The following is a 144,179-nucleotide window of genomic DNA, read 5'->3' as shown; positions in this document are numbered from 1 at the left end:
CATTTTTATAGTAGACTATCCATTAATTGTTTATTAAACATATTATATAAGTTATAAAACCTTTCATGATGTGTGATTAATTATTTTGAAGATGAAAATGTGTGGGAGTTTCAAATGCATGAGGTGCTTAAAAATTTGTGTGAGGGTTTCAAATGCATGAGGTGATACAAAAAAATGTCTCATTTATAAGTATAGTATGATATAGATATAGATTTTTAAAGTTTCAGCTTATTGGTGAAGCTTATTCGTCAATCTGAATTGTATAAGGTTTTTTACATATGAGTATTAATTTAGATTAAAATTAACATTATATATTATATATGATTTTTTTGCAATAATTGTTGATCAATATATGAGTAAGTTTACTTATAAGTTTTTGTAAATTTATTAGTTTATGATCAAAATGATTTATATATGAATTTAGTAGTATTGGTATATGAGTAGTATTTGTATATGAATATAATATTAATTCGAATTTAGATATACGTTTACTAGATTATCAATATATAATAATTATTATTCAAATATACAGTTACAAGTTTAATGATTAAAAATACATAACATTTATACTTATCCTATCATGCCTCTAATTTTTCGTTTTCTAACAAATAGAAAAAAGAAAGTTTTAATAAATAAAATAAAAGTTTACTAGGGTTTTCCAGAAATACCCTTGCAAATCCTTCGATGGATGATGACCATATCATATTTATTGCTAATTATTTGATTAGGCCCTTGTAGTGGTACATGTCACTTGTCATGGGCTACTACAAATGCAAGTGCAATCTTTTGTGGATACCATAACACATACGCAATGACCACAATAGCCTATAAGTTCTTCAAAGTTGTAATTATTTATGAATAAAAATAAAAATGTATGTTCTCCTCAAACAGATACTTTGATAAATAATATGTAAAATCAATTGTTATATATCTTTAAGATAAGGCTATATTCAATCGTTCACTTTTGTTGGAGCTCTAGGCCACAATAGGCCGAGGATCTATTTGCTCTCTCCTTTCAGAAGATACATTGCATCTATGTAAAGCTTTCTTTAGATCTTTATATATTCATGCACCACTATGCATGTGTTATTTCTCGAGCAATACGTGTCTTCTAAAAGCAAAAGTTATTCTTGAAATGTTTTCAAGAAAAACGCAATCAACTATCAAATCCAGTGAATCCATATTCTGAATTACTGCCTGAAACATGCCATGGAAATCATTAAATGTTTGTTGTTTAACACAAGACCGATCAACTGTTTTGCCACTTTTAGGTCTCTAGTTAAGTTTGAAAGACGAAGCCAAAAGTACCTGGTGAAATATCAAATGTGCCATTGCACCCTTTAACTTTTGTAATTAATAAAAATATTAACTTTTTGTGTATAAAAACATAAGTTAATAGAGAAAATGTCGTTGTAGCCCAACGATCTTACATATTTTGGTTTAAAAGATCCCTATTGTTATTTTTTGGTTTTATAAGGGTATGAATTCATATTTTACCGTCTTAATTAGGGATTTTGACATAATTCAACCAGTTTCCTTGCCTAGTCACCACCCAACACGGTTAGATAGTCAACTCATCCAATTCGGATGACACGTCAGTGACTCACCAACGAGTTGGCTTGCTTGGGCCCTAAGATTTCAAGTGGTACCCTAGTATTATTAGAAGGATTTTCTAGAAAAAAACCCTTAAATATCGTTACCATTTCTGGCCAAACACTACCTGACAATCATTCAACAATACTCCCTTTTTCCCTCCACTGTCTTCCATGGATCCTACCCCACCATCATCACCAGATACTATAAACTCTAAAAACTCCATAAGCTCAACAGACGAGCTTAACTTGAATGATTTCTACACGATCTTCTGTGACTGTGGTGAAAAGGTAGTTGAGCAACAAGGTTAAGTCGAACGTATGAAGGAGAAGATGGGTCGAGATTACCTTCATTCCAGGGTGGATTTCTGCAACATACATCAAAGGTTCGACCATGTTGAGAAGCAGATTGAAGCAATTGCTTTGTTGCTTCTGGGTGTTGTCGTCGTCATGTTCCTGCTCATGATTTTCATGATTCACTTGATAAACATCAAGTGAATCTCATGGACATGGGTTGTTGTGGTATACTAATCTAATGGTCGTAGTCTAATGGTAGTTGTTGTAATGGTGTTCCTGGTTATATATGCTATTAGGATTATGTGTGTTTAGTTTGTGTTAATGGTAATCCAGTGTGTGTAGGTAGTGGTGCTCCAGTGGTGGTTGTAATGGTAATGTTTGGATATATTTTGAAGTCTTGGTTACCTGTAATAGACATTTTGGTATGATATTCCTATAAATGTAAATCGAAATACATGCATGATAAAACCAGGCATTAATGGCTTATAATTTCTTGTGTTCATTGGTGTTGTTGTTTTGGGGTAACTTTTGGTGGACCCATGAAACACGATAAGCACTAGAAAAGATTATGAATATGTTGTTGTATGGTAAATATGAATATTTGGATGTACTTTGTTTGCCTTAGTTAATGGTAATTAATTGTGTTTGGTGCACCAGCTATGACAGACGTTTGTGAGGCCAAATAAAGGGGTATTTTCTTCATTTCCTCTTTAAAAGTACTTGTAACACCCATAAAAATCAAGCCAGTTTTAAACTTTTTCAACCAATAAAAAACCATTAATTATTAAAAAGTGTTTTCAAAATATTCTCATCTCAGAGTATCTTAGAAATCAAAATCATAAAATGTGAGGAGTTGTACGATCACGCCTTCACCTCCCCGCAAACATTTAATATACCTGAAACCAAAACCGAAACTATAAGCACGAAGCTTAGTGAGTTCCCCCAAAATACCCATACACACAACAATATACATATAGTCACAAACAACATACTATGGTTCCAATAAACCATCGGGTTGGAATACCCCAGGCCCTCAACCATTAGGTTGGAATGCCAACATACTATGGGTCCAGTCATCCTTGGGATGGAATACCCCAGGCCCACAACCATTGGGTTGGAATGCCCACATAATACGAGTCCAATCATCCTCGGGATGGAATACTCACGGCCCATAACCATCGGGTTGGAATGACCAGGTTTATTGGCTCTCGCACAAAGCAGATAAGCCTCAACCACCAATCAAACATGTGCACATATAACAGATAATCACATAATAGTCTATAGATGGACAAACCGATCTAACAGATCATAACAATATAATAACATCCTATATACCAAGATACCGATCTAACAGATCATAATAGCATAATACCATCTTATCTACCAGGATACTGATCTAATAGATCATACTAGCATAACATATCAGGATAACAATCCAAAAGGGTCGGCCTTGGTACCTTAGACCCTTGAGTATAGTGAGGAAAACACACCTCAAAAGTAGCTCAAAGTGAGAATGTCAAACTCCACCAAATGCAACCCCAATTCCAACACCTACATCCACCAATGGTTCATGTCCATAAATTCCCAAATTACCAAAATACCCCCAGAAGTCAAACTGGTCAACCCTTGGTCAAAGTCAACAGTCCATCTTGACCCCACTCGTCGAGTGCAGCTAGCAACTCGCCGAGTTCCTTAAGAACTTAGAAATCACCAAAACCCTAATTGACTCGCCGAGTTTCCAACCAACTCGTCGAGCCGTACGTGTCCAAAAGTCGGAGGAAACCCTAACTGACTCGGCGAGTCCTCTTATTGACTCGCCGGGTTCATGTAGAGTCAAATACGGGCAACCTTCATCCGACTCGCCGAGTCGACTAAGAGACTCATCAATTTCATGCAATCCATTACTTATACAGATGTTTTTAAGCCACCCCAAAGCTCCATATTGTAGATCCAACCTCTTAGGGCATGATTTCCATGTAAAGTTGCAAACTTTACGTACATGCATGGTCCTAAATGCCAAAACTAGATTAAGGGAAAGGTTAACTCAAAGGGAAATGCCCAAGCTTGCCAAATCTCATAACTTTAAAGCTATAGGGACCAAGGGGAGTCCAGATCTGAAGTTAGAACTTCAAATATTGCCGCAATACTTGAAATGACTCCCAAATGTGCTAAAGATAGCCCAAAACCCAAACATGAAGAGATTTAGCTAAAGATAAGCCAATGTAACAACTTGTTACCTTCAAAATGATGCAAAGATGAAGTAGAGTCAGTTCTACAAGCTCCTTTTTGCTCCAAGCTTCTTATACTTCACACCTTCTTCACACAAAGAACCAAAATCACTCTTTAAGCCTCACAATCACTCAAGAACGAGGTTAATAGCGATTAGGGTTTCTCTTAGCCATCCACGGGGTGATAAAGGACTGGAGGAAGGGACTTAAGGTCCTTTATATAGGGTGCAAACCCTAAAATTAGGGTTTCATCTCCTAGCTCCTACACGTCGAGTCTGGGTCCTCCGACTCATCGAGTAGATCTAATAATCCAAGCGGGCTAACCTACTTCTACATGACGAGTTGGGGGCAACCAACTTGTCGAGTAGGTCCATAAATATGTATATAATGCTTCAAAACTTGTACCTAGGAGTCGGGGTGTTACAATTCTCCCCCACTTGAACTAGACTTCGTCCTCGAAGTCTGCTACGTCGAACAATCTTGGATAGTGCTCTTGCATCTCTACCTCCGACACCCACATCCACTCGGATCCCCTCATGTGCTCCCACTATACCTTTACTAAAGGTACTTCTTTATTCCGTAGAACTTTCACTTTCCTCTCAAGAACAGCCACCAACCTTTCTACGTAATTCAGGTGCTCATCGACCTGAATATCATCTAATGACACTACTACCTCCTCATCCAGAATTCACTTCCGCAACTGTGAAACATGGAAAGTGTTATGAATCTGACTAAGGTCCTCAGGGAGATCTAATCTATACGCCAGCTTGATAACTCTGGAAATGATCCTAAATGGTCTGATATATATCGGGGACCCAATTTCCCCCTCTTCCTGAAGCGGATCACACCCTTCTAGGGTGAGACCTTCAGGAGTACCATGTCACCGACCTGAAACTCCAGCTCAGATCGGTGCCAGTCGGCGTAGCTCATCTGCTGACTCTGTGCGGCTTGCAGTTGTTGTCTAATCTGCTGAATCATCTCGGTAGTCTGCATAACTACCTTAGTCCGACCCATCACCCTGTGACCAACCTCTCCCCAAAAGACTGGGGTGTGACATCTCCGTCCAGACAACAACTCAAAAAGCGGAGCACCAATGCTGGTGTGAAAGCTGTTGTTATAAAAGAACTCTGCAAGAGGTATGTAGGAGTCCCAACTCCCACCGAAGTCAATGACACAGGCTCTCAGCATATCCTCGAGAGTCTGTATGGTCCACTCATTCTGGTTGTATGTCTGTGGATGATAGGTTGTACTGAAGTGCAGATGCGTGCCCAGTTCCTCTTTGAAATTCTGCCAGAAACGGGAGGTGAACCAAACATTGCGGTTTGAGACAATAGAGACTGGCACCCCATGGCGAGCAACAATTGTGTGGATACACGAGTCGTCCAACTTCTCGGCCGATGAACTCTCCCGTATTGCCAAAACATGGGCGCTCTTTGTCAATCGATCCACGATGAAACAAATAGCGTCGAAGCTCTTTGCCATCCTCGGTAACTTGGTAATAAAATCCATCGTGATCTATTCCCACTTCCACATGGGAACCTCTAGAGGCTGCATCTTGTCATGTGGCCTCTGGTGCTCGGCCTTGACCATGTTGCATATCTGGCACCTCTCCATGTACCAAGCGATTTCTCGCATCATGCATGACCACCAGTAACTCAATCGCAAATCCCGGTACATCTTGGTGGCCCCGGGGTGAATAGAGAAGTGAGAGTTATGAGCCTCCTCCAAAATAGTCTTTCTGACTCCACCAGACATCGGAACCCAAACTCGACCGCAACAGGTCAATAATCCTCGGCTATCCTGCACAAACCGGGTGTTCTCACCCCTAATCCTCTCAAGTTTCTAGTTCTCCTGACGTATACCCTCTTCCTGAGCTTTCCTGATCAAGCTCACAAGTGGAGAATCCACTGATATCCTCATACATGCCACTGGGGTAGAAGATCCAGCTGACTTGCGGCCCAGAGCGTCCGCAACCACGTTCACTTTACATGGGTGGTAAAGGATCTCACAGTCGTAGTCCTTGACTACATCCAGCCACCTGCGCTATCTCATGTTCAGGTTTGGTTGATCCATGATGTGTCTCTGGCTCTTGTGGTCCGTGTATATGGTACAACGGACCCCATAGAGGTAATGTCTCCAAATCTTGACAGCGAATACCACCGCTCCCATATCCAGATCATGAGTACGATATCTCGTCTCATGCGGCTTCAGCTGCCGCGATGTGTAGGCTATCACCCGTCCTCTTTGCATGAGGACCGCTCCCAGTCCCATGATGGATGCATCTCAGAACACCAAAAAATCCTCAACTCCCTCCGGGAGAGTCAAGACTGGAGCCTCACATAGTCAATGTCGGAGGGCTCAAACACCCTCTACTGCTTGGGGCCCCACCGGAAATCCACCCCTTCCTTGTCAGACGAGTGAGGGGTACTGCAATCTTGGAGAAATTATGTATGAATCTCTGGTAGTACTTTGCCAATCCTAAAAAGCTCCTAATATCCGAGGGAAACTTCGAAACCTCCCACTACATAATTGCCTCGATTTTGGCCGAATCGACCAAAATCCTCTCCTGGTTAACGAGGTTCCCAAGGAACTGAACCTCTCGTAACCAAAACTCGCACTTCGAGAACTTCGCATACAGTCGCTCTCGCCTCAAAACTCCCAATTACTTCCGAAGATGATCCTCATGCTGCCATCGGGTCTTGGAGTACACCAAAATATCTTCTATGAACACGATGACCGAGCAATCGAGCATCGGTCTGCAGACCCGATTCATCAGGTCCATAAATATTGTCGGCGCGTCAGTGAGTCACAACGGAATCACCACGAACTCTTTATGTCCACAACGAGTCAGGAACACGATCTTCTCCACATCCTCCTCCCTAAACCTGACCTGATAGTACCCGGACCTCAGGTCTATCTTAGAGAACCAAGATGCTCCTTGTAACTGATCAAAAAGATCATCTATCCTCGGGAGTGGATAATGGTTCTTCCCCATCAACTTGTTTAACTCCTGGTAGTCGATGCACATCCGGTGTGAACCATCCTTCTTCCTGACAAAGAGAATCAGCGCTCCCCATGGAGAACTGATTCGACGAATAAACTGCTTGCCCAACAGTGCTTGTAACTTTGATGACAGCTCATGCATCTCTGGTGGTGCCAACCGATACGGCGCCTTGGTGATAGGTGCCGCACCTGGAACTAGGTCGATCCTAACCTCGACCTGCCTCTCCAAAGGCACTCCAGGTAACTTCTCTGGAAACACGTTAGCAAACTCTCTGACCACTAGAACCTCTGATACTGAACCCTGATCCCTGACCCACATTTCCACCATATACGCTAGATAACCGCACAACCATACTGAATGTGCTGCCGAGCTCTGGCAGCCGAACAAAACCCTGATCCCAATCTGGTGCCCTCTCTGTAGACAATCAGTTCTCCCCCACTTGGGTTTCGAACCACCACCCGCCGACCCTCGTAGTCGATCATGGCACCAAAGCGACTAAGCCAGTCCATCCCCACAATCACACATACATCCCCCATGGGAATCAGAATCTGGTCTATCGGGAAGGATACCCCGAAGATCTCTAATACACAACCCTAATAGACCGAAGAAGCGGAAACCCCGTGTTCGTTGGTGATAAAGACTCGCAACGAACACTCTAGCTCTCCTATGCCGGCTTGGCGGCTAGTAAGGGACACTGGGCCTTCAGATGGCCCACCTGCGCACAATGGTAACAAAGTCGAACTCTGGGACCTGGATTCTGTTGCCTGCAATCCCTGGTAAGATGGTCGTGCTTGCCACATTTGTGGCACCCGCTCCCTAATTGGAAAACCCCCGAATGAGCCTTTCTTCACTTCCAACAAGTGCGGACTAGCTGTCCCCTAAACCTGGTATCAACGGTCTTGGACCGCTTCGGCACCGACTGCGACTGTGCCGAGGCCTGCCTTTGCTCCCGTAACTGTAACTCAATCTCCAACTCACACCGCCTAGCAGCCTCCTATAACTCCAGTAGTGTACTGCAGCACTGGGTAGCAACAAACTGATGGATATCAGTCCTGAGCATACTCATATAATGTGTCATCTGAGCCTGCTCGGAAACAAACTCCAGGCAAAACATCGCCCTCTCAGTGAACACGCGAGTAATCTCTATCACCGACCATGTACCCTGTCTCAGATCCAAAAACTCATGTGACAACTCTTCGCACTCGACACATGCAATTTGGCGAGCGCGGAATATATCTTTGAAGTGCTCCCAAGAAACTACAGCTCTCTGATCATCTGTATATGACCCAGTCATCAATCTCCACCAGTACTTGGCCCCGGACCTCAGCAACTTTAGGGCACATCGGACCTTCTGGTCAGCAGGACATGAGCACGTGAAGAAACTGTTGGATAAGGTGTCTAAGTCCATAACTATTTCTGGTATGTACTTGACCCGACCCGACATGGTCCATTTGGGTTGCATGGCATCATGCAATTGAATAAACTAGATGAGAGAAATAACACTTATGGTTTATTAATATATTATAAGTTCTAATATATTAATAATATTATTTAATTAGTTTTGATCAAGAATTAATTTAGAATTAATGAAGTGATCAAAAGATAACTAATTACATATATGGGTAGGTTATGTAAATCTTCCATATCTTATATAGTGGGCTAAGAGGCTCCATCGATTGTCAAGTTGGGTTCCACCCATAGGATGCTCCATGGATGCTCAATGGAGTTAACCCATGGATCAAGAAATGAAGAGTCATGTTACATTAGGGTTTACCTAATGCAACACACTATATAAGCAATGTGTTTCAACCCAAAATCGGCTACACTAACTAGAAGAAGAGGGCTTGGCCGATTTTGCAAGTGTTAGAGCTTTCTCTCAAGTTTGTTCATTGCATTTGGTGTTGTGTGAAGCATTTGAGGCATCACACTTGAGGTGCTAGGCTCACAAGGTTTTAAGGAGCACTTTCAACAAAAAGGTATGTAGTTCTATCTTTCATTCAAAGAAAAATTGTTCCCATGTATGCTAGATAGGAACATAACCTTGGAAATCAACTTTGCATGATAATTAGACAAACATAGATCCAAGGTTATTAGGGTTGCATATACACTTAGGAAGTGTTAGAATGCTCAAAACCCATCAGAAACATCCGTCCATGTCAGACAACCACCTTATGGCTATGATCGGATCCTAAGTCCCATCGAAATTCGGGGGCTTCGTGTTATCGAAGTTTCGGTGCTGTGCTGAAAACCCCTACTGGCTCTTCCCCCTGCCACTGTTACATCTGATGTAGCTGTTGGGGCAGCCGTCTCAGCTAGGGATGCATATCTGTCATCAAAATACTCCATCATGGCGGTCTTAATAGACCTAAAAATCTCCGAAATCTGACCCTGGACAATCTCGATCACCTCCTTGCGGATGATCTCCCTGACACGATCCTCTTTGAACACTGGCCCACCCTGGTCGATAGTCTCGAGCGCTGTAGGGGCATCCTGACCACCCTGACTTGATCCTAATCCGGACCCAGTCATAAAACACCTCGTAACCACCATAATGAAAATACACTAGGAAGATATCAGATAATATGCACAAATAACAGGGAACCAACTCCCAACTAAACCTTAAGGGTTGTGACTTCCTTGCTACGCGTATGGATCCTGTGCTTTTAGTAGTATCGGCCCATAATACCTTCCACACCTACCCATATTTGTCTCAAGTATCATCACAACACCCTAACAATATACATATGCAAGGTGATCGCTCAATCCTCACTCCTAGAGCAATGCTAAATATCTCATGCTGGACTACCGACCTCGCACAACCCACCCATCCATGAAACTTCCACCAACACTGCAGCACTAGCGTACGCTAGCCATACATAACGTTGGACCCCATAGACATCTGAATACTCGGTCCTACTCTAAGCCCACAACAAAACAAGGAATATGAAATAAAGCTGAGCCAAACATTCTCAGGCTATAAGATCTTAATTATGTACAACCTATGATGTATACACTATGCAACTAAATAAAGGATGTCAATTTCATATAAAGAAACCCTAGGCTATCAGGCATCATATAATCAAGCAATTCTATCATGCAATTTCAGAAGATCCCTAGCCTAGTACTAGAATGTTGCTATAACATATCTCAATATTAAATATATGCATGTTATTTTGGGGTCTACTTACTGGCTCCAGCTGATCGTACACTCTGCATCCTCCTTTAATTATTTTGAAAACCTTTTGTAAATATTTCCCTACTCTGAGACTAGATTCATACGAGTGTTCCTCCAATTCACTCAAACTAAGGCTCTAATACCAACTTGTAACACCCATAAAAATCAATTTTAAACTTTTTCAACCAATTAAAAACCATTAATTATTACAAAGTGTTTTCAAAATATTCTCATGTCAGAGTATCCCAGAAATCAAAATCATAAAATGTGAGGAGTTGTACGATTACGCCTTCGCCTTCCCACAAACATCTAATGTACGTGAAACCAAAACCGAAACTGTAAGCCCGAAGTTTAGTGAGTTCCCCCAAAATACCCATGCACACAACAATATACATATAGTCACAAACAACATACTATGGGTCCAATAAACCATCGGGTTGGAATACCCCATGCCCTTAACCGTTAGGTTGGAATGCCAACATACTATGGGTCCAGTCATCCTCGGGATGGAATACCCCAGGCCCACAACCATCAGGTTGGAATGCCAACATACTACGAGTCCAATCATCCTCATGATGGAATACTCAGGGCCCACAACCATCGGGTTGGAATTCCCAAGTCTGTTGGCTCTCGCACAAAGTAGATAAGCCTCAACCAACAATCAGACATGTGCACATATAACAGATAATCACATAACATAATAACATCCTATATACCAGGATACTGATCTAACAGATCATAATAGTATAATACCATCCTATCTACCAGGATAGTGATCTAACAGATCATACTAGCATAACATATCAGGATAACAATCCAAAAGGAACGACCTTGGTTCCTTAGTCCCTTGAGTATAGTGAGGAAAACTTGATGGGTTTTATACAAACAATCTTATCTGTGCATGCAACCCTAGAGATGGATCTATGTTATCACTATTAGTTATACAATTTTATGAACACAAAAAGAAACCTGGCATGCTAGTACTATTTTCGAAATCCACATAGAGGAATAGAATACATACCTTTTGTTGTTATATAGTAATAACAACTAGTTCCTTGAATTTCCTTAGCTCTTGAAAGCAAGTACCACAAGTGTAGTACCTCTAATGGCTCACAAACACACTAGGTGAAAGGATGAATATGGGAGAGAGGAAAGAAGGGTATCTTGCCCTAGAATTCGTCTCTTTTTAAGGTTTCCCAAAGCTTGGACGAAATCTTAGTGCCTTAGACTGCTATTTATACTTAAGGCTAACTAGGGTTTCAAGGTGTAAACCCTAATCCCTTAGCTTAAGGCCTAAGCAAGTCCATGGACTCCTTTCCTTAATCCCTTGGACGAAAACTCCTAGATCCTTCTAGGATTTTCGTTCAAGCCTTAGTAAAGGTGATCCAATGGCCCAAAGCCTCAACTATTGAATAATTACAAAATAGCCCCTGCACTTTCAGTCAGTTCCTTTAATCCCAAAATTAATTCTAAATTAATTTCTGATTAAATACTAATTAATAATATGATTCCAAATTAATATATTATTCATATAATATATTAAAAAAATCATATTTATACCCTAATTTAATATTCTTAACAATAAGCCAGCCTCTCTCCTCAACAATCATCATGTCTAGTCACTAGTGTGAAGGCAACCCAAAAGGACCATGCTCACAATCGGGTCAAGTACATACCAAAATAGTTATGGACTTAGACACTAATCTAACAGTCTCCCACTTGGATAAGTCTAGTAACTATTCTGCGTATGAGTTCAGAACCTCATCAGCAATCATAGCTTTCAAAAGCCGCTGTCAACTCTGATCGTATCAGAAACGTGTCCTTTAGATAACGGATCATATATTCCTCCATTCTTGATATCGTATAGACATGAGACATGGATTGTAATCATTCTCTCAGTCTATGTGTTGTTTACCGATTTCCAATTTATGACGACTGACAACAGACTACAATTGAACACATCAAATTAGTCTCGGCTTGGCCAAGCGCTTAGGGTGTCATCAGTAAATCATCGATGGGCCCACACATATTGCTTTTATCCCACTTTGGAAAAAGGAACGGATAAACTTCGACTCGATGCTTGCTTGTACGCACTCATCGAATCACAAACAACAATAAGTATTATAACACCAAGTTACTGGTGCGTTTACTTATCATCAATGTGCAACTGACCAGCAAATAACAACTCACACGTCTCAGTTTCAAGAATATACAATATTATCGACTCACAATCACTCGTGATAAAACCATGAAGTGATTCTTGTGAGCGTGGGTTTAATCTAATGCTCAAAATCATATTCAGAAGCACTCATGAACGTCGCAGCAAACCTTTGCTATGTCTAATACACTTTAGACAATCTACAAACCAATTCGTGACAGTCTTCATTCATACCTACTTCCAACATATGAACGACTGTGGACCATTCGAATAATTTGATTATTCTGAAATAATTAATTATTCATGAAGTCAAAACATGCAAAGTGAAACACAAGAATAATACTAATCCTATAGTGTCCCAAACCTTTGAGTATAAATAAAACACCTTTTATTTATCACCATATCGATTACTCATTACTTGTTGTTTTGGTTAATTAACTTATTACGTGAATTATTACTACAATTGTCCCATGCTCTTAGCATGCACACAATGTTTACTTATGGTCCTTACTTTGTGAAATAGATAAAATGAACACATTTCCAATCATACTCATTTCACAACTCCCAATCCTTATCATAAGTATAAGAATATCAAATTCTTGTCACTTATAGAATATGCTAGATTCTAACATTTTATGCAATGATCCTTTCGTAAAGTCATAGCTCAAAATCATCAAGACTTGTCCAATCTCTATAAAAAACAATTCTATAGATATGATGTCTCTCACTCAAAGTACATTTCTTTGAACATCCTTCTTGCATAAAAGTTTCTAATCTAGACATAGATTGTCAATATCCAACTCCCAATATGGAAACATTTCCATATTTGCCATATGACAACTCATTCTTAATAGAATCTTATCTATTCATAATAATGTCGATATGGTCCATCCAATACCATACTTCCAACTACTCACAAGCAACCAATCTTCAGCGAACTTTCGATCGTCCTTTGATAGTTGTTTAATTATTTTAGTCAAAACCGATTCTAGTCCTTTTTCCCTCTTAATGCGCTAGACATTTGGAAACTTTTAGAATGGTCAAATATTATAGCATTTTCAATCGGTCCTATACCTGAAGCGTATGGGACACGATACATAATGTCTTACATAAGGATGTGATACTTTATCAATCTTATGTCATAATATTTTTTGTGTCACGTTCTCACAATTCGAACTATGAAGACGGATGTCGTAATCATAATCGAAATTTGAGAACACACTATGTATCATTGACTAAATTTATTAACATTCCATAATCTAAGCCTTTTGATTTGAAATGAAGCATAATATTCTCTCCCTTAATTAGAGCAAAACAACTTTTCAACCCTTACGACTTTGCAAAGTATAACTCTTGTTTTCTATAATTAATATTGGTAACTTGAAACCTATCATAATTATCATGCTCCCACTATCATGTTGATTATTATCATATAAGCATAACACTTATGCTCCCACTAGCTTTGACATGTATTCAGAAAACAACTGAACTTCGAGAAAACAATGCTTATTGAATTTCTTAAGTTCATATTTCTAATACTTAATCTAAGCTTATTAAGCTTATACACCTTTGTCTTAGAAAGCTCACATGTTTGTCTAGACAAATTCAGAACTTATGTTACTAAGTCCCAAATGTTCAGACTTAATTGCAAAATCTCACAATATGAACTATGGAAAGGGATGTCGTAACCATAATCGAATTTGAGAATATAATTTTCACAATTGCTATCTTTTTAAAATCTCTCTTAGTGAAAGCATTTCCTCATAGTCATTTTCATGAAGGAGGGAATCTTATGACACTTAGATTTTATGGTGTATGTGTTCTTATCCATGTGAATTTGTCAAAACTAGAGTTTGCGACAAATCCAAACTCATATGGACCAAACTTTCATAATCTTGATTTCTTGACTTATGGTAACACGAGTGCCCACCATGTCTTCCAAGTAGTTCAGCAACTTATCCTTACATATCAATGTACTTTCGATCGATCAAGGTGCTTTGTCTTTATACATTCAAATGAGAACTCATAGAACTCACATGCATAATTAACTCAATTGGAATGGCACATAAACAAAATAACGTCAACACGATAGGTTGTAAACCTCAAGTCGTGTGCTAGTGATGATCGATAAGGTTTATTCTTGATTTTTTTTAAACCTTTCAAGACCATTAAGACTCCCACTGACTCCTTGACATATAAGATTCTCTTGTCAAGAAACATTCCTTGACAAAACAAATATTCAAGAGTTAGTGTAGTTCTTATCAAGATAAAACACTTCACATAATTGGTCCTAGTTGGTTTTTGTCTTATCCAAGACAACACAACTTACCAATTTCAAATGTGCAAGAATAAGAAAACTTTTCCAAATTCCACATTTGTTGAGTGTTATAAACCTTCTTAAGACTTGTCACTCAATTCACAATCTTGGAGTATAACTCTAAGACATGATATTGGAACGAAGTATGATTGACTTCTAGATATAACCATTTCCATAATTCTCGATTCCTCTTCTTAGACAGACAAATGTACTAAGACTCACTTAGAGGATCAATTGAGATATGGTTCTTAATCATTAAGACTTATCATAAAACACAATAAAAGGTACTCTGCCTTCTTCTTAGAATAGAGAAACTTTTATCTTTCTCCCTACTTTATTCTTCTTTATTCGTTATGCTATTTATTGAAACTCTTTCAATCAACTCAAAATTACACTTAATCTTATAAGTATAATCATATTTACTAAACCTTAGTAAATTATGCCGAATATCTTTGTTACTCTTGTGGTGGAATTGATCAACACACAACCTTGTGTACTCGATCTCCTAGTCCTTCACTTGACACTTTGTTAACGAATTAGTCTAATTTACAAATATGAAATTTCTCATTCATCACGCAACCAAGTTGTATGATTCTAAGTTTCTGTCCAATTGAAACTTGGGCAATGAGAAACTCTCCCTATTTGGTAAATTCTTGACATTTCCACAAATAACATAATTAAGAATCAAATCCATTATTGCTAATAATAGAAACCTTCAAACATCAATTTTTTCATACACAGCATTGCAAGGATAAATAAAGAATATAAAATCAAAATTTATTTTATTGCGGAAAAATTTGTCCTTACAATGCAATTCAATTGAAAAACTATGTTAATACATATTTCTTAGCAATCTATTCTAACTCCAAGTAGTAGTTCAAGAATCCAATCTTCAATCAATGCGATCGAAATCCATTTCTTCATGATTAGATTTAGCTCACTTCTTCGTTTAAGCTTCCTCTCTTTTCTTCGATCCTACAAAACATCAAAATATAATCTTATCACATCATGTGTTAAGAATCTAGAATAGGAACTTAAAAGAGTTAGTTAATGGATTTTACCTGAAGTAGAGCCATACGACTTGACTCTCTCATCTCTTAGATCTCTTAGGTAGTTAGGGCAGCTTTGTCTCTAATGCCCCTTCTGTTGGCAATAAATGCAAATGGGCTCTTTTGGAATGGCACAAGGAACTATCTCAGGATTTACCTTTTCTGGATCTCCAATGTCACCATTTTCAATGTCCATTGAAGTTTGGGAGTTTGATTCACCAAACAAATTTGGTCGACCAGCTTGCCAAATCATTGCTGATTCAGCAGCTGTAAGCAAATAGGTCAAATCAGTGAGGGTCACGTCATGATCCATCATATAGTACTCTCTAACAAACTCATTATATGATTCAGGAAGTGACTGAAGAACCCAATCAACAACCAACTTACCTAAAATCTCGACACCCAACATCCTTAACCTATCAATGTGTGACTTCATCTCTACGACGTGTACACACACAGGTTTCCCAAGTTTACTTGCCAAAAGGGCTTGAGTGAGCTTGAAGTTTTCAAGCCTTCGAACTTGTGGGTTTGGGAAATAATTGGAGGAGGTAGAGGTAGTGAAGCATGATCTCTTGTTCCTCAATCATATCGTGGAAAGCTTGTTCCACGGGATTTGGGAAGACCATGATTGTCAGAACTAGACATCTACAAAACGGGAGAAAATTCAAGATAAGTTAATTAGAATCCTTAATGTGACACCCAAATGAAACATCGAGGCTAGGATCCAACACACTACTCTACAACCTAGAAGAGGGATGTCGTAATCTAGTTGCAGAATATTTGAAGGTAGGTAAATGACGATTTACCAATTTCCACTATGAAAAACGAAAAGGAAATTTAAGTTTCAAATGTATTGAAAGCTCCTAGATCTTTTGAGATTCATTGAACTTTTCGATGGCATGTTTAAATCTCGATATGCCCCTCGATTTGTGACTGGGATGCCGAGGATCACAAAACAGGGTGTGAATAACCATGCAAACTTACATGGTGCCCCCAATGTTACAGTCACCTATTCGATGTGGCGGTTAACCACACACGCTCCACCGAACTATGAAAAACATTGAGTCACCCTTTGCTATCTTTGCTTAGAACCATTTAGTGTGCTGATTAACCACACACGTTCCATTAACGTCTTCGCAAGGGCACAAAGTGTAATTTCATGGAATTGCATCAATTCACTTTTTCCTAAAGTAACTAAGATTGGGAATTTTGTAAAACATTTAGTTACTTTATACTTCATTATAATTTTAATGGAAAGGGTTTGCCCTATCCTACCCGTTCGGCTAACGACCCTCCACCAATCAAGGAAGCGGTGGGTGAGAGTGGACACCCATTAAAAGGCCATTTTATAGGCCATAACCTTATACCCCCCTTATAGATCGGCTTCGTGAATGAGGCCTACTAACAGTAAGACTAGCAGTTTAAGTTATACATATATGATATTAGACTTTTAATGTTATATATAGTATAAGGTGTATTTTACACTTTTAAAATACTAAGTTGTTTAATTTAATAAATTACACTTTTAATTTGATTAAATATAAACCATATGATTATGGATTTATTAACTCTCTTTTAATTATACTTTTAATTAACTTAACAAAATCATAAGGGCGTAATTTGAACTTTTCAAAACTACAGGTTTTAGAATTTAGACTCTCAAAATTAAACCTTTTAATCAAACAATTTAAATTCCAAAACTAGAGGGCAAGTTTTGAAACTTTTCAAAACATAAGAAAGAACATTCTAGATCAAATTACAAATAATAATAATCAACCAATTAATTAGTAACTATCTAAATATGACCTAATTCAATTTCTTGCAAGATAATCTATCAAATAATTCAAATAAATCGAGTTTATCACATAAGGAAATGATTATCTAATTAATTTGACAATTATCTTTAATTTTGGTAAGGATATCTTTTAAACTAAACAATTAAATTAACCTAATCCCTTAAATCCCCTAGAATTCGAAATTATGGGATGGGATAAATCAAAATCTTTAATTACCAAATTTAAACATTTAAAGGATAATTACAAGATATGACATTATCCAAATCCCTAAAATTTAGGATCTAACATTGGGGAAGGAGGCAACTTTGAAATCCAAGGGTTGGATAACCCTATATTTCAAAATATTGGAGGCTAAGGAAAGGTTTTGGGAAACCCTAGTCAAATTTCGAAAATCAAGGTTCAAGAACCCTAATTTTTGAAAATTCATGCCTCCTAGGGTTTATTGGCCATAAACCCTAATATGTAAAGTTCATACATTTGAATAAAGCTAATTGAAAACAAAAACCAATGGCTGTGATACCACTGATGGGTTTTATAGAAACGATCTTATGTGTGCATGCAACCCTAGAGATGGATCTATGTTATCATTATTAGTTATACAACTTTATGAACACAAAAAGAAACCTGGCATGCTAGTACTATTTTCGAAATCCACATAGAAGAATAGAATACATACCTTTTGTTGCTATATAGTAATAACAACTAGTTCCTTGAATTTCCTTAGCTCTTGAAAGTAAGTACCACAAGTGTAGTACCTTTAATGGCTCACAAACACACTAGGTGAAAGGATGAATATCGGAGAGAGGAGAGAAGGGTATCTTGCCCTAGAATTCTTCCCTTTTAGGGTTTCCCAAAGCTTGGACGAAATCTTAGTGCCTTAGGGTGCTATTTATACTTAAGGCTAACTAGGGTTTCAAGGTGTAAACCCTAATCCCTTAGCTTAGGGCCTAAGCAATTCCATGGACTCATTTCCTTAAGCCCTTAGACGAAAACTCCTAGATCCTTCTAGGATTTTTGTTCAAGCCTTAATAAAGGTGATCCAATGGCCCAAAGCCTCAACTATTGAATAATTACAAAATAGCCCCTGCACTTTCAGTCAGTTCCTTTAATCCCAAAATTAATTCTAAATTAATTTCTTATTAAATACTAATTAATAATATGATTCCAAATTAATATATTAATCATATAATATATTAAAAATCATATTTATACCCTAATTTATTATTCGTAACAATAAACCAGCCTCTCTCCTCAACAATCATCATGTCTAGTCACCAGTGTGAAGGTAACCCAAAACGACCATGCTTACAATCGGGTCAAGTACATACCAAAATAGTTATGGAGTTAGACACTAATCCAACAAAACTCACCTCACAAGTAGCTCGAAGTGATAAAGTCAAACTCCACCAAATGCAGCCCTAAGCCCAACACCTACATCCACCAATGATTCACTTCCATAAATTCCCAAATTACCAAAATACCCCCATAAGTCAAACTGACCAATCCTTGGTCAAAGTCAAAGTCAACAGTCAAAGTCAATAGTCCATGTTGACCCGACTCGTCGAGTGCAGGTAGCAACTCGCCAAGTTCCTTAAGAACTCAGAAATCACCAAAACCATAATTGACTCTCTGAGTTTCCAACCAACTCATCAAGTCCATGCGTGTCCAGAAGTCGGGGGAAGCCCTAACTGACTCATCGAGTCCTCTTACTGACTCGCCGAGTTCATGCGGAGTCAAATACAGGAAACATTCATCCGACTAGCTGAGTCGGCTAACCGACTCATCGAGTTCATGTAGTCCATTACTTATACAGATGTTTTTAAGCCACCCTAAAGCTCCATATTGTAGATCCAACCTCCTAGGGCATGATTTCCATGTAAAGTTGCAAACTTTACGTATATGCATGGTCCTAAATGCCAAAGATAGATTAAGGGAAAGGTTAACTCAAAGGGAAAGGCCCAAGCTTGCCAAATCTCATAACTCTATAGCTATAGGGACCAAGGGGATCCAGATCTGAAGTTATAACTTTAGATCTTGTCGCAATACTCGAAATGACTCCCAAATGTGCTAACGATAGCCCTAAACCCAAACATGGAGAGATTTAGCTAAAGATAAGCCAAGGTAACGACTTGTTCCCTTCAAAATGATGCCAAGATGAAGTAGACTTAGATCCACAAGCTCCTTTTTGCTCCAAGCTTTGTATACTTCACACCTTCTTCACACAAAGCACCAAAATTGCTCTTTAAGCCTCACATTCACTCATGAACAATGTTAATAGCCATTAAGGTTTCTGTTAGCCATCCAGGGGGTGATAAAGGACTGGAGGAAGGGCTTAGGTCCTTTAAATAGGGTGCAAACCCAAAAAATTAGGGTTTCATCTCCTAGATCCTACTCATCGAGTCCGGGTCCTCTAAGTCTTCGAATAGATCCAATAATCCACTCGGGCTAACCCACCTCTACACGACGAGTTGGGGGCAACGAACTCGTCAAGTAGGTCCATAAGTATGTATATATTGCTTTAAAACTTGTACCTGGGAGTCGGGGTGTTATAGTACTTTACATCCTTACTCGACAGTAAAGTTGATATACTATTGGATTAGGTGTCTAAGCCCATAACTATAATTGGTATGTACTTGACTCGAGAGTTGCATGGTCCATTTGGGTTCCCTTCACCAGAGCAATTTGATAGGATGGAATTTTGAGAATAGGTTATTTATTAATTGTTAATATATAATAAGTTCTAATATATTAATATGAAATCATGTTATTTAATTAGTATTGATCAAGAATTAATTAGAAATTAATTTAGTGATCAAAAGAGACTAATTAGATTAATGGGGACTAATTGCATGTGTAAATTAGTTATATACATTGTTTGGGCTTATGATGCATGATGGACTAAGTTTATGAAAGAATCCATAAAGAGTTAGTCCATATGGATCATGGATCATGGATAATAAGCCCAAGGGTATGGATTAGGGTTTAACCATGACTCTTAGAATCCTAATATATATATATATATATATATATATATATATATATATATATATGTCACCCTATAGCTAAAATCGGTTACTACATATGTTCTAAGAGTTCATTTGAGTCAATTTTATGCAAGGATACTCTCTTTTAAAAGTCCTCCTATGTTCATGGTGTTTGTGAACCATTTGAGGCATCACACTTGAGGTGCGAAGTTCTTAAAGGCCAAAACTACAAGCTACAACAAAGAGGTAATTCTATAACTCAAATCTATGTTGTTTATGTCATTTGTATGCTAGTTGTAGGCTTCATGCTTTAGAAACAATATTGCATGTATAATTAGAGAAAACATAAATGTGACATCCCCATTTTCACGGGCATAAGAGACCGATTTTGTTTATGCTTTGCTTAAAAATCAGAGTAACATTTTAAATAAAAGTGTTGTGGAATTTGTCCCAAAAAAAAATATGATAAAGATTTATCAAAAGCATTTCCAAAGAAATGTCTTTCATTAGAAGACTTGGGATGTCATGTTCGTTACAGATCAAAAGCATAAAAAGTACAATATAAGCCTTACTACATTATTTCATATCTACAGGCCTATATCCATAATCCCTCATCCAAAACATCACATTTATGCTCATGCGCCACTACCCGTAATACAAGAAACTGAGTGGGTCAGGCTTGGGAGCCTGGTGAGCACATAGGGTTTTCAACCCACAATAAATAAGTTATTTATTTTCATCAATCAACAATAACCTGATTACCCGTTCCCGTTATCCTCACTTTACGTCCCTAAACACCTATCATAAGGAACCTAGCCTAAGGATCATCATCGGGGATGGACACTACTGCTAAGGGGATTCCTCAACAATAAATGTCGTAAAGGCAATCATGTAGGGGATAGAGTACACAGGTGAACATATCATTCACAAGCACCTACAGGTTGCGAGCCTGCTAGTCTTCCACTGGACTATCTAAAAGAATCCGTGGTCGTCATCGACACTCCGCTAAATGACAGAATCAACAACATCAACAACGAGGCCTCTCATCATTTTATCACACATCACCTATTACATCTACCCATGTTTTACCCCAACATTTTTGTAGATATAAAATACATATACCGTTTAAATCATTGAAAACATGTATAAAAACGTTCATCCAGCATAGATAGCTAGTATTCAGATAATATGCACACATAGCACGTAATTTATATAAAATATTTCATATCTATGTGTAAGCTCAAAGTAACTATGCACTCACTTGAAAGGTGGTGACTCAGCACTCGGACAGTGCTTCGTTACTCTCAAAACAATTTTCCTTCGATAAAACCTACTATCAATACCATAAGGGTTTAGTCTAACGTCAACCGCGACTAATTAATAGTCTAGCTATTATTGTTATTATATAACCATTAAATAACACTCAATATAACTCATAATAATAGCCCAAATAATTATTTTAAGGACCTAATAACATTACTATAATTAATTGAAAGCTATATTAAAAATTGCATAAGTGTAGCTCACTTACAGTGGATTTTAAAGAAAACCGGGCTTGGCTCGGAGCAGCGTTTCCGAAACCGAAAGACCCTTTTTCTCGGGACTCCGGGAGCCTCGGGGCTTCCTTAGGGTGCTAGGGCATCACCTAGGCTTAGGGGAGGGTTAAAACCCTTAGAGAGAGAAAGTTTATAAAGTAGAAATGAAGAATGGTGTGAAATTTCCGGAGACTCTCGCATCTATTTATAGGTCCAACAGCCTCGGTTACGCTGGGCGTAGGGGAGGCTACGTGGGGCGTAGTCTTTAGATAAGATCACCAGCTCGGATCCAGCTGGCTCACACGCGCCTACTATTGGAAATGGATAAGAAGTGAAGGTACGCGGGGCGTAATGCGAAAGGAGGTGTGTCCGAATCTGAAGCGTTCACTGATCAGCGATGGACGGCCCACAACGCGCCACGTCATCAAGTCCTTATCAGCCTTCGCAAATTTGATCATAAACTTTAAAAATTCGTAACTTTCGCATACGAGCTCCATTTTTGATGTTCTTTATATCCACGCGAAGGTGGGAACGTACTCTATAACTTTCGTTTAGACGTTGTCGGTTAATTTTGACTTTGTTTTAAAAGTTATATTAGTAACAGGCCGGGATAGGATTGGTCCGTTAAAAATTCATAACTTCTTCATTCGACGTCCATTTTCTTCTTTCTTTTTATCGTTATGCTACTATTAACGAGATCTTCGAATCTCGTTTAGGTTGTGTTGGCTAAAAACCGCACAATCTAAACTTCGAATTTCGGGCTATACACTGCTAAGCCGAAACTTCGAAAAATCATAACTTCTTCATACGAAGTCAGATTTGGGCGTTCTTTTTATGGACGCTCTCGGTTTAACGTATTCTACGACTTTCGTTTAGATCGCTATGGCTAAATCTCACTCTATCGTAAATTCACTATTTACGCTTCCCGGTATCGTGCCGGTTTTGTCGCGAAACTTCGACGGGTCATAACTTCTTCATTATAACTCGGATTTCGGCGTTCTTTATATCTCCGGAATCCTTGTTTCGACCACTATAACTTTATGGGCAGATATCACGCTTATCTCACACTTCAATTTTGATGCTTATTTTTTATTCTTTATTAATTATACATTTATAATTAAGTAATAAGCACATAAATACACATAATTCACATAATACTCAAATATTTCCTCTTTATTACTTCAAAAGAGTTACAATAGTTGACCTAGACTATTACATTGTCTCGAAATGCTTAGCCCCGAAACCCGGGCGTTACAATAGATCCAAAGCATTTAGGGTCGCATGTGCACCATAGGATGTTGTAGTATACAAAACCCAACAGTGGTATCAGAGCCATGGGTTGTTTTCTATTATATTTGATGCATTGCTTATTTTTCAAAGATGAAGAGTACATAATTGGACTCGACGAGTAGGTTTCTTTTTTGCCTTGAACTCGACGAGTCCATAGTTGGGCTCGACGAGTTGGATAATCAGACAACAGTTTTTCAGGATTTTTTGCCTGTTTTGGATTATGATCATTACCACAAAATGTTTTATTTCATAAAATTTGATTTTTTTGGTATGGTAACGATTATCCTTGTCCAACTAAAAGATAATTGTCAAAATTTCAAGATTTGTATTAGTTTAAATGATAGGCTAATTTCTTGGCAATTGGTGATATAGATTGTCTTGACTTATGAGTTTAACTAGATCACAGATAAATTATATGATAATTTTTATTTGTTAAAATATTGATCTAAAAGTTCTTTAAAGTCCTCCATAACTTGTCCTCAAGATATGGAACATGAAAAGTTTTTCCAAAAAAGCCACATTAAACTCATAAGTTATGGAAATCAAAGGTTTTTCAGAGTTACAAAACTTTCTCTCGAGTTTTGGTATTTGAAAAGTCTCAAATTAAGAAACTTTTGTAATTAAAAAGGTGTGACTCTTGGGTTCATAAATTAAAAAATTAATGAAGTAATTTTAAATTTTGAAATTTTATATTTAGAACCTTAAAGTATTTGAGTAGTTCAAATTGAACCTTACGGACTTTATTAAATTAATTAAAATGTTTAATTAAAAGTGAATAAATAATTCCATAATGACATGATTTAAGTTTAATTAAATTAAGAGTATAATTTATTAATAGATTAAACCATCTAGTATTTTAAAAGTTTAAAATACACCCTTATACTATTATAATATAAAATTTATAATAATTATATATATATGTATAAGAAAAGTGTCGCACCCCAAACCAGAACGGCGGAATCGTTCGAGGGCGGATGACTTCATGTAGTATCATAACAGTTGAGTAAATAGTAAAGAAAGCAAACACAATCATCATAAATATAATTTAAAATGTTACATTGTTGATTGTAATACATGTTTCAAAAGAAATTACATTATGATGATATAATAAGTTTGAAATTTGATGCCTTAGCGTTCCTTCCCCAAAAGCATTGGTTTACCTGTATTACTGAATCCTTGAGAAATACAAGTAGTTTTGAAAAAGTCTCAACAATTAAGTTGGTGAGTTCATAAGCGTTTTTGTATAAGAATTATATGCCTTTTTGTATAAAGTTACCGAGTTTGTTTCTAGAAAATCCAATATTTTCTATAAATGAATGGTAGTTTTTAAAAGTTCCAAAAACCGGAATGCATAAGTATTTTCCATACCAAAAATAGTGTAAGTAGATTTATATATCTATATATAATCACTAAGTCGTTTGATAGCCCTGTAAATCAAATGTTTTAATACTTCATGTGAGTTTTATAACTGTACTATTGACACAGACTTCCTGTCACAACGTTCTTCAGGCGTGGGAATGATATGACGTTTGTCACCCCAGACCTGCCGGTCCAACTGTAGCTATCAGTTTAGGTGCGAGATTGTCAATCCCGTATAGATCTATACACAAGAATCACGCTCTCCTTACAAGAGATTATGGTTTATAACACAGGACTTGAAATGCATACATGAAAGTACGGGAAGTTAAATGTCTCACAAAAGTTGGTATCAAATAGATATATGTATGGAAAGTCTATTTTTCTTGTAAATGTAAGTATTTACTTTCTATAGTGTTCAAAGAGTGTAAAATATCATGAATATCTTGTAAACTATACCTATTATAGTTTTTCAAAAGTGTGTTTCATTTGGATGATAACCCTTAGTGTGCTACCAACTTTGCATGTAAGTATTAAACATTTGTAATAACATTATTTTACTTATTTAACATTTATATACAAAATGTAGATAACGCATTTGAAATTGTATGTAACGATTTGAGTTCTAACATAAGTTTTTCTTGCGTTTCACTTGTATTTCTCCCCCTAAAATATAGTAAAACGTGAAAATATAGGGGTATGAACTCACTTGGTAAGTGCGATGAATTTAAGAAAACGAGACTTTTCTCGGGCAGCACTTCGACTGGAAAGTGGAAAATTTCTTGGGATTTTTGGGCCTTCGGACCTTCGTCGTAGCTTGGATGTGTAACCGGGGCGTCGGGAAAGTTATGGGAGGCTCAAGAGTGAGAAAATATGGGAGAAATGTGGTGAATTAGCAAAAGAAGTTGGAAGCCTCGCACCCTTTATATAGGGGTGGAACTGGCCCTCGTACGCTGGGCGTACGTCTTCGGACTCCGGACTTCGAATGGGACAGGCTAGAGGGTAGCGGGGACGTGTTTGATCCGAGGCCGAGCAATGAGTACGCTGGGCGTACCCTCGTACGCTATAGCGTACTACCCTCAGTTTGTGTGCCCCAATCTTCTAAAATGCATAACTTTCGCATACGAGCTCCGTTTTTGACGTTCTTTATATCCACGCGTAGGTGAGAATATAATCTACAACTTTCATTTAGACTTCGTTGGAAAATTTTGATTTTATTTTTGAATTATATATTTTGAATAGGTGGGATAGGAAAAGACCGTTAAAAATTCATAACTTCTTCATCTAATGTCCGTTTTCGTCTATCTTTTAACCGTTGTACTACTATTGTCGAGACCTTTAATTGTCGTTTAGGTCGTGTCGGCTAAATATCGCTCGATCTCTATTTCAAGTTTTTAGCTGTCTACCGCTACTCCGAAACTTAGAAAAATCATAACTTCCTCACACGAAGTCAGATTTGGACGTTCTTTTTATGTACGTTCACGGTTTAATGATATCTACAACATTAGTTTAGATACCTATGGCTAAAAATTATTTTATTGAAATTTCGTGTTTTACGCTTAATAGTGTTTTATCGGTTTTGCTGCGGATTTTCGATTGGTCATAACTTCTTCGTTAAAACTCGGATTTTTGTGTTTTTTACATTTCTGAAAACCTTGTTACGATATCTATTACTTTATGTATCCCAATTGAGACTTTCGAGCATTTCATTTCTGATGCTATTTTTATTTATTTATTAATTCAAAATAGATTACAATACTTGACTGAGGTCATTACATTGACTTGAAATATCGGGTTGTCACATCATCCCCCGTTAGAGTGAATTTCGTCCCGAAATTTATTTTAAGATAAGTATTTATAGACTAGGGAAAAGATGTAGATATTGTTGTTTCATCTGATCTTCTCACTCCCAGGTGTATTCAGGTCCTCGCTTTGCATTCTAGCGGACCTTCACAATGGGTATGCGACTTTGTTTTGTTCTTTTAATTTCCCTACCCATGATTTCTATTGGTTCTTCTACAAAGTGGAGACTCTCGTTGATTTCGATTTCGTCCAGAGGGACGACGAGGGTCTCATCGGACAAGCACTTCTTTAAGTTTGACACATGAAAGGTAGGATGTATGTTATTGAGTTCCTGCGGTAATCGAAGCTGGTATGCTACTGGGCTGATCCGGGCAAGGATCTCGAATGGTCTAATATACTTTGGATTTAGTTTCCCACGTTTTCCAAAATGTTTTAATCCATTCCAGAGAGAGACCTTCTATAGCACTCGGTCCCCAACCTGAAATTCCAAGGGCTTCCGTCTTTTGTCCGCATAACTCTTTTGTCTGTCTATTGAAGATTTTAGTCGTTCCTGGATTTGGACAATCCTCTCGGTCGTTTCTCTTGTGATTTCTAGGCCTGAGAGTGTGTTGTCAGGTACTTGTCCTCTATCTAGTTGCGTGTCACCCACTTCAGCCCAACACAGAGGTGATATGCACTTGCGACCGTAGAGGGCTTCGAATGGAGCAACCATGATGCTAGTGTGATAGCTATTTTTGTATGAGAACTCGACTGGTGGTAAATGGGTATCCCATGCCCTACCAAAATCGATCACACAAGCTCTTAGCATATCTTCCAAGGTTTGAATGTTCCTTCCACTCTGACCGTTGGTTTGTGGATGGTAAGCGGTAATCATGTCTAGTCTCGTCCCTAGAGCTTTTTGTAGTGACTGCCAGAACCGTGAGGTGAATCTACTATCTTTTTCGGAGATAATGGATATTGGTACACCATGTAGTCGCACAATCTCTCTGATGTATGTTCGAGCTAGTTTCTCCATCTTGTTAGTTTCCTTTATGGGTAGGAAGTGTCCGGATTTGGTTAATCTATCGACGATCACCTAGATTGTGTCAAGTCTACCCACTGTTTTGGGTAACTTGGTTATGAAATCCATGTTTATCCACTCTCACTTCCACTCGGGTATTTCAGTTTGTTGTAACAATCCGGAGGGCTTTTGGTACTCTACTTTGACTTTGGCACAAGTCAGACATTTGCCTACAGAGGCAGCAATTTCGGCTTTCATGTTCGGCCACCAATACTATTTCTTGATGTCCAGATACATCTTTTCTGAACCGGGATGCATGTAGTATCGAGTCTTATGAGCCTCATTCATGACAACGTCGCTGAACCCACCAAACTTTGGTGTCCAAATTCGATTCATGAAGTAACGAACTCCGTCACTCTTGACTTCAAGATTCTTATTCGATTCATGAAGTAACGAACTCCATAACTTTCTCTTTTCAAGGATTCCATTTGAGCTTCCTTGATTTGCGTGGACAGGTGTGAACGGATCGTCATGGTTATAGACTTCACTCGGCGGCCCAAGTATTCCTTTCGACTGAGAGCATCAGCTACTACATTAGCTTTTCCCGGATGATAACGAATCTCGCATTCGTAATCGCTTAGTAGTTCCACCCATCCTCTCTGTCTCATGTTGAGTTCTTTTTGGTTGAGAATGTGCTGAAGGCTCTTATGACCGGTGAAGATTGTGCATTTCATGTCGTAGAGATAGTGCCTCCAGATCTTTAGGGCGAAAATGACTGCTCCGAGTTCTAGGTCGTGGGTAGTGTAGTTGACTTCGTGCGTCTTGAGTTGTCTCGAGGCGTATGCGATGACCTTTCCTCATTGCATTAGAACACATCCCAAACCTTGGTTTGATGCATCGCAGTAGACCACGAAGTCTTCTGTTCCTTCTGACAAGGATAATATAGGTGCGCTGCATAGGGCTTGTTTCAGTGTTTGGAATGCAGCGTCTTGCTTTTCTCCCCAATTGTAGGTTACACCCTTCTAAGTCAGCGCGGTAAGTGGTTTGGCAATCTTTGAGAAGTTTTTTATGAATCTTCGGTAATAGCTAGCAAGGCCCAAGAATTGTTGGATTTCCGTTGGAGTTCTTGGAGCTGACTAGTTCTTGATTGCCTTGATTTTGGAAGGGTCCACATGTATCCCTTCTTTTCTGACCACATGACCAAGGAAATCTACTTTTCGAATCCAAAATTCGCACTTTGAGAATTTTGCGTATAACTTCTCTGCCCTTAATGTTTCCAAGACTTGCCGGAGGTGTTGACAATGTTCTTCTTCACTCTTTGTGACAACCCGAAATTTCCATTTGATCAAACCCTAAAAGTCAACCCCTTCTTATCATAAGTTAATGTCATTATTTATTATTTTTAGGAAATATAAAGTTCGTTTGATTATTTTAATATTATTTTTAAACGAACGGATGAATGAAAGTGCCGTCTCGGGTATTGAATTTCATAAACCGCAAACACCTCGCGTCTTAGAAGTTCATGACCAAACTATTTGGTTTGGATCGAAAAATCACCCAAAAATCCGTAAACTCATGCATATGCATGAGTTTAATCCCTAAGAATAAGCCATTTGTGTTTACTCCCCAATTTCACAAAAGAGTAAACTCCAATAAGGCTTTTAAGTATCATCCCAAATTTCATTCCAAATCTTCAAACTTGTAAGTGTTCTAACCATTTCAAGTTAGTAAAACACTTAATCTAGTGTTTTTACATCTAATCATCTACTCATATGTGTATTTTGTCTAGATTTCCAAAACACCAAGAACACCAAGAACACACACTAAGTGTTCTTGGCATATTAGTTCAAATCAAGCCTCCTAATAGTAAGTACGTCCATCCTTGAGTGTTATTAAGCTAGTATTACATTTAAACATCAAGAAATTATGTCAAGAACACAAGGTTAGAGGTGTTCACGGTCCAAGAATGTTCTTGGGCCGTAAATACCATAAATGGCACCAAAGTGTGCCTAAGTCCCTAATCTAAGTCCTAGTTTGATGTATATACCATCCTTGACATGTTTAAACCTTCCCTTCTTGTGTTTAAGCCTTGAAAAACATCAAAGACCAACATTTATAGGTGTTTACGGTTTGGGGATCTCCCAAAAGCGTAAACACCCTAAAGTGTGTTTAAGTTGGTCATTTTCCTTCCTTAGGCCTAGAAACTAGCTTATACACTTACCTAATTGTGTTAAGGACTTGAAGACATGGCAATACCCTCTTCCATGAGGGTTTGCGGTAGTAAACCCAAAGGGAGATGTCCATGAGGCCGTAAACTCCTCCAAGAAGTGTTTTTGATGCCCTAGTCCCTTCCAAAGGCCAAATCACTTAGTATAAATGCTTCCATAGGTTTGTTAAACCACAAAAACAACACTTGGTCAATAGGAGTAGAGTTTACGACCGTAAACTCTAGAGTTTACTGCCGTAAACTCCCTAGGTTATGACCATCAAAACCGTAAACTCCAAGGGAGTTTACCCTTGAACTCCAAACACATTACCTTTGCCCTACCAACACTCGGATGCAATCCTTGTGATCTTTAACACTTGAGACAAAGTTTTTTCATGTTCTAGGGTGTCCCAACTTAATTTATTAGTTATAAATTGGCTAATTAGTTATATATATGTTCATTATATGATAACTAGGCTCGTGCGTGTGTACAAGTCTTCATTTGTCACCTAGCACCGACACATCAATCCAATCCACTCACCACAAGTGACTTCATACCACTTTAACTAACCTTTGAAATACATTTATATGTTTTAAATGATTTAATGGGAGGGGGGGGATACAAGTTTAATACTTATAGTTATTAAATCAATCACATGTGATTAATAACTACAAAACCAATGATTTTATTATCGTTCAAACTGTTATTCAAACTGTTTTACTTCAAACTGCTTTAAAAACTCTTTTACTTATCAATTACTTTTACGTAAACTCTTTTATACTTATTATAAATTGCATGCCCGTGTATGTATAGTTATATAAGCAATGTTTAAAAGGCTTAGGAAGGTCGCCCGCCCTATTTCCTTTTCACGCTTGAGATGTGGTCTGGTGGGATATCGGGTAGCCGTCCGAAGGTCGTTTCAGTATTAATTATATATCATGTGTACATATATAGTCATAAAAGTTCTTCCATATTCATGTGTACTAGTTACATCATTAGTAAGTTACCATCGGGGTAGCACAGGTTAATACTTATACTATTGCTAGATCAATGAGTCAGTTCATTCATGAGTCAGTACTTATTACTACGAGAACATATACATTACATTACTATGATAACATATAAAACTATACTAGAAGAAGAACATATATGATTATACTAGGAAGAGAACATGTACAAACAATACTAGAACAAGTAACAATACATTACATATACATGAATACGTTAACAATTGTGATCCAATGTATCGGGGCATGCCTTCAATGTCATGGCCCGAGTTGTAGCCAGAGTCTCTTGGAGGGAGAACGTGAGTTTGCGTATAGATCTATACTAGATTGACTATCATACACCTTGCTGCTAGCTACAGCCGGACCTGTATGTCTGCAGGTGCCAAATGTTATATCTTTTTACGACCTACATTTGTCGTTGTTACCTAGTCGATAGTATGGTACAATTAATAACATGATACCTTAATATAAATCCGGTTTAAGGTAGTTAGTACAGTAGTAGTTCCTATAATACAACACTATAGTACTACAATAATTTACCCTTTACATACATTTAGTGATCATTTCACTTAAACAATTAATGTACAAACTATATTTTGTTAATGATAGTTACACTTGGGAAAATTACACACTTTTACGATAAACGAACATACAAAACAGTTACGCCTTGGTAGAAGGCTACTTTTAATAGAAAATATAGGTTTTTCTGAGAGATTCGAACGTTTTGATACAAACACCGACACTAAAATACTTATGAACTCACCAGCTTAATGCTGATAAACTCTTTGAAAATAACTTGTATTCTCAGGTCGTCAGTAGACAGGTACCGAGGCCAGCTTTTGAGAAGATGGAGCGCATCCAAGACTCACCTTATTATTTTGATTTACTTTTTGGTGTCTATAACTGTATGGAACACACTTGTATTAAAATTATATATTTAATGCAATGGATGATGTTGTTTGCTTATTTACTGTTATAGTGTGTTGTGATACTTTACATGACGTCCTTCGCCTCAGAACGTTTCCGCCGTTCTTGGTTTTGGGGTGTGGCAGATTGGTATCAGAGCATTGTTTATAGTGAATTGAGTATATCAACCCATAAAATATATACTAACTATAAACCTATTTGGGATTAAAACACTCTGACCAAGAGTCTATACTTTAAATTTTAAAATATTTAATTAAGTATACTAGTCTGCATTCATACTAAAATCAGTGTCACAATGACAAGAAAAAAAGTATTACGATTGTTAAATATCACAAGTGAGCTCGGGGATGTATGGTCGGTCCTGGGAATGGCATAGCCTGATCAACTATGCTGGTTCGAGGAGTGATTAGCATATGCCCTAGAATGGTTGTGATATGTTAACAAGTCTAAAAGCTTACCAACAATACCATAAGGAGAACAATAGAACTTAAATATAAAATACTAGAGGGGTATTTTGTGCTACTACAAGCTATTTATACACTAGATTCTTATACCTCTCTTCTCGCGTAGATTTAAATGGCTGGATTCCATCATGGCGACCCGTACTTCTCAAATGAAGGCAATGCTGGGTGGATCGAAGAAGAGCCCGAAGATGAGCATCCAATCCCTTTGGATGACCACCTCGCAGAAGGCTTTTCTGATGGATCCGACTCTGAGCCTGAAGTCAACAACCTACCGCCAGCAGGTCAAGCCCCAAACAACAACACCCGACCAACTTTTCCAAGTCCTACAACTTTGTGGGCAACCAACTTGAATCGCTGGAGCGATGAACAGGGTCAACCCTTACCTTACTTTGGGGACCGAAGCTTTTACAACCTCAGCGAAGGTGGCTCTGCGGATCGAGCTCTACCCGTCATTATCCGCATGATAGCTCGTGATGGTGAAAAAGGTCGAGCAGCCATCGACCAAGTCATGGAGATTGATGCCAACTCTGGTGTCAACACAGTCCGCATCCGCCGTCTAGAAAAAGAAATGGAACGGACCAGGAGAACCAATGAAACACTGCAGCAACAGCTGGCTGCCTCCCAAGCCGAAGTCATGGAACTTCGAGCCCGTCAGAGGGCTCATGAGCGACACCTTCAAGATGCGGTTCGTCAAGTGGCAGACCTCAGGGTTCGCCCAAGGAATTCCCATCGCCGTTAGAAGATGTCTAGTACATCTTTGTCTTTTGGTTAAGGAATAGCCTTTAGTATCTGTGCTCTAAGTAGCACTTGTCTGTAAAATATTCCTAACTTTCAGTACTCTAACTAGGAATCTAGGAACTATCAAACTTTCCGTATGGTATGATGTAAGACCTACTGTTAGGTTGATTTTCCCTGAACTTATTATATCAGTAATACCAGTATTATTGACAACTACCTAATCCGTGGGAAAAATCTGTACACTTGTGTTTTCCTACTATTCTTCTATGTTGTGATCTCAAAACACTCATTCAACTGTTGGGCTATGGTTAGTTAGTCTATGTGTCACTCTCACCCCACTTACAATTCATTCTTACCATTGTGTTTATCTTTATAAACTTATAGCTGAAAGATGCCTCCTCGCAAATCTCCCAGGAATAACCCTGCACCACCTCCTCCTCCTCCGATCATCGATAGTGCAGCCTTGAATGCTGTCGTAGCTGCAGCAGTGGCAACTACCATGGCTCAGTATCACTCTACTAATGCCAGCAGAGGTGGAACCCCTATTGACTCAATTCCTGCTGAAATCCCTGTGCGCTCGAGAGAGTGCTCCTACAAGTATTTCACCAACTGCAAGCCGAAGTCCATTCAGGGAACCGGCGGAGTCATTGCCCTCTCGCAATGGTTCGAGAAGACTGAATCAATCTTCGAAATTTGTTCGTGCCCTGCTGCGAGAAAAGTTAAATATGTCGCATGCACCTTTGAAGGAAAATCCCTGACCTGGTGGAACGGCCACGTTAAAGCGCTAACTCTCGTAGTGGCGAATGACATGGGTTGGGAAACCATGAAGGACCTCATGATTGAGGAATACTGCCCGAGGGGCGAAATCCATAAATTAGAGCAGGAGCTATGGAGCCTAACCATGAAGAGCTCCGACGTAGTCTCGTACACCGCCATATTTAGCGAACTGGTGGCCCTCTGCCCCAATATGGTTCCCACTGAAGGGAAAAAGATCTAGAGGTACATATGGGGGCTAGTGCCTCCATATCAGGGGAATGTCCTATCATCAAACCCTACTACCTTCGACAGTGCCAAGCGACTGGCACAGCGACTCATAGACCATGAAGTCAAAACCCCTGCAGCAACAACAACCCTAGCCATCTCAGAACCCTCCAAACCCGCTGACACTAAGCGGAAGTTATGGGAGGAGAAGAAGAAACAACAAACTACCAAAAAGCAGCAAGTTGTGGCAGTGCATGCCACAATAACCCCAGCTGATGCTACTGCTCCGGTGGGGCAGTATGCTGGAAATTTGCCTAAGTGCAACAAATGCAATTACCACCACAACGGCTCCTTCCGTGAAATGCATTGCTCTAACTGCAACAGGAAAGGACACACAGTCCGTTTCTGTAAATCTCCGGCGAGGCCGATCACCCAAGTCCCCAGCGCTGGCGTGAGCCAGACCTGTTATGGATGTGGCGAGGCGGGCCACTATAAGAGGGACTGCCCCAAAGCAAAGAATGCTGGCGGAGCTGGGAGGGTACTAGCAATAGGCCATGGGGAAGCAGTTGCTGACCCGACAGTGGTGACGGGTACGTTCCTCCTCAATAACTCCTATGCATGCATTCTGTTCATTAGTGGATCGGAGCGAAGCTTCATGAACCATAAATTTGCTTGCATGCTTAAACAACAACCACACACACTTAAAGAACAATTCACAGTAGAAATGGCTAATGGAAAAACTGAAAGCACGAATAGCATATACGTAGGTTGTACACTAACTCTAGATAACCATTCATTCCCAATCGACCTTATGCTGGTCTCGATTAAAAGCTTCGACGTTATCATCGGCATGGATTGGTTAAGCCTTCATCGCGCCGACATCTTGTGCTATGAGAAAGCAGTCCGTCTAAACCTCCCGTCTAACGAAATTCTTATCGTCTACGACGACAAAACCAATGTGAGTCTTCGTATAATATCAAGTATTCAAGCACATAAGTATCTACGTAAAGAATACCATGCATTCCTTGGTCACTTTGTCGATACGAGCCTCGAAACAAAAGAAATAAAGAACATTCCGGTAGTGAGTGACTTTCCCGACATCTTCCCAGAAGAGCTACCAGGATTACCTCCGCAATGATAGGTCGAGTTCAGAATCGACTTAGTCCCAGGAGCTACCCCAGTAGCCAAGTCGCCCTACCGATTAGCACCAGTGGAGATGTAGGAACTATCTGGTCAACTTAACGAACTGCTCAGCAAGGGCTTTATAAGACCAAGTTTCTCGCCTTGGGGAGCACCAGTCTTGTTCGTTAAGAAGAAAGACGGATCATTCCGTATGTATATCGACTACAGAGAACTCAACAAACTAACGGTCAAGAATCGTTACCCTCTGCCTCGCATAGGCAATCTATTTGACCAACTGCAAGGGGCGAACTACTTTTCCAAAATTGATCTAAGATCCGGATATCACCAATTACGAGTGCTAGAGGAGGATGTTCCAAACACAGCCTTCCGAACTCGTTACGGACACTACGAGTTCGTGGTGATGCCATTCGGATTGACCAATGTGCCCGCAGTTTTCATGGATCTGATGAATAGAGTATGCCGACCTTACTTGGATCAGTTCGTCATTGTCTTCATTGATAACATCCTGATCTACTCCAGAAGTAAGGAAGAGCATGGCGATCACCTGCGACAAGTTATAAGAACCTTACAAACGGAGAAGCTCTATGCGAAGTTCTCTAAATGTGAATTTTGGATCCGAAGAGTCGAATTCTTAGGACACGTGGTAAGCGAAGAGGGAATCCACGTGGACCCATCCAAAATTAAGGCCATTGAGAACTGGTCAACACTGAAGACGCCTACAGAAATTCATAAATTTCTAGGTCGCGCTAGCTACTACCGCAGGTTCATACAGAACTTATCCCGAATAGCGAAACCTCTTACAACACTGACCCAGAAAGGCGTGGCCTTTGACTGGGAAGAGAAACAGGAAAGAGCGTTCCAAACGCTCAAGCGAGCCTTGTGCACCGCACCAATACTATCCCTCCCCGAAGGAATAGAAGACTTCGTAGTCTATTGCGATGCATCGAATCAAGGGCTCGGGTGTGTTCTGATGCAGTGAGGTAAGGTCATTGCCTACGCCTCGAGACAGTTGTAGACACACGAAGTTAACTACACGACCCACGATCTTGATCTAGGAGCAGTTGTGTTTGCTCTGAAGATCTGGAGACATTACTTGTACGGAACGAAAAGCACTATATTTACCGACCACAATAGTTTACAACACATATTCGATCAGAAGGAGCTCAACATGAGACAACGACGGTGGGTCGAGCTACTTAGTGACTACGAATGCGAAATTCGTTATCATCTGGGTAAAGCCAACGTAGTAGCAGGCGCCCTAAGTCAAAAGGAATATTCTGGTCGAAGAGTCAAGTCATTGACAATGACTATCCATTCACACTTGTCTAAGCAAATTCAGGCGGCCCAGCTTGAAGCCATGAAACCTGAAAACGTGACGAATGAATCCCTTAGAGGAATGGATAAAAATTTAGAAGCCAAGGGTGGCGGAGCCTTATAATTCATGAACCGGATCTGGACACCGAAGTACGGTGGTTTCTGAGACTTGGTCATGACCGAGGTGCACAACACTCGGTATTCCGTCCACCCAGGTTCAGATAAGATGTATCTGGATCTTAAAAAGTTATACTGGTGGCCTAATATGAAAGCAGAGATTACTACCTTCGTAAGTAAATGCCTTACTTGCGCAAAGGTTAAGGTCGAGTACCAGAAGCTCTCCGGTTTACTACAACAACCAGAGATTCCAGAATGGAAGTGGGAGCGGATCACTATGGATTTCATAACCAAGTTGCCCAAGACAACGGGTGGACTTGATACCATATGGGTCATCGTCGATAGATTGACCAAGTCCGCACACTTCCTGCCTATCAAAGAAACTGACAAGATGGAGAAGCTTACGAGAACATACATTAGGGAAATCGTATGGCTACATGGTGTACCTGTATCCATTATCTCCGATAGAGATAGTAGGTTCACCTCAAGATTCTAGCAATCGCTACAACATTCCCTGGGAACAAGGCTGGACATGAGCACAGCCTACCATCCACAGACCGACATACAAAGTGAGAGGACCATCCAAACATTGGAGATATGTTGAGAGCCTGTGTGATTGACTTTGGAAAGGCATGGGATACTCATTTACCCCTTGTCTAATTTTCCTACAATAACAGTTATCACACGAGCATCAAGGCTGCTCCATTTAAAGCCCTCTATGGCCGAAAGTGCAGATCCCCTCTGTGCTGGGCTGAAGTGGGTGATACCCAATTAGCTAGGGGGCAAGTTTCTGACAGTACTCTCACAGGCCCGAAAATCATTCGGGAAACGACAGAGAAGATCGTTCAGATCCGTGAACGATTGAAAGCTTCTAGAGACCGACAGAAGAGCTACGCTGATAAGGAAAGGAAACCTTTGGAATTCTAGGTGGGAGACCGAGTCCTTCTTAAAGTCTCACCCTGGAAGGGCTTGATACGCTTCGGTAAGCGTGGGAAGCTTAATCCGAGATATATAGGGCCCTTCGAGATTCTCGCAAGAATCGGCCCTGTAGCTTACAAACTCAATCTACCCGACGAACTTCATAACGCACATTCTACATTCGACGTATCTAACTTGAAAAGTGTATGTCCGACGAGACTCTTGTAATCCCACTCGACGAGATCGAGATCAACGAGAGCCTCAACTTCATGGAAGAACCAGTAGAGATCATGGACCGAGAAGTCAAGAAGATGAAGCAAAGTCGTATCCCGATTGTGAAGGTTCGCTGGAACGCCAAGCGAGGACCAGAATTCACTTGGGAATGTGAGGATCAGATGAAACTGAAATATCCTCATCTTTTTTCTTAGTTATTTGTAACTACTTTAATTGTTTAGACTTAAATTTCGGGACGAAATTCCCTTTAACAGGGGGATGATGTGACAACCCGAAATTTCCATTCGGTCAAACCCTAAAATTCAACTCCTTCGTATCATAAGTTAATGTCATTATTTCTTATTTTTAGGAAATATAAAGTTCGTTTGATTATTTTAATATTATTCTTAAACGAACGGATGAATGAAAGTGCCGTCTCGGGTATTGAATTTCAAAAACCGCAAACACCTCACGTCTTAGAAGTTCACGACCAAACTATTTGGTTTGGATCAAAAAATCACCCAAAAATCCGTAAACTCATGCATATGCATGAGTTTACTCCCTAAGAATAAGCCTTTGTGTTTACTCCCCAATTTCACAAAAGAGTAAACTCCAAAAAGGCTTTCAAGTATCATACTAAATTTCATTACAAATCTTCAAACTTGTAAGTGTTCTAACCATTTCAAGTTAGTAAAACACTTAATCTAGTGTTTGTACATCTAATCATCCACTCAATGTGTATTTTCTCTAGATTTCCAAAACACCAAGAACACACACTAAGTGTTCTTGGCCTATTAGTTCAAATCCATCCTCCTAATAGTAAGTACTTCCATCCTTGAGTGTTATTAAGCTAGTATTACATTTAAACATCAAGAAATTATGTCAAGAACATAAGGTTAGAGGTGTTCACGGTCCAATAATGTTCTTGGGTCGTAAACACCATAAATGGCACCAAAGTGTGCCTAAGTCCCTAATCTAAGTCCTAGTTTGAAGTATATACCTTCCTTGACATGTTTAAACCTTCCCTTATTGTGTTTAAGCCTTGGAAAACATCAAAGACCAACATTTATAGGTGTTTACGTTTTGGGGATCTCCCAAAAGCGTAAACACCCTAAAGTGTGTTTAAGTTGGTCATTTTCCTTCCTTAGGCCTAGAAACTAGCTTATACACTTAGCTAATTATGTTAAGGAATTGAAGACATGGCAATACCCTCTTCCATTAAGGTTTACGGTAGTAAACCCAAAGGGAAATGTCTATGAGGCCGTAAACTCCTCCAAGGAGTGTTTTTGATGCCCTAGTCCCTTCCAAAGGCCAAATCACTTAGTAGAAATGCTTCAATAGGCTTGTTAAACCACAAAAACAACACTTGGTCAATAGGAGTAGAGTTTACGATCGTAAACTACAGAGTGTACTGGTGTAAACTCCCTAGGTTATGACCATTAAAACCGTAAACTCCAAGGGAGTTTACACTTGAACTCCAAACACACTAGCTTTTCCCTACCAACACTCGGATGCAATCCTTGTGATCTTTAACACTTGAAACAAAGTGTTTTCATGTTCTAGGGTGTCCCAACTTAATTTATTAGTTATAAATTGGCTAATTAGTTATATATATGTTCATTATACGATAACTAGGCTCGTGCGTGTGTACAAGTCTTCATTTGTCACCTAGCACCGTACCCGACACATCAATCCAATCCACTCACCACAAGTGAGTTCATACCCCTTTAACTAACCTTTGAAATACTTTTAAATGTTTTAAATGCTTTAATGGGAGGGGGGGGGGGAGGAATACAAGTTTAATTCTTATAGTTATTACATCAATCACATGTGATTAATAACTACAAAAACAATGATTTTATTACCGTTCAAACTGTTATTCAAACTGTTTTACTTCAAACTGCTTTACAAACTCTTTTACTTATCAATTACTTTTACTTAAACTCTTTTATACTTATTATAAATTGCATGCCCGTGTATGTATAGTTATATAAGCAATGTTTAAAAGGCTTAGGAAGGTCGCCCACCCTATTTCCTTTTCACGCTTGAGATGTGGTCTGGTGGGATATCGGGTAGCCGTCCGAAGGTCGTTTCAGTATTAATTATATATCATGTGTACATATATAGTCATAAAAGTTCTTCCATATTCATGCGTACTAGTTACATCATTAGTAAGTTACCATCGGGGTAGCACAGGTTAATACTTATACTATTGCTAGATCAATGAGTCAGTTCATTCATGAGTCAGTACTTATTACTACGAGAACATATACATTACATTACTATGAGAACATATACAACTATAATAGAAGAAGAACATATACGATTATACTAGGAAGAGAACATATACAAACAATACTAGAACGGGTAACAATACATTATATATACATGAATACGTTAACAATTGTGATCCACTGTATCGGAGCATGCCTTCAATTTCATGGCCTGAATTGTAGCCAGAGTCTCTTGGAGGGATAGCATGAGTTTGCGTATAGATCTATACTAGATTGACTATCTTACACCTTGCTGCTAGCTACAGCCAGACCTGCAGGTCTGCGTGTGCCAAACGTCATATCTTTTTATGACCTACATTAGTCGTTGTTACCTAGTCGATAGTATGGTACAATTAATAACATGATACGTTAATATAAATCTGGTTTAAGGTAGTTAGTACAACAGTAGTTCCTATAATACAACACTACAGTACTACAATAATTTACCCTTTACATACATTTAGTGATCATTTCACTTAAACAATTAATATACAAACTATATTTTGTTAATGATAGTTACACTTGGGAAAATTACACACTTTTACGAAAAATGAACATACAAAACAGTTACACCTTGGTAGAAGGCTACTTTTAATAGAAAATATAGTTTTTTCTGAGAGATTCAAACGTTTTGATACAAACACCGACACTAAAATACTTATGAACTCACCAGCTTAATGCTGATAAACTCTTTGAAAATAACTTGTATTCTCAGGTCGTCAGTAGATAGGTACCGAGGCCAGCTTTTGAGAAGATGGAGCGCATCCAAGACTCACCTTATTATTTTGATTTACTTTTTGGTGTCTATAACTGTACGAAACACACTTGTATTAAAATTATATATTTAATGCAATGGATGATGTTGTTTGCTTATTTACTGTTATACTGTGTTGTGATAATTTGCATTTGTTAATCCAAAGGGCATCACTACAAACTCGTAGTGACCAGAACGAGTTCGGAAGGCCGTCTTGGGAACATTTCCTTCCAGGACTCGCAGCGGATGGTACCAGGATTGTAAATCAACCTTTGAGACGTAGCTTGCTCCTTGGACTTGGTCGAACAGATCGTCTATGCGCGGTAGGGGATATCGGTTCTTTATTGTGAGCCTTTTTAGTTCTCGGTAGTCGATGCACATGCGAAAGGATCCATCCTTCCTTTTTACGAATAGAACTGGTGCTCCTCAAGGTGAGAAGCTCGGTCTAGTGAATCCTTTATTGAGTAGCACATTTAGTTGGCTGGATAATTCCTGCATCTCTGCCAGGGCTAGACGGTACGACGATTTTGCTACATGGGTAGCTTCGGGAATCAAGTCGATTCTGAACTCGACTTGACGTTCTGGTGGAACTCCTGGAAGATCTCCAGGGAAAACGTCGGGGAAATCGCAGACTTTTGGAATGTCTTTGATATCTTTAGTTTCTTTTTCCTTATCTACCACGTGGGCTAAGAAAGCATGGTATTCTTTGCGCATGTATTTTTGGGCTTTGACGGAAGAGATGATTTGTAAATTGGTATCGGGTTTATCACCATAAATGATAAGACTTTCGCCATTTGGCAGAATAAGGCGAACAGCCCTTTCATGACAAAGTATATCGGCATGATGAAGGCTTAACTAATCCATACCGCTGATGACATCAAAGCTTCTTATAGTGATCGGCATTAGATCGATTTGGAACGAGTGTTCATTTAAATCTAGCGTTCAGCCTATGTACATATCGCTTGTGCTTTCTGTTTTACCGTTTGCCATTTCTACTGTAAATATCTTATTAAGTGATTGGGTTTTTTTTAAGTAATTGTTTGAATTCATGGCTCACGAAACTCCTCTCCGAACCACAATCAAAAAGTATGCATGCATAAGCGCTACTGAGGAGAAACGTACCCGTAACAACCGTGGGATCAACTATTGCTTCGTTTTGCCCTATTGCCAGCACTCTTCCTACGCCGCCATCATTCCTTGACTTAGGGCAATCTCTCTTGTAGTGCCCAGCTTCACCACACCCATAACACGCCTGGCCCATACCGACTCCAGGAAATTGGGTGATTGGTTGTGCCGGTGCCTTACATAAATGGGCAGTTGTTACACCCCAAAACTGGAACGGCGGAAACGTTCTGGGGCGGAGGACGTCATGTACAGGATCTCAACACAAAATAATAGTAAACAAGCAAACAAAATCATCCATTGCATTAATAATGTATTTTAATACAAGTTTTCTATATAGTTTATAAGTCACCAAAAATAAGAATCAAAATAAAACATGAGTCTTGAATATTCCATCTTCTCAAAACTTGGCCTCGGTACCTACCTACTAATGACCTGAGAATACAAGTTATTTTGAAAGAGTTTATCAGCTTTAAAGCTGGTGAGTTCATAAGCATTTTAGTGTCATTGTTTGTATGAAAATATTTGTAAGTGTTTGAATGTATAAGTTTGTAAATGTTTGTAGTAAATGTTTGTATCTCCTAGAAAATCCTACATTTTCTACTAAAAGTAGCCTTCTACCAAGGCATCAAATGTGTTGTATGTTTGTTCATTGTAAACGTGAGTATTCCTCCCAAATGTGACTATCATTAATAAAATATAGTTTTTACATTATTGTTTATGTGAGAAGATCACAAAGTAGATGTAATGGGAAAATAACGAAGTATTGTAGTATTATGTTATAGTAACTACTGTTGTACTAACTACCTTAAACTAATTGTTAATTAAGGTATAATGTGATATAATTGTAACCATAATTGATCAACCTAGTAAAACACGATGCTCGCAGACGTCGAGATGGTATGATATTCATCACCCGAAGACTTGAAGGTCACACTATAGCTAGCAGCAAGGTGTAGGACGGTCAGTCCAATACAGATCTATACACGAATTCACGCTATCCCTTCAGAAGACACTGGTTACAAAACGAGCCATGGCAGGGATGCCATGCCCCGAAGTAGTGCCTCACATTTATGTTATAGTATGTATGTATTGTATGTACTAGTGTAGTGTATGTTCTCTCTGTCTAGTATGTAGTATGTTCTCTTTGATTCTCATCATAGTAAGTTCTTTTGTATAGTATATAGTGTGTATGAATTGTATGTACAAGTGTAGTGTATGTTCTCTCTGTCTAGTATGTAGTACATTCTCTCTGATTCTCATCATAGTATATATTGACTCATGTATGAACTAACTCTTTGTATGTTTCAATGTACTAGGGAATAGTAAGTAGTATAACTCTAAACTATACCTATTATAGTTTACTAGAAATGTTGTTTGAGTGACTTAGTAAGTTTATACACCTTTGCTACCCAAAGGTGATGGAACTGATGTAAACGCTTTATATCTATACATATATACATAATATATAAATAAGGATCAAATGACAATCAGACAAACAACATGGTACTCTAAGTCTACAACCAAACAAGGAACAAGAATTAAAGTGAGTTATCAGTCTTAAGTCCTTCAAACCTTACTTATATAACTATATATGTATTGGACATGATTTTGACAATATATAAGTTTAAAGAATTGAAAGTAACGATTTGGTAACTAAGACCATGTTTTATAAAGAGTTTAACATGTAAAAGAGTTTGATAATCATTTTGAAGTAGTTTTGTTGACAAAACAGTTAAAAGTATAGTAAATCCATTTGTTTGATAGTTATAAATCACATGTGATTGATATTATAACTACAATGATTCAACTTGTACCCCTCCCCCATAAAAGCATTTAAAAACATTTAAAAGGTTTATTAAGGGGTATGAACTCACCTGTAGTGTGTGATGCCACTGTGAGATCGGTTTAGGAAGTTGAGTGTTAATTGCGGGCTTAAGCACAAACGGATCCTATTAACCATATAATGACATATATATGTATACAATTAGTGCTTGTAACAACTAATTATTGAATTGGGGCCACCTTAGGGACTAGTAAACACTTATATTGAGTGTTACAACCATATATGATTGCATATAAGGGGTATATGGCTATACAAGTGAGTGTATGGTCAAAATACATCATTTGTGTGTGTGTGCAGCCAAGGTGTGCGGCCATGGTGTGTGTGCGGCCGCACACTCCCCATGAAGTGTGTCAAAACATATTTTAAGGCCTTAGGACTCATCTAGGAAGGTTTCTTACTTCATGCTCTAGCCTTATATGGAGTTCGTTGCCATTTTAGGACCTAAAAAGGGAGTGTATGGCTGGAATGGGTGTGCGGCCGCACACACCTGTGTGTGGCCGTACATTCAAGTGTGCGGCTGCACACTCCATGTGTTAGAGTGTTTGGTCCGAGTGTGCTTGATATGCATTGTGTTATCCCATTTATAGGCTCCTACCTTGATTGTACATGGTTTAGAACACTTAAATAGATCCAAAACAATGTTAAAAGATAGTAAAACAAGTTTAACTTTGATTGAATTCATCTATTGTTCGAGATAGAAATTTTGGGTTGTCACAGAAGTGTGCCCTTTCCTGTTGTAGTTATTACAATTCATTACCCTATAACTTCCGTTGTGATGGAAATTGCATTAGTTGCACTTTGGTAAGTTTCTAGCGTATTGCTTTGCTGGTGTAGGAGTAACAGGAACAGTGGTGGGAGTAGTAGCAGCATGGGCTGCCACTATCTGTTGTTTCTTGGAAGGTTCTTCTGAAGATTGACCCTTCCTTTTGTTCCAAAACTTCTTCTTCTTCTTCTTCTTGTTGGTATTGTTGTTGTTGTTGTTGTTGTTGCTCTCCATGGGTTGCTTCAGAAAAGCAGTCATGAATCCTTGGTAGACGCCAAGGTCAACGACGGACTGTGCCAGCTGTTTTGCACTGTCGAAAGTAACTGGATTGGAAGCTAGTACACATCCTTGAATCTGGGGTGACAGTCCCTAGATATATCTTTCGATCTTCTTGCTCTCTAGAGCAACCATTCCCGGGAAAAGTATTGCTAAGTCACTGAACCTATTGGTATAGGTCGTGATGTCTAAGCCTACCATTGTAAGGCCCCAAATCTCTTGTTGGAGCTTCTGTACTTTGCCTCTCGGGCAGTACTCTTGCATGAGCATTTGTTTCATGTTTTCCCATCCCATGGAGTTAGCCACTACTAGATTTAGTGACTTGACGTGGCCATTCCACCACGTTAGGGCTTGTTCGAAGAAAGTACATGCAACAAATTTTACTTTGCTTCCTTCTTGGCATGAGTAGATCTCGAATATTGCTTCCGTTTTCTATATCCATTAGGATAGAGCCATAACTCCTCCAGTCCCATTAAAGGATATGGGTTTGCTGTTGGTGAAGTCCTTGTAAGTGTATTCCCTGGAACGACCTTGGTGTTGGCCATTAGTAGAGAGCTATTTATTCCTCCTCCCGACCCGTTGTTACTCATTTGGGCCATTGTTGCTGTAACTGCAGCTGTTACAGCAGCCTGGAAAACAACATTGTCCATTGATGAGGGTGGTGGTGGAGGTGGTGGTGTTGGTGTTCCTGTAGTATTGAAACGTCAGGGATTCCTTCTTGGCAGCATGATTCTGCCATAAGTTCAAAGACGAATTCGTGATAAGTCTTGAGAAATGATTATGGAAAGTCTTAGTATTATATGCTCTACGTTCTGAACATTACCGAATTTGTAAGTTAATTGCGAAATTGAAACTTATAATAATAAGTGCATGATTTCCTTAGTATTTTAAGAATTTAATGAAATACCCAATGAAATAATAAATGCGTGTCAATCTCATTGATATTAATATTCGATACATCGATCAGGAAAATTTGACCTTAACACAGGTCTAGAGTACATCAATGAAAATGGGAAAATTTGACCGCCTTCAGGCCCTCGAATTGTGTGCTCACAATCCGTCGGGTTTACATACATAAAGGAAAGTGTAGCACCAACGCTCACTCGATAAGTATATACATAGCGCAAGAAGTAAGCGCTCTACTACGAGCGGGTGGCACGCTGCGGACCATGGTATGTTGTCATGGAAGTCCAAGCTCGAGTTACTTGATGTTCAGCCTCGATGACACGCCTCTCCAATACAACCTGTTTTTTCCGGAACTCCCTAACCTCGGCTCTAGCAGCAGTAATGTCTTTCTGAAGGGAAAAGGTGTGCTCTATTGTTCGATCGTGTTCTTCATCCAGGCGACGAAGACGTACCGTCGTGATTTGGGCAGTGGCAGCAACGTCCATGTTTCCATTGGTGTTTACCCTTGCTTAGTCGCCTTGGTTGGCGATGTGACAAACCATGACAGAGAGTGCTCTGTTAGCCGAACCTCCACTACTGAGGTTATAAAAGCCTTGTCCCATGTCGTAGGGTGGATGTTGTCCTTGTTCCCTCCTCCGTCGTTTTAGATCTACAGCCTAGGGGGCGTCGGGCCTTGGAAGTCCCGTCAGAGATTTGGTACTACATGGGGAGGGTTGTAGACCTCGGGTTCTGAGTCAGTGCCCTCATCATCTGCTTCCTCTTCCTCTTCCTCTTCTTCGGGATCCTCTACTGGATCTTCCTCGGAAACCTCTTCGGGATCCTCTTCTGGATCCTCCTCGACCCAACCTACATTTCCCTGGTTTGGGTAGTAGGGATCCCCGGGGATATTAAATCCTGCCATTTTGTCTGATCGAGAATAGAGACAAGAGAATTATATATTGAATTTTATTGTAAGGAATTTTTTTTTGATAAAACCCACACCGAGTCCTCCTATAATTACCTAGTGTACACGAATTACATATAATCGAGATTGAATGGACCGTTGGATAAGTAGCTTCACTCCAAGCCCACATCTAAACAAGGAAAAGACCCTAAAGTGAAATCATAAATCCTAAGCCCATGCAACCTGTAACACCCGTCAAAAGTAGGTCAATAACAATCACATGTGATTATGCCAATCATGTAATGTGATTATGTTAACCTAGTAATGTGGTAAGAATGTTATGTATTTCATGATAAATTCTAATACAAATATGAACTTTCTTTATGATACAACTCAAAGTATACATCCATACGATTCCAAAAATATAGAGAACATCTGAATCTGACTTCGCATGAAGAAGTTATGAAAAACCAAACACTATAAATCTCTATAATAAGAGGAATTTAAAATAGACTAAGAATTAGCTATTTAAGTCTAAAAGAGAGTTTTAGTACTCGTAAATACCTATGCGTGCATATAAATAACATCAAAAACGGAGTTCGTATGCAAAAGTTATGGCATTCCGAAGATTTAGCTTTTAAAAACCCTAAACTAGCTTATTCACGACGTGAGTTTTATGACGCTCACGACATTCTGTCATAATTCGGAATCTAGTAGCTGCGAGAGGATAGGATTGAAAATTCACGACATGAATTTTATGACACTAACGACGTGAGGAGTCATTCTGTCATAATTCGGAATCTAGAAGCTGCGAGAGGATAGGATCCAAAATTCACGACCTGAGGAGTCACAAGGCCACCTTCCGAAGCTAGGGACACAAATGGCAAGTCTACGGAGTGAATCATGAGACTCACGACATGAGTTTTATGACACTCACGACGTGAGTGTCATAAAATCTTACATTAAATAGATGCTTCAACCCATTCACTTCCTTACACCATCTCCTTTCTCCTCTCTCACTTGTTGAAGCTCTCTTGCATCCCGAGCCCCGACAAACTCGCACGCTGACTGTTTCGCTTAGATATCATAAAAATCACGCTACTAAGGTGAGTTTCACGGCCCCACTTTCTAATATTTCGGGGGAAAACGCATGCTAGTCATTGTATATATGTTATTATTATGTCTATATGATTGTATATAGTTATGATAATCGAGATATGATTGTTCTAAATATAACATTTTGAATACATACAACTATTATTAATGTAGATGTTGAGTTATACTTAGGATTCTATATATATTTTGTGTGCAATATAGTTCTGAAGTTATATTCAAGAGTTTTATATGTTAAGTTATATAGTATGTTGCAATTAATAGTTTTATGTCAAGATAAAACTAGATATATTATATGTTGTTATTGTTAGTTTTATGTCAAGATAAAACTAGAAACGTTATATGTTGTTATTATTGGTTTTAGGTCAAGATAAAACCTGGTTTTTACTTCAAGATATAGCTGTTATACTGCCTATATATTATGAAGTTAGGTGTAATGTTTAAAAGCAAAGTCTAGTAACTTAAGGTTTTAGACATGAAAATGCTTTTGTTGTTAGAACTGTAGAACGTCGTCAAATTCTACCTGAGCTACTATATTCATCATATAAGATTGGGGATCTTAGTGAAACTCCTCTAACCTGTATTTGTTAATCCCATGTGAGCGAGGAAGTCGTGTATAATTAGTATACGGGTTGACCACCCCGCTTGTGGTTGTTAGCTACAATCAACCAAAACCGAGTGATGAACAATCCTTTTATTTGTTATTGTTCCGGAGTCGATGAAACGTGCAGAAACTACCGCAAGGTGTGATCCTTGTACTACCGCAAGGTGTAATCCTTGTACTACCGCAAGGTGTGATCCTTGTACTATTGCAAGGTGTGATCCTTGTACTACCGCAAGGTGTAATCCTTGTACTACCGCAATGTGTGATCCTTGTGATAATAATAGGATGTATATGACTATGTCATATAGTCGCAACTACAGACTCATGGTAGCAACTTGTTAAAAACATTATACTTCGTCGCTATACAAGTATTAATGTTAAGTATAAGTTTCCCCTACTTATACCCTAGGTACTACTTGTATATTAAGTAGATAATTATACCTATCACACATACTCGTATAGAATTGAAATAGATTTATATGTAGTGGTTTTACTCGTATAGAATTAAAATAAGATTTATATGTAGCAACTCTCGTTTGTATGGAATTACAAACACTTATATCCATAGTATATGAGACTTATAGGTAAACTACTTATTCAGTAAGTAAACCATTATACCTAGGATATATATACTAAATGTTTGAGAGTCAAAATTATACTTTCAAAACTATACTTTTGAACTTGAGAAAAAGTGTTATTTTTATATGGAGTCAAAACCTATGGACTCACCAACTTTATGTTGATGTATTTTAAATTGCATGTGTTTTCAGGAAGTTGATAACTATGATACGAGAGATGACGTTACACTGCCCGGTGTTTCCGCCGATGGCCGAGGTGTGACACAACCTCACTCATATGTAATCTTAAAGTATGCACTTTGCAATTATAGCCCTGTCAGTGAAGGTTTTTAGTTTTTATAAGCTATTTATTTTAATTGACGATCCTAGTCCTAACGAAATGTTGGGGTTTACTCACTTGTTATAGTTCTTATTGTGTCTTAAATACTCCTATAGTATTTAAATTTTTAGGTTTGATTCAAGTGTTACTTTGGTAAGTTTTTGACTTGTTGCTCACTACGACTATTCCCCGACTCACGTTGGTCATATCTCGGATAAATATAGTTGATCGGGCTATATTCTTCCTAGATCTGATTACATATTCTGAGGTTTAGTCGTAGTGTCTAACTTGTCTTAATACTTTTGTATAGTTCTAACTATGACATTAAACTATTGCATGCATGTATTTGTACATTTATGAAGCTAACATTTTAATTTAATGAAGTATGGTTGGTGTGAAAACGTTTTATCAGTGAGTTTTAGTCCCTTTGCATTTATAGTTTGTATATCTTATGTGGCTCGATATACTTAGTTCACTATAAACAATTATCTGATACCAATCTGTCACAACCACAAACCAGAACGGCGGAATCGTTCGAGGGCGGATGACTTCATGTAGTATCATAACAGTTGAGTAAATAGTAAAGAAAGCAAACACAATCATCATAAATATAATTTAAAAAGTTACATTGTTGATTGTAATACATGTTTCAAAATAAATTACATTATGATGATATAATAAGTTTGAAATTTGATGCCTTAGCGTTCCTTCCCCAAAAGCAGTGGTTTACCTGTATTACTAAATCCCTGAGAAATACAAGTAGTTTTGAAAAAGTGTCAACAATTAAGTTGGTGAGTTCATAAGCGTTTTTGTATAATAATTATATGCCTTTTTGTATAAAGTAACCGAGTTTGTTTCTAAAAAATCCAATATTTTCTATAAAAGAATGGTAGTTTTTAAAAGTTCCAAAAACCGGAATGCATAATTATTTTCCTTACCTAAAATAGTGTAAGTAGATTTATATATGTATATATAATCACTAAGGCATTTGATAGCCCCGTAAATCAAATGTTTTAATACTTCATGTGAATTTTATAACCGTACTATTGACCCAGACTGGCTGTCAAAACGTTCTTCAGGCGTTGGAATGATATGACGTTTGTCACCCAGACCTACCGGTCCAACTGTAGCTAATAGTTTAGGTGCGGGATTGTCAATCCTGTATAGATCTATACACAAGAATCACGCTCTCCATATAGGACTTGAAATGCATACTTGAAAGTACGTGAAGTTAAATGTCTCACAAAAGTTTGTATCAAATAGATATACGTATGGAAAGTCCATTTTTCTTGTAAATGTAAGTATTTCCTTTCTATAGTGTTCATAGAGTGTAAAATATCATGAATATCTCGTAAACTATACCTATTATAGTTTTTCAAAAGTGTGTTTCATTTGAATGATAACCCTTAGTGTGCTACCAACTTTGCATGTAAAGTATAACATTTATAATAACGTTATTTTACGTATTTAACATTTATATACAAAGTGTAGATAAAGCATTTGAAACTGTATGTAACGATTTGCGTTCTAACATAAGTTTTTCTTGCATTTCACTTGTATTTCTCCCCTAAAATATAGTAAAAACATGAAAATATAGGGGTATGTACTCACTTTGAAAGTGGGATGAATTTAAGAAAACGAGACTTTTCTCGGGTAGCACTTCGACCAGAAAGTGGAAAATTTCTCGGGAGTTTTGGACCTTAAGACCTTCGTCGTAGCTTGGATACGTAACTGGGGCGTCGGGATAGTTTCGGGAGGCTCAAGAGTGAGAAAATATGGGAGAAATGTGGTGAATTAGCAAAAAAAGTCAAAAACCTCGCACCCTTTATATAGGGGTGGAACTCACCATCGTAAGTTGGGCGTACGTCATGCATGACGCAGTCGTCGGACTCCGGACTTCGGATGGGACATACTAGAGGGTAGTGGGGGACGTGGTCGATCCGAGTCCGAGCACTGAGTACGCTGGGTGTACCCTTGTACGCTATAGCGTACTCCCCTCAGTTTGTGTGCCTCAATCTTCTAAAATGCGTAACTTTCGCATGCGAGCTTCGTTTTTGACATTCTTTATATGCACGCGTAGGTGAGAATGTATAATCTACAACTTTCATTTAGACTTAGCTGGCAAATTTTGAATTTATTTTTAATTATATATTTTCAATAGGCCATGACAGGAAAAGACCATTAAAAATTCATAACATCTTCATCCAATGTCCGTTTTCGTTTGTCTTTTTACTGTTGTACTACTATTGTTGATATCTTGAATTCTCGTTTAGGTCGTGTCGGCTAAATATCGCTCAATCTCTATTTCTAGTTTTTAGCTTTCTACCGCTACTCTGAAACTTAGAAAAATCATAACTTCCTCACACAAAGTCAGATTTGGACGTTCTTTTTATGTACGTTCATGGTTTAATGATATCTACAACATTCGTTTAGATACCTAAGGCTAAAAAGTATTTTATTGAAATTTCGCATTTTACGCTTAATAGTGTTTTTCCGATTTTGCCGCGGATTTTCGATTGGTGATAACTTCTTCGTTAAAACTCGGATTTTTGTGTTCCTTACATTTTCTGAAAACCTTGTTACGATATCTATTACTTTATGTATCCCAATTGAGATTTTTGAGCATTTCATTTCTAATGCTATTTTTGTTTATTTATTAATTCAAAACAGATTACAATACTTGACTTAGGTTATTACATTGACTCTAAATATCGGGTTGTCACAAAAAGTCAGCCTTATACTTAGTAGGCCTCATTCACGAAGCCAATATATAAGGGGGTATAAGGTTACTGCCTATAAAATGGTGGTTTAATGGCTGTCCACTCTCACCCACCGATTCCTTGATTGGTGGAGGGTCGTTAGCCGAACGGGTAGGATTGGAAATTCTCAATAAAAGTATAATGAATATTTTTAGTAACTAAATGTCTGACGAATTCCCACTCTTAGTTACTTTGGAAAAATGTGAATTTGATGCTAATCCATGAAATTGCACTTTGCACCTCCCCAAGTCGTCAGTGGCGCATATGTGGTTAACCAGCACACTAAATTGGACTAACAAGGGTGGCAAAGGGTAGCTCGATGTTTTGTCATAGATCAATGGAGCGTGTGTGGTTAATCGACACATTGATTAGGTGATAAATGACATCGAGTGTACCAAGCTAATTTGCATGGTTATTCACACCTTGTTTGCGATCCTCGGTATCCCAGTCACAAACTTAAAGGGCATAATCGAGATTAAACATGCAAATATTTTGCAATTGGATTACAGAATCCCTCTTCCGAATTGTAAAAAATTGTGTTGGGTCCTACCCTTAATATTTCATTTGGGTGTTATGTTAAGGACTTAAATCAACGAACTTGAATTTCTCCCTTGTAGATGTCTAGTTTAGACAGCTATGGTCTTCCCGAATCTTTTGAATATAAATTTCCTTATAAAGATGATATTCCACAAGATGATCGAGGTGAAAGATTAATCCCTTCTTCGTGATGTAGTGGAACTTCTCTTCCTCCACCTCCTCCGATAATTCTCCCTGGCCCACAAGCTAAAGGTCAATCAAGCCCTATTGGCTAGCAAACACTAAGATGGAAGGTTTGTGTGTGCACATGTCTTGGAGATGAAGTCACACATTGATAGGTTGGGAATGTTGGATGTCGTTTTTTCAAGGAAGTTGGTTGTTGACTTGGTTCTTCAATGACTTCCTAAGTCATATAACGGGTTCTTTAAGGACTACTATATGGGAGATCACGACATGAGCCTTATTGATCTAACATATTTGCCTGTTTCCGCAGAATTAGCACTGATTTGGCGCACTGGTAAAGCAATTTGATTGGAAGATCTACTTCGCAAACTTCCATGGACATTGACAATGGAAACATTAGAAGTCCAGAAAAGTCTTCTCCTCCCATTGGAAAGGGATCGACCATGGTCAAGTCAATTGACCAAATGGTAAAGACAAAGGCTAAGTCTGAGATAGTATCGTGTACCATTCCCAAATAGTCCATATGTTTATATTTCCAAGAGAAGGGGCATTGGTTGCGAAGTTTCCATATTTACCTGAATGATCGCAAGGATGGTAAAGTCAAAATGTTTGACTCTACTTCAGGTAAAGTCCACTGTCTAACTCTATTAAGTTCGTATTTGGAGATTCTTAATACACGATGTAATGTAATTACATTTTGATGTTTTGTAGAATTGAAGAAATAAAAGGAAGCGTAAAGGAAGAGTAAGATGATTCTGATCGTGAAGAGATAGATTTCAATCACATGGTTCGATGATTAGAATTTTGAGTTGCTGCTTAGGATTTATGATAGATTGCTTAGAAATATGTAGTAACATAGTTTTCATTTGTAATTGCATTGTAAGGAAAAAAATTTCCGCATTTTTGTAAATAAGTAAAAATTTGATTTTTATCTTATCTTATATCTCCTTGCAATGGCATTTGTGAAAATTGATGTTTGTATGTTTCTATTGTTAGCAATGTGGATTTGATTCTTTCATTTGTGATAGTGTCATAATTTACCAAATAAGGAAAGATTCTCATCACCCAAGTTTCAGTTGGATAGAAACTTGGAATCATGCAAGTTGTATTGTGTGATGAATGAGAACCTTCATCTTTAGGAAATTAAGACTAATTCCTTGTTCACATGTACATTTGAGTCAAGTGAAGGACTAGGGGATCGAGTATACTCGGCTGTGAGTTGATCAGGTCCACCACAAAGAACGGTAAGACTATTCGTTATGCTTTACTAAAGTTTAGCAAATATGGTTATACTTAAACGATTAAGTATAATTCTAAATCATTGGAAAAGTTTCAATGTATGGCAGAAGGAATAAGAAGAATCAAAATAGGTAGAAAGGTAATGTTTATCCATTCTGAAAAGAAGGGAGAGTACTTGAGTATCATGTTTTATGATTATATTAGTGATTATGAAACCATAACACAATTGATTCTCTAAGGACATGTTAGTGCATTTGTATGGCTAAGAAGAGGAATCGTGAATTGTTGAAATGGTTAAGTCAAAAGGTGAATCATACTTCGTTCGAAAATCAAGTCTTAGAGTAACACTCCAAGATTGAGCCTTGAGTGACATAATCTTAAGAAAGCTTTATAACACTTTTCAAATTTAGAGTAAAATGTTTTCTACTCTTGTACATTTGAAATTGGTAAGTTGTGATGTTTTGGATAAAACAAAGACCAACTAAGACCAATTGTTAGAAGTGTTTGTCTTGATAAGAAACCGCACTAACTCTTGAATATTTGTTTGTCAAGTAATTATTCTTGACAAAGAAAATCCTATATGTCAAGAGGTTAGTGGGAGTCTTAAATATCTTGAAGAGTTTCAAAAACTAATCGAGAGTAAACCAATTGTTTATCACTAGCACACGACTTGAGGTTTATAACCTATCGTGTTGACATATTCTTGTTTATGTGCCCATTCCAGTTAAAGTTGATTATGCATGTGAGTTCTATGAGTTCTCAGTTGTTTTCATAACAACTTGGAAGCAATGGTAGGCCATTGTGCTGCCAGGTGGCAAGTAATTAAGATTGAACAAGTTCAGTCCATATGAGTTTGGATTTGTCCCGAACCTTGTCTTGTGATTATGGTTTTGACAAATTCACACGGATAGGAACACATACACCATAAAAATGTAAGTTTCATAAGGTTTATCTCCAATTCATGAAAATGATTGTGAGGAAACTCTTTCACTAAGTACATTTTAAAGAGTAAGCAATTGTGATATTTGCATTCTTAAATTTGATTAAGATTACGGCATCCCTCTTCATAGTTCGAATTGTGAGAAATGGCAAAAGGTCTAAACATTTGAGACTTATTTTTGAAATTTCTATAACTTTTTAGACACACATGTGAGCTATCTAAGGAAAGGTGTATGAGTGTCACAAGCATAGATAAAAGTCTTATCGAAGCATCTTGTATCGGAAATCTGAACTTTTGTAAGAAGGTCAATAAGTATTGATTTCTAGAAGTCCAACTGATTTTTCGGTACATGTCAAAGCTAGTGGGAGCATAAGTGTTATGCTAATAATAATGTAATCATTATGATAGTGGGAGCATAATTATTACGTTAAGTGTTGCAAGTTAGCAATGTTAACTATAGAAAACAAGTTTCAATTTGCAAAGTTACAGGGTTTGAAAAGTTGTTTTGCTATAATTAAGGTAGAGGAATTCATACTTCATTTTAAAACCAGAAGCTTGGATTGAGATTTTAATCAAATTTAGTCAAGAACATATATGAATGTTCTGTTGAAATAATTCAACATAAGGAAATTATATATGTGCAAATATTATAGTAAGAGACTGGTAAAGTATCATGTCTTTATGTGAAACGTTATGTATTGGATCCCATATGCTTCGGGTATAGGATTAATTATATATGCTATAACATTAATATTTTCTAATTTTCTAAATGCCTAGGGCATTAAGAGGGAAAAGGGACTAGAACGAGATACGACTAAAATTGTTAAGCAATTGTCGAGGACAATCTAAGGTTTACCAAAGATTTGGTTGCTTATGGATAGTTGGAAGTATATTATGAATTTTAGAAGGACCATATTGACATACTCTGAGAAGAGATAACTCTTGTTCAAAAGTAATAGTCAAAATAGGAATATCGAAATGTTTCCATAAGTGGAAGTTATTCTTTAAATCTGTGTAAGATTAGAAAACTTAATGCAAGAAGGGTGTTCAAAGGAATGTACTTTGAATGTGAGACTTCGTTTCCATAGATTGAAATACTTTGTAATGTATGTTGCTAAGTCTCTATAACTTTTGTGTATGGTCATTACAAGAGGATGATTGCATATATGTTTAAAATCTAACAGATTATAGCGAATGGAAATAATTTGGTATTCTTACATTTACGATAAGGATTTGGAATTGTGAAATGAGTGTCATTGAAATGCTTTCAGTTGATCTATTTCACAAAGAAAGGACCATTGGCAAACAAAGTGTGCATGCTTGGAGCATGGCATAATTGTTGTTTTAATTCAAGTATTAAGTTGATTAATTGAAACATACAATGAATATTGCATAATCAATATGGTGATTAAATAAAAGGTGTTTTATTTATATTCAGAAGTTTTGAGACCATATTGGATTCGATTATTCTTGTGTTTCACTTTGCATGTTTTGACTTCCCGAATAACTAGTTTATTCAAACTATCTACAGTCAATCATACTTTGGAAGTAGGTATTGAGGCAAGACTGTCATGAATCTGACTGTAGATTGTCTAGGTGTTTTACACATAGCAAAGTTTGTTGCAGTGTTCATGAGTACTCCAGGAATACAACTCGAGTATTGGATTAAACCCACGCTCATCTGAATCACTTCATGGATTTTATCACGAGTGATGGTGAGACGATAATATCTTATATTCTTGAAACCAAGACATGTGAGTTGTAATTTACAAGTCGGTTGCACATTAACATTTGTAAACGCACCAGTAACTTGGTGTTATAAAACATATTGTTGTGTGTGATTTGATGATTAAGTACAAGCAATCATTTGAGTCGAAGTTTATGTTGGATTAATGTCTAAGTCCATAACTATAATTGGTAAGACTTGAACCGACCCGACATGGTCCATTTGGGTTGCATGGAATCATGCATTTGGATAGACTATAATGAGAGAAATAAGTCACTTATGGTTATTAATATATTATAAGTTCTAGTATATTAATAATAAGAATAATAATATTTAATTAGTATTGATCAAGAATTAATTTAGAATTAGTTAAGTGATCAAAAGGAGACTAATTAAATATATGGGTTGATTGTGTAAATCATTCATTCTTATATATGTGGGCTTGTGATCCAAGATTCCTTATGTTGGACTAAGTCCATGGGGTAACCCATGGATACTCCATGGAGGTTAAAATCCATGGAGCATAATGAATGGGTAAAGTCATGAGTTACATGGTGTAACCCTAATAGCCACCATATAAAAGAATCCCATGGCTCAAGAAATCGTGCACTATGTGTGTGTGTGTGAGGGCTAAACGATTTCATGGAGTGTTCAAGTTTCTCTCAAGTTATTCCAAGTGTATTTGGTGTTGTGTGAACCATTTGAGGTGTCACACTTGGGGCACTAGGCACCCAAGCTTCATGAAGACATTATACATCAATGAGGTATGTATTCTATCTTTTTATATTCATTATTTTGTATGATAGATTAGGATAATACCTTGGATGTTCATAATTGCATGTATAATAGAGAAAACATAGATCCAAGGTATTTAGGGTTGCATGTACACTTAGGAGTGTTAGAATGCTCAAAAACCAACAGTGGTATCAGAGCCTAGGCTTGTTTTCTTGTTATACTTGCAAAAGTAGCTGAAAAATCGAGTTTTGATGCTGTCTGCCCAGCAGACTCGCCGAGTCCATGAATGGACTCGCCGAGTCCAAGGCAAAATGCATCCAACTCGTCGAGTTGGTTCGTACACTCGACGAGTTGGACCCCCAGACAGCATAAATTCGACTTTTTTGGCTGGAATTGGACTAGGAACATTACCCTAAGATGTTTTTGGACTTATAAACTTGTTTTTGATGTGGTAATTTTCATGCTAATCCAATTTCAAAGATAATTGTCAATAGATTCATGTTTTGTATTAGTTTAAGGTTTAGACTAATTACATGAAAAAGTTTGATTTGAATTATCTTGTTCTTATGAGTTGCTTAGATTAATAGAAAAGTTGAGTGAAATAGTTGTTTTCAATACAAATTAATCTAAGAGTTGATTCTAAAATGTATTTTTGTAACTTGTCCTCAACTTATATGAAAAGTCACATTTAAGTTTCATAAAATTCATAAAAGTTGGCAAAGGTTACAAAATGAAGAGTCTAGTTCTAATTAAATGGTTTTATGACTCCATAACTTGTCCTCAAGTTATGGAGGACCAAGAGTCTCTTCATTAAATAATAAATAAAAAAAAGTGTAACCTTAATTAATTCCATAAGTTATAAAATAAAGAAAAGTTAATTCTTTTATTAGTTTAAAGTGTTCCATAACTTGTCCTCAAGTTATGGAACTTGAAGACTTTTTGGATTAAAACTACTTTAAACACATAAGTTATGGAATTAATTAGTTTTGAATAGTTTCAAAACTTGCCCTCAAGTTTTGGAATTTGAAAAGTTTTCTCTTATGAATACTTTAATTCCAAGTTAGCCCTTGGAATTTTAAAAGTTAAAATTCAACCCTTATACTTTATAATATTATAAGTTAATAATATTTATATATATATGTATAAGAGTAAACTCAGTCTCACCGTTAGTAGGCTCATTCACGAAGCCGGTCTATAAGGGGGTATAAGGTTACTGCCTATAAAATGGCAGTTTAATGGGTGTCCACTCTCACCCACCGCTTCCTTGACTGGTGGAGGATCGTTAGCCGAACGGGTTTGACATGACTATAATTCTCCCTTCATTAAAAGTATTAATGATAAATACAAACTAACTAAACTCTTAATAATACCCAATCCTAGTTACTTAGGAAAATGTGAATAAGGTGCCAATCCATGAAATTACACTTTGCACTTTGTTTAAGTCGGTTACTGGAGCGTGTGTGGTTAACCGGCACACTAACTCGTATTTAACAAGGTAGGCAAATGGTAACTTAATGTTTATCATAGTATCGATGGAGCGTGTGTGGTTAACCAGCACATCGATTGAGGGGTAAACACTGAAGGATACCAAGTAATTTGCATGGTTACTTCACATCTTGTTTTGTGATCCTCGGCATCCCAGTCACAAAACCTAAAGGGCACAATCGAGATTGAAACATGCCATTGAACAGTTCAATGAATCTCAAAGATCTAGGAGTTTCAACACAAATTAAAACCTAATAATACATTTGGTTTATCTTGGTGGAAATTGGTGAATCGTCATTCACCTACCTTCAAATATTTTATAGCTTGGATTACGACATCCCTTTTGTAAGTTATAAAATAGTTTGTTGGGTCCTAGCCTTAATATTTCATATTGGGTGTCATATTAAGGACTTTAGATCAACTATCTTGAATATCTCCCAAAAGATGTCTGGTTTAGACATTTATGATCTTCCCAAATCTCTTGAAATGAGCTTTCCTAAATGAAGATGATGTCCCATGGAAATCATACTTCTTTCACCTCCTCCAGTTATTTTCCCTAACCCACAAGTTCTTGAAAAGTTTAAGGTCACTCAAGCCCTATTGGTAAGTAAAGGTCTATGTGTGGTCATATCTTGGAGATGTAGTCACATATTGACAAGCCGATAGAGTTGGGTGTCAAAGTCCTGAGAAAGTTGGTGGTTCAATCACTTTCTAAGTCACATAGTGAGCTCCTTTGGGACTCCTATGAACCAGACTATGACAAGACCCTTAATGATCTTATCTATTTGCTAAGATCAACTTGTTGGGTTTTGGCTATAAGAACATCCTATGTGCTCATACAAACCCTAATGCTTGGATCTAGGTTTCTCTACTGTACATGCAATTCATCCAAGACTATAAACCCTAGATCTAGCATATGATAATCAATAAAACATATAATTAGGGTTTAAATCATACCTTGATTGTCATGTAGCAATAACAATCTCAAATCCTTCTTGTATTGACTTTAGAAAGCTTCGAGTCACAAATGTCACTCCTCTAATGGTTCACAAACACCAAGAGCAAGAGGATGAAATGGAGAAGAGAAGGAGGCTCTCAAAATCGTGTGGAAACCCTAGAGAACTAGTTCACCACGTTTTTGGAGCATAAGGTATCTATATATAGTGAGGCTATTAGGGTTATATAACAAGGAAACCCTAATTTGGATGCTTAAGCCCTAAGCAACCCATGGACTCCTTTCCTTAAAGGCCTTGGACGATTTCTAATGGGTTTCCCCATAGAATTCGTCCAACCTTATAATATAAGGCAATCCATAGCTCAATTGCAATTATCTTATAATTACAATTCCAGCCCCTTAAGTTTAATTAATCTCTTTTAGTCACAAACTTAATTCTTATTAATTCTTGACTAATATTAATTAAATAATATGATTACTCCTTTAATATATTATTCTCATAATATATTAATAAATCATATTTAATCCTTTCTCTCCATAATTCATCCTATCAAGTTGCTTTGGTGAAGGCAACCCAAAAGGACCATGCACCATCGGGTCAAGTACATACCAAAATAGTTATGGACTTAGACACTAATCCAACAGTCTCGCACTTTGATAAGTCTAATAACTATTCTGCGTATGACTTTAGATCTTGATCTACAATCGTAGCTTTCCAAAGCCGCTGTCAACTCTGATCCTATCAGATACGCGTGTCCTTTAGATAAGGGATCATATATTCCTCCATTCTAGATATCGTAAGACATGATTTCTAATCATTCTCTTTGTACTATTTCTCGACTTCCGATTTATGACAACTGACTAATTGAACAAATCAAATTAGCCCTAGCCCGGCCGAGCATTTACGTTTGTCATCACTAAATCATCGAGTGTCCCAAAGATATCACTTTTATCCTTCTTTGGATAAAAGGAATCGATGAACTTTGATTCAATTCTCGCTTGTACTTACTCACCGAATCACACACAACAATATGTTTTATGACACCAAGTTATTGGTCGTTTACATATTATCAATGTGCAACCGATTTGGAAGATACAACTCACACATCTCGGTTTCAAGAATATAAGATGTTATCGTCTCACAAATCACTCGTGATACAATTCATGGAGTGATCCAAGTGAGCGTAGGTTTAATCCAATGCTCAAATCACATTCATAAGCACTTATGAACGTTGCAGTAGACATTTGCTTATGTCTAATGCTATTTAGGCAATCCACACACCAATTCACGACAGTCTTTATTTATACCTACTTCCAACATATGAACGACTGTGACCCGTTCGAATAATTTGACTGTTCTAAACCAATTAAATTATTCAGGAAGTCAAAACATGCAAAGTGAAGCACAAGCATAATACTAATCCCATATGGCCTCAAACCTTTGAGTATAAATAAAACACCTTTTATTTATCACCATATTGATTACTCATTATTTGTTGTTTCGGGTAATCAACTTCTTACTTGAATTATTACACTTGTCCCATGCTCTTATCATGTGCACAATGTTTACCTATGGTTCTTACTTTGTGAAATAGATCAAATGAACACATTTCCAATCATACTCATTTCACAACTCCAAATCCTTTTTCATAAGTAAAAGAATATCAAATTCTTGCCACTTATAGAATATGCTAGATTCTAACATTTTATGCAATGATCCTTTCGTAATGTCATAGCACAAAAGTCACAATGAGTATTGCCAATGATATTACAAAGTCCTCTATCGGAGATTGTTACAATACAATTCCTTAGATTTGATGTCTCTCACTCAAAGTACATTCCTTTGAACATCCTTTTGCATAAAAGTTTCTAATCTAGACATAGATTTTCAATATTCAATTCCCAATATGAACACATTTCCATATTTTCCATATGACAACTCATTCTTAATAGAATCTTATCTATTTATAATAATGTCGATATGTTCCATCCAATACTATACTTCCAACTACTCACAAGCGACCAATCCTCGGCGAACTTTGGATTGTCTTTTGATAGTTGTTTAATTATCTTAGTCAAAACCGATTCTTGTCCTTTTCCCTCTAAATGTCAAATATTATAGCATTTGCAATCGATCCTAAACCTGAAGCGTATGGGACACGATGCATAATGTCTTACATAAAGATTTGATACTTTATCAATCTTCTACCATAATATTTTATGTGATATGTTCTCAAAATTCGAACTATGAAGAGGAATGCCGTAATCATAATCGAAATTTGTGAGCACACTATATTTCCTTGACTAAATTTATTAATATTCCATAACCTAAGCCTTTAAATTTTAAAATGAAGCATAATATTCTCTCCCTTAATTATAGGAAAACAACTTTTCAACTCTTGCAACTTTGCGAAGTATAACTATTGTTTTCTATAATTAATATTGCTAACTTGCAATACTTTCCATAATAATCATACAATCATAACGTATATGCTCCCACTATCGTGATTATTATTATAAAACATAACACTTATGCTCCCACTAGCTTTGACATGTATTCAGAAACAACTTAACTTTCAGAAAAACAATACCTATTGAATTTCTTAAGTTCATGTTTCTAATACCTAATGCTTTGATAATCCTTTATCTAAGCTTATACACCTTTCCTTTAGATAGCTCATATGTGTGTCTAAACAATTTAGACTAATTGCTAAATCTCACAATTCGAATCATGGAAAGGGATACCGTAACCATAATCGAATTCGAGAATTCAATTTCACAATCACTAACTTCCTAAAATCTCTCTTAGTGAAAGTATTTCGTCACAGTCATTCTCATGAAGGAGGGAATCTTATGACACTTAGATTTTAATGGTGTATGTGTTCCTATCCATGTGAATTTGTCAAAACCAAGGTTTACGACAAATTCAAACTCATATGGACCGAACTTTCTGAATCTTGATTTCTTGCCTTATGGTAGCACAGCTACCCACCATGTCTTCCAAGTAGTTAAGCAGCTCACCCTTTCCTATCAATGTACCTTTCATTGATCAAGGTCGTTGCCTTTTATGCATTCAAATGATAACTCATAGGGCTCACATGCATAATTAACTCAATTGGAACGACACAAAAGCAATATAGTGTCAACACGATAGGTTGTAAACCTCAACTCGTGTGTTAGTGATGATCGATGAGTTTTATTTTGATTCTTTTTCCAATAAACATTTCTTGACAAACAAATATTCAAGAGTTAGTGTAGTTTTTATCAAAACACTTCATAAATTGGTCCTAGTTGGTCTTTGTCTTATCCAAGACATCACAACTTTCCACATTTGATGAATAGTTTTCACTCAATGTCACAATCTTAACTCTAAGACTTGTTTTGGAACGAAGTATGATTGACTTCTTGATTTAACCATTTCTTCAATTCTTGATTCCTCTTCTTAGACATACAATTGTACTAAGACTCACTTAGAGGATCAATTGAGATATGGTTCTTAATCATTAAGACGTATCATAAAGCATAAAAGGTACTCTCCCTTCTTCTTTGAATGGAGAAACTTTTATCTGTCTGCCTATTTGATTCTTCTTATTCGTTCTGCTATTGATTTAAACTTTTTCAATCAATTCAGAATTACAATTAATCTTATAAGTATAATCATATTTACTAAACCTTTAGTAAATCATGACGAATATCTTTGTTACTCTTATGGTGGACTTGATCAACATGCAACTTTGTGTACTCGATCTCCTAGTCCTTCACTTGACACTTTGTCAATGAATTAGTCTAATTTCCAAATATGAAATTTCTCATTCATCGTGCAACCAAGTTGCATGATTCCAAGTTTCTGTCCAATTGAAACTTGGGCGATGAGAAACTTTCCTTATTTGGTAAATTTTCGACATTTCCATAATTAAGAATAAAACTCATTATTGCTAATAATAGAAACATTCAAACATCAATTTTTCATACACGCCATTGCAAGGATAAATAAATAATATAAAAATAAAAATTTATTTTACTGCGGAAAAAATTTGTCCTTACAATGCAATTCTTTAAAACTATGCTTATACATATTTCTTAGCAATCTTATTCTAACTCTAAGTAGTAGCTCAAGAAACTAAATTTCAAGTAATGTGATCGAAATCCATTCCTTCACGGTTAGATTCTGCTCACTTCTTCCCTTAAGCTTCCTTTCTTTTCTTTGATCCTATAAAACATCAATTGTAATCTTATCACATTATGTATTAAGAATCTAGAATAGAAGCTTAAAAGAGTTAGTCAATGGATTTTACCTAAATCAGAGCCATACGTTTTGACTCTCCCATCTCTTAGATCTCTTAGGTAAATAGGTGTGACAACCCAAAGTTTATTCCGTCACATTACCCCGTTACCGTTAACATGATATTCCATTTTATAAAAGTTCCGTTAATTAGAGGTCGCCAAATAAATAAATGTTTTATTTATTTATATTTATGTCGTTATAGTCGTAATAAGATAAGTAAAAAACAATTACTTTACATTTCCATATCAATTTGGGAAAAAGTAAAATTGTATTACGACCACTAAATCGGGTGCGACCAAAAGCCCCGTTTAACGACAATATCGGGTAGATTCCCACTGAGCTCCAAATCCAACCCATATATAAGGGGGAATGGACTTCATTCCACCCCTTGTCACTCTCTCTCATAAAAGCCTGATTTCGTCTCAAATCCACAACCAAACGCTTCCAAATCGTAAGTCCCCTTACCCTAGCTTGTTCTACACATCGTGGATTGTTGTTGTACCCCAAAAATCGGACTTAGAAGCTGTTGAAAAGGAGTTTACGTCCTAAGAGCCTCCTTAGGCCGTAATTGAGGATTTAGCCTAGGCGTGTTTTCTCCTCAAAACCATCATTTTTGGGACATAAAAGAGGGTTTATGGCCCAAGCACATGCTTAGGCCGTAAACACCCTCTAAACATGTAAAATCATGTCCAAAACACTCCCAAACCACCCTTAGGCTTAATACATAAATTAGGGGCCCTACTATTTCGGGTTTAGAACATTTATAATCAAAGTTTAAAGGGGGTGCATGAGAGTTCACGGCCAAGCCAAGAGCTTACGGCCGTAAACTCTCAAGGAGTGGTCATTTGGACCATAAACTCCAAGGGAGTGCACTCTTGGAACCCCAAACACCCTTATAGCCTTGAATAATTACTAGGATTGAAATAAGGGCCTTAAATTTCCATAAAATCCAGAGGGTAGGAGTTCACGGCTGTGAACTCCCATATGGTCCCTTTAAAAGCCCTAAACCCACTCATACAATTTAGATTTGGACCTAGCAAAATTCCTCGATGAAGATAAAGCCTTTAAGCATCCTAGAACACCCTCGGCATGAGTTTACGGCCGTAAACTCATGGGGAGTTGTCCCAGGGTCGTGAACTCTATGTATAGGGTTTACTCTTGAAGAGTAAACTCGATTCCTAAGTCATTCAAGCCCTTAAATGTTACCCGGGACACCCCAAACACTTAACCAAAGTGTTTTCCGCGCTTTATGGTGCGTACACTTGTTTAATTAGTATTATATATATATACTAATTGTATGTGAACATATGTTATCATATGTTAAATAGGTCATTAAGTGTGTCCAAGTCTTTACTTGACACTGAGCACCCAACCGGCACCTCCGTCGGATCCACTTACATCAGGTGAGTTCATACCCCTGAATGAACATTTTAAATGTTTTTACATGTTTTATAGGGGGGGGGGGAATACAAGTTAAACATGCCAGTTATCATATCTATCACATGTGTTTGATAACTCGCATGCACAAGAATTTACCACACTGTAAACTGTTTTACCAAGTAGGATACTATAAATGGTTTTCCAAAAGGTTTTCACTGGTTCAAAACTCTTACTTATACTGTTTTATCAAAGTTCATTTCAAACTGGTTTATGAAAAGCTTCTAAGGAATTTCTAAAGGTTTTCAAACTTATTTTACCAAAGTTGTGATTTTCTCAAGTTTAAAGGTTTTCTTCCTTGTTTTGATACTCCCTCTTAGTTTAAACTCCTACTTGATAACGCTTTCACTTCGTGATGCGTTTATACCTGTTATTGCCCCTATTTCGCTTATACTTGTAGTCGCTTATGCCTATTAGACGCTCTTACTTCACTTGTTGTCGTTTCCACTTCGTGATACACTTATATTTGGTAACGCTTATACTTCACGATTCGGTTATTCCACACGATTCGGTTATTCACACGGTTCGGTTATACATCACGATTCGGTTATTCATGCTGTTTGGTTATACATCACCATTCGGTTATTTACACTGTTCGGTTATACATCACGATTTGGTTATTCACACTATTCTCTTATACATCACGATTCGGTTATTCACACTGTTCGCTTATACTTCACGATTTGGTTATTCCACACGATTTGGTTATATATCACAATTCGGTTATACTTCATGTTATGGTTCCACTTGTTACACACTCGAACATAGTTAGATGTATGCCTGTGCTTGTATAGATGCATATAAATAATGATTGAAGGACTTAGGAAGGCTTGTCCGCCCTATTTCCTTTTCTTCGTTAAGATGTGGTCTGGTGGTATCGGATGTCCGTACGAAGGTCATTTGATCATTAGTTATATATTATATACACAAGCATAGACATATAGGTTTACTCTAGTCAGTTCGGTTATGAGTCTCTACCTCTAGTCCAACACTTACATTGGAAACACACTACTCACTATTTGGGATGCATGCATCTTCGGGACACGGCCTTCTCCGTCGTCTAGTTGGTAACCAGAGTCTCCTGTAGGGAGAGCAGACATTATGTGTATAGATCTATACGGGATTGACACCCCCGCACCCTGACTTCTAGCTACAGTCCACGGCCTACCAAGCCAAGAGGTGACAAATGTCACAATTTATAGACGCTTGTAGGGCGTCAGGTACTCTAGTGTCGGTTAGTATGGTTACGAGTATCCCAGGTTACCTTATAATTCATGGCCTTAAGGTAACGGTATTTCACCAGCAATTTACACTGTATGCTGGGAACCCACTCTCAGAGTCAAATTGTTCTTAGACCTTGCTAGCTGTATCTTTCATTTGATACTGTCTACGGTCTGTATTCACTGTTTTTAGACCTTGCTAGCTGTATCTTTCATTTGATACTGTCCGGGGTCTGTATTCACTGTTTTTAGACCTTACTAGTCGTACCTTTCATTTGGTACCATCTGGGTCTGTGTCTCCCTTTGTTAGACTGAGCCAGGCGTGTCGTTTGTTCGATACTCTCCTGGAGTCTACGATTCCTTCTGCCTTAGTCAGCAGTCCTCACTGCTGAAGCATATGTTATTTTCCCTGATTCCTCTTGCTTTCTTTAATAATCAAATTCTGTATTTTGATAATGATAGCGATTAAGGGAAAAACTACTTTTTACCACATAACTCCATCCAGTCTTGGTAGAAGACTGCTTTTATTAAAAAAAAATATAGGATTTTCAAGAAAAGACACTAATGTAATGGACATACTGAAACTACCACTTTTATTAAGTTATTTGGATAAAATGCCACTAAATACTTACGAACTCACTAGCATTTGTAAAAATGCTGATACTCGCTTTTCAAATAACTTGTATTCTCAGGTCAGCATTAGACAGGTACATCCCCAGAGCTGTTGATGAAGATAGCTTAGTACCATGTTGTACTTATTATATTTACTTGTATTACTTTGATGTATGGTAATGTAAACCATGTAAAAATATTAATATTAATTAAATGTTTTGTTGTACTTTGATTACTATAATGCATGTGTTGTGATACTTGACATGACGTCATCCACCCCAGAACGTTTCCGCCGTTCCGGTTTTGGGGTGTGGCAGATTGGTATCAGAGCATTGTTTATAGTGAGCTAAGTATATCAATTCATAAAAGATATACAACCTATAAATACATAGGGATAAAACACTCTGACCAAGAATTATACTTTAAAATATAACCATATTTTACCAAAGTATAAGAACATCCAGAATCTAAACACTCGGACACAAGTATCACAAGAAGAACAATAATAAAAGTCTTCGGATGTTGAACATTACCATCAAACCTGGGCAGTTATGTAATCCTAAGCTGGAATAAATGTAACCTAATCAACTACATTTATTCGAGATGCGATGAACATGTGCTTGGGAGTGATAGTGGTGTGCAACAGGTCTGAAACTTACCAACTAGGAATGCTAGAGCCAAACATACAGTTAAAATACTATAGGAGTATTTTGGAGCACTAAAAGATTCACACTAATCCCAGAACCTTATTCAGAAGAGAAGAACCAAACAAGAAATTAAAATACCATAGGGGTATTTAAGGATCCATAACTAACCTTGTGTGAAGAACTAAAAAGATCCTTATTGATATACCTACAATTACAGAGAGTGTACTCCCAAGGTTATATATAATAAGGATCACATAGGCTAAGAATGTGTGGTTTCGCTCTACTTCCTTTTCCTCGTTGGGATGTGGATATAGAGTAGTATCACATATTCGAAGGCCTGTCGGATCTAAGCTATATATGATTTGTATACGCTGTGTAATCATAGCAGGACTCGATATGGATCATCCAGTGAAATGTTAATAATCTCTTAGGATTCTTTAGACATTTCCATTCTTGCACGAACCCTGTAGAAAAGCCTATCCATTTTAGTGCTTGACCGAATAGTTGATTCTGACCCTGAAGAAGTTCATTGAGAAGATTTCCAGTTCGTAAATAAATGAACTGGGTCTGGACTATTGAAATCCCCAAGTGCCTATATCTCTTTAGGGGCATCGGTGAGAAACTCGCCTAAACTTCCGAGATCCCCAGTCATCCATCATGAAGTGATGACACTCAGAGTCGGATTAGGAAGTAAGGCAGAGTAGAGATTCAATATGTCTTCACGAGAAAAGAACCCTAGGTGACTACCCGAAGGAAACCCACGCCGATTTCAGTCAAAGATACGAGGCCGACAGAGGGAGCCAGTACATGGAACCCGATAATTGTCTTCTCCTCGTGTTCGTCACGCTAATACACCCATAAAATAATACAATTTAGTGAGTTAGTGGTTACACTACTCACACTATGTGTTAGGTAAATCGTCGTTTCCCATTGCCAGTAACACGATTAGAGCGGATCCCCGTACCTCTATTGAGAGTATTTAGCCATAAGTCTTCATAAGCCTCTCTTTCCGCGGTTTCGTTCCGAACTGTTCTCAAATCTCTCCAGGCCAGAGAGTGAAACATTTCCCAGTATAAAGGTAACTTAGTAGGAATGACTCGCATCTTATGGCCTTTTCCGATACTCATACTCCTACCTTGATTACTAGGACTACATCATAGGGATGTAGGTCGACACTCAGACAACCAGTACCCGATGTCACAACTGGAAATTTTGAGCCATGTAATCTATACATTCAAGTTAATGTGAATCAAAAACTTCAATTAAATACATCATACAAGTACTACAAGTAGTCATCAAACAATTGGAAAACCCTAGAAGTTCTTGTTAAGTCTATTTTGGACTAGAACTTCCTTATTGGATCCAAGTGGACCAATAAGCTTCCAATTGGACTATCATGGGCTTAGAACCCTAATTGGGCTCTAATTGGACCCACATTTATTTATTTCAACATTTTGGGCCATGTTGGGCCTAGAATGAAATGAATTAAAAGCCTTGATACATGAATAACCTAAACTAGTCCAATAAAAATATAAAAATCATACTACATTCTTTTAAGCATAAAACACACTCTAACTAACTCTAATTTTGGGCTGAAGGGAAAAAGCACAAATTTTTCTTTTCCCTTTCAAAAATCTCGGCCCAAGGCCCAAATCCAAGGAGATAAGAGATGAAGTTGACTTTGGTTGCCACCTCATCTTTACCCATAGGATATCCATGCAATATAGTTCATGTTTCCATGCAACATCACTTCAAAATCACTTCTTTCTTCTCTCCTCTCTCATTCTCGGCCACAAGCACACACACACACCACAAATCTCTCACAAATCCTCTCTAGATCACTCAAGAACATCTCTCCCTCTCCACTCAAAAATCTCGAGTTCTAGGTAGCATTCAAGAGGAAATCTCCACAAAATTCTTCATCTAAGGTAAGAGTTGCTTGAATCTATGAACTAAATTCTTTGTTTTATCAAAATCCTTTCCTAATCTATGCAAAAATCGTGATCTTGCATCCTAGAACCATCTCAAAACTCGAGATCTTCATCAAAGGGAGCTAAGGCCAAAAACACTTCATTTTCCTTCCATTTTCTTTGCAAAACCGAGCCCCCACACCCAAGGTGAGCTTCATACCCCCTATTTTCTGTTTTTATGAGTTTTGTGGGGGGGGGGGGGGAATACAAGTGAAAGTGTAGATCTATATGTGTTTATATGCCTTGTATGATTTCCATGCTTATATGTATGCTTTTATGTGTTTTAATGTTGGATCTAGCCATAAAACTCCTCAAAACCGAGATATAACTTATGTTATATGATTTTAGCATGAAATGTATTTCTACATACAAAGTGTTTCAAGAAAGATAGCTAAATGGTTTAGTAACAATTTTCTTTAAGCTAAAAACACAAATTTTGGGCCAAAAATGTGAAAAATACAAAATTAAGGGCCCAAATTGACATTTCACAGATTCTGATGGATGAAGTGTGCCAAAACATTTTCCATAAAACTATTTCTGGAATTATACTCAATTAGAGGATTAAAAACATAAATTTCAAGCTTAATGGGCTAAAAATGAAAATTTCGGCCCAATGAGGCCCATTATGCGAATTTTTCTGTTTTGGAGGGCCAAAACTGTGATTTTCTGTAAAACAGTGGACCATAAGTGATCCAAGTCCTTTTCAAAGGTTTAAAATGATTTTTAAATTTAAAAAGGACCAAAGTTGCAAAAATTTTACAATTTGGGCCAAAATTGTCAAAATTGCGAAAAGAAGGGTATTAACCGAGAAAACTGAAATTTCAGGGACTTAAGCTGTTTTCTATGAAAAATATGCTGGAAAATGTTTATTTCAATAATTTTTGGTGTTAAAATGTCAAGAAAATTGATTTAAGGACCAAACCGGAAAATATTTTAAATAAAGAGTTGAAAAAGTAAATTTTACAAACAAGGAGGGGCTGAAAACAGAAAATTTTCATGACTAATTCAATACATACAATTTGAGCAAGTAATGGTACTACAACTATCGACAAAATACAGTACACTACAACACCAAAAGTCGTTGTTAAACGAATTGATTCGGTCTCGAACCAATAAAAATCCGAAACCACTAACACAACGATACTATGATACTACAATACTATGATTCATACAAATAACGACTCGGAATTCATTATACATGTGCACAGACGTCTACGCACTATCTTTGGGCCCCACAAGTGTAAAATCTTGTTCGTTGAGCCTAGCTAGCCCGACGACCTGATCTTAAGGCCCAAAGACTTCATCTTACGAAGTGTTGGGTTTTACCAATCCGACACGACGTAACCGGACTTTCAATGGCTGTAGACTACTGGTCCCCAAGGGTCCTTTAGTGTCGCTAGTAGAGTCTGCCTTTTTGCGAGGCGGGTCTGGGACCCCTCGTACCTTTTTATCCCCAACCGGCTAATGGAGTCGTCGAGGCCTTCGTGTCCTCCTTCTCTTCGGATGTGGGACTACAGGACGGTTGGATAACGTGATTAGTACGGACGACGCCTTCGGGATCGTTAGTATTGCTATAGACTAGTCGTTTGTGTAACGCGTGTTTGTAGCGGATAATCATGCTAAAAAATAATCCAATGTCGTCTGGAATGATAACTTCATGCGTTGCAATGGTTTCAAGTAATTTCATGGAATTCAAAGAATTAGGAAAACATCGGGTTTTCCTAGGGTTTTCAATACATACAATTTCAGAATACATACGATTTCAACAAACAATATTTTACAAGTATAGAAAACAAACAAGCATACTTATGGATCTTCACACCTTTTTGACTATACTATTTTCAGAAAATATCGGATTTTCTGGCGGTTTTCAAAAGACACGAAACGTTTTTTTTAAATACAACTTATGAACGCACCAACATTTCATATGTTGACGTTTTTCAAAATACTTGTATTCTCAGGGAACCAGTGAATCAAAGGAAATCGTATTTCAGTGATGGCTTGCAGTTTATTTATGTACGAATCGAACAATTTATTGTGGAATGTAATGTTTAAACAATGTATTTCATGTAAACTCTACTGGTTGTACAATACTAATGCATGGTGACGAATGTTGTTATGTTTCATATATATTCAATGTTATGGTATTCAATTGAGTCACGACAGCCCCCGGACGTTTCCGCCGTCTGGTTCGGGGGTGTGACAGGTTGGTATCAGAGCTTTGTTTATAGTGAACTAGCATGTCGAGCCATACATTGATATGCAACTATAAACCAAAAAGAGGGACTAACATAACTCTGAACAAAACAAGTAAATAAAACACACTTGCTTGCATTAGGAATAAGGACCTAACGCTGAATAAAACACAATAATGCTGGTATCTCGGTTAATTCGGGACTGTTCTTAGTGATACCAAGGAGTGAATGTAGCCTGATCAACTACATTCTCTCCAAGGTAAAACTAACACACGTCTTGATGAGATCGGGATAGCCAGGGAACCTAAAACTATACCCTTTATCACCCAAAAAGAGAATGTTTGCTTAGTCTGTATAATAGTCATAGTACCCTAGGAATAATGTTAGCATATTCACGTACTCGCGCAGACAGCATGGCTGGTTTTCATCACCCTGGAGACCCCTACTTCCCTAATCAGGGAAACAACGGGTGGCTAGAGGAGGAGGAGCCTGAGGAAGAGCCTGAAGAAGAACCTGAGGAGGACCCCGAAGAGGAATCTGACGGGGAACCGGAGGCAGAAGTCGAGGGCGAGCCTGCCGAACCCGAAGAAGATGAAGAACCTTTCGGAGAGGAGCTCGATGACAGCGAAGGGGGTGATTCGGACGCGGAGTCCGAGGTCATCGACCCCCCTTACCCGATCAGGGTGCCTGCTTACCGTGTGGGCCCCACTGGACCTACCCCTCCTTGGGGCATTGATCTTTGGAGATGGAGCAGACATCAGGGACAGCGACCCCCGTTTGGCAGGTCGCGGGAGTTCTTTGATCTGAGGGACGGAGGACCGGCCGACTGAGCCCTACCGGTCATGGTGAGACGATTGCGGGACACCGGCGACCTTGCTCAGGGCACCGCTGATCAAATACGCCAGTTGTGGACTAGGGTCGAGCGTGCGGAACAGGAGACGCGTGACGTCCTCCGGGAGTTTCACATGAGGCAGGTGAGGTGGGAGTCTCGACTTCAGGACGCAGAACGCCTAGTGGCTCGTCTTCAAGGAGCATCCACATCTTCGGCACCACCTCCTGACGCAGCTCATCGCGGTTAGGGATAGAATTATCATAGTAGGATATTAGGAACTATGTTATGTACTCCGGCTCTATGTTTAAGTGACTACACTACTCATGGAGCCGTTATGCTGTCGGATTAGTGTTACTTATGTATGCTCTTACGAGCATATTTTCTTGTACTAAACACGGATAATATTAATAAACTTTTGGGTGTTTTGCTATGATATTCTCAGTTGTTATGTGTTGAGACGTTATGATTGTATGCCCGATAGTAGTAAAGTTTAGGTTCGTACCATACATCTAGTTAGTAGGATCACGACCTCACAGAAACCACGTACACTCAACATCTTTCCGTTTCATGACAGAAAGATGCCTCGCCCAGCTACTCGCGGAAATCCCGAACCAACCCCGCCTGAAGTTGACTTCACTGCTTTCCAGGCAGCCGTGTCTGCTGCGGTCACAGCAGCTATGGCACAACTTCACCAAGGGAACAACGGAGGAGGTAACGGGCAAGGATCCGGAAGTTCGAACAACGGGACGAACCAAGGACTCACTAAAACGTGTACCTACAAGGACTTTGCAAACGCTAAACCCCGAACTTTCAACGGCACTGGAGGAGTGATCGCTCTAAAGCGATGGATCAAGAAGGTAGAGTCGGTATTCGAGATATGCGAGTGCCCCGAGCAGATGAAGGTGAAGTTCGCGGCCTGCACTTTCGTGGACCAAGCCCTTACTTGGTGGAATGGACATGTGGAAGCTATGACACTTCCTGTCGCCAACTCTATCCCATGGGCAGAAATGAAAGAAATGTTAATGGCTGAGTACTGCCCCCGAGGCGAAATTCAAAGGATGGAGCAGGAACTATGGAACCTCACGGTGCAGAATGCTAACATCGACGCCTACATCTCAAGATTCAGCGAATTATCCCTATTGTGCCCGGGTATGATCACGTCAGAAGGGAAGAAGGTTGAACGATTCATTTGGGGACTGACATCCCCCATTCAAGGAAATGTGATAGCGGCGAACCCTGAAACTTTTGACAGTGCGAAGAGATTGGCAAAGAGGCTGTACGATCATAACAACAAAAGAGGCGAGAAACCATTAGAGACTGAGAAGAAAAAGGAGGGTGATGGCAGGAGAGGGAAGAACCCCAAGAGGAAGGGACGTCAGGGCCCCGAGACCTCTAAAAGGCAGCAAACAGTGGCAGTTAACGCTGTCACCACACCGGTTCCAGTCACCCCACATGCTCCAGCCTCAGCTGCTTCAAATGCTTCAAGACCCTACTCCGGTAATCTTCCTAGTTGCAATAAGTGCGGCCTCCACCATCACGGCGAATGCAGGGAACTCCATTGCACCAGTTGCAACCGAAGGGGACACACTGCAAGGTTCTGCAGAACGTACCCTCCTAGGAACCAGAGTCAGGGGAACAACCAGAACAACAACAACAACAACAACAACAACTACCGCAATAACAACAACACCAATGCCGGCAGCAATAATGCAGGGCCTAGCCACACCTGCTACGGGTGTGGAAGGACGGGACATTTTCGCCGAGATTGCCCTAACAACAACTCAGGAAACAGAGGAGCAGGAAGAATGCTGACTATGGGTCAGAGTGATGCAGTCCAGGATCCCGCAGTTGTGACCGGTACGTTCCTCCTAAACCACACCTATGCATGCATCTTATTTGATACCGGAGCGGAACGAAGTTTTGTAAGCGAGAAGTTTAAACATTTATTAAAACAACAACCCCAGAGGCTAGATGAAACATATACGGTAGAAATGGCCAATGGGAAAACCGAATCCACTGAGGAGATTTACACTGGATGTACCCTAACCCTTAACCAGCACGTCTTTCGAATAGACCTAATGCCAGTATCAATTAGGAGTTTCGATGTAATTATCGGCATGGATTGGTTAAGCCCCCACCATGCTGAGATTTTGTGCCGCGAGAAGGCCGTTTGCCTTCGTCTTCCGAATCACGAAACCCTAGTGATCTACGGAGACAAACCCAGTACGAATCTCCGCCTCATCTCGTGCATCAAAGCACAAAAACACCTGCGAAAGAACAATTTGGCGTTCCTGGCTCACATAGTGGACAGGACCAAAGAAGAAACTAACATCCAAGACATTCCGGTAGCGTGTGAATTCCCGGACGTGTTTCCTGAAGATCTTCCTGGAGTACCCCCAGAGAGACAGGTTGAGTTCCGAATCGACCTCGTTCTAGGAGCGACTCCTCTCGCTAAATCACCATATCGGTTGGCTCCTGCCGAAATGCAGGAACTGTCCAGCCAACTCAGTGAGCTTTTGGACAAGGGATTTATCCGACCTAGCTACTCGCCGTGGGGAGCCCCAGTGCTCTTTGTCAAAAAGAAGGACGGATCTTTCAGAATGTGCATCGATTACAGAGAGTTGAATAAACTCACTGTTAAAAACCGCTACCCACTCCCCCGAATCGATGATCTATTCGACCAGCTCCAAGGAGCTAGTTATTTCTCCAAAATAGATCTACGGTCCGGATACCACCAGCTCAAGGTCCGAGAAGAGGATATTCCCAAAACTGCTTTCCGAACCCGCTATGGACATTATGAATTCGTCGTAATGCCCTTCGGTCTAACAAATGCACCTGCCGCATTTATGGACCTAATGAATCGAATCTGTCGACCGTTCCTGGACAACTTCGTCATTGTGTTTATCGATGACATTCTCGTCTATTCACGCAGCAAGGAGGAGCACGGCCAGCATCTACGCCAAATTCTAGACACTCTGCGATCGGAAAAGCTTTACGCCAAACTCTCCAAGTGTGAGTTCTGGCTTCGGAGTGTGAATTTCCTAGGCCACGTGGTTAGCCAAGACGGAATTCATGTGGACCCCTCTAAGGTCAAAGCTGTGGAAGGATGGACAACTCCGACTACGCCCACAGAAATTCGTCAGTTCTTAGGCCTAGCAGGCTACTATAGGAGATTCATCCAAAACTTCTCTAAAATCGCCAAGCCGCTTACCTTGCTTACGCAAAAGAGCGTGCCATTCAAGTGGACAGACCGACAAGAGATTGCGTTTCGAACCTTGAAGCAAGCTCTTTGTAGCGCTCCTGTGCTATCTCTACCCGAAGGAACGGAAGATTTTGTAGTCTACTGTGACGCGTCGAATCAGGGCCTAGGCTGCGTTCTCATGCAACGTGGAAGAGTGATAGCATATGCGTCCCGCCAACTAAAGACGCATGAGGTAAATTATACGACCCATGACCTAGAACTGGGAGCTGTGGTTTTTGCTCTAAAAATTTGGAGGCACTACTTGTACGGTACAAAGTGCACCATCTTCACAGACCACAAGAGCCTCCAGCACATCTTGAATCAAAAGGAGCTGAACATGAGACAGCGACGATGGGTGGAATTACTAAATGACTATGAATGTGAGATCAAGTACCATCCAGGCAAGGCCAACGTGGTAGCTGACGCATTAAGTCGGAAGGAGTACACAAATCGCCGTACGAAAACGCACTCGATAACCATTCAGTCTCATCTGGCCACTCAAATTGCATCAGTCCAGGCAAAGGCTATGGAAGCGGAAAATAGGAATACTGAGGCATTGCGCGGAATGGAGAAGAACCTAGAAGTCAAAGAGAATGGGGTATACTACTTCATGAACCGTATTTGGGTCCCAAAAATCGGAGGATTTAGGGAGGCCGTTATGAAGGAAGCCCACAAGACACGATACTCCATTCATCCCGGTTCGGACAAGATGTATTTGGACATCAAGCAACACTATTGGTGGCCTAACATGAAGGCGGAAATCGCGACTTATGTTGGTAAGTGCCTTACGTGCGCCAAAGTGAAAGTGGAGTACCAGAATCCTTCCGGATTGTTACAGCAACCGGCAATCCCTGAGTGGAAATGGGAGGGGATTTCTATGGACTTCGTGACCAAACTGCCCAAGACGTCGGACGGACTGGACACCATATGGGTAATAATCGACCGACTGACGAAATCTGCCCATTTCCTACCGATCAAAGAGTCCTACAAGATGGAAAGACTGACGCGGTTGTACCTACGAGAGGTCGTAAGACTCCATGGAGTGCCAAAATCTATCATCTCGGATAGGGACAGTAGGTTCACGTCGCGCTTTTGGCAGTCGCTCCACAAGGCCATGGGAACTCATCTTGATATGAGCACTGCGTATCACCCACAAACGGACGGTCAGAGCGAACGAACCATCCAGACGCTCGAGGACATGCTTCGTGCATGTGTGATAGACTTTGGAAAGTCTTGGGATACCCACCTACCGTTGATCGAGTTTTCATATAACAATAGTTATCATTCGAGCATCAAGGTGGCTCCTTTCGAAGCACTGTACAGGCGTAAATGTAGATCACCGTTATGTTGGGCTGAAGTAGGTGACACCCAACTAGCAAGAACACATACGTCAAACAGGGCATTAACGGGACCGGAAATCATTCGCGAGACCACAGAAAAGATTGTCCAGATCAAAGCTCGATTACAAGCATCGTGTGACCGACAAAAGAGCTACGCTGATAAACGGCGAAAGCCCTTAGAATTCCAGGTCGGTGATCGAGTATTGTTGAAGGTCTCACCCTGGAAAGGGGTTATACGTTTCGGAAAACGGGGAAAGCTGAACCCGCGATACATTGGACCTTTCGAAATCGTCGCACGAATAGGCCCAGTAGCCTACAGACTACAACTACCCGCGGAGCTCAATAGTGTACACCCCGTGTTCCATGTCTCTAATCTGAAAAAGTGCCTATCAGATGAAACCCTTGTCATTCCCCTTGACGAAATCGAAATCAATGAGAATCTCCTGTTCGTCGAAGAACCAATCGAAATCATGGACAGGGAGGTGAAGCGTACTAAGCAGAGCCGCATCCCGATCATGAAGGTACGGTGGAACGCAAAGCGTGGGCCATAATTCACATGGGAACGCGAAGATCAAATGAAGCAGAAGTACCCTCACCTAATCTAGCATTCTCAAATCTAGCTTTCAAACAGAATTTCGGGACGAAATTCCCTCTAACGGGGGGATGATGTCACAACTGGAAATTTTGAGCCATGTAATCTATACATTCAAGTTAATGTGAATCAAAAAATTCAATCAAATACATCATACAAGTACTACAAGTAGTCATCAAACAATTGGAAAACCCTAGAAGTTCTTGTTAAGTCTATTTTGGACTAGAACTTCCTTATTGGATCCAAGTGGACCAATAAGCTTCCAATTGGACTATCATGGGCTTAGAACCCTAATTGGGCTCTAATTGGACCCACATTTATTTATTTCAACATTTTGGGCCATGTTGGGCCTAGAATGAAATGAATTAAAAGCCTTGATACATGAATAACCTAAACTAGTCCAATAAAAATATAAAAATCATACTACATTCTTTTAAGCATAAAACACACTCTAACTAACTCTAATTTTGGGCTTAAGGGAAAAAGCCCAAATTTTTCTTTTCCCTTTCAAAAATCTCGGCCCAAGGCCCAAATCCAAGGAGATAAGAGATGAAGTTGACTTTGGTTGCCACCTCATCTTTACCCATAGGATATCCATGCAACATAGTTCATGTTTCCATGCAACATCACTTCAAAATCACTTCTTTCTTCTCTCCTCTCTCATTCTCGGCCACAAGCACACACACACACCACAAATCTCTCACAAATCCTCTCTAGATCACTCAAGAACATCTCTCCCTCTCCACTCAAAAATCTCGAGTTCTAGGAAGCATTCAAGAGGAAATCTCCACAAAATTCTTCATCTAAGGTAAGAGTTGCTTGAATCTATGAACTAAATTCTTTGTTTTATCAAAATCCTTTCCTAATCTATGCAAAAATCGTGATCTTGCATCCTAGAACCATCTCAAAACTCGAGATCTTCATCAAAGGGAGCTAAGGCCAAAAACACTTCATTTTCCTTTCCATTTTCTTTGCAAAACCGAGCCCCCACACCCAAGGTGAGCTTCATACCCCCTATTTTCTGTTTTTATGAGTTTTGTGGGGGGGGGGGGGGGGGGAGGAATACAAGTGAAAGTGTAGATCTATATGTGTTTATATGCCTTGTATGATTTCCATGCTTATATGTATGCTTTTATGTGTTTTAATGTTGGATCTAGCCATAAAACTCCTCAAAACCGAGATATAACTTATGTTATATGATTTTAGCATGAAATGTATTTCTACATACAAAGTGTTTCAAGAAAGATAGCTAAATGGTTTAGTAACAATTTTCTTTAAGCTAAAAACACAAATTTTGGGCCAAAAATGTGAAAAATACAAAATTAAGGGCCCAAATTGACATTTCACAGATTCTGATGGATGAAGTGTGCCAAAACAGTTTCCATAAAACCATTTCTGGAATTATACTCAATTAGAGGATTAAAAACATAAATTTCAAGCTTAATGGGCTAAAAATGAAAATTTCGGCCCAATGAGGCCCATTATGCGAATTTTTCTGTTTTGGAGGGCCAAAACTGTGATTTTCTGTAAAACAGTGGACCATAAGTGATCCAAGTCCTTTTCAAAGGTTTAAAATGATTTTTAAATTTAAAAAGGACCAAAGTTGCAAAAATTTTACAATTTGGGCCAAAATTGTCAAAATTGCGAAAAGAAGGGTATTAACCGAGAAAACTGAAATTTCAGGGACTTAAGCTGTTTTCTATGAAAAATATGCTGGAAAATGTTTATTTCAATAATTTTTGGTGTTAAAATGTCAAGAAAATTGATTTAAGGACCAAACCGGAAAATATTTTAAATAAAGAGTTGAAAAAGTAAATTTTACAAACAAGGAGGGGCTGAAAACAGAAAATTTTCATGACTAATTCAATACATACAATTTGAGCAAGTAATGGTACTACAACTATCGACAAAATACAATACACTACAACACCAAAAGTCGTTGTTAAACGAATTGGTTCGGTCTCGAACCAATAAAAATCCGAAACCACTAACACAACGATACTATGATACTACAATACTATGATTCATACAAATAACGACTCGGAATTCATTATACATGTGCACAGACGTCTACGCACTATCTTTGGGCCCCACAAGTGTAAAATCTTGTTCGTTGAGCCTAGCTAGCCCGACGACCTGATCTTAAGGCCCAAAGACTTCATCTTACGAAGTGTTGGGTTTTACCAATCCGACACGACGTAACCGGACTTTCAATGGCTGTAGACTACTGGTCCCAAGGGTCCTTTAGTGTCGCTAGTAGAGTCTGCCTTTTTGCGAGGCGGGTCTGGGACCCCTCGTACCTTTTTATCCCCAACCGGCTAATGGAGTCGTCGAGGCCTTCGTGTCCTCCTTCTCTTCGGATGTGGGACTACAGGACGGTTGGATAACGTGATTAGTACGGACGACGCCTTCGGGATCGTTAGTATTGCTATAGACTAGTCGTTTGTGTAACGCGTGTTTGTAGCGGATAATCATGCTCAAAAATAATCCAATGTCGTCTGGAATGATAACTTCATGCGTTGCAATGGTTTCAAGTAATTTCATGGAATTCAAAGAATTAGGAAAACATCGGGTTTTCCTAGGGTTTTCAATACATACAATTTCAGAATACATACGATTTCAACAAACAATATTTTACAAGTATAGAAAACAAACAAGCATACTTATGGATCTTCACACCTTTTTGACTATACAATTTTCAGAAAATATCGGATTTTCTGGCGGTTTTCAAAAGACACGAAACGTTTTTTTTTTAAATACAACTTATGAACTCACCAACATTTCATATGTTGACGTTTTTCAAAATACTTGTATTCTCAGGGAACCAGTGAATCAAAGGAAATCGTATTTCAGTGATGGCTTGCAGTTTATTTATGTACGAATCGAACAATTTATTGTGGAATGTAATGTTTAAACAATGTATTTCATGTAAACTCTACTGGTTGTACAATACTAATGCATGGTGACGAATGTTGTTATGTTTCATATATATTCAATGTTATGGTATTCAATTGAGTCACGACAGCCCCCGGACGTTTCCGCCGTGTGGTTCGGGGGTGTGACACCCGAGGCACGGGAAAAATTTATGCCTAATGCAGACAGGACAGATATGTCCAGGGTTAGCCATCGTCTCTCATTATCATGTACTCCTTTCCATGTAGGAAAAACCATGCCTCCGAAAAAGCGTAACCAGTCCACAAGCAAGAAACCTCCTGTCTTATTCTTTGAAGCTACGTTCCAAGCTGCGGTCTCGACAGCCGTAGCAGCTGTCATGGCTCACCTGAATGCTAACAACGCCAATGTTAGCAAGGGCCCTATCGGGAATTTCGATCCTAGAAATGGACAGCAGCAACCAACCCCTGCATACCTAGCCACCCAAGAACCTCAACCGATTCCACTAAAGAGAAAACTCAAGATCGAGGAGGGAGGTACCTCGGCTCAAGGACCTTCCGTAGGGCAACGAGCTGAGGCAGTCAATACCCCTGTCCATCCTTCCCTCATGACTTCTAAAAGACCATACCTAGGAAACCTTCCCCACTGCAGCAAGTGTAGCTACCATCATCATGGTATATGTCGGGAACTCCTATGTGCTAGGTGCAACATGAAGGGGCATACTGCTTGCGTATGCAGAACTCCGGTGGAGCGTATTGCATCAATCACCAACGTGACGACCAATCCAGTTTGCCATTTATGTGGTGAGATTGGACACTTCAAGAAGGATTGCCCAACAGAAGGAAACAACAAAGAAACAGGAGGAGCCTAACTCTACTGCTTAGGAGAAGCATGAAGGAACCCGGTAGATTTTGGTACGTCTCTCGATCTCAGATAACTAAACTGAAAACATTAAAAGACTAATTCAAATGTAAATACTTCCCCATTAAGGCGAAAGTCGCAGCACTGTTATAAAATTTAAAATTCATCAGGTAAAACTATAATGACTAAACATATACGTTATGGCCATGTATAGTTAAGATGGATAGACCTAGAGTGAGTGAATGCCACCTCATTTCCTGTTCCTCGTTTGGTTGTGGATTTAGGGCGGAGTTGCTAAGTCAATAGTCCTCCCCACCTTAATTATACATGACTAGTATATGTTAGGCGATTATAGAAATGCCTCGTGAGAATCCATTCATGAAAAGGTACTCCACTCGGAAACACTTAGGACTCTCTATAGTTCCGCGTCGATTCTATCGGTCCAAGTATCCGCGGCAGTGATACACAGGACAAAACCATAGACACCTAGAAATTGTGTGCCTGATCGGCGCATGACTCTATTGACCCTCATTTTATGTCATGTCGAAGTATGCAAATTTCGACGACTCTATCGATCATTGTTTGACGTAGTGCAACCATGTGTACATCCCTAGTGCTGTGTAAAAAGAACTTTCTCCGTAGCCATGTCGGCAAATAAAGGTTCTTCCGAACCTAAAACATAATACAAATAATCAAATCGAATACGATCCGTCAGTCGTCCCTCTTTTCTCAAACCTTCCGAAGTACCCGAGAGAAGGGTACCACGCGCTGTTGACCAAGCCCTCTTAGTTAGATGGAAACCGAAGCGAAAGACACTGCAAGATACTCCAGAAGACAATGACCATCCGAAGCATACTTCGTAGATTCCCCAGAAAGATCTTTCGCACCCCGCACATCAGGTTCGTGAAACCAGAGGATAGAACTCATGGGACTGACCACTATAACTAGGTATATGCATAAAGGTGGTATATATTTGAGATCAAAAAGATTTAAGATGTGTGCTTCCTCCCTACTCCCTGTTCCTCGTTGGGTTGTGGGTCTGGGGTGGAGTCGCACAACTGAACATCGTACCGACCTCAATTATATACTGCTTGCATACACCAAGTATTAGTGGTTAAGCAAAGTATGAGCTCTACCACGAACCTCATAGTAAAGCCCTTTATCCTATTCCATAAAATAGGAGCTGGAGTCAAGAGAACCACTGCGGGTTGAGCTACTATAATGACCACAAATTCGAAATTTGTTGTCATCCCGGTTAAGCCCACATAGTAGCTAACACCCTCAGTTGGTAAAGGGATTAAAGTACCGAGTAATGGAACCCTATAATCACTAGATTTGACCTAGACCGAGAAAACTCAGAACCTTCGGAAGAATAGTGGTCGAAGATGTTCGCACTACTCAGTCACTCCGTCCACCCCGCATGGAGGAAGTCACCGTCACTCTGTAGACGATAGACTGCATTCTCCGAAGTGAACACTAGAATACCGAGAACCACAGGATAACCTCCGTAGCCAAGAATACTTGATCAATGTGCGAAAGTAGTGTGTAAAGTCTTATAACCCAGATCCCGAAGAGATTATGGACTTGACACCACTCTAGGTGTTAGTCGATGGGTTATACAAGAACACGTGCTTTCCGCACTAGAATAAACCAACGCCTTGGAAATTAGGGCACGTCTCGCGAGATTCATCGGACTGTCAGGTGTTCCACGAATACTATCTCACACAGAAATAATAGAACCACCTCCCAAGGTAGTCCAACACTCGTCTAGTGAAACCCTGTCTCCTCGACCCTAAGGGTTTCCGTTAGAAATATCTCAAGCATCAGAAGTGCAGGTTCATTTCGCACGAGCTCGAGATAGACACCCTATAACAAAAAGATACCGTAGACACGCAACCCATCCGATGACATAGAAAGTCTCTAAAAGCCAATTGACAGGGAACACGAAACCAAAGATAACCCGAGCTTCCTAAGAACCAACCTGAAGGACTACACTACCAGTATGAGAGAGAACGTTAGGAACTTCGGAATGGCGATCACGCCAGTGATGATCTTTCCATAGAAGTACACTATGTTCTAAGTACTGAAAAGCTCTACCTTTCCGAGAGCTTAGGACCATCTGAGAATCCTCATGGAGATTTGGTCCAACCCTCGTCAGACCACTACTACTTTCGGATATTCCACAAGTTTCACACCAGATCAATCCACTTCTTAGACTTGATATGTGTTTACCCGACGTCACTCTTCATATCACACTCATCTGGATAGAAACCATTGAGAACCCTAACCTCGTAGATACACCAGTCGGAACTCGCTAACTACATGAGACGAAATCCGCATCTCGTAGGTGAAGGTTTGTTGGAATGACAAACACAGACCAGATTTCACTTGGGAATGCAAGGACAAACCGAATAGGAAGTACCCTCCTACCTCTATCATTCATACCTACTTCCTTGCCTAGACCTGAATTTCGGGACGAAATTCCCTCTAACGGGGGGATGATGTGACAACCCAAAGTTTATTCCGTCACATTACCCCATTACCGTTAACGGCATATTCCATTTTATAAAAGTTCCGTTAATTAGAGGTTGCCAAATAAATAAATGTTTTATTTATTTATATTTATGTCGTTATAGTCGTAATAAGATAAGTAGAAAAAAATTACTTTACATTTCCATCTCAATTTGGGAAAAAGTAAAATTGTATTACGACCACTAAATTGGGTGCGACCCAAAGCCCCGTTTAACGACAGTATCGGGTAGATTCCCACTGAGCTCCAACTCCAACCCGTATATAAGGGGGAATGGACTTCATTCCACCCCTTTTCACTCTCTCTATACTCTCTCTCATAAAAGCCCGATTTCGTCTCAAATCTGCAACCAAACGCTTCCAAATCGTAAGTCCCCTTACCCTAGCTTGTTCGACACACCGTGGATTGTTGTTGTACCCCAAAAATCGAACTTAGAAGCTGTTGAAAAGGAGTTTACGGCCTAAGAGCCTCCTTAGGCCGTAAACCCCTAAAAAGAGGCCAAAATGACCCAAATTTGTCCCTAAAAGCTTGGAAACTAATTGAGGATTTAGCCTAGGAATGTTTGCACCTCAAAACCATCATTTTTGGGACATAAAAGAGGGTTTACGGCCCAAGCACATGCTTAGGCCGTAAACACCCTCTAAACTTGTAAAATCATGTCCAAAACACTCCCAAACCATCCTTAGGCTTAATACATAAATTACGGGCTTGTTATTTCGGGTTTAGAACATTTATAATCAAAGTTTAAAGGGGTGGATGAAAGTTCACGGCCAAGCCAAGAGCTTACGGCCGTAAACTCCCAAGGAGTGGTCATTTGGACCATAAACTCCAAGGGAGTGCACTCTTGGAACCCCGAACACCCTATAGCCTTGAATAATTACTAGGATTGAAATAAGGGCCTTAAATTTCCATAAAAACCAGAGGGTAGGATTTTACGGCCGTGAAATCCCACAGGGGTGGTTCATGGGCCGTAAACTCCCATATGGTCCCTTTAAAAGCCCTAAACCCACTCATACAATTTAGATTTGGACCTAGCAAAATTCCTCGATGAAGATAAAGCCTTTAAGCATCCTAGAACACCCTCACCATGAGTTTACGGCCGTAAACTCATGGGGAGTTGTCCCAGGGCCGAGAACTCTATGTATAGGTATTACTCTTGAAGAGTAAACTCCATTCCTAAGTCATTCAAGCCCTTAATTGTTACCCGGGACACCCCAAACAGTTAACCAAAGTGTTTTCCGCTCTTTAGGGTGCGTACACTTGTTTAATTAGTATTATATATATACTAATTGTATGTGAACATATGTTATCATATGTTAAATAGGTCACTAAGTGTGTCCAAGTCTTTACTTGACACCGAGCACCCAACCGGCACCTCCGTCGGATCCGCTTACATCAGGTGAGTTCATACCCCTGAATGAACCTTTTAAATGTTTTTACATGTTTTATAGGGGGGAATACAATTTAAACATGCCAGTTATCATATCAATCACATGTGTTTGATAACCCGCATGCACAAGAATTTACCACACTGTAAACTGTTTTACCAAGTAGGATACTATAAATGGTTTTCCAAAAGGTTTTCACTGGTTCAAAACTCTTACTTATACTGTTTTATCAAAGTTCATTTCAAACTGGTTTTTGAGAAGTTTCTAAGGAATTTCTAAAGGTTTTCAAACTTATTTTACCAAAGTTGTGATTTTCTCAAGTTTAAAGGTTTTCTTCCATGTTTTGATACTCCCTCTTAGTTTAAACTCCTACTTGATAACGCTTTCACTTTGTGATGCATTTATAACTGTTATTGCCCCTATTTCGCTTATACTTGTAGTCGCTTATGCCTATTAGACGCTCTTACTTCACTTGTTGCCGTTTCCACTTCGTGATAAACTTATATTTGGTAACGCTTATACTTCACGATTCGGTTATTCCACACGATTCGGTTATTCACACTGTTTGGTTATACATAACGATTCGGTTATTCACACTGTTCGGTTATACATCACGATTCGGTTATTCACACTGTTCGGTTATACATCACGATTCGGTTATTCACACTGTTCGCTTATACATCATGATTCGGTTAGTCACACTGTTCTCTTATACTTCACAATTTGGTTATTCCACACGATTTGGTTATATATCACAATTCGGTTATACTTCATGTTATGGTTCCACTTGTTACACACTCGAACATAGTTAGATGTATGCCTGTGCTTGTATAGATGCATATAAATAATGATTGAAGGACTTAGGAAGGCTTGTCCGCCCTATTTCCTTTTCTTCGTTGAGATGTGGTCTGGTGGTATCGGATGTCCATACGAAGGTCATTTGATCATTAGTTATATATTATATACACAAGCATAGACATATAGGTTTACTCTAGTCAGTTCGGTTATGAGTCTCTACCTCTAGTCCAACACTTACATTGGAAACACACTACTCACTATTTGGGATGCATGCGTCTTCGGGACACGGCCTTCTCCGTCGTCTAGTTGGTAACCAGAGTCTCCTGTAGGGAGAGCAGACATTGTGTGTATAGATCTATACGGGATTGACACCCCCGCACCCTGACTGCTAGCTACAGTCCACGGCCTACCAAGCCAAGGGGTGACAAATGTCACAATTTATAGACGCTTGTAAGGCGTCAGGTACTCTAGTGTCGGTTAGTATGGTTACGAGTATCCCAGGTTACCTTATAATTCATGGCCTTAAGGTAATGGTATTTCACCAGCAATTTACACTGTATGCTGGGAACCCACTCTCAGAGTCACACTGTTTTTAGACCTTGCTAGCTGTATCTTTCATTTGATACTGTCTGGGGTCTATATTCACTGTTTTTAGACCTTGCTAGTTGTATCTTTCATTTGATACTTTTTGTGGTCTGTATTCACTGTTTTTAGACCTTACTAGCCGTACCTTTCATTTGGTACCATCTGGGGTCTGTGTCTCCCTTTGTTAGTGTTGGATTAATGTCTAAGTCCATAACTATAATTGGTAAGACTTGACCCGACCCGACATGGTCCATTTGGGTTGCATACCATCATGCACTTGGATAGACTATAATGAGAGAAATAAGACACTTATGGTTATTAATATATTATAAGTTCTAGTATATTAATAATAAGAATAATAAGATTATTTAATTAGTATTGATCAAGAATTAATCTAGGATTAATTAAGTGATCAAAAGAAGACTAATTAAATATATGGGTTGATTGTGTAAATCATCCATACTTGTATAGTGGGCTAATGCTCCATGGATAATCAAGTTGGGCTAAAACCCATAGGATGGTCCATGGATGCTCCATGGTGTATTTGTACCCATGGATCATGGAAATGAAAGGCCATGTCAATTAGGGTTTACATGGTGTAACCCTAACTATATAAGCATCTTATTCTTGACCAAAATCGGCTACTAGTGTGTGAAGTGAAAGGGCTAGCCGATTTCATGAGTTGTAGAATTCTCTCAAGCTATTCTAAGTGTTTTGGTGATTGTGATTCCATTTGAGGCTTCCACACTATTGGGGCTAGGCACTCAAGCTTCATGAAGACTTTCTACATCAAAGAGGTATGTATTCTATCTTGTTACACTCATTGTTTTTGTATGCTAGATTAGGATAATACCTTGGATGTTCTTATTTGCATGTATAATAGAGAAAACATAGATCCAAGGTATTTAGGGTTGCATGTACACTTAGGAGTGTTAGAATGCTCTAAACCCAACAGTGGTATCAGAGCCTAGGCTTGCTTTCTCTTATACTTGATGCAAATTGCTGAAAAATGCTGAAAAACTCAATTTTCTGGCTTTCTGGGCACTGGACTCGCCGAGTCCACTGATGAACTCGCCGAGTCCATGAGTAAAATCATCCTACTCGCCGAGTAGGTTCATGCACTCGCCGAGTAGGAGCCCCAGACAGCATATATTCGACGTTTTTGGCTAGAAATGGACTAGGAACATTACCCTAAGTTGTTTTTGAACTTATAAACTTGTTTTTGATGTGGTAATGTTCATGCTAATCCATTTTCAAAGATAATTGTCAATAGATTCATGTTTTGTATTAGTTTAAGGTTTAGACTAATTACATGAAAAAGTTTGATTTGAATTATCTTGTTCTTATGAGTTGCTTAGATTAATAGAAAAGTTAATTGAAATAGTTGTTTTCAATCCATTTTAATCTAAGAGTTGAGTATAAAATGTGTTTGTGTAACTTGTCCTCAAGTTACATGAAGAGTCACATTAAAGACTCATAAAATTCATAAAAGTTGGCAATGGTTACAAAATGAAGAGTCTTGTGTCATTGAATATTTTTTTTTATGACTCCATAACTTGTCCTCAAGTTATGGAAGTTCAAGAGTCACTTCATTAAAGAAAAATATGTAACCATAATTAAATCCATAAGTTATAAAATAAAGAAAAAGTTAGTTCTTTTATTAGTTTAAAGTCTTCCATAACTTGTCCTCAAGTTATGGAACTTGAAGAGTTTTTGGATTAAAACTACTTTAAACACATAAGTTATGGAATTAATTAGTTTTGAATAGTTTCAAAACTTGCCCTCAAGTTTTGGAATTTGAAAAATTTTCCTTATGAATACTTTAATTCCAAGTTAGCCCTTAGAATTTTAAAAGTTAAAATTCAACCCTTATACTTTATAATATTATAAGTTAATAATATATATATGTATAAGAGTAAAGTCAGTCTTACCGCTAGTACGCCTCATTCACGAAGCCGGTCTATAAGGTGGGTATAAGGTTGTTGCCTATAAAATGGCAACTTAATGGGTGTCCACTCTCACCCACCGCTTGCTTGACCGGTGGAGGGTCGTTAGCCGAACGGGTTTGACAGGACTATAATTCTCCCTTCATTAAAAGTATTAATGATAAATACTAAGTAACTAAACTCTTAATAATACCCAATCTTAGTTACTTAGGAAAAATGTGAATAAGGTGCTAATCCATGAAATTACACTTTGCACTTTGTTTAAGTCGGTTAGTGGAGCGTGTGTGGTTAACCGGCACACTAACGCGTATTTAACAAGGTAGGCAAAGGGTAACTTAATGTTTATCATAGTATCGATGGAGCGTGTGCGCTTAACCGGCACATCGATTAAGGGGTAAACACTTAATGGTACCAAGTAATTTGCATGGTTACTTCACACCTTGTTTTGTGATCCTCGGCATCCCAGTCACAAAACCTGAAGGGCACACTCGAGATTGAAACATGCCTTTGAACAGTTCAATGAATCTCAAAGATCTAGGAGTTTCAAAACCAATTAAAACCTAATAATACATTTCGTTTATCTTGGTGGAAATTGGTGAATCGTCATTCACCTACCTTCAAATATTTTATAGCTTGGATTACGGCATACCTCTTCTAAGTTATAAAATATTTTGTTGGGTCCTAGCCTTAATATTTCATATTGGGTGTCATATTAAGGACTTTAAATCAACTATCTTGAATATCTCCCAAAAGATGTCTAGTTTAGACATCTATGATCTTCCCAAATCTCTTGAAACAAGGTTTCCTAATGAAGATGATGTCCCATGGATATCATACTTCTTTCACCTCCTCCAACTATTCACCCTAACCCACATGTTCTTGAAAAATTTAAGGTCACTCAAGCCCTATTGGCAAGGCAAGGTCTAGGTGTGATCACATCTTGGAGAGGTAGTCACATATTGACAAGCCGGGAGAGTTGGGTGTCAAAGTCTTGAGAAAGTTGGTGATTCAATCACTTTCTAAGTCACATAGTGAGTTCCTTTGGGACACCTATGAAACAGACTATGACAAGACCCTTAATGATCTTATCTATTTGCTAAGATCAACTTCCTAAAACTTCATGGACATTGACAATGATGACATTGGACATCTAGTAAAGCTCTCTCTTCCCAGTCGAAAGGGATCGGCCATAGTCAACTCGGTTGACCAAATGGTAAAGAGAAAAGCTAAGTCTGTGATAGTCTCCTGTACCATTATCAAAGGGTCCATATGTTTATATTGCCAAAGGAAGGAGCATTGGTTGCGAAGCTGCCAAATTTACCTAAGGATGTTAAAGTCAATAAGTTTGACTCTACTTCAGGTAAAGTCCACTATCTAACTCTGTTAAGTTTCTATTCTGAGATTCTTGATACATGATGTGACTGGGTCACATGGTGATGTTTTAAGAATCAAAGAAAAGTGAAGAAACTTAAAGAAAGAATATGCTGAATCTGATGGCGTAGATGGATTTCTATCGCATAGTTTGAAGATCGGATTCTTGAGCTACTTCTTAGGAGTTATGAGATATTGCTTAGGAATAGGTAACAACAAGTTTTCATATGGATTGTAAGGATAAGTTTTCCGCAAAGTTTAAAATAAAAGAAATTTTTTTATTTTATTTATTTTAAATATCCTTACAATGGCATTTGAGGAAAAATTTTTGCTTATGTGATTCCATTAAGAGCAAGAGTGGAAATATGAAATTCATTCTTTCATTTGTGGTAATGTCTAAATTTACCAAATAAGGAAAGATTCTCGTCACCCAAGTTTCAATTGGACCGGAACTTGGAATCATGCAAGTTGTATAGCATGATGAATGAGAACTTTCAAGTTTTGGAAAAATTAAGACTAATTTCTTGTTCACATGGATGTGTGAGTCAAGTAAAGGACTAAAGGATCGAGTACACATTCTTGTGCACTGATTAAGTCCACCATAAAAGTTTGATAAGACTATTCGTCATAGTTTACTAGAGCTCAGTAAATATGATTATACTTACATGCTTAAGTGTAACTCTGAGACATTGAAAAAAAAAAGGTTCCAATGTAAGGCAGAGCGAATAAGAAGAATCAAATTAGGCAGAAGGATAAAAGTTTCTCAAAATCTGAAAAGATGGGAGAGTACTTTAGTATCAGTTTTGTGATCATCTTAATGATTAAGAAACCATATCACAATTAGTTCTCTAAGGAAATCTTAGTGCATTCTTATGACTAAGAAGAGGGATCTTGAATTGTTGAAATGGTTAAATCAAGAAGATGAGTCATACTTCGTTCCAATACAAGTCTTAGAGTCATACTCCAAGATTGTAATTTGAGTGACATGTCTTAAAGAAGGTTTAAAACACTTGTCAAATGTAAGAGTAAAAGTTTTCTACTCTTGTACATTTGAAATTGGTAAGTTGTGATGTTTTGGATAAAACAAAGACCAACTTAAGCCAATTGTGTGAAGTGTTTGTCTTGATAAGAATCCACACTATCTCTTGGTTGTTTGACAAGGGTGTCTTATAGGTCAAGAGGACAGTGGGAGTCTTAAAAGTCTTGAAAGTCTCAAGAACTAATCAAGAATAAAACCTGAAGTTCTTCACTAGCACACGACTTGAGGTTTATAACCTATCGTGTTGACTTTTTCTATGCCCATTCCAGTTAAAGTTGGCTTTGCATATGAGTTCTTAGAGTTCTCAATTTGTTGCACAACAACTTGGAAGCAATGGTAGGCTCTTGAGCTGCCAGGTGGCAAGAAATTAAGATTGAGTACAATCCATATGAGTTTGGATTTGTCATTATCCTTGTCTTGTGATTATGGTTTTGACAATTCACATGGATAAGAACACATACACCATTAAATCTAAGTGTCATAAGGTTTCTCTCCGATTCATGAAAATGATGGTGAGGAAACACTTTCACTAAGTAGATTTTATCTAGATAGCAATTGTGATATTTGCATTCTCAAAGTCGTTAGTGGAGCGTGTGTGGTTTACCGGCACACTAACCTGGACTTGTGAGAAATGGCAAAAAGGTCTAACCATTATGATTACGGCATACCTCTTCATAATTGTTTAGACACACAAGTGTGCCATCTAAGGGAAGGTGTATGATTTTGATAAAGTTTTATCAAAACAATCTAGTATCAGAAATATGAACTTTGGTAAGGAAGTCAGTTGATTTCTGAGTACATGTCAAAGCTAGTGGGAGCATAAGTGTTATGCTAATAATCATCATGTTAGTGGGAGCATGATAATTATGATAAGTATTGCAAGTTAGCAATGTTAATTATAGAAAACAAAAGGTTTCAATTGGGAAAAGTTGTTTTGCTATAATTAAGGGAGAGGAAATTATACTTCGTCTCAAATCTATAAGCTTAGATCGTGAGGTTTTAATCATTTAGTCAAGGATATATATATGAATTTCATGTTGGAATGGCTCAACATAAGGAAATTCTGTATATGGGTCCATTATTTGCGTTCTAAAATTCGATTATGATTACGGCATCCCTTTTCATAATCTGAATTATGAGAACTTGGCAAATTGAAATGGACATATTATAGCAAAAGACTGGTTTAGTCTTTATGTGAGACATCATGAATCGTGTCCCATATGCTTCGGATATAGGATCGATTACATGTGCTATAATCATCCGTTCTAAAATTTTCCAAATGCCTGGGGCATTAAGAAGGGAAAATGCTTAGAACTGGATATGACTAAAAGGATAAAACAATTGTCGAGGACAATCTAAGGTTTACCAAAGATTGGTTGCTCAAGGACAGTTGGAAGTATAGTGATAATTCTGGAAGGACCATATCGACATAATCTGTAAGGAGGCAACTCTTGTTCAGAAGTGATAGTCAAAATGGAATCTGGAAATGTTTCAAAGTTAGAAATTTCAATATGTGTAAGATTAAGGAAACTTAATGCAAGAAGGATGTTTCCAAGGAGTTGATCTCCTTTGGAATTCTTTGTAATGATTGTTGCCAAGTCTTTGTGAGTTTGTGCATAATCGTTACAAGAGGATCAATGCATATAAGTTTAGAATCTAACAGATTACAGTAAATGGCATGAATTTGGAATTCTTGCATTTGCGGTAAGGATTTGGGATTGTGAAAAGAGAATCATTGAAGTTATGTTCAATTGATCTAGTTCACAAAGTAAAGATCATAGACAAACATAGTATGCATACTTGGTGTGTGGCATGACTAGTGTTTAAGAAAACATAGTGTACATGCTTGGAGCATGGGACAACTATTGTTTTAAATTCAAGAATAAAGTTGATAGCTGAAACAGTATACAATGAATAATGTGTAATCATATGGTGATAAATAAAAGGTGTTTTATTTATGTTCAAAGTGTTGATACCATATTGGATTCAATTATTATTGTGTTTCATTTTGCATGTTTTGACTTCCCGAATAAACTGGGTTATTCTTCCGGAGTGACTAAGTTATTCAAACCATCCACAGTCGGTCATATGTTGGAAGTAGATATGAATTAAGACTGTCATGATGGGTTGTAGAGGTCTAAGGTGTTGGACAAGGCTACAACAATCATGAGTGCTCATAAGTTCTGAGTATTGGATTCAACCCGCGCTCATTGGAATCACTTCATGGATTTTATCACGAGTGATCATGAGACGATAATATCTTATATTCTTCAAACCTAGAGATACGAGTTGTTACTATGAGTTGATAGTACATTGATTGCACGTAAACGCATACGGTAACTCGGTGTTATAAAACGTGCCTTTGTGTATGATTCAACAAGTAGTAGAACAAGCCATATGAGTCGAAGTTTATCCGTTCCTTTTACCTTCGAGATAAAAGCGATATCTGTGGGCCCCTCGATGATTTGATGATGACAAATGGAAGTGCTCGGCCGGGCCAGGACTGATTTGATTTGTTCAATTAGTCAGTCGTCATAAATCGCAAATCGGGAAACAACAAATGGACAGAGAGAATGATTATAATCCATGTCTCAGTCCATATGATATCTAGAATGGAGGAATATATGATCCCTTATCTAATGGACAAGTCACTGACAAAGGTCAGAGTTCATCTACAAGGTCAGAGTTCGACAGAAGCTTTTGAGAGCTACGATTGTCAGTTGGTTCCTGAAGTCATACGCAATAATAGTTTTAGACTTATCCAAGTGGGAGACTGTTGGATTAATGTCTAAGTCCATAACTATAATTGGTAAGACTTGACCCGACCCGACATGGTCCATTTGGGTTGCATACCATCATGCACTTGGATAGACTATAATGAGAGAAATAAGACACTTATGGTTATTAATATATTATAAGTTCTAGTATATTAATAATAAGAATAATAAGATTATTTAATTAGTATTGATCAAGAATTAATCTAGGATTAATTAAGTGATCAAAAGAAGACTAATTAAATATATGGGTTGATTGTGTAAATCATCCATACTTGTATAGTGGGCTAATGCTCCATGGATAATCAAGTTGGGCTAAAACCCATAGGATGGTCCATGGATGCTCCATGGTGTATTTGTACCCATGGATCATGGAAATGAAAGGCCATGTCAATTAGGGTTTACATGGTGTAACCTTAACTATATAAGCATCTTATTCTTGACCAAAATCGGCTACTAGTGTGTGAAGTGAAAGGGCTAGCCGATTTCATGAGTTGTAGAATTCTCTCAAGCTATTCTAAGTGTTTTGGTGATTGTGATTCCATTTGAGGCTTCCACACTATTGGGGCTAGGCACTCAAGCTTCATGAAGACTTTCTACATCAAAGAGGTATGTATTCTATCTTGTTACACTCATTGTTTTTGCTAGATTAGGATAATACCTTGGATGTTCTTATTTGCATGTATAATAGAGAAAACATAGATCCAAGGTATTTAGGGTTGCATGTACACTTAGGAGTGTTAGAATGCTCAAAACCCAACAGTTAGACTGGGCCAGGCATGTCGTTTGTTCGATACTCTCATGGAGTCTATGATTCCTTCTGCCTTAGTCAGCAGTCCTCACTGCTGAGGCATATGTTATTTTCCCTGACTCCTCTTGCTTTCTTTAATAATCAAATTCTGTATTTTGATAATGATAGCGATTAAGAGAAAAACTACTTTTTACCACATAACTCCGTCCAGTCTTGGTAGAAGACTGCTTTTATTAAAGAAAATATAGGATTTTCTGGAAAAGACACTAATGTAATGGATACACTGAAACTACCACTTTTATTAAGTTAATTGGATAAAATGCCACTAAATACTTATGAACTCACCAGCATTTGTAAAAATGTTGATACTTGCTTTCAAATAACTTGTATTCTCAGGTCAGCATTAGACAGGTACATCCCCGGAGCTGTTGATGAAGATAGCTTAGTACCATGCTGTACTTATTATATTTACTTGTATTACTTTGATGTATTGTAATGTAAACCATGTAAAACTATTACTATTAATGAAATGTTTTGTTGTACTTTGATTACTATAATGCATGTGTTGTGATACTTGAAATGACGTCATCCACCCCATAACGTTTCTGCCGTTCCGGTTTTGGGGTGTGACAATAGGGCAGCTTCGTCTCCAATGCCCCTTCTCTTGGCAATAAAAGCAAATTGACTCTTTTGGAACAGGACATGGAACTAGTTCATACATTGCCTTTCTCTTATGATCAAACTTTTCGATCATAGCATGTCTTTCGTTGCCATTGTCTATATCTATAGAGGTCTTGAAGGTAGATTCACCAATCAACTTTACTGTTCTTTTGCGCCAAACCATTGCTGATTTAGCAGCAATAAGCATATAGGTGAGATCTATAAGGGTCACGTCGCAGTTCATCATATAGTACTCTCTTACGAACTCACTATATGAGTTAGGAAGTGACTGAAGAACCCAGTCAACAACCATCTCCTCACAGACAATGGATCCCAACATTCTTAACCTTTCAATGTTTGACTTCATCCCTAGGACGTGTGCACACACAGACTTTCCTTCTTTATGTTTACTTGCCAAAAGGGCTTGAGTGAGCTTGAACTTTTCAAGCCTTCGAACTTGTGGGTTAGGGAGAATAATTGGAGGAGGTGGAGGAAGAGAAGCATGATCTCTTGTTCCTCGATCGAATCGTGGAATATCATCTTCATGCGGAATGCTTGTTCCACGGGATTTGGGAAGACCATAGTTGTCGCACTTTGACATCTACAAAACGGGAGAAAACGAATTCAAGTTAGTTGATTGATTGAGTCCTTAGTAAATCACCCAAATGAGATACTAAGGCTAGGACCCAACACAATACGCTACAACCTAGAAAAGGGATGCCATAATCTAGTTGCAGAATATTTGAAGGTAAGTGAATGACGATTCACTAATTTCCACCATGAAAAACGAAAAGGAAATTTAAGTTTTAAAAATATGAAAACTCCTAGATCCTTTGAGATTCATTGAACATTTCAATGGCATGTTTAAATCTCGATATGCCCCTCTAGTTTGTGACTGGGATGCCGAGGATCACAAAGCGGGTGTGAATAATCATGCAAACTTACATGGTGCCCTCACATGTTACAGTCACCTATTCGATGTGCCGGTAAACCACACACGCTCCACCGAACTATGACAAACATTGAGTCACCCTTTTCCACCTTTGCTCAGAACCATTTAGTGTGCCGGTAAACCACACACGCTCCACTAACGTCTTTGCTAGGGTACAAAGTGTAATTTCATGGAATTGCATCAATTCACTTCTGCCTAAGTAACTAAGATTGGGAATTTGTAAAACATTTAGTTACTTTTTGTACTTCATTATACTTATAATGGAAGGTTTTTTCTTGTCCTACCAGTTTGGCTAACGACCCTCCACTAGTCAAGAGTGCAGTGGGTAAGAGTGGATACCCATTCAATCACCATTTTGTAGGCAATTTCCTTAAACACCCCTTATAGACCAGCTTCGTGAATGAGGCCTACTAACGGTAAGACTGACTTTACTCATACATATATATAATGTTAGACTTTTAATGTTATATATAGTATAGGGTGTATTTTACACTTTTAAAATACTAGGTGGTCAAATTTAACAATTATACTTTTAATTCAATTAAATTGTGAACCAAAATTTTTTATGGATTTATTAAACCTCTTTTAATTATACACCTTAATTAATTAATAAAACCATAAGGGTGTGATTTGAACTTTTCAAAACAATACTAGGGTTTTAGAATTTAACATTCCTAAATTAAACCTTTAATCAACTTTTAAATTCCAAAACTTGAGGGAAAGTTTTGAAACATTTCAAAACATTTAGGGTTTCATCATTATCTATATTTGACCTAATTTCAATTTCTTGCAAAATAAGTTACCCAATTAATACAAATAATCCAATCTTTATCATATAAGGAAGTTATTATCCAATAAATTGGTAATTATCTTGTGTTTTGGCAAGGATATTCTTTAAGAAACAATAAAATTCGTATTTTATAGGTTTAAAACAAATATGGTAATTATCCTTAAGCAAAACAGCAACAAAATCCGAAATTTCCTTTGTCTGACGCTCCGACTCGCCGAGTCACACTCTGGAAATCGTCGAGTAGGGCTGACTCGCCGAGTCGAAGAAGTGACTCGCCGAGTCAGGTCAAATAGTAAGCCATAATTCGATTTTCAGCTACATAATACATCAACACAATAGAAACCAATCAAGGCTCTAATACCACTGTTGGGTTTTGGCTATAAGAACATCCTATGTGCTTATACAAACCCTAATGCTTGGATCTAGGTTTCTCTAGTGTACATGCAATTCATCCAAGACTATAAACCCTAGATCTAGCATATGATAATCAATAAAACATATAATTAGGGTTTAAATCATACCTTGATTGTTATGTAGCAATAACAAACTCAAATCCTTCTTGTATTGACTTTAGAAAGCTTAGAGTCACAAATGTCACTCCTCTAATGGTTCACAAACACCAAGAGCAAGAGGATGAAATGGAGAAGAGAAGGAGGCTCTCAAAATCGTGTGGAAACCCTAGAGAACTAGTTCACCACGTTTTTAGAGCATAAGGGTTCTATATATAGTGAGGCTATTAGGGTTATCTGACAAGGAAACCCTAATTTGGATGCTTAAGCCCTAAGCAACCCATGGACTCCTTTCCTTAACGGCCTTGGACGATTTCTAATGGGTTTCCCCATAGAATTCGTCCAACCTTATAATATAAGGCAATCCATAGCTCAATTGCAATTATCTTATAATTACAATTCCAGCCCCTTAAGTTTAATTAATCTCTTTTAGTCACAAACTTATTAATTCTTGACTAATACTAATTAAACAATATGATATCTCCTTTAATATATTATTCTCATAATATATTAATAAATCATATTTAATCCTTTCTCTCCATAATTCATCCTATCAAGTTGCTTTGGTGAAGGTAACCCAAAATGACCATGCACCATCGGGTCAAGTACATACCAAAATAGTTATGGACTTAGACACTAATCCAACACAACTTCCTAAAACTTTATGGACATTGACAATGATGACATTGGATATCCAGTAAAGCTCTCTCTTCCCAATGGAAAGGGATCGGCCATAGTAAACTAAGTTGACCAAATGGTAAAGAGAAAGGCTAAGTCTATGATAGTCCCATGTTTCATTACCAAAGCATCCATATGTTGAATTTCCAAAGAAAGGGACATTGGTTACGAAGCTGCAAATTTGCCTAAGGATGTTAAAGTCAATAAGTTTGACTCTACTTCACGTAAAAATTCCACTATCTAACTCTGCTAAGTTTCTACTCTGAGATTCTTGATACATGATGTGACTGGGTCACATGGTGATGTTTTAAGAATCAAAGAAAAGTGAAGAAACTTAAAGAAAGAATATGCGGAATCAGATCGCGTAGATGGATTTCTATCGCGTAGTTTGAAGATCGGATTCTTGAGCTACTTCTTAGGAGTTATGAGATATTGCTTAGGAATAGATAACAACAACTTTTCATATGGATTGTAAGGATAAGTTTTTCAGCAAAGTTTTAAAATAAATTTTTTTTCATTTTATTTATTTTAAAATATCCTTACAATGGCATTTAAGGAAAAATTGTTGCTTATATGGTTCCATTAATAGCAAGAGTGGAAATATGAAATTGAATCTTTCATTTGTGGTAATGTCTAAATTTACCAAATAAGGAAAGATTCTCATCACCCAAGTTTCAATTGGACCGGGACTTGGAATCATGCAAGGTGTATAGCATGATGAATGAGAACTTTCAAGTATTGGAAAATTAAAACTAATTACTTGTTCACATGGATGTGTGAGTCAAGTAAAGGACTAAGGGATCGAGTACACATTCTTGTGCACTGGTCAAGTCCACCACAAAAGATCGATAAGATTATTCGTCATAATTTACTAAAGCTCAGTAAAGATGGTTATACTTACAAGCTTAAGTGTAATTTTGAAACATTGGAAAAGGTTCCAATGTAAGGCAGAGTGAATAAGAAGAATCAAATTAGGCAGAAAGATAAAAGTTTCTCAAATCTGAAAATATGGGAGAGTACTTTAGTATCAGGTTTTTTTGATCATCTTAATGATTAAGAAACCATATCAAAATTAGTTCTCTAAGGAAATCTTAGTGCATTCTTATGACTAAGAAGAGGAACTTGAATTGTTGAAATGGTTAAATCAAGGAGATGAGTCATACTTCGTTCCAAAAACAATTCTTAGAGTTATACTCTAAGATTGAACTTGAGTGACAAGTCTTAAAGAAGGTTTAAAAACACTTGTCAAATGTAAGAGTAAAAGTGTCCTACTCTTGTACATTTGAAGTTGGTAGGTTGTGATGTTTTGGATAAAACAAAGACCAACTTAGGCCAATTGTGTGAAGTGTTTGTCTTGATTAGAATCCACACTATCTCTTGAATATCTGACAAGAAAATCTTATATGTCAAGAGGACAGTGGGAGTCTTAAAGGTCTTGAAAGTCTCAAGAACTAATCAAGAATAAAACCTGAAGTTCTTCACTAGCACACGACTTGAGGTTTATAACCTATCATGTTGACATATTTTGTGCCCATTCCAGTTAAAGTTGGCTTTGCATATGAGTTCTTAGAGTTCTCAATTGGTTGCACAACATCTTGGAAGCAATGGCAGACCCTTGAGCTGCCAGGTGGCAAGAAATTAAGATTGAGTTCAATCCATATAAGTTTGGATTTGTCATTATCCTTGTCTTGTGAATATGGTTTTGACAAATTCATATGGGTAGGAACTCATACACCATAAAAATATAAGTGTCATAAGGTTTCTCTCCGATTCATGAAAATGATGGTGAGGAAACACTTTCATTAAGTAGATTTTAGCTAGATAGCAATTGTGATATTTGCATTCTCAAAGTCGTTAGTGGAGCGTGTGTGGTTTACCGGCACACTAACCTGGACTTGTGAGAAGTGGCAAAAAGGTCTAACCATTATGATTACGGCATCCCTCTTCATAATTGTTTAGATACACGAGTGTGCTATCTAAGGGAAGGTGTATGATTTTGATAAAGTTTTATAGAAAACAATCTAGTATCAGAAATCTGAACTTTGGTAAGAAAGTCAATGAAGTATTGATTTCTAGAAGTCCAGCTGATTTCTGAGTACATGTCAAAGCTAATGGGAGCATAAGTGTTATGCTAATAATCATCATGTTAGTGGGAGCATGATAATTATGATTGATGAGTTATTAAATAAACTTGAAGATCGATTAGATCTTTGTAACAGGTAGTACGAAGAACATAAAACAATAAACAAGACAAGATTGAATCACAATGTGTCGAATGATTAATTCAAACAATCCTCAGCAGAGCTCGACTAAGAACTTCCGCTGTAGAGGATTTAGGGTTACAAGAACGATAATTAAAACTTCTCTGATCAATCTATTCTATCGTTACTATCGTTTTTCTAAGATGCATGCAAGCACTTATATTTATAATAAAACCTACTATACTCACGGATGGACAGGCCCATACCGAAGATACAAAAACGGACTAACAAACGAGCCCAATAGACGCAACATTCAAAACACGACCCAACAATCTCCCTCTTTGCGTCAAATTGGAGCGAGACTACTTCTTCTTCTTGCTTGGGCCAGCAGCGGGAACTTTCTTTGTGGTATCAAACAGACGAGTCATTAGCGAAAGGATCGTCTGTCTAAACCGAATGTACCAGTGTATCATGTCATCGAAGTACTTGACATCATCCGCTGAGTTTTGCTTGCATCTGTCGATGATCCCCAAAACATGCTCTAAGCAAGCAGTAGTGTACAGATGTTTGTCAGCCAAGGCAAAAAGACATTTCTGTCCTTCGTTCCTGGTGAACATGACCGAATTCCTTCTCGAGTCAATTTTGCCCATCTGCATTTGGTTCAGATCACTGGCAGAGCCAACAGGAGATATTGTTGGTTTCTTCTTAAATATGCTTGCTATCTCCTGATCCATCAGCGCAACTTCCATGATGTAGCACACGAGCATCCTCTTGAAATGGTCGATGATCGGACCGTATTCAGCTTCATTGGTTATAAGGATGCTGTGCAAGATTATCCAATCATGGAGATTGAGGTTCGGAAGATCTGCAAGAGAAATAGCATGTTCGGTTTTGGCAGATCCTCGAAGTACCTTGAACCGAATGTTTATGAAGTTCCCTTCACTGTACGGCTTCAAGACCCGAACGTTTACAATTTTCTGAGCGCTCCAAGTCTGATATTGAGGATGAGCGGCCTTCAGATAAAAATTGATCAAGTCCCGATCAACCTGTGGATGAGGATGAGGGAACTCTGAAACGTTGGCGAAGGCGTGAAAGATGAACGCCTTTCGGGTCAGAGGCATGTCGAATTGAGAGTCGACAGTGTTGGAACAATCAAGTGATATTACAGGTTCCAGCCACAAGATACTTGGAGTGTCGATGGCTTCTTTTATCATCCTCTCGAGAATCCAAGCAGGAAAAAGAGTTTTCCTACTCTCAAGAAGGTCGTGGGCTTCCTTCTGTTTTCTTTCTGCTTCTTCAGCTTCTCTAGCCACATGATCACTGATATCAGCATCATCATTTCGACGTTTTCGCTTTAAAAGATCAGCGATAGTCTCTTCATCTTCATATTCTTCCTCAGCAATGTTCTTGCCTTTATCTTTCACACCAGAACCGGAGGCTTGGCCTACTGGAGGAGGTTCAGTTGTGTGAGTTGCCTTTGAGGATGGAGGTGGTTGAGACATGGACTCCTTCTCTCCCCCTTGTTTCGGAATGGACACGAAATCAAGTAACCCTTCAAGTTTGCTTAGCAGGGCAAGGGCTGGAGCGAGTTTCTCTGCAAGGTCACGCCTCACAGTGTAGTTAAGGATGGGATCATGTGCTTCAAGGATGTTGGAGATGGCAGAGTGGACATCCGAAACACACGATTTTATCACCTCCCTTTCGGACCGAAGAGAGTCAATCTCCTGCTGAGAGTGAGAGAGTTGAACACTCTTGACCTTCAGAGCAGTGGTCTTCTTGGCTAAAACATCCATCAAAGAATTCTCAGCAGCCAAATCTTCTTGTAGCTTCGAGAGACGCTCGTCAATGGTTGCACGAAATGCTGAGTTGTCGTCAGAAAGCGTTTGACGAAATGAAGCGAAGGACTTTAACTCAGTTGAGACAGACGTTGTCAACTGTTGAACAATTGGTTCCAACGTAGTCTTAGCAACATTTGCACTCTCCTGTAAAGACTGTAACAGGACGGAGGCATCAGAAAATAGTTTATCGACTTTTTCGGTCGCATCCTGACAAGCTTTCGTTGAGGCGTCGATGACCGAGGTTGCAGAAGCAATGGAATCTTGCTGAGCCTTTGAGAAAGCGTCAACAATCTTCTGAATTGCATCTTCAGAAAGGGATGACTGAGTAGTGGAAGAGGAGGCGATGAGCAAGTCAATCTTATCATGAAGCTCCTTGAGATGTCGCTTGGTTACGGGAGCATCGTCATCGTCATCACTCTGAACTTGAAACGGAATGTAGTAGACCGATTCAAACTTCATATCCTCTCCTCTCCTTCTGAAGCATGATCAGGAGAGGGTGGGGGTGGTGAAGCTGGTGGAGCTAAAGTATGGGTAGGTTCGGGTTGGGTTGTTTCGGGCGTTGGTGTAGGTTCGGGTGCTTTTGTGGTTTCAGGTGCTGGAGTGGGTTTGGGTGCAGCAATATGAACCCCCGTATCAGATACGTTGGCTCTAACATCTGCAGTGGATGTTGTGGTTGCTTCGGTGAATATTGGTGTTGGTATGGGGATCAAAGTGGATGGTATTGAAGTAGTGGAGGTTATGGGGGGAATAGAAAAAGGAATGGTTCTAGGTGGAGAATTAATGGGAGAAGTAGAGACATGAATCTCTGGGGTAGGAGATCTGGGTGGAGTGTTGCCTCGTGGAGATTCGTCGGAATCCGAACTCTTACCCTCAGACTCGCTTGAGGAGGAAGCGATGATCAGCTTTCGCTTGGGCTGAGTTTTTCGGCGCTTTTGCTGCGGAGACTGAGCAGCCTTGGTTGGTTTCCTCTTCTTTGGAGAAGGGCCTTTAGCCCCTTTCGCCACCTGTTTCCCTTTATCAGCCTTCTTGCCTCTTGGAGCAGGCTTGTCGGCGTCATGAATGGACTTCAACATCTCCGGAGTGAGATCCCTCGGACCAGAACGCTTGAATTCTTTGTATGTTCTGATAATCCGGCTATCAGCAGGAACGTCGCCATACATAGTTTCCGGAATGGAACCGTTGAATGGAAACTTGGAAGCGTCCGAGACAATGATCTTCGTGGTATCGAATGTACCAATCGAAGACATTGGAGCACCAGCGACAATGGGGACGTGGTACTTGTCCATCACCCATTTCGTGATCAAGGTCCAGAACCTAGCGTAAGAAACCTCTGAATGCCTGGAAGTGGAGGAGAGACTCTGGATAAGCTGTTGCCATAGAACAGACCCATAATCTACATTGATGCCATTTTAGATTCCATACATTATTGATAAAAATAACCGACTGGCACCATCAGATCCAACACTTCATTCAGAAATCCCTTTGAATAGAACAGTAAACATTCCGTTCCACTGTGGAGGTAGGCACGACTTCTTGAACTTCGCGATTGAAGTAAGCAGCTCCGTATAACCCATGTTGTAAAACATGTTGAACAAGTGCCCTAGTGGAATCGTCTCAGGGTTAACCCTCGTAGAATCAAGTTCACACCCTAACAGGGAGCAAAACCTTTGCTTTGAAATTGAGGCTTTGTGCTGAAAAACATCAAAGAAGAGTCTGTCAACAGCCTTGTCATAATGAGCAGTCGCAAAGATTTGCGACAAGAACTCCATCGGAACAGATTCAGCTCTTGTAAGTGCAGGAGCGATCGGAGAAAACTTCAAGCACTCGATAATGGGGAACATGAAGGCATCGTAAGCTTGGGGAGTTAAATCAATGATGAGGCTTTGTTGTGGGCGAATGGGTAGTATGTGGGATGTTGCGTGAACAGAAGAAGAATCTGTCATTGCTTGAATAGAGTGGAGAAGATGATGAACAGGCAAGTATTAAGGAATTTTTGCTCTCTTGGAATTTTAATTGCGGTAAAGAGGTAAATGAAGGATTATGTTGCCTTTTATACTGGGGATCTAGGAGAGAGAAAGATCTTCCCAAATCTTCAATTGAAAATCGAAGGGTTTTCCGGAATTGACTGATGCGTGACAGTTGGGGTAGCCGATGATCACACATGAGAGAGAGTGTCAGACCCCTAAAAACACGCCTCCCATCAAGCGCCGTTTGGATATGAACCGTTTCAGATTCACACGCGCCCCTTCTGCGCCATTTGGAGATGAGACGGTTTCAATTCGCACGCTTTCCCTTTTGCGCCGTTTGAAATCAAATCGATTAAACTCCCGCCTAAGTCAGCAAGGCTTCATCTTATCCCTTTAAATTGTAACAACTTCTTTTGAAAAATCCCCCACGTGGATTAAAATCAACCACAACCTTTAATCAACCATTAATCCAATGAAAATGCCTGTATTTATTAGAACATGAATTTTGGAAAATCAAAGATTTTCGTGCTAAGGGTGTAAAAGAAAAGAAATAAAGCAATACTTTTTAGGGAAAAAATGTGATGTCAATAAAGACACGAAACAAATGATCCCGGGCACGAATCTCTTCCTCCAAAGTCAAGAGAGACCTTAAAGTGTTTGTGTGGTTTCCCGTTGAATAACGATCAAACACTTATTAAGAAGTGTTGAAAGGCTCCTTTTAACTAGGCTCATTAGGGTGGCTTTCGCTTCGATTCAACATTCCTAATCTTGATATAAGATAGAAAGTGAAAGAAGTACTTGTGAGACCGGTGTAGTCTGTTGAACAAGTAGGTAGGGAATAATTTAAACTGACTGGGAATATAAAATCTCAAAAAAAAATTAAAACTGGATCCCAAGGGAAGAAATGTTATTGGTTGTAACAATTTCATAGGAATCACACAAAAGAAAAAAACTTGAGATAGCATTAAGATACATCCGTCAATTCAATGGTGAAAACTAGAGCAAATTAATTGTTCACCGTCAAGTCGTATTGGGTATTGAATTTTGGGTTTCACTTAGCTCATAGTGGCACGAAACTAAGATCATGAACACAGTTATTGTGTAACCATAAACCTCAGTGGTAATTTCTGAGAGTCTCAAGGGTTACGTTTGTGAAACGATTGTGATGGAGAAATGAAATGTAGATGGTGTAAGAAATCAAAGTACCTCTGCTGCAAAAAATAGGACCAAGCAGAAAACTCTTATCTCATGTGAGAAGAGAGTTAGGTAGCTCATGATTAGAATAAATGTGATAGCCTAATTGGGAATACAAGGTTTGTGTATACCAAGTCATTAAGGCTATTATTCAGAATCAGGTGAGGCTTTGTACACATACAGCAGCATGCTTCTAGGGACACTTAGCTAATTTCAACAATTTCCCCATAAACGAACACACAAATAAAATTAAAGCCAAAAAGAAAACAAAGAATAAAATATTTTTGGAGTTTTTGTAAATAAAAAAAACAAAGAAAAAATAATTTTGGAACCGAACCCGAGCGTTCGGTCTATTTCGGTTGTGAAAAACTTTGGAACCGAACCCGAGCGTTCGGTCTATTTCGGGTGAGAAAATTTTTGAAACCAAACCCGAACGTTCGGTCTATTTCAGTTACCAAAGAAAATAGATTTTCAAAAAGAGAATAGTTTCGACAATAAGAGAAATGCATTTGGAACAATTATACAAAAGATTTACAACCAAGAAAACTACCTTTGATTGAGGAGCGAAAACCAGATGATTCAACCGAACCCGAGCATTCGGTTCATTTCGGTACATTAGTGCAAGACCCGAACCCGAACGTTCGGTCTATTTCGCTTTTTACGTTTGAGTATGAGAGGTAATTTTTGGTACGGACTCCGATTCCATCATGCCTAGCCCTTGTAGAATTTTGTTAAACGACGCTTCAGGAAGAGCTTTGGTGAAGATGTCAGCCAGTTGATCAGTGGTTCGAACAAAATGAATTTCAACGTTCCCATCTTCCACATGATCTTTAATGAAGTGATACCTCAGTGCTATGTGCTTGGTCTTGGAGTGTTGCACTGGGTTATGACAGATCCTAATTGCACTCTCAGAGTCACAATATAGTGGGATCTTTTTCATATTGAGTCCATAGTCCCGGAGTTGACTTTGGATCCAAATCACTTGAGAAGTACACGAGGCAGCTGCAATGTATTCCGCTTCAGCCATAGACAAAGACATACAAGTTTGTTTCTTTGATTGCCAGCTAACCAACTTCCCGTCAAGGAATTGGCAGCCTCCCGTGGTGCTTTTCCTGTCTAGTCCACAACCTCCAAGGTCTGCATCTGAGTAGGCTTGAACGAAGAAGCCTGAGTTGGATGGATACCATAGGCCTAAAGAGGTAGTTCGCTTGAGATAACGGAGTATGTTCTTCACTGAAAGCATATGAGGTTCACGTGGATTCGCCTGAAATCTAGCACAGTAGCATACAAAGAACATTATATCAGGCCTGCTAGCAGTAAGATACATCAGAGAGCCGATTATCTGGCGATATAGCGTAATATCAACTGCTGGCTTATCCAAGGATGGAGTGAGCTTGGTGCCGAACGCCATTGGAACTTTAACCTTCGAATCTCCCATCATGCAAATTTTGCAAGGAGAGTCTTAGTGTAAGCCTCCTGATTAATAAAGATGCCTTCGGGTCCCTATGTAATATTTAAACCAAGGAAAAACTTAATTGGACCCATTGAGCTCATTTCAAATTTACTCTCCATCAGCTTTCTGAATTCATCCGTTAAGCTAGGATTCGTTGAGCCAAAGATGATATCATCGACGTAAATTTGAACAATCATAAGGTGGTTACCTTCCTTCTTACGAAAGAAGGTTGGGTCAACCGAACCTTGTTTGAATTTGGACATCTTTAAAAACTTGGTAAGCGTTTCATACCATGCTCTCGGAGCTTGTTTCAGTCCATATACAGCTTTGTCCAAAATGTAACAATGATTGGGGTACCTTTCATTGATGAATCCAGGAGGTTGCTCCACGTACACGGTTTCTTCGAGTTCTCTATTTAGAAATGCACACTTGACATCCATTTGGTAGACTTTAAAGTTTTTGTGTGCAGCATAGGCAAGAAATATTCTAACAGATTCCAGCCTAGCTACAGGAGCAAAAGTTTCTTCATAGTCAATTCCTTCCTCCTGAAAGTATCCTTTCACCACCAAACGCGCTTTGTTTCGTATCACGTTGCCTTCCTTGTCCATTTTATTTCTGAAGACCCATTTGAGACCAACAACTGAGACATCTTGAGGAGTTGGAATGAGGCGCCAAACTTTATTCCTTTCGAATTCATTCAATTCATCTTGCATAGCTTGAACCCAATCGGAGTGATCAAGATCAGTGTTAACTGTCTTTGGTTCAACTTTTGAGACGAAGGAGTTAAACATACAGAATTCTACTTTTGAAAATAAGGAAGTTTGTTTTGCCTTAAGTTGTGATCGGGTCAGAACCTTTTCAGAGATATTACCGACAACCTAGGAGACAGGATGATCTCTGGTCCATTTGACAAGAGGAGGGTAATTTGGATCATAGGATGGATCCAATTCAGCGTTTACCATCTCTTCTAGTTCAAATTGACTGTCATCGTCATAAAGCATATCGACATTCTCCTCCTCGACAGATAAACTTTCAGATATGTCTTGATTTTCTTGAGCTACAGGGGTTTCGGGAGGTATCGAGCTTTCGGGTGTTGACGCACCTTCAGGTGGTGTAGCACTTTCGGGTGTTATAGCACCTTCGGGTGGTGTACCACTTTCGGGTGTTGTAGTACCCTCGGGTGGTGTAACACTTTCGGGTGTTGAAGCACCTTCGGGTACTGCTGATCGTTCGGGAGTAGCTTGAGAACTGTCCTCCCCCTCAACATGTGAACTCTTCTGTAATGAAGAAGATGGATCCTCCCCCTCGATTGAAGCATTGTGCTGTAGAGGTTCTTTGGAACAAGATCCTCCTTCATTCATTTGTTTGGCAGCATCTTCGATGAGTTGCTTCAAATGATCTACTTTATTGTCTGCTGCACTGACTTCCGAGAGAGTAGCCTTTTCTGGTTCATCAAATAACTCGACAAACTTCTCAAATAGATTTGTGATCGAGGCTGTGACTTGGCCTGTTTGAGGAAAGATTTCTCCAACTGTGTCTTCGTTGGCCTTTAGCTTTTTGACATAGCTATCATCAAAAGTCACGTAATAAGTGATGGGTTTTGAGCATTCTAACACTTCCTAAGTGTACATGCAACCCTAATAACCTTGGATCTATGTTTGTCTAATTATCATGCAAAGTTGAATTCCAAGGTTATATTCCTATCTAGCATACATGGGGAACAATTTTAACTTCAATCATAGATAGAATAACTTACCTTGTTGTTGATTGTGTTCCTTGAAACCTTGTGAGCCTAGCACCCCAAGTGTGATGCCTCAAATGCTTCACACAACACCAAATGCTCTTGGAAAGACTCTTGAGATAACACACACTTCTCAAAATCGGCCAAGCCCTCTAGTTTCTTAGTGTTCAACTTGTGTTGCACTTGTGTAGCCAATTTTGTGGAGAATGGGACTCTTATATAGTGTTGGCACATCTAGGGTTACACCATGTAAACCCTAATGTGTCATGACTCTTCATTTCCATGACCCATGGGTTTGTAACTCCCATGGAGAATCCATGGAGCATCCTATGGGTAGAACCCAACTTGATAATCCATGGAGCCTCTTAGCCCACTATACAAGATATGAACCCATATATTTAATTAGTTATCCTTTGATCACTTAATTAATTCTAAATTAATTCTTTGATCAACTAATCAAATAATATTATTAATATATTAGAACTTATAATATATTAATAATCTCCAAGTGTTATTTCTCTCATTTAGTCTATCCAATTGCATGGTGCCATGCAACCCAAATGGACCATGCCGGGTCGGGTCAAGTACAAGCCCGAAATAGTTATGGACTTAGACACCTTATCCAACAGTCTCCCACTTGGATAAGTCTAATAACTATATCTCTAGTACTTCAGGAACCGACCGGCAATCGTAGCTCTTTCAAGGTCTCTCAGAACTGAGAAGATGATGATACGCCATTTAAGATAAGTGATCATATAATCCTCTGTTCTAGATATCAGCCGGACAAATACATGGAACACGTCTTGCTTATTGTCCATCATTTGTTTCCCGATTTCCGATTTGTTTGACATAGAACTTAATTGAACACATCAACTTAGTTCTGACCGGGCCCGGTACATGGGTCAAAACAAAATCATCGAGGGGCCCAGATATCAGCTTCTAATCCAAGAAGGAACAGATAAACTTCGACTCATATGTTTGTTCTACCACTTATTGAATTACACACAAAAGTACGTTTTATAACATCGAGTTACCAATGCCTTTTCGTACAGTCAATGCATAACCAACTTGTAAGTAACAAATCATATCTCTAGGTTTGAAGACTTATATGATATTACCGTCTCACGATCACTCGAGATAGAATTCCATGAAGTGATTCCAGTGAGCGTGGGTTGAATCCAATGCTCAGAACTTATGAGCACTCATGATTGTTGTAGCCTTGTCCAAGACCTCTACAACCAAACATGACAGTCTTGATTCATATCTACTTCCAACATATGACCGACTGTGGAGGTTTGAATAATATGTTATACCAAACAAAATTATTCTGGAAGTCAAAACATGCAAAAGAAATATAGTAAACGATTGACAAGAGATAGCAACACTTTACTCATAAATAAAACATGTTTTATTCATCATCTAATGTCAATTACACTTTACAAATTTCGAGATTATCTAACTACTAAATCTAATATCATCCTTCAGCCCTATGCTCCGAGCATGCTGAAGATGCTTAACCCGAGTCAATCCCTTTGTGAGGGGATCTGCCGGATTCTCATCTGATGATACCCTCTTTGCCACGAGGTGTCCTTCTTCGATCCGATGTCTAATGAAATGGTATTTTCTGTCGATGTGTCTGGATCTCCCATGATCCCTTGGTTCCTTGGCTAAGGCAACAGCACTTTCACTATCACAGAATATTTCCATTGGCTCTTTAATAGCTGGTACAACTCCAAGGTCTCCAATGAAGTTCTTCAGCCATATCGCCTCCTTTGCTGCTTCACTAGCTGCAATATACTCTGATTCACAAGTAGAATCTGCCACTGTCTCTTGCTTGGAACTCTTCCAAGAAATTGCTCCTCCGTTTAGGGTAAAGACCCAGCCCGACTGAGAGAGGAAATTATCCCTATCAGTCTAGAAGCTAGCATCACTATACCCTACAACTCTCAAGTCACCACTCCCACCGAGGGTAAGAACCCAGTCCTTAGTCCTCCGCAGGTACTTGAGGATATTCTTTACCACAGTCCAGTGTGCCTTGCCAGGGTTCGCCTGAAATCTGCTAACCATGCTCAAGGCAAAAGCTACATCGGGTCGAGTACACGTCATAGCATACATGATCGATCCTACAGCCGAAGCATAAGGTGTTCGACTCATTTCTGCTATCTCAGCCTCAGTGCTAGGGCTTTGTGTCTTACTCAACCTGGTGTTACTCTGGATGGGTAACTCTCCTTTCTTGGAGTCCTGCATGCTGAATCTCTTCAGCACCTTATCCAAGTAGGTACTCTGACTAAGTCCAATTAGTCTTTTACTCCGATCTCTCAAGATTCTTATCCCTAGAATATAGGCAGCTTCACCAAGGTCCTTCATAGCGAAACACTTCCCAAGCCAGGACTTTACTTCCTGCAGGGTTGGAATGTCGTTTCCTATGAGTAGTATGTCATCCACATACAATACCAAAAAGCTAACTATACTCCCACTAGCCTTGACATACACACAAGATTCATCTTCACTCCTAGAAAAGCCAAATTCCTTGACCTTTTCATCAAAGCAAAGATTCCATCTGCGAGGTGCTTGCTTCAAACCATAAATGGATTTCTCAAGCTTACACACTCTATTAGGGTACTCGTTGCTGACAAAACCCTCTGGCTGACTCATGTAAACATCTTCAGCCAACTTTCCATTAAGGAAAGCGGTTTTGACATCCATCTGCCATATTTCATAGTCATGAAATGTAGCTATGGCTAACAGAACCCGAATAGACTTAATCTTGGCTACCGGAGAAAAGGTCTCATCATAATCCACTCCAGGAATTTGAGAGAAGCCCTTTGCAACCAGTCTAGCCTTATAAGTGTGTACTTTACCATCCATGTCGGTCTTCTTCTTGAAGACCCATTTGCACCCTACTGTCTTACGACCTGGTACATTTTCAACCAAGTTCCAAACTTGATTGTCATACATGGATTGTATCTCGCTATCCATAGCCTCTTTCCATTTAGCAGACTCGGGGCCTGCCATGGCTTCCTCGTAGCTGTTAGGGTCATCTTGACTTACTAGTGTCTCATCACTAATAAGTGTCTCACCTTCTGCAGTAATATGGAATCCATAGTAATGCTCAGGTGCACTCCTAACTCTCGTGGAACGTCTCAGAGGTACAGATTTGTCAATTGGCTCAACAGGAGTTTCCTCCTCAAGTTGAGGGCTAGAGTTTGAAGTTCCTTCACCGCTTGATTCTCGAATTTCTTCAAGATCAATTTGTCTCCCACTGTCTCCTTGGCTTATAAATTCTCTCTCTCGAAAGACTCCTCTTCTTGCTACAAAGACCACATTGTCACTAGGTCTGTAGAAGAGGTAACCAAAGGATCGCCGTGGGTAACCGATGAAAATACACCTCTCGCTTCGAGGTTCGAGCTTATCATGAGTCTCGCGTCTCACGAAAGCCTCGCAACCCCAAATCTTGATGTGGTCTAGTTTAGGTACTTTACCAGTCCACATCTCGTGAGGAGTTTTGGTAACTTTCTTAGTAGGGACTAGATTAAGAATATGGGCGGCAGTCTCTAAGGCATACCCCCAGAACGAGATTGGTAGCGTAGCTCGACTCATCATGGAACGAACCATATCTAACAAGGTTCGATTACGCCTCTCAGCCACACCATTCAACTGTGGTGTCCTGGGAGGTGTCAATTGTGAGACTATCCCACATTGCCTTAGATAGTCGAGGAACTCTGAACTAAGATACTCACCACCACGATCGGATCGAAGCATCTTAATGTTCCTGCCCAATTGATTCTCGACTTCCTGTTTAAATTCCTTAAACCTCTCGAAAGTCTCTGACTTATGCTTGATCAAGTAGACATATCCATATCTACTATAATCATCAGTAAAAGTCAAATAATAACGATTAGCATCCCTTGTGGCACGTTTGAATGGTCCACACACATCCGTGTGTATAAGGTCCAACAAACCTTCACCCCTCTCACACGAACCTGTGAAGGGTGACTTTGTCATTTTTCCAAGTAAGCATGATTCGCAACTATCATTTGACTTTAGGTCAAACGACTCCAAGACTCCATCCTTTTGGAGTTGGCCTATGCGTTTCTTGCTTATATGTCCAAGACGACAATGCCATAAGGATGCTTTATCCAAGTTATTATTAGTAGAATCAATACACAAAACATTATTTCCTAAGTTATCAACAACAGATACAGCTTCATACACACCATCACAAGGTAATGCTTTAAAATAAAGAATATTATTAAAGAAAGCATCAATAGAACCAACTTCATTATTAAATGAAAAGGTAAACCCTTGTTTGTACAAAGCATGAAAGGAAATAATATTTCTTGCCATTCCTGGCGAATAACAACACTTATTCAAATCTAAACTAAACCCACTACTTAGCGATAAAGTATAAACTCCAATGTTGGTAATAGGTATAGCTTTCCTATTCCCCATGATCAAGTTTATCCTTCCTTGCTCCACATCCTCACTTCTTCTTAGTCCCTGCAAGTCACAACAAATATGAATACCACAACCGGTATCAAGGACCCAAGAAGTAGAATGGGGTGAGTTATTAGAAATGATAGTGTAAATACCTGCATGGTTGGGTTTAACTTTCCCATCCTTCACATCTTGCTGGTATTTTGGGCAGTTCCGCTTCCAATGAGCTTTTTCATGGCAATAGAAGCATTCAGCCTCTTTTGGGTCAGAAGAAGGAGTAATGAAACCTTTCTTGGTTCCACTTGAAGAAGAGCCATCAAGGGTCCGAGCCTTGGTACCCTTAGAAGAGCTCTTTCTCTTCCTCCCTCGACTTTTCCCGATTGCCAAAACCGGAGTAGAGTTTTGAGTAGGAGTGATAGCAACCGACTTCCCCTGAAGACCTGATTCTGCGGTCTTGAGAAGTCCCTGAAGTTTGCTGAGGGTGACTTCTTCCTTGTTCATGTGATATGTCATGCGGAATTGATCATAGCACGATGGTAAGGAATGCAAAATAATATCTATTGCAAGATCCTCCGGGAAGTTCACATTAAGCTTCAGCAAACGATCCACATACCTTTGCATTTTCTGCATGTGGCTCGTGACGGATTCCCCGTCCTTCATCATGGTTGTTATCATGGAGCAGATGATTTCATACCTCTCTTGTCTTGCACTTTGATGGTATCTTTCCATCAAATCTTGGTGCATGTCATAAGGGTAGAAATCCTCATAAGACTTTTGGAGTTCTGCTGTCATCGTGGCCATCATGATGCAAGCTATTTTCGTAGCATCCGTTTCATGTGTCCGAAATTCAGCGATCTCCTGAGGAGTTGCAGTGGACTCATCAATCTCCTTAAGCTCCTTGTCAAGGACATATTCTTTGTCCTCGTAGCGGGTAATCATCCTGATGTTTCTGATCCACTCATTGAAGTTGGATCCATCAAAGGTGACTTTCCCACACAAGTTCATAAGGGTAAAGGAGCCATTAGGATTAGAGCCAGAAGCATTGTTGAAAGACATCTGAAGGAAAGAGGACAAGATTAGTTTAGATAAGAGAGTCCTTAATAAAACACCCAAATGTAATATTAAGGCTAGGATCCAATCACAATATAATATAACTTAGAAGAGGTATGCCGTAATCTAAGCTATATCATATTTGAAAGGTAGGTGAATGACGATTCACCAATTTCCACCACGAAAACCGCAATATTTTAGTATTAGGTTTTGAATGGTTCTTAGAAATTCCTAGATTCTTTGAGATTCAATGAACTTTTCAAAGGCATGTTTCAATCTCGAGTGTGCCCTCCAAGTTTTGTGACTGGGATACCGAGGATCACAAAACGAGGTGTGAAGTAACCATGCAAATCACTTGGTACCCTTAAAGTTTATCACTCAATCGATGTGCCGGTTAACCACACACGCTCCATCGATACTATAATAAACCCTAAGTCACCCTTTACCTACCTTGTTAAGTCCAAGTTAGTGTTCCGGTTAACCACACACGCTCCACCAACGACTTAATCAAAGTGTAAAGTGTAATTTCATGGAATAGCACCTTATTCACATTTTTCCTAAAGTAACTAAGATTGGGAATTTAATAAAACATTTAGTTACTTTATAATATTCATCATACTTTGAATGAGAATTAATAAGTCCTTGTCTTACCCGTTCGGCTAACGACCCTCCACCGATCAAGCAAGTGGTGGGTGAGAGTGGACACCCATTAAGTCACCATTTTATAGGCAACAACCTTATACCCACCTTATAGACCGGCTTCGTGAATGAGGCGTACTAGCGGTAAGACGACTTTGTTCTTATACATATATATATAATTATTAAATCATAATAATATAAGTATAAGGGTTGAATTTTAACTTTTAAAATTCTAGGGGTTGGAACTAAAGTTTTAACTTAACTTTACTTGTTCCAAAACTTGAGGGCAAGTTTTGTAAACTTTCAAAACTTTTCATTTCTTGTAACTTATGAGTTTATTAGAGTAATAAAATGAGGACTTTTCATTTTTCCTAACTCTTGTGTTCTTTTAATGGTTTTTAATCCAAGAGACTTTTGGTTTTCCATAACTTGAGGACAAGTTATGGACTCCATTAAAACACATTATGATCATGAATTAATCTACCACATAGGTTACAAATAATTCCTATGATCATCTAAACATCATAAGAACAAGAATATGAATATGAACACTTTCAAGAATCAAAATCACATTTAATCTTTGTAATTTTGATAACTAGTTGTTGTAAATGAGTTAGAAAAGACATTACACCTTCTAAAATAAGTTTTCAAGTACCAAAACATTTTAGGGTAATGATTCTAATTCATTTCCAGCAACTCAAGTCGAAATTCTGCACTCTGTCGACCCTACTCGCCGAGTGCATAAACCTACTCGCCGAGTAGGTTGAAGATACACATGAACTCGACGAGTCCTCCCCATGGACTCGCCGAGTCCATCAGTCAGACAGCAGAATTTTCGACTTTCTTCAACTTTTAAGCACAAATAACAAACAAACAAGCCTAGGCTCTGATACCACTGATGGGTTTTGAGCATTCTAACACTTCCTAAGTGTACATGCAACCCTAATAACCTTGGATCTATGTTTGTCTAATTATCATGCAAAGTTGAATTCCAAGGTTATATTCCTATCTAGCATACATGGGGAACAATTTTAACTTCAATCATAGATAGAATAACTTACCTTGTTGTTGATTGTGTTCCTTGAAACCTTGTGAGCCTAGCACCCCAAGTGTGATGCCTCAAATGCTTCACACAACACCAAATGCTCTTGGAAAGACTCTTGAGATAACACACACTTCTCAAAATCGGCCAAGCCCTCTAGTTTCTTAGTGTTCAACTTGTGTTGCACTTGTGTAGCCAATTTTGTGGAGAATGGGACTCTTATATAGTGTTGGCACATCTAGGGTTACACCATGTAAACCCTAATGTGTCATGACTCTTCATTTCCATGACCCATGGGTTTGTAACTCCCATGGAGAATCCATGGAGCATCCTATGGGTAGAACCCAACTTGATAATCCATGGAGCCTCTTAGCCCACTATACAAGATATGAACCCATATATTTAATTAGTTATCCTTTGATCACTTAATTAATTCTAAATTAATTCTTTGATCAACTAATCAAATAATATTATTAATATATTAGAACTTATAATATATTAATAATCTCCAAGTGTTATTTCTCTCATTTAGTCTATCCAATTGCATGGTGCCATGCAACCCAAATGGACCATGCCGGGTCGGGTCAAGTACAAGCCCGAAATAGTTATGGACTTAGAAACCTTATCCAACAATAAGTCTCTTCTATTTTTCTTGATCGCTTGTTTAATACCCTGTACGCTTTAGAAGTGAGAGAATAGCCCAGAAATATCCCTTCATCGGCTTTGACATCGAACTTGTTACGGTGTTCTTTAGAATTGAAGACGAAGCACCGTGAGCCGAACACGTGGAAAAATTTGACATTTGGCTTCGTGTTGTTGATGATCTCATAAGGAGTGAGAGTGAATCTCTTATTGAGATATGACCTGTTCTGCGTAAAACAAGTTGCAGCAATAGCATCAGCCCAAAAATATAAAGGTAAAGAAGCAAAACTTAGCATGGTTCGGGCCCCCTCACACAAAGATCGGTTTCGTCTTTCGACAATCCCGTTTTGTTGAGGAGTGTAGGGAGCTGAGAAGTTATGACTGGTTCCTTTGTCGGTCAAGAATTCTTCGAATTCTTTGTTTTTGAACTCCAGTCCATTGTCGCTCCGGATGTTGTGTACGACTTTCTTCAGCTGCACTTCAACCTGCTTGATGAACACCATTAGCTTGAGAGTCACTTCAGATTTATGCTTTAGAAAGAACACCCATGTAAAACGCGAGAAGTCATCAACAATGACAAGAATGTACTTGCTACCGCCGATGCTTTCGATAGATGATGGACCACACAGATCAATGTGAATTAACTTTAGTGGTTCAACAACTTTAGTGTTTATAATAGATGGATAACTTTGACGACTCTGCTTCCCCATTTCACATGCAGCACACAAATGTTCTCTATCGAACTTGAGTAATGGAAGACCTCGAACATGACCTCCAGTGACAAGTTTGTTGATGTCCTTAAAGTTGAGATAAGAGAGCCTTCGATGCCACAGCCAGCTTTCGTCAGATTGTGCTTTGGATAACAGGCAGATAGCTGGATTCCCTTTGATGGGTTTGAGGTTCAGGGGAAACATTTCGCCTTTGCGCTCCGATTTGAGAATGACTCTTTTCGTTTTCTTCTCAATTATTTCCGAACCCTCATCATCGAATGAAACCTTGAGACCGGTACCTCCAACAAGCTGAGATACACTGATGAGGTTGTGTTGTAGTCCTTCAACGTATGCAACCTTCCTAATCGTAAAATCACCATTTCTGATCATTCCATAGGCTTTTATGGTGTCGATGGAGTTGTTCCCGAACTAGACATTTCCACCGTTTGAAAGAGACCGAAATTCCCTCAGCTCTTCCTTCCTTCCTGTCATGTGACGTGAGCAGCCACTGTCAATGTACCATTCTTTGTCAAACTGCTCGTCACTAATAACCTGCAAAAATTAAGCAGATTTAGGAACCCAAAGTTTCTTGGGTCCACGTGAGCCTTTCACAGGAACAGGAATAGTAAGAGAGATGTCAACAAGATATGTTCTTTTTACTAACGTTGTTTCATCTTTCCTTTTAATGGTGAACACCTTAATTTTATTGGGATTTGTGTCTTTCGGTTTGGATTCGGGTTTAGGTATTTGGACTCTGGGATTATTTTGATTTGTTTCAGCTGATGAAAACTTTGATTTTCCTTTCATATCTGTTGATGATTTAGGTTTTTGAGTGTGAACAGAGTTGAATTTAGAAAGAGGTTGAGAGGAATTAGAAGAATTAGAAGAAGAAGAACGAGAGAAGTTAGACTGAGATGATTTCTTGGCTTGAGATTCTAAGTGACCCTTTTGTTTTTGATCATTAGTGGGACCGAACCTAGATCTTTGGTCTCTTTTGCTCTCGGAACCAAACCTCTGCTTTCGGTAGATAGTGTTTTCTGAACCGAACCTTTGCTTTCGGTTGTCAAATTTTTCAGAGCCGAACGTATCCTTTCGGTTGTTTTGACTTTCAGAACCGAACCTCTCTCTTCGGTTGTTATGACTCTCTTGTGACCTAACAGTGTTTTTCTCTTACTTTAAATTTCTTTCATGATAAGAGAAATGGGCATTTTGAGATTGCCAGAACTGTTTTCTTTCAGAGAGATTCTTCTTGTATCTCTGATTCCTTTGCTGTTTTTGATTTCTCACCTGCTTCGGCTGACGATGGATATTCGGTTTTTGTTTTTGCTTTCTGTCAGCAGGTTCACTTTGAACTGATGATGTGTCGCTTGAAGGGGTGACTTCTTTTGCAGAAACCCCTTTTCTTCAGGAACATCTTTTGTACCACTAGTACTTGGCACGTCGAAGCTATTAGGTTTGTTCAAAGGTTCTGGCACATATCTGCCTTTAGTTTTCCATGAAGTCCATTCTGACAGACCAACTGTTTCGTCAACATTGTCAATAGGAGCAGACCAGAAGAACTCATCGCAACCATCAGCATTATCTTTGTTTACAATAGCTGTGAGTTCGGCTGTCTGATGTTCTGTTATGCCTGTGACTTTATACACCTGATTTGGTATACAACAACCTTTTCTTCAAGGATCGGGGACTTTTGTTGGGACAGACGAGCAAACTCCACAGAATTTTCTGAAATAAGATTTTTGTGGTTTTTGGGTTCTCTCTTGACAAACTCTGAACAGTCAACTGTGTCTTCAACATAAATTTCACTCATATCATCGTCCTCATTGAGCTGAGATGCATTTTCAACATCAATTTTAATTTCTGAGCTCAGGTTGGCATTCAATGAGTCAAACTTTTGTATGGTTTCGGTTCTTAGTTTTAGTTTATCATTTTCATCCAAAAGATTTTTCAGCATGTCTTTATGGTCCTTGGACTTTATGAAAGATTCGATTTTGTCTAGACTATACATATATGTCGGATTAACATCCTCAGACGAAACAACACTTTCACAGTTATATGCTTCAACGTCAATTTCATCCTCCTTAAACTCAAGGAAGGGCAAAATCATGCAATGAATTTTCTGTCCTATTTCACAGTTTAAATGAAGTTGAGTGATATTAGTGTAAAGACGCTTAGCAATTAAACAAAAGACATTTCTCTGTTTTAAAAGTTTTAAATTGTCTCTTTGTAAATAAATGTTTTCATCCTTGGATTTGATTAACTCCGACTCCTTTAGCTCGATCCACATCCTCCGTTCCTCACTTTTTGAAGATACCCTGCTTATTTGGTCAGTTAGGTTAGAATTGGTGACCCGTGTTTGAGTTAAACTGCTGTCTAGATGAGAGATTCTTGAATTAACATTTTTTAGTTCTTTTTCATATGAACTTTGTGGGACTTTAAATGAAACAAAAACTGATTGTACCTTCTTGATTAATTCATCAAGCTCGTTAAACTGCACGCTGAGAGGTTTTGCTGTGAAGCACAAGTCCTCTCGCTCCTTTGTGTCTTCATTCCCACCATCTGTGTTGTATCCCCTCATCTGAGACACGTCTGACACCATTAAACACTTTCCACCGCTCCCTTCACCTTTTGCAACATAGGCCTTTCCATGAGATGGCTTCCTGACTTCATCGTCCTCAAAATCGGTTGACCAGACCTCCACGCCACCGAACTCATCATCCGCTACCGAACCCTGCACAATTAAAGCATTCATAGAAGGGTTAGCAGTGGATTTCTTTCTTTTGATCTCTTCCAGCTTTTTCAACAGCACAGTTTCTTCGTCTTTCTCCTCATCCTTGTCTGCCATTTTCTTGAGAACACAATCTTTGGCATAGTGGTTCTTTCCTCCACAATAATAGCAGCTCACACCCGAATCTCCTTCAGCTTTCGGTTCCTTCTTTGGTTCTTCTGCCTTCGGTTCTTCCCTAACCTTTTCAGAACTGTAACTTCCCTGCCAATTTCGATTCTTATTTGTAGGGAACCTTTTCTTGATGAACCTCTTTGGGTTTGACACCATCATTGCATAGTCTTCAGAGGTAAGGTCATAATCCTCTAGGTTGAGGTCTTCATCTTCCATCACAGCTTTGCTTTTGGACAGAAGGGCCAGTGATCCCAAGCTTGAAACCACATTTTTCTCCTGTAGCACAATCTTTTCTTGGGATTTCAAAATCCCTACCAGTTTCGCCAAAGAGTAACATTTGAATTGCTCATGCGCTTTAACAGTGGACACAACCGCTCTCCACTCAGATCTGAGACCGTTTAAAAATGTAACCTTTTTTTCAATCAAATTCCTTTCAATATCATGTTTAATCATCTTACTAAGAAGATGATTGAAGCGATCGAACGTCTGAATTACAGTTTCTTCAGGACTCTGCTTGAATTCACCAAATTCGGACAAAAGCAAGGTTTGAATGGAATGCTCGAGATCTTCGTCCGTAGAATATAACTCTCGCAGCCTATCCCATATTTCTTTGGCAGTGCTGCATGAACTCACCAGCCTGAAAGTGTTAGATTGAAGAGCGAATCTGATTAGTCTCAATGCTTTAATATTGCACTGAAATTTATCTTTTTCGTCTTGAGCAATATCTTTAACGTCTTTCAAAAGATCATTATACTCCTTATGAGTTTGAATAATTCTTGAAGTTGCTGAATGAGCGAATGGTCCAGATACGATTGCTTCCCATATGAGATATCCATTGTCCTCAGATCCGATGACATAATCTTCAAAGTGATGTGCCCAGACTTCGTAATCTTGGGTGTAAAGGATGGGAATCTTTGTCGTTCATCCAATGCTGTTGGAGATGTTGATGGGATTGGATTGTGACTCGTCCATGCTTGATCGAATAACCTGTTTAAAAGATCAGACTTGTAATATATTAAATTAGGGCAACACAAATAAATGTTGAGTTACGTCAATTATGGGATGACGGCTCAATAAATATCAGTAAATGCGGAATAACCCTAATCGCAACCTTTTTCATAGAAAAGAAGTGTATGAATTACACAGCCTCCTGCTCTGATACCAATTGATGAGTTATTAAATAAACTTGAAGATCGATTAGATCTTTGTAACAGGTAGTACGAAGAACATAAAACAATAAACAAGACAAGATTGAATCACAATGTGTCGAATGATTAATTCAAACAATCCTCAGCAGAGCTCGACTAAGAACTTCCGCTGTAGATGATTTAGGGTTACAAGAACGATAATTAAAACTTCTCTGATCAATCTATTCTATCGTTACTATCGTTTTTCTAAGATGCATGCAAGCACCTATATTTATAATAAACCCTACTATACTCACGGATGGACAGGCCCATACCAGAGATACAAAAACGGACTAACAAACGAGTCCAATAGACGCAACATTCAAAACACGACCCAACAATGATAAGTATTGCAAGTTAGCAATGTTAATTATAGAAAACAAAAGGTTTCAATTGGGAAAAAGTTGTTTTGCTATAATTAAGGAGAGGAAATTATACTTCATCTCAAATCTATAAGCTTAGATTGAGGTTTTAATCATTTAGTCAAGGATATATATATTAATTTCATGTTGGAATGGCTCAACATAAGGAAATTCTATATATGGGTCCATTATTTGCGTTCTAAAATTCAATTATGATTACGACATCCCTTTTCATAATCTGAATTATGAGAACTTGGCAAATATAAATGGAAATTTTATAGCAAAAGACTAGTTTAATCTTTATGTGAGACATCATGAATCGTGTCCCATATGCTTCGGATATAGGATCGATTACATGTGCTATATTCATCCTTTCTAAAATTTTCCAAATGCCTGGGGCATTAAGAAGGGAAAAGGTCTAGAATTGGATATGACTAAAAGGATTAAACAATTATCGAGGACAATCTAAGGTTTACCAAAGATTGGCTGCTCAAGGACAGTTGGAAGTATAGTGATAATTCTGGAAGGACCATATTGACATAATCTAAAAGGAGATAACTCTTGTTCAGAAGTGATAGTCAAAATGGAATCTGGAAATGTTTCAAAGATAGAAATTATTTAATCTGTGTAAGATTAGGAAACTTAATGCAAGAAGGATGTTCCCAAGGAGCTGATCTCCTTTGGAATGCTCTGTAATGATTGTTGTCAAGTCTTTCGAACTTTGTGCATAATCATTACAAGAGGATCAATCCATATAAGTTTAGGATCTAATAGATTTCAGTAAATGGCATGAATTTGGAATTCTTGCATTTGCAGTAAGATTTGGAACTGTGAAATGAGAATTATTAGAGTTATGTTCAATTGATCTAATTCACAAAGTAAAGATCATAGACAAACATAGTATGCATACTTGGTGTATGGCATGACTAGTGTTTAGAAAACATAGTGTACATGCTTGGAGCATGGGACAACTATTGTTTTAAATTCAAGAATAAAGTTGATATTTGAAACAGTATACAATGAATAATGTGTAATCATATGGTGATAAATAAAAGGTGTTTTATTTATATTCATAAGTTCTAAGACCTTATTAGATTCGATTATTATTGTGTTTCATTATGCATGTTTTGACTTCCAGAATAAACTAGTTTATTCTTCCGGAATGACGAAGTTATTCAAACCGTCCACAGTCGGTCATATGTTGGAAGTAGATATGAATTAAGATTGTCATGGGTTGGTTTGTAGAGGTCTAAGATGTTGGACAAAGGGCTACAATACTCATGAGTGCTCATAAGTTCTGAGTATTGGATTCAACCCGTGCTCATTGGAATCACTTCATGGATTTTATCACGAGTGATCATGAGACGATAATATCTTATATTCTTCAAACCTAGAGATATGAGTTGTTCATATGAGTTGGTTGTACATTGATTGCACGAAAACGCATTCGGTAACTCGGTGTTATAAAACGTGTCTTTGTGTATGATTCAACAAGTAGTAGAACAAGCCATATGAGTCGAAGTTTATCCATTCCTTTTACCTTTGGGATAAAAGCGATATCTGTGGGCCCCTCGATGATTTGATGATGACAAATGGAAGTGCTTGGCCGGGCCAGGACTGATTTGATATGTTCAATTAGTCAGTCGTCATAAATCGGAAACCGGGAAACAACAAATGGATAGAGAGATTGATTGTAATCCATGTCTCAGTCCATATGATATCTAGAATGGAGGACTATATGATCCCTTATCTAATGGACAAGTCATTGACAGAGTTCATCTACAAGGTCAGAGTTCGACAAAAGCTTTTGAGAGCTACGATTGCCAGTCGGTTCTTGAAGTCATACGTAATAATAGTTTTAGACTTATCCAAGTGGGAGACTGTTGGATTAATGTCTAAGTCCATAACTATAATTGGTAAGACTTGACCCGGCCCGACATGGTCCATTTGGGCTGCATGGCATCATGCATTTGGATAGACTAGAATGAGAGAAATAACACTTAAGGTTTGTTAATATATTATAAGGTTATTTAATTAGTATTGATCAAGAATTAATTTGGAATTAATTAAGTGATCAAAAGGAGACTAATTAAATATATGGGTTGATTGTGTAAATCATTCATTCTTATATATGTGGGCTTGTGATCCAAGATTCCTTATGTTGGACTAAGTCCATGGGGTGACCCATGGATACTCCATGGAGGTTAAAATCCATGGAGTATAAGGAATGGGTAAAGTCATGAGTTACATGGTGTAACCCTAATATCCACCAAATAAAAGAATCCCATGGCTCAAGAAATCGTGCACTATGCGTGCGTGTGTGTGAGGGCTAAACGATTTCATGGAGTGTTCAAGTTTATCTCAAGTTATTCCAAGTGTATTTGGTGTTGTGTGAACCATTTGAGGTGTCACACTTGGGGCACTAGGCACTCAATCTTCATGAAGACATTATACATCAAAGAGGTATGTATTCTATCTTGTTATATTCATTATTTTGTATGATAGATTAGGATAATACCTTGGATGTTCATAATTGCATGTATAATAGAGAAAACATAGATCCAAGTTATTTAGGGTTGCATGTACACTTAGGAGTGTTAGAATGCTCAAAACCTAACAGTTTATCCATTCCTTTTACCCAATGAGAGATAAAACCGATATTTTTGGGTCCCTCGATGATTTAGTGATGACACCCTAAGCGCGTGGCCAAGCCTGGAGTGATTTGATTTGTTAAGATGGTCAATCGTCATAAATCGGAAATCGGGAAACAACAGATGGATAGAGAGAATGATTATAATCCATGTCTCAGTCCATATGGTATCTTGTAGAACATAGGAATATCTGATCTCTTATCTAATGGACGTGTCATTTACTAGTTCAGAGTTCGACAACGGCTTTTAAGAGCTACGATTGCTAGTCAGGTTGTGGAGTCGTACTTGCAATAATAGTTAGTAGACTTATCCAAGCGGGAGACTATTGGATTAGGTGTCTAAGCCCATAACTATAGTTGGTATGTACTTCACCCAAAAGTAGCATGGTCCATTTGCGTTGCCTTAACCAGAGCAATTTAATAGGATAGACTTTTGAGAAGAGGTTACTTATGATTTATTAATATATTATAAGTTCTAATATATTAATATGAAATCATGTTATTTAATTAGTATTGATCAAGAATTAATTTGGAATTAATTTAGTGATCAAAAGAGACTAATTAGATTACTGGGGACTAATTGAGTAAATTATATATATATATATATATATATATATATATATATATATATATATATTGTTTGGGCTTCTGATGCATGATAAACTAAGTTTATGAAATAATCCATAAAGAGTTAGTCCATATGGATCATGGATTATGGATAATAAGCCCAAGCGTATGGATTAGGGTTTAACCATGACTCTTAGAATCCCACAATATATATATATATATATATATATATATATATATATATATATATATATATATATATATATATATATATATGTCACCCTATAGCTAAAATCAGTTACTACATATGTTCTAAGAGTTCATTTCAGCCAATTTTATGAAACGATATGCTGTCTCAAAAGTCCTACTTTGTTCATGGTGTTTGTGAACCATTTGAGGCATCACACTTGAGGTGCTAAGTTCTTAAAGCCAAAACTAGAAGCTACAACAAAGAGGTAATTCTATACCTCAGTTCTATATTGTTTATGTCAATTGTATGCTAGTTGTAGGTTTCATGCTTTGGAAACAATATTGCATGTATAATTAGAGAAAACATAGATCCAAAGAATTTAGGGTTGTATGTGCACCATAGGATGATGTAGTATACAAAACCCAACACATACATGTTGGATTTGGTGTCTAAGCCCATAATTATAACTGGGATGTACTTGACTCGATTGTAGCATGGTCTTTTTTGGGTTGCCTTCACCGGTGCAATTTAATAGGATGGATTTTGAGAATAAGGTTAGTTATGGTTTATTAATATATTACAAGTATAATCTATCAATATTATTTAATTAGTATTGATCAAGAATTAATTTGGAATTAATTTTGTGATCAAAAGAGGCCAATTAAATATATGACGATTTATAATGTAAATCAATGATTCTTGTAATGTGGGCTAATGATCCATGACTATATAGTTGGGCTAAACCAATAAGATAATCCATGGATAGTGTTGGATTTGGTGTCTAACCCCATAACTATAATTGGTATGTACTTGACCCGATTGTAGCATGGTCCTTTTGGGTTGCCTTCACCAGTGCAATTTGATAGGATGAATTTTGAGAATAAGGTGATTTATGGTATATTAATATATTACAAGTATATTACATTAATATGGAATTATTTAATTAGTATTGATCAAGAATTAATTTATTAATTTTGTGATCAAAAGAGACAAATTAAATATATGGGGATCGATTATATAAATCAATCATTCTTGTAGTGTGGGCTAATGATCCATGATTATGGGCTAAACTAATCCATGGATAGTCCATGTAGGTTAAACCCATGGAGCATGAGAATGTGGAAAGTCATGGGTTATTAGGGTTTACCAAGTGTAACCCTAGCATGTCCAACACTATAAATAAAACCCTCCATTAACCAAAATCGGTTGCCTCTTCTTTTGGAGATAAATAGATTATTCTCTTAAATCTTCCTCTTGCATATTGGTGTTTGTGAACCATTAGAGGCGTCACACTTGAGGTGCTCAAACTTTCAAGGGTCAAGAACTAAAATTCCTTCAAAAGGTATATCATCTATCTAGATGTTTTATTCGATTGGCAATTTGTATGCTAGTTAGGACAATGCTTTGGTAAAATTGAAAATATGCATCTATAATAGAGAAAACACAGATCCAAAGCATTTAGGGTTGTATGTGCACCATAGGAGTGTTATAGTGCTCAAAACGCAATAATGGTATCAGAGCCTAGGGTTGTTTTCAATTATATTTTTTGCTTGCTATTTTTCATAGCTGAAAAAGCCAAAATTTTTGCCTCTTACTGGTGAACTCGCCGAGTACATGAACAGACACGACGAGTCTACTCAGTAACAGTGAAACTCGCCGAGTCCAATTCATGTGCTCGACGAGTTGGAGGCTCTGTGTGCAGAATTTCGAGTTTTTTTTGGCCTGTTTGGATTTCGAACACTACCACAAACTGTTTTGGATCATTGGAAATGCTTTTTATGATATGGTAGTGCTTGTACTTATCCAACCACAAGATAATTGTCAAAGTTTTAAAATAATGGTTGTTTTTTTATATGATAACAAAATTGCTTTCAAATTGTTGACTAGAAATTATCTTGATTATGAGTTTAGTTAGATCATAGATTATGTGATAATTTTAGTTATTAGAATAATGATCTAAATGCATTTTAATGACCTCCATAATTTGTCATCAAGTTATGGAAAATGAAAGGTCTCTTCATTAAAATCAAATTAAACTCATAGGTTATGAATGTGAAGAGTTTTGACAAGTTTCAAAACTTGCCCTTAAGTTTTGGAATTTGCAAAGTCTCATTAAATGAAACTTTAATTCCAAACCCTAGAGTTTTAAAAGTTAAAATTCAATCCTTATACTTTATAATATTATAAGTTTATATATATATATATATATATATATATATATATATATATACACATATATCATACATACTTATAATATTATAAGTTTATATATATATATATATATATATATATATATATATATACACATATATATATATATATATACACATATATCATACATACTTATAAAGCTAGCATTTTTTCTTGAATTTCATGAATTTGAAACCCCCTTTTTTAACTTCCTCAAACCACATTCATTTGAAACCCCTTTTTTTAGCTAATGTAACTCAAAAGGTTTCTAAATTATGATTTAACACTAAAAAGTTTTATAACTTATATTATGTTTAATTAGCGTTTAGTGAAAAGTTTACTATAAAAATGCATATATTTTGGGAAGACATGCATATAAATCATATACAAATTTAAAAAAGAAAACAAACTTAAAGGTTTTTGTGTTGGGTTGAGGTCTTGTGACCACTTTTGAAGATATGTTATTATATTAGAGCTTTTAATTTTTAAGTTTGTTATACTAATTCGTTTTTCAATTTTATTCGTTTTTGGATTATTGTAATACACTTTTGGAGATATGTTATTATATTAGAGCTTTTAATTTTTAATTTTGTTATACTAATTCATTTTTATATTTTCTTCATTTTTTGGATTATTGTAATACAATCGTTGTATATTATGGTTTAACCATTAATATATTGATCATATGTTATATAGGGTGATGTCGAAAATATTTAATTAAATATTTTAATCATGTTTTTTTTGTTTTGTAACTGTACCGTTTCAAAAAGATAATTAATTAAAACTCATACATATGTTATACTTTCCATATCTCTCTCTCTCTCTCTCTCTATATCTATATATATATATATATATATATATATATATATATATATATATATATATATTATAACAGTGGTCAAAACACTTCAACCAAAATTCATTTAAAATCTAATATTTCAAATGCTTTTTAATGATGATTGTAAAAATTTGAACATGTGTTACTTAATTGATTGATTAACAAAAATATTAATGTTTTGAAACTCCTAACTCTTAAACATATACTATTTAATTTTTTAGTTAACTAAAATATTTTTCCTACATAAAGATAACATTTTTATGTTTGGTTACTCGTATTTGTTTATGTAATTAGAAAACAAGGTGTACATAGAATGACTACTTCAATTTCACATAGGAATCGATACCACTAGAGAGATATGTTGTCTTTAACTGGTGGTAGGAGATCCACATATCCTTTTTAATTATTTATATTAATGCTTAGTAATATCTATTTTATATTCCTATTCACTTTAATTTTTTTGGTACAAATTAAGGAAGAGGATTCTCGGCGCACCAACATAAAGTCAAGCATACGCCTTGCAAAATATGTAATTAAAATTAAATATCATATTTACTAATTGACTTATTTGAAAACTCTTGATGACATTTATGTATAATGATATATTTTGTATGACTTCATTCTTAATTTCAATGTTTAATATTTGAAAGTTCATATATGAAACCTTGGATGTTTTGGTGTAATATATATAGTGTGATACAAAGTTTATTAGTTCAATATTGTTTATTAATAGTTCATTCAAAACTTATTTCTTATTTTATCCAAAAAAAATATTATCGGACATAAGAAAAGTAGATTGTATTAATGTTATACAAAAACTTATAATATATATTGGATATTATAAAAGTAAAAGTAAAGTTTATGAGGTATGGACTATATTAGATAGTATCAAAATATAAGTTGATGGATTTTTATGTTATCTGATAATTCTCTTAATGCCCAAAACATGACTAAAAACGTAAATTTCAAGATAGTTCTATTTTTTCCCATAATTATTTTAACCATTTAAATGCATTCTTGCGCAACGCGCAAGGTTACACCTAGTATATATGTAAGATAAAGTCGGTCTTACTGTTAGTAGGCCTCATTCACGAAGTTGGTCTATAAGTGGGGTATAAGGTTACTGCCTATAAAATGGTAGTTTAATGGTGTTCACTCTCACCCACCGCTTCCTTGACTGGTGGAGGGTTGTTAGACGAACGGGTAGAATAGGACATTAATTCTCCCTCATTAAAAGTATAATGATAAAAAATATAAAGTAGCTAAAGTTTTATTAAATTCTCAATCTTAGTTACTTTAGGAAAAATGTGAAATTGAGCTAATCGATGAAATTACACTTTTCACCTTGTTAAGTCGTTAGTGGAGCGTGTGGTTAACCAGCACACTAATCTAGGACTGACAATGTGTGGCAAAGGGTAACTTGGTTTTAATCATAGATCAATGGAGCGTGTGTGGTTAATCGGCACATTGATTAGGTGATCTGCAACATTGGGTGTACAAATCTAATTTGCATGGTTATTCACTCATTGTTTGTGATCCTCGGCGTCCCAGTCACAAACTTGAAGGGAACAATCGAGATTTAAACATGCCATTGAAAAGATTCAATGAATCTCAAAGATCTAGGAATTTCAAATCCAATTAAAAATTAATAATCTATTTTGTTTTTCATGTGGAAATTGGTAAATCGTCATATACCTACCTTCAAATATTTTGCAATTGAATTACAGCATCCCTCTTCGCAATTGTAGAATATTGTGTTACTTAATTGATTGATTAACAAAAATATTAATGTTTTGAAACTCCTAACTCTTAAACTTATACTATTTAATTTTTTAGTTAACTAAAATATTTTTCCTACATAAAGATAACATTTTTATTTTTGGTTACTCGTATTTGTTTATGTAATTAGAAAACAAGGTATACATAGAATGACTACTTCAATTTCACATAAGAATCGATACCACTAGAGAGATATGTTGTCTTTAACTGGTGGTAGGAGATCCACATACCCTTTTTAATTATTTATATTAATGCTTAGTAATATATATTTTAGATTCCTATTCACTTTAATTTTTTTGGTACAAATTAAGGAAGTGGATTCTCGGCGCACCAACATAAAGTCAAACATACGCCTTGCAAAATATGTAATTAAAATTAAATATCATATTTACTAATCGACTTATTTGAAAACTCTTGATGACATTTATGTATAATGATATATTTTGTATGACTTCATTCTTAATTTCAATGTTTAGTATTTGAAAGTTCATATATGAAACCTTGGATGTTTTGGTGTAATATATATAGTGTGATACAAAGTTTATTAGTTCAATATTGTTTATTAATAGTTCATTCAAAACTTATTTCCTATTTTATCCAAAAAAATATTATCGGACATAAGAAAAGTGGATTGTATTAATGTTATACAAAAACTTATAATATATATTAGATATTATAAAGGTAAAAGTAAAGTTTATGAGGTATGGACTATATTAGATAGTATCAAAATATAATTTGATGGATTTTTATGTTATCTGATAATTCGCTTAATGCCTAAAACATGACTAAAAACGTAAATTTCAACATAGTTCTATTTTTTCCCATAATTATTTTAACCATTTAAATGCATTCTTGCGCAACGCGCGAGGTTACGCCTAGTATATATGTAAGATAAAGTCGGTCTTACCGTTAGTAGGCCTCATTCACGAAGTTGGTCTATAAGTGGGGTATAAGGTTACTGCCTATAAAATGGTAGTTTAATGTGGCCACTCTCACCCACCTCTTCCTTGACTGGTGGAGGGTTGTTAGTCGAACGAGTAGGATAGGACATTAATTCTCCCTCATTAAAAGTATAATGATAAAAAATATAAAGTAGCTAAAGTTTTATTAAATTCTCAATCTTAGTTACTTTAGGAAAAATGTGAAATTGAGCTAATCCATGAAATTACACTTTTCACCTTGTTAAGTCGTTAGTGGAGCATGTGGTTAACCAGCACACTAATGTAGGACTGACAATGTGTGGCAAAGGGTAACTTGGTGTTAATCATAGATCAATGGAGCGTGTGTGGTTAATCGGCACATTGATTAGGTGATCTGCAACATTGGGTGTACAAAGCTAATTTGCATGGTCATTCACTCATTGTTTGTGATCCTCGGCGTCCCAGTCACAAACTTGAAGGGAACAATCGAGATTTAAACATGCCATTGAAAAGATTCACTGAATCTCAAAGATCTAGGAATTTCAAATCCAATTAAAAATTAATAATCTATTTTGTTTTTCATGTGGAAATTGGTAAATCGTCATATACCTACCTTCAAATATTTTGCAATTGAATTACAACATCCCTCTTCGCAATTGTAGAATATTGTGTTGGGTCTTAGCTTTAATATTTCATATTGGGTGTAATATTAAGGATTATCATCTAATCTAAACTTTGTTCTTCTTCTTTTACAGATGTCTAACCCAAACAATGATTCCAACCCAATCCCTTTAGGCTCTTTCGCCCTCATGAACCTATGTGGGAGGGTCATTTTTGATGGCTCAAACTTCAATGATTGGATTAGAAACATCAGAATGGCTATTCGTTATGAGGACAAATAAAATGTCCTATATAGAGAGCTCAAGGAGGCTGATGTCACCACTGCTACTCCTAAACAAATCGTTTAACACACTACTCATGAGAGGGATGCGACTAAGGTGTCGTGTCTAATGATTGCAACCATGACTGTTGAGCTGAAGAAATCCTATGAGGACTACTACCCCTACGAAATGCATCATGATTTGATGGAAAGATACCAACAAAGTGCTCGGCGGGACTCGGGAGAGGTATGAGACCATTGACTCCATAAGCACAACCAAAATGAAGGATGGTGACGTTAGATTAGTGTCTAAGCTCGTAACTATATCTGGTAAGTACTTGATTCAGTTGTGCATGATCCTTTTGGGTTGCCTTCACCATAGAAACTTGACAGGGTGATTTACGGAGAGAGAGAGAGAGAGAGAGAGAGAGAGGATATTATGGTTTATTAATATATTATAAGAATAATATATTAAAAGAGAAATCAAATTATTTAATTAATATTAGTCATAAATTAATTAGGAATTAATTTGGTGACTAAAAGAGATTAATTGAACAAAGGGGACTTAAACTGTCAAATGTGTGATAGTGGAATTTTAGGCTGGGAAACCTAATTGATTAAAGGGGTGAACGAAATTATGATGGGAGCCCATCATATTTTCGTCCATAACGTGTATTCCAGAAGGTTCCATGGGCTGCTTAGGGTTTAAGTTGTCCATTAGGGTTTTGACTGAAACCCTAGTTGCCCACAGTATAAATAGGACCCTATGTATGCAATTTTCGGCCACTGGTGTTCTTAGAACCCTAGAGCCAACTTTGTGTGCCTCCTCCCTTTCTAAAATACTACCCTCTTGCTTGTTGGTGTTTGTAAGCCATTAGAGGAGTTACACTTGTGACTCTAAGCTCAAGGAAGAAGAAAGATCAAGAGTTCTTAAAGAGGTAATCATCTAGATCTCATTAATTACATTAGTTTTGTAATATGTATGCTAGATCTAGGGTTATAAATCTTGGATAAATTTCATGTACCATAGAGAAACCTAGATCCAAGTATTAGGGTTTGCATGTGCACATAGGAATGTTCTTTTGTTTAAAACCCATCAGTGGTATCAGAGCCCTAATTGGTTTCTGTTCTATTTGATGGAATGCTTGTTTATTTGCTGAAAATCAAGTTTCTGGCCTCTACCCAACCCGACTCGGTGAGTCTAGAGAGTGACTCGGCGGGTCCGGGAGTCAGGCAGAGGATATTTCGGGATTTATTGCTATTTTGATGAAGAATAATTGCTAAAATCGTTTTCTTATAATAAAATCCGCATTTTATTGTTTCTATGTGATTATCCTTCCCAAAACAAAAGATAATTTCTAATTATTTGAATAATAATTTCCTTATATGATAAAAGTTGATTATTTAAATTATTTGGTAAATTATCATGTAAATAAAATGGATTAGGTAAAATTTAGATAATCAGTAAAATTAATTGTTTAATTTAAAATTATTTGCTATTTGATCCTTTGTGTTTTGAAAAGTTCAAAACTTGTCCTCAAGTTTTGAAATTTAAATTTGTGATTAAAATGTTTAATTTGAACTATTTAAATTTCAAACCCTAGAATTTTACAAGTTTAAAATTCAACCTTATACTTTATAATATTATAGGATTAATATATATATATATATATATATATATATATATATATATATATATATTTATATATATATAACCTAAAATGCTAGTCTTACCGTTAGTAGGCCTCATTCATGAAGCCAATCTCTAAGGGGGTATAAGGTTATGGCCTATAAAATGGCCATTTAATGGGTGTCCACTCTCACCCACCGCTTCCTTGATTGGTGGAGGATCGTTAGCGGAACGGGTAGGATAGGGAAACCCTTTCTCGTTAATAAGTATAATGAATTATAAAAGTAACTAAACTCTTTTTTTAAAAATTCCGAATCTTAGTTACTTTAGGAAAAGTGAATTGATGTAATTCCATGAAATTACACTTTGTACGTTTGCTAAGATGTTAGTAAAGCGTGTGTGGTTAACCGGCACACTAATTGAGTTCTAAGAAAAGGTTGCAAAGGTTGACTCAATGTTTATCATAGTTCGATGGAGCGTGTGTGGTTAACCGGCACATCAAATAGGTGACTATGACAATGAGGGCACCATGTACTTTTGCATGGTTATTCACACCCGCTTTGTGAGCTTTGGCATCCCAGTCACAAACTTGAGGAGCATATCAAGATTTCAAAATGCCGTTGAAAAGTTCAATGAATCTCAAAAAGATCTAGGAGTTTTTCAATACATTTAAAACTTAATCTTCTTTTCCTTTTTCATGGTGGAGAATTAGTGAATCATCATTCACTTACCTTCAACTTATTTGCATGTTAGATTATGGAATCCCTCTTATAATATGTAAATAATGTTGTTGGATTCTAGCCCTAATTTCTCATTTGGGTGTTTAATTAGGGATTCATTTCTAATCAAACTTTGTTCTTTTCCTTTTCAGATGTCGAACATGAACAACAACAATATTTCTAATCAATGCATTTTATACAATTTTAAGAGGGGGAAGTACAAGTAAACACACGGTTATTATCGTGTGTAACATAAAGTTTCATTATACAATCTTCTTATCAAGTGAATCATATGTGATTTATAACTACTACATAGGAACTTTCGTATGTTATATATATTCAGGATAACATCTTGTCTTTTGGAAATAAGACATGTTTATATACATATATACGAATCAAACAATTTATTTATACTCTAAGTATATGTAATCATTTATGTCACTTTAAATGTTATACTTTACATAACAAGTGAGCATTACACTAGGCTTTACTATACGAACGAAACACACATTTTGAAAAACTATAGTAGGTATAGTTTACGAGAAAATCATGAACATTTACATACTAGAAACACTATATCAAAGAGATACTTTCATATACAAGAACAAATGGACATTTTCATAAGTAAATATGTTTTATACTAAGTTTTGTGAGGCATTTCACATACTTTCGAGTATGCATTTTAAGTCATGTATTATATACCATAATCCCTTGTAGGGGGAGCGTGATACTTGTGTATAGATCTATACGGGATTGACAATCCCACACTTAAGTTGTTAGGTACAGTTAGGCCGGCAAGCCTGGGGTGACAAATGTCATAACTTTCCAATGCCAGAAGAACGTTCTTATAGGCATCCTAGTCAAATAATATGGTTATAAGACTCACATGGAGTAATAAAAACACATTGATTTACGGGGTTTTTTTTTAAATGCCTTAATGATTTATACATAAACCTACTATTTTAATAAAGAAAAGCACTATTGCATCATAGTTTTGGAACAATTAAACTACCATCTACTATAGTAGAAAATATGGGATTTTCTTGGAACATTTAAACATGTAAAACCGTTTTCATTCTATTTCATACAAACATTGTCACTAAATACTTATGAACTCACCAACTTAAATGCTGACCTACTCGTTAAAAACTACTTGTATTTCTCAGGGATTCAGTAATATAGGTAAACTACTGCTTTTGAAGAAGGGACGTTGCGGCATTAGTTTAATTTCATTTTGACATCATATTGTAATTTCTTCTGAAACAAGTACTTTTCTACAATTTAAACTCTCAAATTATATATATGATGGTTGTGTTACTTTCTTTACTATGTATTCAACTGTTTCGATACTACATGAAGTCAACCGCCCTCGAACGATTCCGCCGTTCTGGTTTGGGGGTGTGACAGATTGGTATCAGAGCGTTGTTTATAGTGAACTAAGTATATCGAACCACATAAGATATACAAACTATAAATGCATAAGGGACTAAAACTCTCTGACAAAACATTTTTACACCTAAAACCTCGTTTCATTTAATCTAGATTATTTTGGGTCGTAAAAGTACAAATACATGCATACAACAATATATTTTCTTGGTTAGAACTATACAAGAAGTATTAAGACAAGTTGGACACTACGATTAGGCCTCGAAATATGTAATCAGAATTGGGACGAATATAGCCAGATAAACTATATTTATCTGAGACTAGACTAACGTATGTCGAGGAATGGTCGTAGTGAGCAACAAGTCAAAACTTACCAAAATAAACACTAGTATCAAACATACAAATTTAAATACTATAGGAGTATTTGGTACATGCAATAGTTTAATCGACATGCTTAGTTTTACATGTTTCAAGTTTTGTTCAATTCCTGTAACCCTATTCTCGTTTAGTCAAATGGTTGGATTCATTCCACACGGAGACCCCTACTATCACAACCAAGGTAACAGGGGATGAGTCGAAGAAGATCCCAAAGAGGATGAAGAACCTATCGAGTTGGATGAAGGGGATGACTCTGGGACAGACTCAGAACCAGAGGTAATCAACCCACCAGCCGCTCAACCTCCTGCTCTTAGGAGAAACTTTCACGGACCAACTCTCATTTGGGGAAGTCACCTCCACCATTGGAGTCAACAGCAAGGAGTGCGTCCTCCCTATGGCATGTGTCGAGACTTCTACGATGTCTGCGGCGGAGGTTCAGCTAATCGAGCACTCCCAGTCATGGTGGGAAAACTAGCCAACCAGTCCTATCAATCCGGTGTTCAAGCTAACCGGATTCATGAAGTCAATGTGGAAGTACAGGTTCACACTTCTGACATCCGCTGACTGGATAGGTTGCAGGATGACACCCAACTCCGCATCGACGTATTCCAAGCACAAATGATTGCAGCCCTCTCTGAGATGAAGGAACAGCAAGCTGCCTTCGATAGGCGTCTTATGGAAGCAAAAGAATCGGATGTGGAGTCAAGCTCCAAGCGAAACCTACGTCGCAAGTAGTGCTTGCCGAATCCCAGATTTTGATATAGAATAGGACCATCGGCTAAAAGTCTTACCTTCTTTAACTTCCTATAATCAGAGACCTTTAGAAAGGTCAAAAATTTTCTAACTTCGGATGTAACGCAACCATATGTTTTGATGGGTTTTGAGCATTCTAACACTTCCTAAGTGTACATGCAACCCTAATAACCTTGGATCTATGTTTGTCTAATTATCATGCAAAGTTGATTTCCAAGGCTATGATCCTATCTAGCATACATGGGGATCAATTTTAACTTGAATAAAAGATAGAACTATATACCTTGTTGTTGATTTTGATCCTTGAAAGCTTGTGAGCCTAGCAACCCAAGTGTGATGCCTCAAATGCTTCACACAACACCAAATGCTATGGAGTAAACTTGGAGAGAAAGTATAACACTCTAAAAATCGGCTCTAGCCCTCAATCATGCATGTGTGTAACCGATTTTGGGGCGAAACATGAGCTATATATAGTGTTGACACATTTAGGGTTATACCATGTAAGCCCTAATGTGTCATGACTCTTCATTTCCATCACCCATGGGTTTGTAACTCCCATGGAGCCTCCATGGAGCATCCAATGGGTTCAACCCAACTTGATTATCCATGGAGCCTCTTAGCCCACTATATAAGTTATGTATGATTTACACAATCAACCCATATGTTTAATTAGTTATCTTTTGATCACTTAATTAATTCTTGATCAAACTAATTAAATAATATTATTAATATATTAGAACTTATAATATATTAATAACCACAAGTGTTATTTCTCTCATTTAGTCTATCCAATTGCATGGTGCCATGCAACCCAAATGGACCATGCCGGGTCGGGTCAAGTACATACCAGAAATAGTTATGGACTTAGACACCTTATCCAACTGTCTCCCACTTGGATAAGTCTAATAACTATAACTGCAAGTATGACTTCAGGAACCGATAGGCAATCGTAGCTCTTTTGAAGGTTTCTCGGAACTGAGAAGATGATGGTACGCCATTTCAGATAAGGGATCATATAATCCTCTGTTCTTAGATATCAGCCAGACAAACACATGGAACATAGTCTTGCTTATTTTCCAGCAGTTTGTTTCCCGATTTCCGATTTGTTTGAAAAAGAACTTAATTGAACACATCAACTTAGTTCTGACCGGGCCCGGTACATAGGTCAAAACAAAATCACCAAGGGGCCCAGATATCAGCTTCTAATCCAAGAAGGAATAGATAAACTTCGACTCATATGCTTGTTCTCCTACTTGTTAAATTACACACAAACGCACGTTTTATAACATCGAGTTACCATTGTGGTTTCGTACGTTCAATGCATAACTAACTCATAGTTAACAAGTAATATCTCTAGGTTTGAAGACTTATATGATATTACCGTCTCGCGATCACTCGAGATAAATTCCATGAAGTGATACCAGCGAGCGTGGGTTGAATCCAATACTCAGAACTTATGAGCACTCATGAGTGTTGAGGCCATGTCCAACATCTTAGACCTCTACAACCAACTCATGACAGTCTTACTTCATCTCTACTTCCGACATATGACCGACTGTGGAGGTTTGAATAATATGATACACCAAACATAATTATTCTGGAAGTCGAAACATGCAAAAGAAATATAGTAAACGATCGACAAGAGATAGCAACACTTTACTCATAAATAAACACAGCTTTTATTCATCCTCAAATGTCAATTACATTTTACAAATTTCAAAATTATCTAACTACTAAAACTAATATCATCCTTCAGCCTTATGGTCCTAGCATGCTGGAGATGCTTAACCCTACCCAGTCCCTTCGTGAGGGGATCTGCCGGGGTCTCATCTGATGATACCCTCTTTGCCATGAGGAGTCCTTCTTCTATACGATGTCTGATGAAATAATATTTTCTGTCAATGTGTCTGGATCTCCCATGATCCCTTGGTTCCTTAGCTAAGGCAACTGCACTTTCACTATCACAGAAAATCTTTATAGGCTTCGATATAGCTGGTACAACTTCAAGGTCTCCAATGAAGTTCTTTAGCCATATAGCCTCTTTTACCGCCCCGCTTGTCGCTATATACTCTGATTCGCAAGTTGAATCAGCCACTGTCTCCTTCTTGGAACTTTTCCAAGAGATTGCTCCTTCGTTTAAGGTTAAGACCCAGCCCGACTGAGAGCGTAAATTATCCATATCAGTCTGGAAGCTAGCATCACTATACCCTACAACTCTCAAGTCATCACTCCCACCGAGGGTAAGGACCCAGTCCTTAGTCCTCCGTAGGTACTTAAGGATATTCTTTACCGCTGTCCAGTGAGCCTTACCAGGATTCCCCTGATACCTGCTAACCATGCTTAAAGCAAAGGCTACATCAGGACGAGTATAGGTCATAGCATACATGATCGAGCCTACTGCCGAAGCATAAGGTATCCGACTCATTTATGCTATCTCAACCTCAGTACTCGGGTTCTGAGTCTTACTGAGTCTAGTGTTACTCTGGATGGGTAGCTCTCCTTTCTTGGAATCTTGTATGCTGAATCTCTTCAGCACCTTATCCAAGTATGTACTCTGACTAAGTCCAATTAGTCTTTTACTTCGGTTTCTCAAGATCCTTATCCCTAGAATATAGGCAGCTTCTCTTAGGTCCTTCATAGAAAAACACTTCCCAATCCAAGACTTAACTTCCTGCAAAGTCCAGATGTCATTTCCTATGAGTAGTATGTCATCCACATACAGTACCAAAAAGCTAACTACACTCCCACTAGCCTTGACGTATACACAAGATTCATCTTCACTCCTAGAGAAGCCAAACTCTTTGACCTTCTCAACAAAGGAAAGATTCCATCTGCGAGGTTCTTGCTTTAATCCATAGATGGATTTCTCAAGCTTACACACTCTATTAGAGTACTCTGTGCTGACAAAACCCTCTGGTTGATTCATGTAAACATCCTCAGCCAACTTTCCGTTAAGGAAAGCGGTTTTGACATCCATTTGCCATATTTCATAGTCATGAAATGCAGCTATGGCTAGCAATACCCTAATGGACTTGATCTTGGCTACTGGAGAAAAGGTCTCATCATAATCCACTCCAGGAGTTTGAGAGAAGCCCTTTGCTACCAGTCGAGCCTTATAAGTGTGTACATTACCATCCATATCAGTCTTCTTCTTGAAGATCCATTTGCACCCTACAGTCTTACGACCTGGTACATTCTCAACCAAGTTCCATACTTGATTGTCATACATGGATTGTATCTCGCTATCCATTGCCTCTTTCCATTTAGCAGACTCAGGGCCTGCCATGGCTTCCACATAGCTGTTAGGTTCATCTAGACCTACTAGTGTCTCAGCACTAATAAGTGTCTCACCTTCCGCAGTAATATGGAAACCATAGTAATGCTCAGGTACATTCCTAACCCTTGTGGAATGCCTCAGAGGTACAACTGGAGGTATAATTGGATCAACAGGAGGTTCCTCCTCAAGTTGACTGCTAGGGTTTGAGGGTCCTTCACCACTTGACTCTTGAAGTTCTTCAAGGTCAATTAGCCTCCCACTGTCTCCTTGGCTTATGAACTCTCTCTCTCTCTCTCTCTCAAGACACCCCTCCTTGCTACAAAGACCACACTCTCACTAGGTCTGTAGAAGAGGTAACCAAAGGATTTTTGTGGGTATCCGATGAAAATATACTTCTCGCTATGAGGTTCGAGCTTGTCATGAGTCTCGCGTCTCATGAAAGCCTCGCAGCCCCAAACCTTGATGTGGGCTAGACTAGGAACTTTTCCACTCCACATCTCATGAGGTGTTTTGGCAACCTTCTTTGTAGGGACCAGATTAAGGATATGGGTGGCAGTCTCTAAGGCATACCCCCAAAATGAGATTGGTAGCATAGCTCGACTCATCATGGAACGAACCATGTCCAACAAGGTTCGATTACGCCTCTCAGCTACAGCATTCAACTGTGGTGTCCTGGGAGGTGTCAATTGTGAGACAATCCCACATTCCCTTAGATAATCGAGGAACTCAGTACTAAGATACTCACCACCACGATCGGATCGAAGCATCTTAATCTTCCTGCCCAATTGATTCTCGACTTCTTGTTTAAACTTTATAAACTTTTCAAAAGTATCTGACTTATGCTTGATTAAGTAGACATATCCATATATACTATAATCATCCGTAAAAGTCACATAATAACGATTAGCATCCCTTGTGGCATGTTTGAAGGGTCCACACACATCCATGTGTACAAGATCCAACAAGCCTTCACCCCTCTCACAAGAACCAGTGAAGGGTAACTTTGTTATTTTTCCAAGTAAGCATGATTCGCAACTATCATCTGACTTTAGGTCAAATGACTCCAAGACTCCATCCTTTTGGAGTTGGCCAATGCGTTTCTTGCTTATATGTACAAGACGACAATGCCATAATGATGTTTTATCCAAGTTATTATCATTAGAAGAATCAATACACAATAAATTATTTCCTAAGTTATCTACAACAGACACAACTTCATACACACCATCACAAGGTAATGCTTTAAAATAAAACACATTATTAAAGAAAGTGTTTATTCCACCAGTTTGATTATCAAAAGAAAAGGTAAAACCTTGTTTATACAAAGCATGAAAGGAAATCACATTTCTTGCCATTTCTGGCGAATAACAACATTTATTCAAATCTAAAGTAAATCCAATACTAAGAAACATAGTATAAACTCCAATCTTGGTGACAGGTGAAACTTTCCTATTCGCCATGATCAAGTTTATGTTTCCATGCTCCACATTCTCACTTCTTCTTAGACCCTGCAATTCAGAACAAATATGAATACCACAACCGGTATCAAGGACCCAAGAGTTAGAATAGAGTGAATTATTAGATGAGATAGTGTAAATACCTGCATGGTTGGGTTTAACCTTCCCATCCTTCAAGTCTTGCTGGTACTTTGGGCAGTTACGCTTCCAGTGCGCCTTTTCGTGGCAGTAGAAGCATTCATCCTCTTTGGGATCAGAAGAAGGTGTAACGAAACCTTTCTTGGTTCCGTTTGAAGAGGAGCCATCAAGGGTCTTACCCTTGGTACCCTTCGGATGGTTCTTTCTCTTCTTCCCTCTACCTTTCCTGATTGCCAGGACAGGAGCTGAGTTTGGAGTAGTAGCAGGAGTGGTCACAACCGACTTACCTTTAAGACCTGATTCTGCAGTCTTTAGGAGTCCCTGAAGTTTGCTAAGTGTAACTTCCTCCTTATTCATGTGGTATGTTATGCGGAATTGATAATAACACGAAGGTAAGGAGTGCAAAATAATATCTATTGCTAGCTCCTCATGGAAGTTCACATTCAACTTCATCAATCGATCCACATACCTTTTCATTTTCTGTATGTGGCTTGTGATGGGTTCGCCATCTTTCATTCAGGTTGTGATCATAGAGGAGATGATTTCATATCGCTCTTGACGAGAACTCTGATGGTAGCGGTCCATCAAATCCTGGTGCATCTCAAAAGGATAGTAGTCCTCATAGCACTTTTGGAGCTCGGCTATCATGGTGGCCATCATGATGCATGCCACTTTGGTAGCATCTCTTTCATGTGCCTCATATTCAGCAAACTCCTCAGGAGTAGCAGTTGGCTCAGGCACCTTGAGCTCCTTGTCAAGAACATATTCCTTGTTCTCGTAACGAGTGACCATCCTGATGTTTCCGATCCTATCAGTAAAGTTGGATCCATCAAAGATAACTCTCCCACAAAGGTTCATGAGAGAGTAGGAGCCTGTTGGGTTTGAGCCAGGAGTAGCATTGTTGGAAGACATCTGAAAAGAAGGAAAAAGGTTTAATTTAGATATAGGGATAGTCCTTAATAAAACACCCAAATGTAATATGAAGGCTAGGATGCAATCAAAATATATTATAACCTAGAAGAGGGATTCCGTAATCCAAGTTATAACATATTTTAAAGGTAGGTGAATGACGATTCACCAATTTCCACCATGAAAACGAAATATAAATTATTAGGTTTTATTTGGCTTTTAGAAATTCCTCGATTCTTTGAGATTCATTGAACTTTTCAATGGCATGTTTCATTCTCGAGTGTGCCCTTCATGTTTTGTGATTGGGATACCGAGGATCACAAAACAAGGTGTGAAGTAACCATGCAAATTACTTGGTACCCTTAATGTTTTTCACTTAATCGTTGTGCCGGTAAACCACACGCGCTCCTTCCGACCTCATGAAAAACTTAAGTCACCCTTTTCCTTCCTTGTTAAGTCCAAGTTAGTGTGCCGGTAAACCACACACGCTCCACCAACGACTTAAACAAGGTGCAAAGTGTAATTTCATGGATTGGCACCTTATTCACATTTTTTCCTAATGTAACTAAGATTGGGAATTTATAAAACATTTAGTTACTTTGTAATAATCATTATACTTTTAATGAGAATTTATAAGTCCTTGTCTTACCCGTTCGGCTAACAACCCTCCACCATTCAAGCAAGCGGTGGGTGAGAGTGGACACCCATTAAGTTTCCATTTTATAGGCAGCAACCTTATACCCACCTTATAGACCGGCTTCGTGAATGAGGCGTACTAGCGGTACGATGACTTTGATCTTATACATATATATATTATTAATAACTTTATAATATTATAAGTATAACGGTAGAATTTTAAGTTTTTTAAAAATCTAAGGGTTGGAACTAAAGTTTTAATAAAGACTTTACTTGTTCCAAAACTTGAGGGCAAGTTTTGTAAACTTTCAAAACTTTTCATTTCTTGTAACTTATGAGTTGATTAGACTATTAAAAATGAAGACTCTTCATTTTTCTAACTCTTGTGTTCTTTTAATGGTTTTAATTCAAGTGTGACTCTTGGTTTTTCCATCACTTGAGGACAAGTTATGGACTCCATTAAAACACATTATGATCAAGAATTAAACTACCAAGTAGGTTACAAGTAATTCCTATGATCATCCAAATTCATAAGATCAAGAACATGAATATCCATATCAAAGTTTCAAGACCATATGAACACATATAATCATGAAAAATTGATAGTTGCCATTGTAAATGGATTAGAACAAACATTACTCCATCTAAAACAACTTTTATAACACCAAAACAGTTTAGGGTAATGTTTCTAGTTCATTTCCAGCAGCAAAAGTCGAAAATCTGCATTCTGTGGCTCCTACTCGCCGAGTGCACGAACCTACTCGGCGAGTAGGTTGAAGATACACATGAACTCAGCGAGTCCCCCCATGGACTCGGCGAGGTCATCAGGCAGATTGCAAAAATATCGACTTTTTTTCAACTTTTTAGCACAAATAAAAACAAACAAGCCTAGTCTCTGATACCATTGATGGGTTTTGAGCATTCTAACACTTCCTAAGTGTACATGCAACACTAATAACCTTGGATCTATGTTTGTCTAATTATCATGCAAAGTTGATTTCCAAGGCTATGATCCT

The 144,179-nt window shown here is 38.1% G+C and overlaps 1 protein-coding gene across 1 annotated transcript; it reads right to left on the bottom strand.

Annotated features, from left to right (window-relative positions):
* Window positions 1-46,238: 46,238 nt before the first annotated feature.
* On the bottom strand, window positions 46,239-108,518 carry LOC128134130 (uncharacterized). The gene is made up of 2 exons (XM_052771581.1): window positions 108,140-108,518; window positions 46,239-46,459 (listed from the first exon to the last, which is right to left on the bottom strand). The coding sequence occupies exons 1-2, from the start codon at window positions 108,516-108,518 to the stop codon at window positions 46,239-46,241; spliced, it is 600 nt and encodes a 199-aa protein (XP_052627541.1).
* Window positions 108,519-144,179: the final 35,661 nt, after the last annotated feature.

Source organism: Lactuca sativa, chromosome 5 (genome assembly GCF_002870075.4).
Source record: "Lactuca sativa cultivar Salinas chromosome 5, Lsat_Salinas_v11, whole genome shotgun sequence".
Classification (NCBI taxonomy): Eukaryota; Viridiplantae; Streptophyta; class Magnoliopsida; order Asterales; family Asteraceae; genus Lactuca; species Lactuca sativa.
Note: the sequence above shows the minus strand (reverse complement) of the source record. Positions and strands in the feature narration are given on the sequence as shown.

Excerpts from the sequence above, each read along its gene's own strand:
- LOC128134130 (XM_052771581.1), bottom strand. The coding sequence starts at position 108,518 with ATGAATGAAGGAGGATCTTGTTCCAAAGAACCTCTACAGCACAATGCT. Across the intron at positions 46,460-108,139 it reads TATGCTTTATGACGATGACA|ACAAAATGGCAGGATTTAAT; the intron begins GTCAATTTGAAC and ends ATTCTCGATCAG.